This window comes from Patagioenas fasciata, chromosome 30 (assembly GCF_037038585.1).
Source record: "Patagioenas fasciata isolate bPatFas1 chromosome 30, bPatFas1.hap1, whole genome shotgun sequence".
NCBI lineage: Eukaryota > Metazoa > Chordata > Aves > Columbiformes > Columbidae > Patagioenas > Patagioenas fasciata.
In genome coordinates, this window is record NC_092549.1 from 1,573,980 (window position 1) to 1,715,303 (window position 141,324).

The 141,324-nt window shown below is 51.9% G+C and overlaps 2 protein-coding genes, 5 long non-coding RNA genes, 3 other non-coding genes and 1 pseudogene across 10 annotated transcripts; 2 read left to right on the forward strand and 9 right to left on the reverse strand.

Moving 5' to 3' along the window:
- Positions 1-6,942: 6,942 nt before the first annotated feature.
- Positions 6,943-7,680, reverse strand: LOC136112889 (proteasome subunit alpha type-7 pseudogene; annotated as a pseudogene).
- A 9,352-nt stretch (positions 7,681-17,032) lies between these two features.
- Positions 17,033-18,276, reverse strand: LOC136112931 (olfactory receptor 14C36-like). Its single transcript, XM_065857852.2, has one exon. It carries the CDS (start codon positions 18,193-18,195, stop codon positions 17,263-17,265), a length of 933 nt encoding a protein of 310 aa, XP_065713924.1. The 5' UTR covers positions 18,196-18,276; the 3' UTR covers positions 17,033-17,262.
- Positions 18,277-32,706: 14,430 nt separating this feature from the next.
- On the reverse strand, positions 32,707-34,912 carry LOC139825908 (uncharacterized). The gene is made up of 5 exons (XR_011736074.1): positions 34,756-34,912; positions 34,001-34,048; positions 33,841-33,876; positions 33,336-33,437; positions 32,707-32,848 (listed from the first exon to the last, which is right to left on the reverse strand). It is a non-coding gene; the product is annotated as an uncharacterized lncRNA (long non-coding RNA).
- A 5,955-nt stretch (positions 34,913-40,867) lies between these two features.
- Positions 40,868-43,678, forward strand: LOC139825909 (uncharacterized). Its single transcript, XR_011736075.1, has 3 exons — positions 40,868-40,984; positions 42,820-42,911; positions 43,629-43,678. It is a non-coding gene; the product is annotated as an uncharacterized lncRNA (long non-coding RNA).
- Positions 43,679-44,297: 619 nt separating this feature from the next.
- LOC139825910 (uncharacterized) lies at positions 44,298-48,979 on the reverse strand. The gene is made up of 2 exons (XR_011736076.1): positions 48,738-48,979; positions 44,298-44,428 (listed from the first exon to the last, which is right to left on the reverse strand). It is a non-coding gene; the product is annotated as an uncharacterized lncRNA (long non-coding RNA).
- LOC136113056 (small nucleolar RNA SNORD45) lies at positions 47,447-47,531 on the reverse strand. Its single transcript, XR_010652961.1, has one exon. It is a non-coding gene; the product is annotated as a small nucleolar RNA SNORD45 (small nucleolar RNA).
- A 5,682-nt stretch (positions 48,980-54,661) lies between the features above and the next one.
- On the reverse strand, positions 54,662-59,374 carry LOC139825899 (uncharacterized). The gene is made up of 2 exons (XR_011736054.1): positions 59,100-59,374; positions 54,662-54,792 (listed from the first exon to the last, which is right to left on the reverse strand). It is a non-coding gene; the product is annotated as an uncharacterized lncRNA (long non-coding RNA).
- On the reverse strand, positions 57,809-57,893 carry LOC136113055 (small nucleolar RNA SNORD45). Its single transcript, XR_010652960.1, has one exon. It is a non-coding gene; the product is annotated as a small nucleolar RNA SNORD45 (small nucleolar RNA).
- A 5,323-nt stretch (positions 59,375-64,697) lies between the features above and the next one.
- On the reverse strand, positions 64,698-69,412 carry LOC139825912 (uncharacterized). The gene is made up of 2 exons (XR_011736078.1): positions 69,140-69,412; positions 64,698-64,828 (listed from the first exon to the last, which is right to left on the reverse strand). It is a non-coding gene; the product is annotated as an uncharacterized lncRNA (long non-coding RNA).
- Positions 67,849-67,933, reverse strand: LOC136113054 (small nucleolar RNA SNORD45). Its single transcript, XR_010652959.1, has one exon. It is a non-coding gene; the product is annotated as a small nucleolar RNA SNORD45 (small nucleolar RNA).
- A 55,425-nt stretch (positions 69,413-124,837) lies between the features above and the next one.
- Positions 124,838-125,881, forward strand: LOC136112861 (olfactory receptor 14A16-like). The gene has a single exon (XM_065857771.1). The coding sequence runs from the start codon at positions 124,838-124,840 to the stop codon at positions 125,879-125,881; it is 1,044 nt and encodes a 347-aa protein (XP_065713843.1).
- Positions 125,882-141,324: the final 15,443 nt, after the last annotated feature.

The window sequence follows — 141,324 nt, forward strand, 5'->3', positions numbered from 1 at the left end:
CATTCCTGCTCCCAACCTGTTTGACCACTTCTCATCTTCCGTGAGGAAAGCAGAGGACCTTCAGTTGCTATTGCAAGAAGGAAGAGAAGCAGAGCTCCCCTGGTTACCAATTACCCCATCAGATCAGAGCAAACACGCAGCTGAGCAGAGCAGCCTGGGCTGAGCACCAGGGCAATGGAGGGGAGTGGAGCAGAGCTGCCTTGCCCAGGACAGAGTCACTCCTTGTGCTGTTCTCTCCTCAGCTATTTGGAACAGGCTTTTCCATGCAGCTCAGCTACTGCAGGGAAGGGAAACAGCCTTCAGCATCTGCATGTGTTGGTCTGGACTCTGAACAGTTTCCATGTTCATCCAGGCTTGACTGGCCTTTGCCCTTTCTTTGCAAAGGAAACTTTCAGGAATCCTTTTCCAATTTGTAAATATTCTTTTTCCCTGATCTTCTGCATCCCTCTAGATCTTAAACAGATAAATGAACATATTTAAATATTTGCTATTAAGCTCTGGAGTCTCAAACTGAAATATGGAAGCCAAAGGCGCTTGAACCTCAGGTGAGATGTCTCTACCCCGGGGATGCCGGAGGCACAGTGGATGTTCTCAAATGTCTTGAGTTTGGACCTGGACTTCACCCTTTCCTTGGTCTGTGAGAGCGGCCACCCCTGCACGGCTGGAGGCAGTTTTGCTACTCACTGCCCTCTGGCCACCAGGAGAAGCCTGTGGGCACTGTACACCCTCCTCCTGCTCTGGGTGTTTCTCCACACTCACGTCTCAGACTCCTGTTGCCTGCATTTCCAGGTTGTGTTTGTGTTTCCAGGTCATACCTGTGTTTCCAGGTCATGCCTCTTCACAATTTGTGCAGGATTTGCTGGTGCTAGATGTTAGTGTGGGGCTAGAACAAAGGCTTTGATGCGCAAATCACTAATTTCCCCTGCAGACACTTCTCTGCTTCTGCCAGCACACGTCCCAAGAGAAAGGTCTAATGAATGCAAACATGCTGCCTTTTATGAGCTGGTTCAGAGCAAAGAGTACTTCGGACAGTGTGCTGACTGACCCTGGTCTGACACCTGAAACATGTCTCTGGTCAAAGAACATTCTACATTTTACCAAGGCCTGCACTGACAGAACAAAGGGAATGGATCCAAACTGAAAGAGGAGAGGATTAGACTGGACATAAGGAAGAAGTTTTGTATGATGACAGACTTTGGAATAGATTGGCCAGGGAAGCTGTGTATGTCCCACTACTGGCCATGTTCAGTCTCAGACTGGATGGGGCTTTGAAGTAACCTGGTGTGGTGAAAGATTTCCCTTTTAATTGGAGGGGAGTTGGACTAGATGTGCTTTAAAGGTCCCGTCCAACAGAAAGGATTTTGTGATTCTATGATTGTGGTGTATGTGATGGTGGTGCCTGAGTGTTCCCTCCAGGAGCTGGCCTTGGGTCCTCAGTCCATCCCAGAGCTGGCCCAAGAATCCCCTCCTTCCTCTAGTTCCCCTGTGCTCAGACAACTGCTAACACATGCAGATGTCTAATTCTAGAGCAGAAGCACAGAACCATTGAGGCTCGAAGGCAGCCAGCTTCACCCTTCTCTGTGCTTCATTTTCAAGCTTCATTTTAGTCAGGAGCTCCTTTCTCATCCATGCAAGCCTCCTGCCAACTTTGCTTTACTTCCTGCATGTCAGGATGGACCATTCCGGAGCTTGAAGAGGAGATCCATGACCATCCAATGGTTCTCTGCACCCTCCTCTCTGCAGGGTTGTATTCAATAGGATTCTTCCAATAAGGTCCCTCAGCAGGACAAAGCCTGCTCTCCTGAAATCCTGCTCTTGGCCTTGTTTCATGCTTTCAGGAGCCTCAGCTCTACTTTCTCTTCCCTAACTGTTACATCCCTGATCAGATCTTCACAGCATCGCAGAATCACAGAGTGCTTGGCACCTCTGGAGATCATGTAGTCCAACCCAGCTGCTAAAGCAGGTTCACCTAGAATAGGTTGCACAGGAATGCATCCAGGCCAGTTTTGAATACTTTCAGAAAAGGAGAATCCACAACCTCTCTCGGCCATCTGTTCCAGTGCTCTGTCACCCTCTAAGTAAAGAAGTTTTTCCTCATATTCAGATGGAACCTCCTGTGCTTCAGTCTGTGCCTGTTGCCCGTCATCCTGTCCTTGGGCACCACTCAAAGAGTCTGGCCTCATCCTCTTGACATCCACCCTGGAGATATTTAAGAGCACTGATAATATCCCCTCTCAGCTTCTCCAGGCTGAACAGACCCAGCTCTCTCAGTCTTTCCTCACAAGAAAGATTCTCCAGACCCCTTATCATCTTTGTAGCCCACAGCTGGAATCCCTCCAGTAATTTCCTTTCCTTCTTAAACTAGGGAGACCAGATCTTGATACATCTGCCTTGTTTGTAAGTGTGAAGTCCCCCTGGGCATCTCACCTCACTGAGTCCTCAGTCATCCATGTCAGGAAGATGTTGCCAATGAGGTCCAAAAACCTCCTGCATTGCTTGGGCTTTCCTGTCTTGCACCTTCAGCAAATATTTGGAGAATTTAGGTCTACCATGAGGACAGTGGCCTGCAAACATGAGGTTTCTTTCATTTGTCTGAATAAGGCCTCATCTACTTCCATTTCCTACCCAGTGGGTCCGTAGCAGACGTCCACCCACCACAGCATTGCCCATGTTGTTTTGCCCTCTCATGCTGACTCCTCAGCTCTCAGATGACTCCTCGTCTATCCTTAGATAGAGCTTAACACATTCCTGCTTCTCCCTCACATAAAGGGCTACTTCCCCTCAGAGTCCAGATCTCTGGCATTGTGAGTACCAGACCTCTAAGACTCCACATTTTCTCCAGGAAGTGGCATTTGTAGAGCCGTGCCACTCCTCATGCTGTTATCTTGGGAGGGACACCCTCATCAGGATAGGCTGTCTGTGTGAAAACATTAACAGCTGACCAAATGAAGCTTCAGTCCAGGGAGAGTACAGACTTGGAGAAACTTTGGGATTCACCCTTCAGAAAACTCTGAAGTTTTACAAGGACAAGTGGGAGTTCTGTATCAGGGCAGGAGAATAGCCCCATCCATCAGGACAGACCAGGACCTGATGCATTGAGGGGTGATGCTGAGGAGAAGGGCCTGGGCCCTACAGGGGCACTACACAAGCCAGGGGTGCACACTGATGATGAACAAGGCAGCTGCACTAGGAGGAGCATGGGCCACCCAGACAACTGGAGATCTCATCCCATTCGATTCAGCACTGGTGTGACGGGCAGTGTGAAGGGCAGTGCTGTGGTGGAGCAGGTCACCCAGAGGGAGTCTGCATCAGCCCAAGGCTTTGTGCTTCAAGGAACAGCTGGGGAGGATGGAGAGACCTCAGCAAAGGAAGGAAGATGCTCAGGCAAGAGCAAGATGGGGTAGCAGGCTGGATGTCTCCATGTCTCCAGCCTGCAGGGAAGGAGGTGCAGGTGATGCCACACAATAGAACATACTATCATGGAGATGATAAAGGGAGATAAAAAGGCTGAAAGCCCCCAACAGACGTGAGCTCCTTCTCCCCTTAGTGATGGCTATTTTCTCCACCACTGATGCCTGTGAGGAGACACCTTGTCCTTACAGCACAGGGACATCATGGCCTCCTTGTTCCCACCCAGGAACCTGAGAGGTGTTGTACCATAGTCCTGCCCTTGGCCTTGCACAGCCCCACATCACACTGTCCCAGGAAGAGCCCTGGGCAACATGTGAGGGACAGGATCTCTCTTCCCATGAGCTGGGGTTCATGGCTTTGCCCTTTCGTTAGTAGAGTCAGAGCTTGGCACTTTGTCTTAAGTACTACATCCAGATTACTCAGCATCAGAAACATCTTTATCTAGCTTTTCCTGATCTGTCATCTCTGCCTCCAGTTTTCTGCTCTAACCAGACACTGGGGACAGTTGCTTAGTTGTGTCCCTCAGTGGGACCCATTAACATTACAAGAAACTTTGGGATTTGCATCTGACTTTGACTCCTTGAGAGGTTTCTTCAACTTCCTCTCAGGGTCTGAGGTTCACGGACTCAGCACAAACCCATCAGAGGTGTCACTAAAATGCCTTGGGCTGCTCCTGTGCTGCTGAGTGAGGCTGGAACAGAGGGAGCTCATGACAAGTGGCAGCACCGCTGAGAGACAGCTCTGCCCAGGAGCAGCTCCTCTGCAACGCGCAGCAGGGCTGAGGGGTCTGCTTGGGTATCTCAGGAAGATGAGCAGGAAAGAGAGAGGTGAAAGGCATTCAGGACTGGGAGGATGACTGTGAGAGCACTGGAGAAGAAATCTTCACAATCCTTGGCACGCTAAGTCTCTGAGTGCAGGGCAATGCAGCTATGGTTCCTGGAGGCATCCCCTAATGCTGCCTCAGTCACAGCTTGTGGGACCTATAACGAGAGGGTTTTTGTTAGGCAATTTTGAACAACTGTGAAGCCAGAGAGTGCAGGCAGGAGTGCCCAGGGCTGTCCTTCAGAGCAGGGTCCCTGCACCCCAGGGCTGTGTGCTGGTGCAGGGACTCTGCAGCTGGCCAGGGTCAGTGCTCAGCCTGCCCGGGGAGATTCCCACAGTGTGGTGGGGAGAAGCTGTGGGTGGAAGGAGTGACCCCCGACAGGTCCTGCTGTCAAGAGGGTGCTGCATGGGTCGGGGCTGCTCACAGCTGCAGATCGCCCCAGTACACTTCCCAGGGGACTTTCAAGAAGCACTGGGAGTCAGGGGCTACCTGAAAGGGAAGGATCCCGTTCTTTCAATCTCCTACTCTGGGTTGTCTGTGTGCTCAATGGGACATATAGATCAATGTCTCAGTTCAGGAGGAGGAAACGAACCTGTGAATCTGTTTGTCCTCGAGCCGAATAAACCTGAGAGTATCAGAAACCAACACACCATGGCTTACAGACAGCATCAGGATCACTTTTCCAGCCTCATCAGGGCTGGTCTGAGGTTCCCATCAGGGCCGGCCCACACAGAGCTGCCCCTGGGCAGTGCTGGCTGCTGGGAGGGGTCTGCAGGGCAGAGCTGAGCACACAGTGGGTGGGATGGGGTCTGTGACACTGACAGGAGGAGACCTGGGGACAGAGACACAGCTGCAGGCAGGGACAGCTCCAGGCAGCAGAGCAGGGGGTGTTCAGGAGCTCTGTTTTCGTCCTTATCTGTACACATCTTCTCTGTAGATGTCTGCTGGGTGCTGTCTGCTGGGCAATGATCTGACTCTCCCTTTAGGACACCCCATCTTCAACAGTCCTTACTCTCTGCTCTACCCGTCCATCTGGACTTGTAAGCTGCCCCCAGAAAGGCCCAGCTGTCCTGTAGGATCCCCGGGAGTGTTGAGCCTTTCCTTGAGTTCTTTGCTTATCTCTGGGAGGGGTTGTGTTCTCTCTCCATCACATCTCCACCTCTGGGCTGAGACAGAGAACGGTTTGCAGACCTACCCTTTCAAATTGTGCTTCCTTGTTTCCATATGAGTCCAGCAGTTTGGGTTTTTTAAAAGAGCAATTTGCATGTGAAGTCATCTTCAAGGCAACACAAGTGAAAGCACAGGACAGATGGACACTGCTGCTCTCCTAAATCTGCACTGAACCACAGAAAACTGAGCCCATTTGCCTGTCCTGTCCCAATACCCTTCATATTTCAGTTATAAAAATGGGGATTTCTGCCTCTGAAGAAAACCTCTTATCAGATGTTATGTTGGAAAATAAAAAACAGAGACAAAATTATTATAAAGACATGCTAAGCCTCTCCTCTGCAGCCCACACTCTTGAGTCATGAGTGCAGATATTGAATTTTTCCATTAACAGTGGACTACATCTGACATTCCACGAGAACGTCAGAGTTGTCACAAATGAGCTCCCATGTCCCTACTGCAGCAGAGCAAACTTGGTTGCTTAGCAACATGTGGACAGAGGTCCTGCTCCTCACAGCACACTCAGCCAGCACAGACCAGAGGAAGGAAATGCATTCCAATTAGGGGAAATTTCTATGAGAAAGGGAGAGGTTTTTCTCAGTTGACTCTGTCCTACTTGTAAGTTGACATTTCTTTTTGAAACAGAGGCCCCCACTGCAAGAAACAGCAAATGTCCAACGGGAACTCCACCACTCGGTTCCTCCTCCTGGCATTCACAGACACACGGGAGCTGCAGCTCTTGCACTTCTGGCTCTTCCTGGGCATCTACCTGGCTGCCGTCGTGGGCAATGGCCTCATCATCACCACCATAGCCTGGGACCGGCACCTCCACACCCCCATGTACTTCTTCCTGCTCAACCTCTCCCTCCTCGACCTGCACTCCATCTCCACCACTGTCCCCAAAGCCATGCCCAGCTCGCTGTGGGGCACCAGGGCCATCTCCTACTTGGGGTGTGCTGCCCAAGATTTTCTGTTTGTCTTTTTAATTTCAGCAGAGTTTTATCTTCTCACCATCATGGCCTATGACCACTATGTTGCCATCTGCAAACCCCTGTACTACAAGATACTCCTGGGAGGTAGAGCTTGTTTCAAAATGGCATTCAACATGTTTTGGTTTGGTTTTTGGTTTTGTGGGTTTGTTTGGTTGGTTTGGTTTGGTTTGGTTTGGTTTGTTTTTTCCTGAGGAACTAACCTAGTATATCTAAGGAACCAGTCTCCTTGCATAAAATAAAGAATCCAGCAGAAATATCTGAAGATTTGATCCCATTGTCTGTGTCATTGATGAAGATATTAAACAGTCCTGGTCCAAGTATGGACCCCTGAGGGGCACCACTTGTCATCTGTGGAAAAGGACCTGCGATGTTGGACAACAGCGGCCGAACATGAGCCAGCAGTGTGCCCATGTGTCCAAGAAGGCCAACAGCATCCTGGTGTCTACCACAGAATCACAGGGCAGTGAGGTCTAAGTGGAATGCTTGCATGTCTATAGAGAATAATCCATCACTTGAATTAAAAAGAAGCAACTAAGCAGTTAAATTTCATTAATCATGGTGTTTTCTCCTGTTTTGTTTTTCATTTTCTTCCTTTTCTTTTTAAATTTCAGCAACATATTTCTGAATTTCTTCATGGTTTATGATCTTCAGCAGCTACTCTGTCCTCATAACTGCCAGCTCAATGTTCTTCCCACCAGACTGCACCACCTCACAAAGAGCCCTGATTACAAGCTTGATAGTGAGATCATCTGTTTCAATGGTTCCACAAGTATAGCTTTTCTACAGAAATTCACACACAAATTTGGCTCCTCTGACAATGACATTAGCCATCCAAGCATGGTATGTACCAGAGGGATTGGTCTGGTACAGCCTGGGGGTTCCATCAAAGTCAAATCCCATGATCAGAGCAGAGATACCAAAAGATCTGCAGCCATTGCTCTGTGTGTATTTCTGTTTTAGGCTAGCAATATAAGGACTGATGTACACCATGGTGACAGGATGCTCCACTGTCAGTCTGTGGCTTTGACACTCCACATGAGCTCTGTTTATAACTATTCTGGCAACAGCCATCACCCCTGCAAAAGCCATGCAGACATTGTTATCCTGAGCACAGATCATCCATACAGGTCTTTCATCCTGAAGTTATGCCACAGACTTCTTTTCCACACCAAGAACAACAAGATCCTTCCCTCTTACTCCAGCCACAGTGAAGCCCTTCTTCACCACCTCCTGGGCCTACTCCACCTAGAAAAGATGCCCATCCTTGAAGAATATGGTGATGGCCCACAAATAGTGTGGCCAACAGGACCAGGGCAGTGACTATCCCCCTGTACTGGGCACTAGTGAGGCCACACCTCGAATTCTGTGTTCAGTTTTGGGCTCCTTACTACAAGAAAGACCTTGAGGTGCTGGAGAGAGTTCAGAGAAGAGCAATGGAGCTGGTGAAGGGTCTGGAGCACAAGTCTGATGGGGAGTGGCTGAGGGAGCTGGGTATTTCCAAACTAGGAATATAACAACGATAGCCACTCACTCGCTCATTCTGTGACCCTGCCACCAACTAGGGGAGAGAATCAAAGAAGTGGGAAACTCATGGATTGAGATAAATAAAACAGTTTAATGAAATAACAAAATTATAGCAATAACGCACTATTTCTAATAATATATAGAAAATAGAATTTGAAGTAAAAGATACTCAGTCCAGTTCCTCACAAAATCCATTCACACTGAGCAGCCAGTCCCAGGAGGAGACACCCTTGTCCTGAACAACCGACCCTGGAGAGAGAAAAGAGAAAAAGGCAGAAAGGCCCAGAGGCTTCTGCAAAACAACAGAGTGGCAAAAAAGAATTCTCAAACAGAACTCCACTGGAATGGAGCAAAACAAGAATCAATCTACATTTCCCTCTCTGTTCCCTCTAGCTGGAAAACTCCAACTCTCCTTAAACATGAAGCATGACACAAATGACATGAAATATTCTCAATGATCAGTCTGGATGTCAGTCAAGGTCTGTCCCATTGTCACGGTCCATTCGGTGATGGACTCGTGATGGTTCGTCTACCTTGATCTCTAAGCACAAAATCAAGGCAACCAAAATGCTAAGGGGTTATAATTCAAACAAACAGTGTTACTTTCTTCTTTAGCCCATAAAGCAGCATGTGATAGAGAAAGTAGAGAAAAAGGGAAAGAAAAAGAAAAGGGGGAAAGAGGATTGGTTACCAACATGAGTCCAAAGGCGTCCCTATGGTCCCGGGTCCCGAACAGCATCCTGCCGGTCCTCTGTCATGATCCGTGATCCTTTGGTGGGAAAATCTCAATGATGTCCAGTCAGGAGTCATCTTTTATGCTTCTTCACCCCCCCTCGCTCCCATTGTTTGAGGCCAGTCTCTGCCTTTGTTTCGCAATTCAGGCTTAACTGTGCAAGTTTGAAGAATCTCCGCTTCGCCTGCCAGAACCTGTCTGCGTCTACATAGCCTCACGTTCAGGGGTCTCTTACTTGTTCGTTGGGTGACCCTCAGTGAGCCTCTGCGCATGCTCTTCTTCATTGGCCTTAGTAAGAGGGAGGAGGTGGCGGGCAAGTTTGGCTGAAGCAGCAGGTGAAAATCCATCTTCTGGACAGCAGCTATTGTCCCCAGGTTGGAGAGACCTGTGCAACGCAGTTCTTCTCCTCAGGCCTCTCTCCAAGCCATTGTCCATCTGTTCTTGATGACGATGTTCAGGCAGATACTGTTCTTTGGACCGATTCCTACGCTCATCCATGCCCCCCTTCCCTGCTGCCTCACACCTGCAGCCAGAGAATTCAGAAAAGACCTTGGCTCCCAGACAACAACTAAGATAACAATAAGTTCTTACATTCTCGTTGTCCCAGCTCAATGACACTCGCAAGTTACTGGAAAAAAACAAAACAAAACAAAACATTAATTCTGTCCCAGGGTGTTATCTTCTTGTTTTCAAAATGAATCCAAACAATGACCATGCTAGCTATGAAAAAGAAAAGTTTCTAACTGCATGAAAGGGTTGTCAGGCTTTGGAATAGGCTGCCCAGGGAGGTGGTTGAGTCACCATCCCTGGAGGCGAGAAGTGGTGCTTAGGGACATGGTTTAGTAGGGGGTTGGAAGTTGTAGGTTTGTGGTCAGACATGATGACCTGAAAGGTCTTTTCCATTCTACGTGATTCTATGATTCTTCTGTATGTCTACCTATACATATAGATTTTTTCCATATACTTACGTAGAAAGACAGACAACACAGACCTGATGAGATCAGTGCCAATTTGTCCATCCAAAAAGAGTGTTTTACTTAAGCTTTTTACCATAGTTTCCTCCATCAGGCAAGAGCAGTCAACACCTTAAAAGCATGACTCACTCTGTGAGTTAGAGGTAACATGGACAGTTATGGGAAGAGAGTTTTTTGGGGACCCTGGGCTCTGTGTTCGACACAAGAATTACCTTTCTTAAAACTGCAGGTTTCAGTATGATGAAAATGTTTTAGAACATCTTACTAAAATGAAGCAACAAAGAAAGAGAATGAAAGATGTCCTGTTGCAAGTTCAAGCATAAAACATTGCTGGTATTGTTATCCTCCTTGTTTTGTCTTGTTTTAATATGATGACCTCTGGGGGATTTTGTGTGCTGCCCTTTTTTGCAAAGGCAAGTCATTGTAAGATTGGGTTGGGATGCAGTTACAGAAACAAGGGTAAATGGTGCCAGTGTAGGTACCCTGGAACTCTCTGCCCAGGCTCCAGCTGCAGCTTCCAAGGGTCTCTTATCTCTACGAGGTCCTCTGTGACTGCGCCCGGTCCAAGATGTGGACCTCAGAGACACTGGCTCCTCTGGAGGCAGCACTGGATACTCATAGTCAGACAACGGAGTTCTGCCTGGAAACTTGAGAAATTTTACACATTTGAAAGTAAGAGTAGGAACTCCTCAGCTGAAACAATATAATACTTCTAATAAAATATCCATGTTTTCCTATGAGATCAAAATGAGAAATTTTCAGGATGTGCATCATAAGCAAGAGAACTATTGGCCTTCCACTAGACTGGCCTTGACAGCACTCTCCCTTTGATCTCCTTCATCTTTCATGTAATTCTATGAGTTCTAAGTAAACTGATCTTTACTAAAGTCACATTTCCAGCAGCCAATATGCACATAACTATGCATATGCCTGTGATTGGTCTCTGGATTTCCCTTCCCCTTACTCTTTGGTCTTTCAGACACCTCTCAACAATCCAGTTGCTGCTTTGAGCTTCAGGGAGTTATAAGCTTGCCTGTCTTGCAGTACTCTGTCTTCAACCAACTCTTTAATTGTGTTTATTTTATAATTTATTTTCTGTCTGAAACATATGTTGAATGGTCAAGCCTTGTGGAAGATGACCCTTATTGGTGGCAGCAGGTACTTGGAATACAGTTGACGAGTGTTTTGGTTTGTTTGTTTGGCTGTTTTTTTTTAATAATGAATCTAATCAGTTTTATTTCATTTGTTTGTTGAAAAATAAGAACAATGCCTCTTTTCCTCTGTGCAGCCAGGTCTCTAAAGACAGCAGAGGGGAGCTGGTGCAAAGGAACTGTAACATCCAGCTGCAGACTGCAGTGGAGAAGTCTGATGTAAGGAAAAGGGATGCAAGTCCCAGGTGGTCAACAAGAGAAATTATGGGGTTGGGGACATGTGGAGCAAGATTGTCCTCTGTGTGAGACCTCAAAGGACAGCTTCTCCAACCAGTTCAGATCTCCTTAGGAGAGTCCCTGGATCAATATCAATCAGATAATGCTGCAATTACCTCTTCTCTAAACTAAATAGTAGTAAACTACACCCTGTACAATAAAAATGCATATTTATTAGAGACTCTTTGAAATCTTTCTCCAAAACTACAGCAGGAAACCTCTCTAATTAACTGTGCAAGACCAGAAGACAATTAGAGGAAGAGTCATCATTTGTTAGGGCTTTTTTCAGTGTAATGAGGGCCATAGTGCATTTGGTGTTGAGTCCTTCAACCTCAGATGCTGAGAGGAGATTGCACAAACCTTTCCAGAAGCCAAAGTCAGAATTAAAATATACTAAGTACCTTGAAGTAATAATGAGTTCTGCTGAGGCAAACTACCAACAAAGCCTCCCCAGGGACTCATTAGAGCAGATAATTGGAGGCCATGATAGCAGATAGACAAATGGAATGTGCAGGGAGCTCAGATGCTGAGAAAACCCTGGTTTTGTTGGGTGAAGCAGAGAGGCCAAGGCCTGACCCCCAGCCCCTGGGAAGGCAGATCCTGTCCCTCACACATTGCTCAGGGCTCTTCCTGGGGCAGGACGACGTTGGGTGTGTGATGCTGAGTGAAGGACAATGGTGTGACAGTTCCCAGCCTTACTGGGGGTGTGCAAGGAGGCCATGAGGCCCCTCCCAGTGCCTGAGGACAACATGTCTCCTCATAGGTCTTGGTGGCAGAGACAATTGTCATAGCTGTGGGGACAAAGACTTGGGTTCTCTTGTTGACTTCCAGCCTTTCCAGCCCCCTTTAATCTCCACCACAGTGGGCTGTGGACAGCCATCTCACTTCCTTCCCTCGCTCTCACCCTGGTATTTTCACACATTCACTGATTTGTCTCCATCCTCACACTGTTCCTTGAAACACAAAGAGATGGAGAGTTCTCATCCTTCTGGATGATTTGTTATATCACATTTCTTCCTTCTTATGTGCAGTCTTCACCTTCCAAGCTACATTGTATGGCAGTGTTTCTCTCTCCTGCTGTTTCCTATCTCCAAGGAAAGCTTCACCATCTGGGAAACATTCCTTGAAGCCAGAACCTCAACCCATCCGTTTTCTTGTAGCCTTTCACTTGACCAGAGAGACGTAATCTCACCATAGTCTTCCAAGTCTAGTCACCTTTCATCCTCTCAGGTAGACAGGACCAAGCCAGGTACCTGCTGCTGTCCTGCTGCAGAAGAGATGTGACAACCAAAATATCAGCCGCCGTTCTTGAAGTGAACCCAGGTCCTTTGGCAGAGGGGATCTCACAGTCAATGTGCCAATTAGGTGCCTTCTGCTGCCCTGTCAGAGACACTGGTAGCTGTGAGCTTAAAATCACAAATCCCAGCCATGAGTGAATGGCTGACCTATAAGCTATTTCAGAAAGACGTGACCTCACAGTCCCTTTCCCAGCCATGTTCCTGCTACTGGCCTATCAGCTCCAGAGACAGAAATGACTTCACATCCCCCTCCACTGCCATTGGCTTCCTGCTGGATTATGAGTTCCTGAGACATAACTGACCACATGATATCACACCCAGCCATCACTTTCCTTGTGGTCCAGTATGTGATCAGAGGAAAGTAAGCTGGTTTCATCAAACGTTTCTAATATATTTCCTACCAAGGGTTTGAGTGGAGAAACCATTGTATTTACATTGGTGCATTTTCTATCTCTGTTTCTGCCTCTCTGTTTTTTCTTCTTCCTCTCTCTGATCTGTTTTGAAAGAGCTCTCTAAGGAATCCTAAATAACACAAGTTGGAAGAGTCCCCTGAACACCATTGCACTGGGTCTGCCTGCGACTGAGTTGACTTTCCCCACGAGCAGCCCATACACTGCTGTGCTTTGTGCTCCTGGCTAGAACGGTTTTCATTACACACTGATTGTTTGTCTATTAAGGACACTACAGGAGACCACATCAAAGGCCTTGCTGAAGTCCCACTACAAAACATCTCCTTCTTTTCCCTCCCACGTGTGTTATACAATCCCTTCCTTGTCCTTGAAACGGCTGGAGATGACTGCAGGATGACTTCCCTTCCCTGGTGAGGCTGACCACTCTGTAATTCTCCCAATCCTCCTCCCTGCCCTTTTTGAAGGCTGCTTTCACGTCTGCCTTTTACAAGTCCCCAGTAACATCTCTGGCAGCTCTGGCCTTTCCAAGGTGTTTGAAGGAGGTCTCACAATGACACTGGCCAGCCTTCTCAACCTCCTTGACACCAAAAGCCCTCTTGATATCCCACACTACCAGAGGAGTGCCCAGGACACAACACACACCTGCCCAGGTCCTTCAGGGCCAGTTCAGAAGAGAACCAGAAGATATTTCTTCCAACAGGCCAATAATTCCAACGGGCTCTATCTGTATCTCACAGCTTTCTTAAGCCTTTTTGTCAGTGCTTCCTTGTGCTTTCTGCTCTGTAGGCTGTAGGTGAGAGGAGAGAGGTGATAGGTGAGCAGGTGAGCAGGGACCAGGATGGTTTTTAAAAAGGGCTTTGTTAAACTACCTCAGGAGGGCTGTTCTGGGCATCACACAGACAATGATGTAGCAAACAGTGTCAGTAACAAGATGAGAGGAGCACGTGGAGAAGGCCTTCTGCCTGCCCATGCTGGTCAGGAGAGCTGTCCCAGGGAGGCAGCTCTGATGCACTCATAGGATGTCACGTCAACAGGAAGGGGAAGGCTGGATCTAAAAAGCAGGTTATGAGCAAGAGTGTCATGGTTTTACTGCAAGAGAATTCCACCACTGTGGAAAAATCACAGACGAGTTATCAAGTATGCTGGAGCCACAAAGAGGGGTCTGGGACAAGGATGAAATTATTCATGTAGATGACATCAGTCCCCCTAGCCAAAAAGCAGCTGTCTTCTGAAAACAACCTTTCCAGTTCAGGAGCCTTGCAGAGAGAAGGGGGTGGCACACAGCCCAGTACTGATCATCAAATGTGTCCACCAGCAGGAAACACTCCATATATTGTTCCGGATTTACACATTCTGGCCACCATAATAGGGTCTGAAGCCCAGGTCCTGCTGAAAATGTGAGATCCGAGTGAAGGCTTCCAACTCCTCTTTTATTATTTCTTAGGTTACAGCTCGAGATGGGTGCCTCCAGGGAGGGACTCCTACTCCAGACTGTGCCCCTCAATTAGAGTTGTATCACCCAGAATTCAATCCCCAAATCCAATCACTTAATCCTGCTCAGTTGTCTCTTGATTTCTTATTGATTTTCCCTGTCACTGGACTGGGATTCTGAAGTTACTGTGATCTCCTGAAATTGATTCACTGGTCCTTATCTTCTTAATTCTACTCATATTGGCCGATTCAGCTAGTTCTGTTTTAGCCACATTAGTTTTATCAAAATGTTCAGACTCAGTCATCTCTTGCAGTCTAAGGCTTAAACTACTTTAGCTACTAGTGCTGAGCCACTAATGCTAAATGAGACTCTTCAGAAAGAAGGTTATATTTAATCAAATTTCTTCTATAAATGTACAGGTGCAGGAAATAGCACTAACATTGCTGTGAGCAGATATTGTGCTGTCCCCAGTCAGGGGACAGTCAGGGTGGTGGAGATGCAACAGGTTTCCAAGTTTTCCACTGGTAGCCCCATGATGAGGGTGCCCCCAACCACAATTGTGGGGCAAGTTATGACAGAGGGGAGGAAGAGATTTTTTTCCTGAGGATTGAGGACATTCCTCATTCCCATTGGAGGAAATTCCATTGAAAATTGTCTGATTGTCCTTGTCCCCTTGTTCTGTGGAAATTTGTAGGTCTTTGTGTCTCCTCTCTCCTCCTAGGACACCTATGAGTGAGAGCATTTGTTTGTCTTTTAGGTGGTTAAAGAAAGTGTGAAGGAAGTTCAGAGAGGTGAAACATGGAGGTGTGTGTGCTTCTGACTGCATCACACTCCCTAGATGTGCTTTGTGGAAGGCGAGAAATGCCACCTTGTAGAAGGTAACGCTCATGCTTGCAGAACCCTTTCTGACTGCATGGGTGAGATGCTCAAGAGGTGTCCTTCTTTCATACTGTGTAATAAACAGGACAGGTCATAAAGACAGGAAGGCTGATATAGCAGACAGGGGCATTTGCAAGGAACCAGACAAGGCCAGTGAGAGAAATCTCATTTGGATGGTGGGAGTTGTTCCTGGAGTCACACACAGGAATGTCAGGGCTCTGACAGGGGTGTATGGAAACACAAGTGCTTCCCTTGCACACGCAGAGGCCCTGCAGCAGGCTCTCCAGCCACCTGTTCCACTCCCAGAGGCTAGGAGGAACCTCAGCCCTCTGCTGTGTCTCTCTGCTGTGCACCTGTCTGAGATGACCCATGGTATGAAAAATGCACATTGGGACATAGGTTCCAGGAAGCACATCCCAGTGCTGCATTCAGGTGGTTTCCCAGGGGATTTATGCTCAAGGTGAAGTGACTTAAAGATTCTACTGTCTGACCTACTGACCTTTATGGCACCTCTAGGAACAGCTGATGGTGTCTATGCTCACTTGGATTTATCTCACAACATGTACACGATGAGCCTGCTTACATCCTACTAGTACAGTGCAAACATGGACTTTTGACCTAGTCATATGGTGTCCCTCCATGGAGAAACAAACAACCTCTTGGACATGGGGTAAGAGCCCAGTACTGGGAATGGTGGTTGCAAGGGACTGATCTGTGACAATTGCCCTTGAGGACCTTCTCCAGGGTGTCCAGTGAACAATGGCACAGACCATACCCTGCCCTACTGGTCCTGTAAGTCTATCCCAGGATGTCTGACTGTACAAGGACACTGCTGCATGCCTCAACCCTGCACACTCACACACTTTATTTGTACATGGACGTTTTCTTTGCCAGAGCACTTTCTTGAGCATCTTCTTGATAGAAACTTTGAAAGAAGACCTCAGCCTTCAGGCACTGCTCTCAGGAGATCCCCTTTCATTGTGGAAATATTTTTATGGAGGCCAGCTCTGTCAAAAAAGACCCCATTGCCCTTCCCTGCCTGTGATCACAGGACTGCCACGAAGCAGGACTGTGAACAAGCTGCAAAAACACTCAGGCTTTAGGTCAACAAAAGGGCTCAGGAGAAGAGTGTGGAAGTTAAGAGAGAGCAGCTTAGGAAAGACCAAGCACTGGTCCTCTCTGGCCATGCTGCTGTGCAGGAACGATTTTCCTTTTGCCTCTGCACACAGGAACTGCCCCTGCAGCTCCAGAGAAGGTCTTTGAAGAAGCATCTCATGAAACCAAGTCACTGTGGGGCACCTTATTTGAACACACAGAGATAGTTACTCCTGAAAGTCTCTGTGTCACACAAGATGAGTAGATACTGATGTAGAAATGCTATGACTAATGACATCTCTTTGTAGAAAAGACTGTCATAAGTAGAAAAATGAAAAAAAAAATCAAACCAAATGAAGGACAAATGGCAAAAAACAGGCTGGACTGTAAGGAGTTACTGTCGAGGGTTAAGATTGTGGGGTGACAATAAAACCCTGGCGGATGCATTATTAACCTCCTCTCCCTCCGCCACTACCCCTTTTTGCCCCTCCCTCTCCCCCCTTCCCACTCAGGACAGGCGATCGGGAGGGAAAGAAGGACAGAGAGAAAAGAGTTGGAAAAATTAAAGATGTTTTACTAATGCTACTGATAAGAATAGAGAAAATAATACAAAATATACAAAACCAATCTTGAAAGTCTCAGCAACTGCAGAGCCAGCACCCAAAGTCCTGGATTGGTCTCTGTAACCAGCCAGAGCTGGATTCAGTCTCTCACTAGGCCTCAGTTTGCAGGGACAACCAGCAAGGTCCTCTCCTAATGCTGGTCATAAGCAGAAGGGAAAAAGGAAAAAAGGGCCGAGATCCTCGTGATCTCCCACTTTTATATGAAGTATTCACGTGAATGGAATGATATACACAGTTGGTCAGTCTCTTGGTCACTGGTTTCTCGTTGCCCCTCTCACGAGATGTCCATCCGTACTTATCAATAAGTTTGCATTCCATTGCTCTGTTTACCAAAACACGTATGTGGTTGTCCAGGAAAATGCAGCTAATATGAAGGCTTTAGCTGGCAGGCAAAATTCACTAAAAGAGAAACTTGTTTTTTAACAAAACCGGGACAGTTACCTTATGAGTAATTTGCAGAAGGAGATGGAAAGTCTATTTTGTCTGAAATAATCTTGTCATCACTTTCCTCAGGGCATCCCTGAGTTCCTGGTTCCTCATGCTGTAGATGAGGGGGTTCATTGCTGGAGGCACCACTGAGTACAGAACAGACACCACCAGGTCCAGGGATGGGGAAGACACAGACGAGGGCTTCAGGTGGGAAAACATGACAGTGCTTACAAACAGGGAGACCACGACCAGGTGAGGGAGGCAGGTGGAAAAGGCTTTGTGCCGTCCCTGCTCAGAGGGGATCCTCAGCACGGCCCTGAAGATCTGCACATAGGACAGTATGATGAAAACGAAACAGCCAAATACCACTAAGACACCAACCACAAGAAACCCAGTTTCCCTGAGGTAGGAGTGTGAGCAAGAGAGCTTGAGAATCTGTGGGATTTCACAGAAGAACTGGTCCAGGGCATTGCCCTTGCACAATGGCAGTGAAAATGTATTGGCCGTGTGCAGCAGAGCATGGAGAAAGCCACTGGCCCATGCAGCTGCTGCCATGTGGACACAAGCTCTGCTGCCCAGGAGGGTCCCGTAGTGCAGGGGTTTGCAGATGGCAACGTAGCGGTCATAGGACATGATGGTGAGAAGCAAAAACTCCACTGAAATCAAAAAGGCTAACAGAAAGAGTTGGACAGTGCATCCCGTATAAGAAATGTCCATGGTGTCCCAGAGAGAATTTGCCATAGAGTTGGGGACAGTGGTAGTGATGAAGCCCAGGTCAAGGACAGAGAGGTTGAAGAGGAAGAAGTACATGGGGGTGTGGAGGTGCCGGTCACAGGCTATGGTGGTGATGATGAGGCCGTTGCCCAGGAGGGCAGCCAGGTAGATGCCCAGGAAGAGCCAGAAGTGCAAGAGCTGCAGCTCCCGTGTGTCTGTGAATGCCAGGAGGAGGAACTGAGTGATGGAGCTGCTGTTGGTCATGGGGCACTGTCATAGGAAGAAAAGACAGTGACAAGTTAGGGAAGACCTCTCTGAACAAAATCAAAGCCATCTCTTATACAAACTGCTTCACACACTCTTTTCCTTTTCCAGGAGACCTTACTTCAGCTCTATGGCTTTGCTGAGTGGGAGAGGAGGCGAGGGGGCTTGTTCAGAGGAAGGGTTCTGCATTGCAGAGGATCATATGGAGGTTTCAGAATTCTCCCTCCACAGCATTACTGGTGTTAGTTTCCTCCCCTTCCTTCCTTCCTTCCTTCCTTCCTTCCTTCCTTCCTTCCTTCCTTCCTTCCTTCCTTCCTCCCTCCCTCCCTCCCTCCCTCCCTCCCTCCCTTCCTTCCTTCCTTCCTTCCTTCCTTCCTTCCTTCCTTCCTTCCTTCCTTCCTTCCTTCCTTCCTTCCTTCCTTCCTTCCTTCCTTCCTTCCCTGCTGCCTGGAGATTTTCCATCTGGGGGCTGTTTCCCTGTCCTGTGTCTTTTCCCTGTCAGTTCTTACAGACCCCATTCCAACCTCTGTGCACTCACCCTGGCCCTGCCTGCCTGTTTGCAGGCACTGCCGGGGAGCATCTTCCAGTTTGCAGGAAGAAAAAAAGGACAGGTAAGAACAACCCTGATGAGTCCAGCAAAGGTGATTCTGTTGCTGTCCACATCTAGAAAAGTGACTGAAGGGATTTTAGGAGGCTTCTGTCAGACCTGTTGATCACTCAGAGTTGCAGTTCCGGAGTCTCAGTGTCTTGGCAAAACTTGAGATCTACTTTTCCATTTATCCTTTTCTCATCCCTGCCCCACCTCCCACCAATTCCTGGAATAGCAATCTGAAAAGACAGATTCCAGAAAGCTCCTTATCTTTATAGCAATACCTGCACTGATCTTCTTTTTAAGGCATCCCCTCTGGAAAAATCCTGGGGGTGATGTGGAGCTGTGCCATCTCAACAGCAGAAGGACTTTGCTCTGCTGGGGGTCACTCGTTCTACCCACAGTTTCTCCCAACAGCACCATGGGGATCTCCCCGGGCAGGTTGAGTGCTGACCCTGGCAGACGGCAGAGTCCCTGCCCGAGCACAGCCCTGGGGTGCAGGGACCCTGCTCTGCAGGACAGCCCTGGGCACCCTGGCCTACACACACCATTTCATCCTCAGAAGGCAGCTGTCATGTGTTATGCAAGAGACTATCTGAAAGTTTTACTTACGTATCTTGTAGGCTTTTCATTGTGTCAGCCTTATGAAATCTCATCATGATTTGCAGATGCAATGATGTGCAGCCACAAACCTACCGTCTGTGAAGATTTCTCTCCTTGTGAACTCACAGCAATCCTCTCACCCCACATTGCCTCTAATGTCTCTCTCTGTCTTGCTCCTCCTCAGCACCTCCAGGCAGAGCCCTCAGCCCTGCTGCGCTGTGCAGAGGAGCTGCTCCTGGGCAGAGCTGTCTCTCTGCAGCGCTGCCGCTTGCCAGGAGCTCCCTGTGTCCCAGGAGCCCAGCCCAGCTCAGCAGCACAGGAGCCGCCCAAGGCAGCACTTTCTGTGTTCCCTCCAGGTGTCCCTGGGGATCCAGGAGCACCTCCTGGGAAAGAGGCTGAAGTCATCACTGATGTTCCTTCTCAAGGGAGAAACCTTTCAGTCATGAGCATAGTCAGACACTGGGAGCTGTTTCCCATGCAGTGTGCACCCACTCTGCCCCAGAAAGTGACCAAGATGTGCTTGGATAAAGCCCTGAGTAATCTGGTCTGACCCTGCTTTGAGCAGGAGATTGGTCAAGACACCTCCCAAGGCCTCTTTGAGTCTGAATGATGCTGTTCTTCCTTCCCCTTCATGTTTTCAAATTAGGGAGAGCTCTCAGGTTCTCCCTGACTACAGAAATAATTTGCATCAAGTACAGGACTGCTTTACAAGTACCTCCAAACAGTCCTGACCACATATTTTCCATCCCTTTTCATTTGCCCCCACCCAAGTTCTTTTGTGCCATGCTAATACTATTCCAAAAGGAACAGCCCACCTTGTTCATCTTGTCAGAGCAGGTTGCTCACTAGATGTCAGCATCCATGTACAGAGTCTGTACATCAGCGAGGCATCAAAACCACCATTACAGAAATGGAGACAAGGCTCTTGACCAGCTCCTTGAACCCAGGAATCAGCACACCTTGTCTCCTGAGACTACCGAGAACACCTAAACTCTAAGTGCAGAGCAGAGTGAGTCCTCGTTGGGTATCCTGGCTTGTCTCCTGACACATGTGGTGCTTCAGGCTGTGAAGAGGATCAAACACAGCTTTTTGACTGGAGTAGTTTCATTTTACACGTGTCACACAGGGCACATGAAAGGAGCTCAGAACTCCAGACTCTGCTGGACAGTTTGGACTTCAGAGACTGGAAATGCAGGTAACGGTGTGTGTCAGTGTGCATCACGTAAACATTCTGGCTTCCTTTGTGCCTTTGCACCAACCTGGGATCTATTCCTTGGGGTTCTTTGGCTAAAAAGGAAATAACTCCCCTATGCCACCTCTCCATCAGGCCAGACAAAAAGGGAGAAAAGGTATGGAAGCAGGATGATTTCGGGGCACTTCTGTCCAAGAGGTGTACTCTTTAAATGATACAAAAAGGTAGAAGAGAGGGAAAAAAAATCACTGTTCTAAGAACATCATGCAAGAGGCTAGCTACCGAGATGTAGTTCCTGTTTTGAGAAGTGAGAATGACTGTTGAGAATGAAATTCAAGAGCTTTAGTTCATTATCACAACTGAGAATAAGTTCTGTGTTATTAGTAATAGTACCACTATTCAAAAACATCTTTGAGAGTGTCTCAGTTTTCCTTGGATCCAAAGCTCAACCTGCTCATGTTTTGAAAGGACTACTTCAAACCTCTGTGACACAAATCTCTACAACCGTCTCTCATCGAAGGTCTTTTACCTCAGAAAGGAGAAAACTTCCAGAATAGGTATCAAACCATTGCCCAACCTGCCCAGGAAAGTTGTGCTGCACAACAGCTGCCCTCAGAGGGAAGTTGGAGGTAGTAGGAGTTGAAATCCTTTTGACTCAAATCACAGAATCATAAAATCATTTAGGTTGGAAAAGACCCTTCAGATCATCGAGTCCAACAATAAATCTAAATCATATCCCGAAGTGCCACATCTACAGGTCTTTCAAATGTCTCCACGGTTGGAAGCTCAAACTCTGAACTGCCAGGACAACATTGGCTGCAGTTAGACATAAAACAATTCTCATGACTGTGAGTTCAGAGCTAGTTGGCAGAGTTTCTCATTCCTCTCACTGACGAGTGCAGGGTGTTGGGGACATGAGAGCATGCGTCAGTTTCCCAGATCCCAGGACATTGCCCAAACCATCCTTCCCTTGGCCTCTTGTGGCAGTATTCTGACATTGGGCCTGTGAGAAACTACAAGAGTCAACAGTGTGAAAATAAGTGTTGGTGGAAAAATACAAGAAGAAAGGACTGTATGCTACTTGATATATCAAGGAAAGGGGGTAACTTGTGATAGACAAAAAAATGCTTTTCTGGCAGCAATGCTGGTGGAAACACAAAATATATCTCTTATGTAATGACTAACTTAGCAAATCAGCAAATACTTGAGCAAGCATCATAGCAAGTATAAATGCAAGCCTGAGTTTGTAATAAACATCTCTCTTTATACCTTAAAGAGAGTTCATGTCTCATTCACTACAGCCTCTGGCTTCTGATTTCTTGGGATGCAAAGCTGGTCAGCCTTCTGTGGGTAATCATGTGAAAAGACATCAATAATCCTTCACGTATTTATGTAATTTATGTTAGTATTGGAAAAAAAAAAAGAAAAGAAGTTTAATCTGGTTATAAATATCTGCAACATAGCACTGTGCACCTGTGGTAGCCATTCTGGAGAGTGCCAATGAAATATATGTTTGCACTATAAGGTTAGATACCTCATCCACAAGTACATATATAAGTGGCTCGTATGAAGGGTGGTCTGGCAAAAGTCAAATATGTGTCCCCAGGTGACATGGACACGGCTCTTGTGCCTCTCCAGAGAGTGGAAGAGGTTGGATCCCCTTCTCAGGTCAGACTCCTTGCCAGGAAGGCACAGCCACAGGGGTAACTCATTAATTTTTTATGGCATTTCACTCAACACCAGTTTTGTTGTATTTTGCACTTTTCAGTGGCTATTCTTTTGCACAAGAGATCATAAAAAAAAACCAAACATTTAACAAGACATGGTCATAAGGGTCCTCTTATGGACAAGAAATTTCACCATGAGCTCTGGAGGGAGCAATGAAGCTTGTAATAAGCACCAGGAAGAACCAAGAAGCTCAAGGGCTCTTCTGAAGAGTGAGAGGCCCTGAACAGCAGTGACTGAGTGTGTGTACATGTGGGAGAGAGGGTCATGCAACGTCAGGGAGAAACAAGGTTATGGCTGATGGCTTTCGCAAATGCTTACAACCATGTCTGAACCCAGAAATAGAGGACTGTTGATATCTGCAGTTGGAAGAGGAATGGAAGTTTTTCCTTGGAAAATGAAAGGAAAGGCCTCTCTTCGGCAAGTCACATATGGCAGTGACATTCCCAACTTGTGGGCATGGCTGCGCCTGGGAGATGGGGAATGGCTGCTGCTGGGGGTGGCTGTGCTCAGTCATGTCCCGTGAGTTTACCTTGCACACCTCTCACTCTCGGAGTGACCTCAGGAAACATCCATGAGCATGGAGGACTCATGAACCTCCTGTAGTGGTTGAGTATGGATCCAGATTGAGGATTCAAGTGAGTTTGGAACTGGGACAGCTTAGGTGATTGAGGAACATTCCCAGGTCTATGAAAGAAGCTGGAGCATTTGTGAGTAGTTCACAGACATTGCCTAATCCTCAGAAAACCACAGCCTTGTGGTTAAAACAACAGCACTTGACACCAAACCCATACCCAAAACACAAATACACTCACAATGACCACAGGCAGAGCCTTGAGAAACATTTGAGAGAAAAGGTCTGCTTTACCAGGCCCTGGGGGTCGGGACTCAGTCATTCTGAAGATAAAGAAACATTGAGGGCTGACATGGCATCAGAGCCACCTCCACATTGCCTTCACCACCTGTAACCAGTGTCTCCGAACTTTTCCTTCACCAGCCCCTAGGGACACGGCTGTTTCCTTCACAGCTTTGTCAGTGATGGCTCTTCATGGGGTCTCAAACAACCTCAGAAACTTGGGGTTTGTCTCTGCCTTTCACTTCATAAGAAGTTTGTTCATTCTTTCCATATGTGCAGTTCAGGAACGTGGCAGCAGAGGGCTCGTTAACATCTAAAATGCCCTTAGAAGTCAAGGCTCTGTGCATCACTTTCCTATAGTCTTCATGTCTGGTGTGGATGAGTAAAGATTTCAGGACTGTAGCCAAGCAGAGAATATTTCCATAATAAATAACCATAAACTAGTATTTCTACTATTTTCCTCCCCCTCCACAAAATTCATACGGATCTGGAGTGTCTCCTGGTAAAGACTGAATGTGTCAGAAAAGGGGGTGCCTGAAACACCACATGAGTGAGAAGATAGGCCAAGACACTTCAAGAGGAATCACACTCCTCTGGACAAACGTGTGTTCCTGGAAATCTCAGGTGCCATGGCATAGCAATACTGATGTTCAGGGAGCTGGTCAAATGACCCATCTCCATTTCTGTAATGGTGCCTGAGTTTTTCAGGTAACCCCCGACTTAAGCCCCATCCACTCCTGGTTGTTCTCCAGACTCCTGCCTTCAGGAACAAAGGTCCAGGAGACCTTGCTGGTGAAGGTGGAAGCAGAGGCAGAGAATCCATGAAGCCTCAGTCCTGTCTGATTCTACTCTTGTGAAGTTCAGCAACAGGCCCACATTAGCCCTGGCTATTCTTTTAGGAAGGAAGTAGCATCAGTTCATCTTGCTGCCCTCACCCTTCCCTGCAGGTATCAAGTCCAGGGGAGCTCTGACACTATCCCTAAATCCCTAAATTCCTCCTTTGCAGCTTCCCCTGCTTCCACCTTCTGTGTGCTGCCTTTTTCCCTGGACCTCTATCAGTTCAGACAAGCAGCCTCACAAGATAAATGCTTCTTCTCGTGGATACTTGGACAGATCATTCTTGTGCTTGAAGAAAATTGTCCTGTAAGGCTTCTCAGATTTCCTGAGACCCTTCACCTTTCAGAGCTGCTTCCCATGGTACCACCTGTATCAGCCCCGCCCAGGTATCTCAAAGTCATCTCTGGAGCCCACCAGCCTGTGCTCTGCTGCTGGCCTTCCTCCCTTCCCTCTGGTGTCTGTGACCCCATGTCCTGGTTTTGTTAAAAAACAAGTTTCTCTTTTAATGCAGATAATTGGCACCCAACGTGGGGCACAAGAAAGGGGTATATTTGGAGATCTTTGGCTTTTCTACTGCTCTGACGTACTTTTCAATTTTCTTGGCACCATGCCAACTCAAAGAGTTGTGATACTTGCGCATCTGTTTGCTTCGGATATTATTTAGTGGTATTAAGGCAAAGTGAATTACATTGACTTAAAGATGTTGTGGCATGAGTTGTATCAGTTATTTTCTACATTGTGCTTGCTGATCCCATATCTGTGTTGGTGTTTCCTTCTGAATCGAAGTATTCATTATATAACAAGAAACTGGACAGAGGTCATGATGATACTGTGTGGTATGGCACTGGTTTATTTCATTATACTGCAGCCGTTAATGAATTTCTACTCGCTTCTGCTTTACCTTGAAAAACCTCCGGGACAGATTAAAGAGCAGAATGGCTCTATATTTGCTAATTGGTCAAGCGAATCTTTAGAAAGGCTGACTAACAATACTTTTGTGTTTTCGCTAGGACAGTTTGCAAATGTTTTAGAGAACTTTGAATATCCTTGGAGCTTTGATAGAACTGTGATGGTGTTATCTGGTTTGCTGAATGTGTGTCAGTTTGTGTTACTGCTAAGAGAAATGAGGTTCAATAGGAGGTTTGCGTCTCTTTTTAGTCCTGAGATTTGCGGTGCGCCTTCGGAAGCTTTAGCAAAAAGCACTCCTGGCCGCTCGAGAAAAGGCAAAACAGCCAAAGCTGCTGCTGCAGCCACTGCCCCCCCAACCGCGGCTTCGCAGGCTGAAGCTCCAGCTCCTCCGCATTGCTCCTCTGCCAAGGCCGCTGCAGATAACACCTCTCCAGCCTCAAAGGCTGACAAGGCAGACCCCCTTCTTGACACACTGCTCACTGCTGCTGCTGTAACCACAGCAATCACTGTGACAGTCATTCAGACTCTGAAAATGAATCAAATGATGGTGAACCCATATCAGCATCAGTTGCTGGTTGTAAGAAAGTCACTAGAAAGACCACTCGTGCAGCAGGTGATGGCACAGGGCCAACATCAACCCAAGAGGCATCATCAGCGCAGGGAGGAGATGAAGTGACCACCACTCGGTCCTTTTCTCCAGGTGAGCTGAGAGATCTGCGAAAAGACTTCAGTCGTCGTGAAGGCGAGAATATTTTAACCTGGCTGCTGCGATGCTGGGACAACGGGGCAGAAACAATTGAATTAGAAGGTGGTGAATCCAGGCAGCTGGGATCTCTGTCAAAAGATTCCACCATTGATAGGGCAATTTCAAGAGAGTCTAATGCCGCTTCTCTCTGGACCCGACTCCTGGCAGCTATGAAAGCCAGATTTCCCTACAAGGAAGATTGTATATCCAAGTTAGGGAAATGGAATACTATGGAGAGAGGTATCCAGTTCCTGAGAGAATTAGCTGTGCGAGAGATCATCTAGGACCAAACAGCCAAGAGGGGACAGACCCAGATAGAATCAATTGCACACAATCTCTGTGGCGCAGATTTGTACAAAGTGCACCACCTGCATATGCTAAGTCATTGGCAGGAATGGTCTGGTCAGCTAGAGGTGTACAAGAAATTAATGAAGTGATTGAGCAGCTCCGGTACTTTGAGGACAGCCTTGCTGGTTCTCTACGGGCTTGTGTCTCCGCTGTGGAGAAACTGTGTGAAAAATCTGATGACCGGTTTGAAAAGCTGTTGCAAGAAATCCAAGAGCTCAGAGCAGACTCGTACCGTTCACGACCTGCACAAACCTATGTTTCAGCTGTTAGGAGAAGGCGTTTCCAATCTCGAGAGAGAGGGCAGAGACAGCCCACAAAAAGAGGTTCACTGTGGTTCTTCCTACATGAGCAGGGAGAAAACATGAGTAAGTGGCATGGAAGGCCGACCTCAGAACTTCAGGAACGAGTACGTGAGATAAAAGGAAAAACTCCTAGGAAGGTGGCTGCTCCAGTTTACAAAAGGAGCAGAAGAGATTCTGATGCTCTTGAAGGAACCTCTAATTCACACCCAGAGACTGTGCAAAACAGGAATTAGAGGTGTCCTGCCTCCAACCAGGTGGAGGAAAGGGATAACAGAGTTTATTGGACTGTACAAATACGATGGCCTGGTACAACACAACCCCAGGAGTACAAAGCTTTAGTGGACACTGGTGCTCAGTGCACAATAATTCCTTCTAATTATAAAGGAACGCAATCCATCAATATTGGTGGAGTGACTGGGGGATCCCAGGAACTGACTGTTGTAGAGGCTGAAATGAGCCTATCCGGAAAGAACTGGCAAAAGCATCCCATTGTGACTGGTCCAGATGCTCCATGCATCCTTGGCATAGACCACCTCAGGAGAGGGTATTTTAAGGACCCAAAAGGGTATAGGTGGGCATTTGGTACAGTAGCTGTGGACACTGAGAAAATTGAACAGCTGTCTGATTTGCCTGGTCTTTCAGATGACCCTTCTGTTGTAGGACTGCTGATGGTTGGTGATCAGCAGGTGCCAATTGCTACCACGACGGTGCATCGCCGGCAATATCGCACCAGTCGAGACTCTTTGATTCCTATCCAGAAGCCGATCCGTCAATTGGAAAGCCAGGGTGTGATCAGTAAGACTCGCTCACCTTTTAACGGCCCGGTCTGGCCAGTGCGTCAGTCTAGTGACGAGTGGAGACCAACTGTAGGCTATCGTGGCCTGAATGAAGTTACAGCACACTGAGTGCTGCTGTGCCTGACATGCTGGAACTGCAATTTGAACTGGAGTCAAAGGCAGTGAAGTGCGATGCTACAATTGACATTGCTCATGCATTTTTCTCTATTCCTGTAGCAGCAGAGTGCAGGCCGCAGTTTGCTTTCACCTGGAGGGGCATCCAGTACCCATGGAATCACTTGCCCCAGGGGTGGAAACACAGTCCTACCATCTGCCATGGGCTGATCCAGACCATGCTGGAGCAAGGTGAAGCTCCAGAACACTTGCAATATATTGATGACATCATCGTATGGGGCGACACAGCAAAAGAAGTCTTCAAAAAAGGTGAGAGAATAATTCAGATTCTTTTGAATGCTGGTTTTGCCATAAAACAAAGCAAGGTCAAGGGACCTGCACGAGAGATCCAGTTTTTAGGAATAAAATGGCAGGATGGCTGTCGTCAGATCCCAATGGATGTGATCAACAAAACTGCAGCAATGTCTCCACCTACTAATAAAAAGGAGACACAGACCTTCTTGGGCGTTGTAGGTTTTTGAGAATGCACATTCCTGACTACAGCCAGATTGTGAGCCTCTCTATTGAGTGACTCGTAAAAAGAACCAATTTGAGTGGGGCCCTGAACGCCAAGCCTTTGAACAAATGAAGCGTGAGATAACTCATGCGGTGGCCCTTGGACCAGTCCGAACTGGACTAGATGTTAAAAATGTGCTCTACACCGCAGCCGGAGATAATGGACTTACCTGGAGCCTCTGGCAGAAAGCACCAGGAGAAACCCGAGGTCGACCCTTAGGTTTTTGGAGTCGAGGATACAAAGGATCTGAGGCCATCTATACTCCAACTGAAAAGGAGATACTGGCAGCGTATGAAGGAGTTCGAGCTGCTTCAGAAGTGATGGGCACTGAAGCACAGCTCCTCCTGCACCTCGACTGCCGGTGCTGAGCTGGGTGTTCAAAGGGACGGTTCCCTCTCCACATCATGGCACCGAAGTTACATGGAGTAAATGGATTGCACTGATCACGCAATGAGCTCGGATTGGAAGTCCCAACCGTCCAGGGATATTAGAAGTGATTACAGACTGGCCAGAAAGCAAAGACTTTGGGATGTCTCCAGATGAGGAGGAAGTAAAACGTGCTGAAGAAGCACCACCATATAATCCGCTTTCAGAGACTGATAAGCAGTGTGCACTGTTCACAGATGGATCCTGTCGTCTGTAGGAAAACATCGAAGGTGAAAGCTGCTGTGTGGAGTCCCACACGACAAGTTACAGAAGCCACTGAAGGACAAGGTGAATCCAGTCAGTTTGCAGCAGTGAAAGCCATCCAGCTGGCTTTGGACATTGCTGAACGAGAGAAGTGGCCAATGCTTTATCTCTATACTGACTCATGGATGGTAGCAAATGCCTTGTGGGGGTGGCTACAGCAATGGAAGAAAAGCAACTGGCAGTGCAGAGGTGAAACCATTGGGAACCACGCTGTGGCAAGACAATTGGAAAAGGCCCTGAGCAAATGACTCTGCAGCAGCCCAGCTTTAAACATGAAGTGCTAGACGCCCTCTGGAGGTCCCCTCCTACTTAAAGTACTTTATGATTCTGGATCTGGGCAAGACCTTGCTAGTTAAATGCCCTTCTACAAATGGCTGGAACAAGGGTTATGGAGACTACCTTAGACTAGACTAGACTGGATATTTCTGTTGGAAGGGACCTATAACACTCATCTAGTCCAACTACCTGATTGCTCCAGGGCTGACCCAAAGGCAAAGCATGTTTTTAAGGGCATTGTCCAAATGCCTCTTAAACACTGACAGGCTTGGGACATCGACCACCTCTCCCCGAAGCCTGTTCCAGTGTTTGACCACCTTCTTGGTAAAGAAGTTTTTCCTAATGTTCAATCTTAACATCCTCCAGCTTTGTACCATTCACAGGGGTCCTTTCCCTGGTCTCCAGGGAGAAGAGCTCAGCACCTCTCTCTCCACCACCCCTCCTCAGGAAGCTGCAGAGAACAATGAGGTCCCACCTTGGCCTCCTTTTCTCCAAATTAAACAACCCGGAGTCCTCAGCTGCTCCTCAGAAGACATTCCTTCCAGCCCTGCCACCAGCTTTGTTGCCATCCTCTGGCCACGCTCGAGGACCTTCACATTGCACACAGCACTCAAGGTGAGGCCAGACCAATGCTGAATACAGCGGGAAAGTCACCTTCTTTGACTTCTTGTCCCTTGAGACAGCCCACTGCACCTAATTTTTATCATCAGCAAACCTGCTAGTGGTTTGTTCATTTCCTGCATCCAGGTTGTTGATAAAAATACTGAACAAAGCTGTCCCTGGGATTGAGATCTGAGAAACGTCGCAGGTGACCAATCACCAGCCAATTGTAGCCCCATTCACTACAACCCTTTGAGCTCTGCTCTTCAGCCAGTTCTTCACCCTGCACACTATGAACCTGCTCATCCCACAGTTGGACAACTTGTCCAGAAGGATGCGGTGAGGAACAGTATCAAAAGCCACACTAAAATTCAGAAAAGCCCCATCCACGGCCTTTCTTTTTGTTGTGGTGAGTGGAGCCAAATCCAGTTGGCAGCCAGTCACAAGTGGTGTTCCCCAGGGCTCAGTATTGGGGCCAGTTCTGTTGAATCTCTTTATCAGTGCTCTGGACAAGGGGATTGAGTGCACCCTTAGTAAGTTTGCAGACAACACCAGGCTGGGTGGGAGTGTTGATCTGCTGAAGAGCAGGAAGGCTCCACAGAGGAATCTGGACAAGCAGGATGGCTGGGCTGAGGCCAATTCTATGAGGAGCGCGATGAAGCTGGTGAGGGGCCTGAAGCACAAGTCTTAAAAGGAGCAGCTGAGGGAGCTGGGGCTGTTTAGCCTGAAGAAAAGGAGGCTGAGGGGAGACCTTATCGCCGTCTATAGCTGCCTTAAGGGAGATCTCGGGTCCACCCTGGCCACCTGGGAAATATTCCCCTGCAGTTGTCCTGACTGAAGCTGGGGAAGGGGCTGGAGCACAAGTGTGATGGGAGTGGATGAGGGACCTGGGGTTTCAGCCAGGCAGGACAGTAGCTCGACTCCTCAGCATGGCCTGTCCTGCTCTCACCAGCACGGAGGGAGCAGGGTTTTCCTGCCACGCTTGTGGGATGAAGAGCAGCAGCCTATGGAGTCACAGCCCTGCCCTGCTCCTCTCCCACCCCAGCACAGGACTGGCCCCAGGGAAAGCATTTCCCTTCCCTGTGGAGCTTTGCAGACTGTCGTAGATTTCTGGTGAGAGGTTGAGTTCAGCCGTCAGCAGTGTGAGGGCTTTGGAGAGAAAGGACAAGTGCAGCCCAGAGACAAGGACTGAGCTCCTCATTGGAGAAGACCCACAAAGGCTCATACCAGGGAACCAGGTTCTCCCACTCCCACAGTGATGGAGCTGGGCCACACGTCCCTGGGGGATTCTCCGCAGTCTCTGAGGCCCCAACATGCCTTCCTAGTATGTGATGACACGTACTCCAGAGAAGGATGTGTGCTGGGGTCCAGGAAGGCACTTGGGCCCCAGCATGGGGCTCTGACATCTCCTGTGAGCCCAGGAGTGCTGAGTCCATTGTCCAGGGAACAACCAGCCCTTCCTGAGCAGGGCAGAGGACCCAGGGGTCCGAACTGCCTGTCCACGCTCCTCTCCTGCCCCAACATCAAACTGTGTTCCTTGGGGTATGGTTCTCACCAGAGCCTGTGAAGAATCTGTTTCCTGTGGTGCCTCCAAAACACAATGTACCCCAAGGGCTGGCACCGTCTGCCCTTCGCCTCACAGAATCACAGAATGTCAGGGATCGGAAGGGACCTCAAAAGCTTATCCAGTCCAATCTCTCTGCCAGAGCAGGAACACCCAGATGAGGTTACACAGGAAGGTGTCCAGGAGGGTTTTGAATGTGCCCAGAGAAGGAGACTCCACAACCCCCCTGGAGCAGCCTAGACCAGGCTCTGGCACCCTCACTGTGAAAAGGTTTCTTCTCATATTTAAGTGGAACCTCCTGTGTTCCAGTTTGAACCCATTGCCCCTTGTCTTATCACTGGTTGTCACCGAGAAGAGCCTGGCTCCATCCTCCTGACACTCACCCTTTATATATTTATAAACATTTATGAGGTCACCCCAGAGTCTCCTCTTCTCCAAGCTAAAGAGCCCCAGCTCCCTCAGCCTTTCCTCACACGGGAGATGCTCCACTCCCTTCAGCATCTTGGTGGCTGCGCTGGACTCTCTCCAGCAGTTCCCTGTCCTTCTGGAACTGAGGAGCCACAACTGGACCCTACTGACCACCCCCTTCTAACCCACCCCAGGTACCATTGGCCTTTCTGGCCACAAGAGCCCAGTGCTGGCTCATGGGCATCCTGCTGTCCCCAGGACCCCCAGGTCCCTTTCCCCTATGCTGGTCTCCAACAAGTAATTCCCCAACTTATACTGGAACCTGGGGTTGTTCCTACCCAGATTCAAGACTCTACACTTGCCCTTGTTATATTTAATTAAATTTTCCCCTGCCCAACTCTCCAGCCTGTCCAGGTCTCTGATGGCAGCACAGCTTCCAGTGTCAGCCACTCCTCCCAGCTTGGTGTCACCAGGAAACTTGCTGACAGTCACTCTATTCCCTCATCCAAGTCATTGATGAATATATTGAACAATACCGGCCCCAGTACTGACCCCTGGGGCACTGCACTGGATCCAGGCCTCCAACTGGACTCTGCCCCATTGACCACGACTCTGGCTTCTTCCCTTCAGCCAGTTCGCAGTCACCTCACTACCCGGTCACCCAGACCGCACTCCCTCAGTTCAGCTGTGAGGATGCTGTGGGAGACTGTGTCAAATGCTTTACGGAAGTCAAGATAGAACATCCACTGCTTTGCCATCATCCATCCACCTCGTTATGTCCTCATAAAAGTCTATGAGGTTGGTCAAGCACGACTTCCCCTTGGTGAAGCCATGTTGACTGCCTCTAATGATCCTTTTCTCCTTGATATGCCTTGAGATGGCACCAAGGATAAGTCGTTCCATCAGTTTCCCAGGCATGGAGGTGAGGCTGACCAGTCTACAGATACCCAGATCCTCCCTTCTTGCCCTTTTTGAAGACTGGTGTGACATTTCCTTCCCTCCAGTCCTCAGGTACCTCTCCTGTTCTTCATGACTCAGCAAAGATGATGGACAGTGGCCTAACAGTGACCTCAGCCAGCTCCCTCAGCACCCACAGGTGCACCCCATCTGGACCCATGGATTTATGGATGTCCAGATTGTTTAACTGGTCCATAACCCAGTCCTCATGAACCAGCCTCCTCCAGCCTCATGGGGGAACACTCCACTTTCCCCTAATCTGCCTGTATCTGGGGGCACATGGCAGGTGGGAAGGAGGTGTCGTTTACAGTGACACCCCAGGTGTCTGGGCTCCCCCAGTCACTCTGCTCATGGCCGTGGTGTGGCCAGAGAGGACCCAGGCGTCCGAGTGCTGGCACAGCAGTGGGAGCATGGACACGGACACACACATCCACACGCAGGCGTAGCTTTGCTGAAGGGATTTACTGATTATGAGAGGGAAATGGCCCAGGGCTCCCAGGGGATCAGATGGGGTCATCCAGGGATGATCATCTCCTCATGCCGCTGGAGGGGGACAGGACACGGCTGTCACCATCAGTTTCAGTTCTGAAATCAGAGCCCAAAATGAGACCTCCAGTGTCAGCTGGGACATGAGGGGAGGCTTCTCCCCACCGTCTCTCTCTGCAGAGACCCAGGGAAGGAGAGAAGAGTTGGAGTCCTCAATCAACCCAGGACAAGACTCGGTTCTCCTGAGATCCATGTGGCACCCAGAGCTATTTGGCCAGTGTATCATTAGCCTTGGATGCCCCTACATCTCCCAAAACCCTGCCCAGCCCTCAGGGTGATCCTCGGGGTTTGTATGGCCCCAGAGGCCCTGCCTGGCCTGCACGGTGACCCTCTGAGTCTGTAGAGCCCCGCTGGGTGCAAAAAAAGTCATGGGGGCAGCTCTGTTCAGTGTGGCTTGGGACACAGGTCATGGACAGTCTCCTCTGTTTTCTTTTCCTAGATCCACGTTCTGCCCACCCATACAGCTGAGGGATGCCCCGGGGTCCAGAACCCTTTGTGGGGCTGGAGATGCCCTGATGCTGCTCACCGGGAATATAGGAGGTGGCTGCACTATCACTTCAGCATCTGGAAGTTCTGGAAGCTGGCGTTTCTGCTGCAAAACATCATCCACCCTGACAGACAGAGGGAGCTGGGGAGAAAGGTTGAGTGAGGAACACACTTGGGTGCACTGGGAGGCAGAGAAAGCGATGGGGTCCTTGGGAAGGTGACTCCAGGGAAAATGGGGTGCGTGAGCTTGTGTGGTGGGGCACAAAAAGCAGTGGAGGTCCTGGGGAAGGGGCTGTGTCCTGGGGTATCCTGGGGTGCACTGGGGTGTAGTGAGTTGTGATGGGGTGGAAGGGAATGCAAAGAGAGCCCTGGGCAATGGAGCATACCTGGGAAAACACTGGGGAGCAGGGATGTTCTGTGGGGCTGCAGGGGGTGGATGGGAGTGTACTGGGGCACACTGGCATGTTCTGGGGCACACTGGGATACCAAGGAGTTTTGTGACCATGGGAGGGAGGGTGTGGGGCAGCAGAACTTGTGACACCTACCGCAGCCCTCTTCACTCGCCCGAGTTTGAGTCCCCCCTGTAGAGAGACCATGAGACCTCACTGGTCACTGGGATGTCCCAGTCCCAGCAAGGGAGGGGAGGACCAAGGTGCCCTCCAGTTCCCCAGACTGGATGTCCTCCAAGTCCGCCCCACTACTTACATGCAGGAGAGACCCTCCACTTGCTTCCAGCAATGCTCCTGGAAATGCCTATGAAAGAAGAGAAAGGGGTTGGAGACAAATGGGGCTGTGGGTGGGGCACAGGTGTCCCCAACCCCACCCAGGCCCCTGGATTCTCCCTCATCTGAGCCTGAAAATCCCTTCTGCTCCCCCCAGCCTCATTCCTCCAAGTTTCACCTGGGATACCTGTTCATGCGGGGACCAGGGCTTGGTTTGGAGAAAAGGATAACATGGGAATTTGGGGTTTCCAAGGAGGACGGTGGCTGGGGGGGACCCAGGGACAGGGCACTGTTGTGAACTCGCAGAACCCAAGGGACCGGGCTGGGGGTGTTGGAGGGACAGGACTGCATGGGATGCAAGTGAGGGGTAAAGAATTCAAGGGGAGGGGACACGGGGAATTCAAGTGAGGCTGTTGGTGGGGGCAGGAGGAAGAGGACAGCAGAGGAACAAAACGCGGGGATCGGGAAAGTGCTTGGGAGGGGGTGTTCAAGGAGGGGGATCTGAGGGCACTACCGCAGGGGACAGGGTGAAAGGCAAAGGACGGAGGGGAAAGATGGAAAGAAAGGCGTTGGCATCCATCAAAGGGAGGGCATTTGGGGACCCTCTATAGGACACAGAGGAGATCCTGAGGAGGAGATATCTGAGGGGCCCAAAAGGGTGGAATGGGGAGGCCCAAAGAAGAGGGGTGTGGGGGCACCAAGACAAGAAACCAGTGGGAGCCCTCACTGGTGCCTCACCTGCGCATCCTCCGGGGTGCACAGCAGGATGGTGAAGAGCAGGGCCACACTGAGCACTGCGACCTTCATCTTCCTCTGCGGTGCAGCGAGTCCTGGGTGATGCCAGAAAAGGTGAGGGCACCTTTATCCCTCCCAGGAGGACTCCCTGCCCCTCCCCACACCTCCAGCCCCCAGGGCAAAGCTTGGCAGAGACACCCGTCCTGGCAACCCAGCCTTGGCACAGAGTCACTCCCGCCTTGAGCACTGATCCAGCTGCCTTCCCTGGCATCAGTGCCGCTTCCTGCATGGGGCAGCTGCACGGGGAAGGGCCCAGGCATCCACAGCGGCGAGGGGGGACAGTAGTGTGTCCCTGACAGCCAGACACCCTATGGTGATGACCCACTGCTCCAACTCGAAACCATCCTGCAACAGCCCCAAAAGCCTGATCCCCCCACCTGCCAGTGCCCCTCACCTCCCAGCACCACCATCTCCCAGTGCCCCTCAACTCCCAGGCCAGTCTTTCCCTATGGAACCCCCCCAGAGTTGACACCAGCCTCAAATCTGGGGTCTCTAAGCACAATTATCTCTGAGCCCTTTCCAGCCCCTTAAATAAATGAGGGGCTGGGAGTCACTCCTCTTCTTGGGGCACCAGGGACCCCAGGATTAGGGAGCTCTGGGAGGTGGGAGGACAGCTGGGGCAATGTGGACAGCTGGTGACTGGGATCCTCAGTCACTGGTGGCGCTGCCAATGGGGAGCACTGGTGAATCCTGGGCTCTGGGAGAGGAGGGCTGGGCTTGGGGGAAGTGCTGGGGTGGTGTCAGTGCCCAGCTCCAGCCCCCCCCATTTCCCTTGTACCGCCAGCCCCCAACTGGTCCAGTCTGCAGCCACAGCTGAGAACAGAGCAGAGGGAACATCCCCTGCCCTGGCTCTCACCTGTCCCTGCCTGGGGTCACTGTGCCCTCCCAGACAACCTGGGTCCCGCTCTGCAGAGCTGATCCCGCATGCTGGGTGCCAGTGTCCCTGTCCCCAAGAAGGCTCTGGCTCCAGCCCTGTCCCTTCCTGGGACTTGGCCACAGTTCACCAAAGGCCCTTGTCCCCACCGAGTGTCCCTTCAATGCCCCCATCCTCGGCCCAGGCCAGCACTGTCCCTGAGCAGGACGTGGCCATCCAGAGGGACGTGATGAAGCGGGCGCTTGTTCCCAGGCAGCCGCTCGGAGCTCATTGCAGGACGGAGCTCCCCTGGCACGAGGAGGGATGTTTGCTCCCACAGCGGCTCTGATCAGCTCTGTTTGCCCAGGGCTCATGGCACAAGAAGCCCGTTCACCAAGATCGGTGCCTCACAGAGTGACCGATCAGGGGATCCAGGGCAGTTAAAGCAGCCTGGAAGCCTGGGCTCCCCCAGCCCTGGCAGCGGGCAGAGCCCACAGAGAAGGGCAGTGCTGGGGCACCCGCACGCCTGGGGCTCCCTGGCTGCCCTGGGCACAGGCCGGAGCCCAGAGGCTGGGGGGTCCCAGGGGAGCAGCTGGACAGCCGGGGTGCCGCTCTGCTTCGGGACAGCCTGGGGAGTCCTGCCGGAGTGGGGCTCAGAGCAGCTGGGGGATGGAGCTGTGTCCCCAGGGGCACGGCCTCCCCTGCCCTCTCCCCCGCCTGCCTTGCAGCTCTCCCTGGCTTTTCGGGGGGCGCGGGGTTCCCTTCACTGCACCCCTGGCCCAAACATCCCCATCACGGGGGCCCTGGTCAGCATCCTCTGGGCACTGTGGGGCAGTGTGACAGTGGGGGAATCGGTTTATTACTCCTCTCTGAGTGGGGAGAGCTGATGGGTGAAGCTGCCAGCTTGGCTTGTACAAGCCAGGCAAGACCTTTTCCAGCAATCAGTCATCGTTACATCCAGGCTTTCTTGTCATCAAATCACAGAATAGTTTGAGTTGGACACAACCTTCAAAGCTCATCTAGTCCAACCCCCGGCCATGAGCAGGGACATCTTCACCAGCTCAGGTTTCTCAGAGCCCCATCCAGCCTGGCCTGGGATGTCTCCAGCGGTGGGACATCCACCACCTCTCCTGGAAAACTTTCCCAGGATTTTACCTCCCTGATTGTAAAAAGTTTCTTCATCATGTCTCACCTGAATCTCTCCTCTTTTAGTTTTAATCCATCACCCCTTGTCCTGTCACAACAGGCCTTGCTGAAAAGTCTGTCCCCAGCTTTCTTATTGGCCCCTTTTAAGTCCAGAAAGGCCACAATAAGGTCTCCGCAGAGTTTCTCTTCTCCATGCTGAATACCCCCAACTCTTTCAGCTGTTCTTCTCAGCAGAGCTGTTCCAGCCTCGGGTCATTTCTGTGGCTCCTCTGGCCCCTCTCCAGATGGTCCATGTCTGTCCTGTGCTGAGGACCCAGAGCTGGACCAGCACTGCAGGGGGGTCTCACCAGGGAAGGGCAGAAGAGGCAGAATCCCCTCCCTCCAACTGATGGCCACACTCCTTTGGATCAGCCCCAGATACAGTTGGCATTCTGGGTTGCAAGGGCACATTGCCGGCTCACGTCATGACACACTGTGGACCATAACTACTCTTTTCAAGAACTCAATTGCCCCAAACAGCACAGGAAATAGCTGGTACCTCAGCACAGAAATGACATACTCGTTAACAATATGGACAGATTTTGGATGAACTAGCTCAGGCACCCTGTATTGCCTTCCTGCAAATGCCCACGACTATCAGAAAAGATAGGTAACTGGACACAGACTTACTTATTTCTGCAGAACGAGATGACCAGTGTTTTTACTGGTGATGTGAGTTAGCACTGGGACTCCATCAGGAGATGCAGCACGTATTTACTGGTCTCATTCAATAGCTGACAGTCAGAAGTAACCACATGTAATGACCAGCAAATGCCCAGCCAGCAGCATTGAATACTTTGGGCTCATCACCTGTACTGAGTCCATGGAACATCAGAATTATGACAGTAAGACATGAATCAGTTCGTAAGGCTGGCACCTTCATCTGCAAAGTCATCCTCTGTTACATGCCACAGTAATTCAAGCTACTACACTGTGCTTCCCAATCACAATTCATTTCCAAAACCACCCAGCAGTCCATGTCACTTGTCTGAAAATAGCATAGTGCTCTGTTTCAGTCCATGAGGGTGCGAGGAAAACTGATTGTTATGAGGCACAAGCTGGGAATCAAAGACTGGTGGTAAAAATCTGGCTTAGGTTTTGAAGTCAATGGGAGGTTTGCCTGACTTCCAGTGAAACCAAGGTGCCACTAGTTCTGTTCCCATGGCGAAACAGACTCCTACTTTTGCTTCAAAGAAAGCCCGTCTGGTTTTATCTGCATGAAAAAAGACAAATAAAAATACACTAATAACTGGTTCATGGGAACTGTAAATGGCTCAGAATATTCACTGACATTGCATGTTATTTTTATGGATTATGGCTAAGGTTATATATTTATGGGACATTGACTACAAATAAGAGATCTATTCTGGAGCAGTTGTGAAAAGGTTTAAGGCGATTGACTTGAATATTTGCTTTGAAATTGCCCAAAGAGCAAGCAGTCACCTGGAAGATTTTAATTTTGACTGCTTCTGCTTTGTGTGTTATCTATTAGATAGCTAAGTTATGTGGTGTTTAATTATTTATCATATTTAAATATGCTGTGACGTTACTTGTATTCTGAAGTTATTTTGAAAAGAGCTGATGAATTGTATGCACTGTCCTAACTGACGAATATTGACTTAGGAGAGGTCAAGGCTGACTCTGAGATAAACATGGATCAGGTGGGTGACATTTGACAACCACTTAACATTACAGGAGTGATTCAGGAAGATCCCATCTGCTGGCTTAGTGCTATATAAAAAGCTGTGCTCATGTTTTTGTGACCGTAGTGCATTGGAAAAGTAAAATGTCACGAGTTTGCCGGTTTGACAAATAGATGGAAGAGAGTTTACCAGGTTGGCCTAAAGTGCAGCTGATCCAACCTGTGTGCCATCTCCCTCCACATTCTCTGAGCAGGACTGAAAGCACTTTTGGAAGTTTCCATGTTTTGTTGTGTGGTGTGTTTGTTCTGTTTTTTTTTCTTGCCGTCACTTCTGTGAGGCTGTGGAATTTTGTTTAGCATGGCTCTTCTCCTCGGGCTTTGCCCTGCAGTGAGGTATCCCATTGTTTTAGGAAGGGAAAGGGGAGAAAAAGAACAGTGCAGGTACTACTGCTTCTGTGGTGGGAACACTTGGTTCATCTGTACATCTTGCATAAGTTTATAGGCTTGGAGCCCGAGCAACCACCCGAAATCTCTTCTGTGACAGCAGGAGATGCATCTTCCTTTGCCCCCTTATAGGAAATCCAGGGATGGAGGCAGAGACTGAGAGACCAGCAGAGGAGGCACAAAAGGGGAGGAAAAGGGGTTGGAGGGAGAAGGGCAGAGCTGAACTCAATACTGGTGAGGTCGCACCTGGAATCCTGGGGGCAGTTTTGGGTCCCTCACTACAGAAAAGGCCTTGAGGTGCTGGAGCGAGTGGAGAGAAGGGAGCGGAGCTGGTGAGGGGCTGGAGCACAAGTGTGATGGGAGCGGCTGAGGGACCTGGGGGTTCAGCTGGAGAACAGGAGCTGAGGGGAGACCTTCTGATCTCTGAACTGCCTGAAAGGAGCTGGGAGCCAGGGGGGTCGGGCTCTGCTCCCCAGGAACAAGCGCCAGGAGCAGAGGAAACGGCCTCAAGTTGTGCCAGGGGAGGTTGAGGTTGGATTTAGGAACAATTTCTCCCCCAAAGGGCTGTGGGGCATTGGAACAGGCTGCCCAGGGCAGTGCTGGAGTCACCATCCCTGGAGGGCTGGACAGACACAGAGATGAGTCTCTCAGGGACACAGTTTGGTGCCAGTGTTTGGTTAATATTTGAACCCCATCTTGAGGGTCCCTTCCAACCAAAGTGATTCTATGATTCTATGGTCATTGTGTGGGGCAATACAGCAGAGAAAGTGTTTGAGAAAGGAAGAATAACAACCCAAATTCTTCTGGAAGCCGGTTTTGCCCTAAAATAAAGGCCAAAGGACCTGCACAGGAGATCTAGATTTTAGAAATAAAATAGCAAGATGGGCATTGTCATAGCCCACTGGATGTGATCCATTTGTTATTTACAAATTTGTTGCTACCAACTAATGAAAAAGAATCACAATCTTTCTTATGTGTTGTGTGTTTTGAAGAATGCATCTTCCAGGTTACAATCTGGTCATAAGCCCTCTATTGAGTGACTCAGGAGAAAAGTGGTTTTGAGTGGGGCCCTGAGAATCAAGAAGCTGTTGAGCAAATTAAATGGGAGATAGTTTGTGCCCTTGGGCCGGTCTGGACAGGACAAGATGTGAAGAACGTGCTTTACACCACCGCCAGGGACCAAGGCGCCACCAGGAACCTCTGGCAGAAAGCACCTGGAGAGACTCGAGGTCAATGTCTGGGGTTTTGGAGTGGGGGGTACAGAGGATCTGAGGCCCACTACACTCCAACTGAAGAAGAGATATTCATGGCATCTGAAGGGCTTCAAGCCACTTCAGAAGTGGTTGGTACTGAAGCACAACGCACCTTGGCACGCCAGTTGCCACTGCTGGGCTGGATGTTCAAAGGGAGGGTCCCCTCTACGCATCCTACAACTGACGCTACATGGAGCAAACGGGTTGTCCTGCTAATGCAATGGGCTTGAATGGGAAACCCTAATGGCCCCAGGTTCTTGGAAGTGATCCTGGACTGGCCAGAGGCCTGGAGCGTTGGAGTGTCACCAGAGGGGATGCATGATGAAGAGGCTTCACTATGTAATAAATTACCAGAAAAAGAGAAGTGCTTTGCTCTGTTTAGAGATGCATTCCGTCATATTGTGAGAAAACACTGGACATGGAAAGCTGCTGTGTGGAGTCCCACACGACAAGTCACAGAAGCTGCTGAAGGACAAAGTGAATCAAGTCAGTTTGCAGTGGTGAAAGCATCCAGCTGGCTTTGGACATTGCTGCACAAGTGAAATGGCTGTTGCTTTAGCTCTGCACTGACCCATGGATGCATGTGAGGGAGGCTACATGACCCATGCAAATGCCCTGTGAGGGTGGCTACAGCAACGGAAGAGGAGCAACCGGCAGTACACAGGTAACCCATCTGGTCTGCTGAACTGTGGCAAGATGTTGCTGTCTGTATGGAGAACATGGTTGTAAAAGTACATCATGGAGATGCTCACACACCCCAGAGTCAGCCACTGAAGAATATCAAAGCAAACACAGGTATGTCCCTGAAGGGCTGCCAGCTCCGCAGGGGACAGAAATCGGGTCTTGGGAATCTGAGATCCCTCTTGTGCTCCAGTCAGTGAGCACAGACTGGTGCTGGAAACTGCTCAACATCCAGGTCGCCCGGGCAGCAGCCACTGAGACTGGAGTTATAAACCCATTGATTCCCCCACTGTCACACTGCCCCACAGTGCCCAGAGGATGCTGACCAGGGCCCCCAGGATGGGGATGTTTGGGCCAGGGGTGCAGTGAAGGGAACCCCGCGCCCCCCGAAAAGCCAGGGAGATCTGCAAGGCAGGCGGGGGAGAGGGCAGGGGAGGCCGTGCCCTGGGGACACAGCTCCATCCCCCAGCTGCTCTGAGCCCCACTCCGGCAGGACTCCCCAGGCTGTCCCGAAGCAGAGCGGCACCCCGGCTGTCCAGCTGCTCCCCTGGGACCCCCCAGCCTCTGGGCTCCAGCCTGTGCCCAGGGCAGCCAGGGAGCCCCAGGCATGCGGGTGCCTCAGCACTGCCCTTCTCTGTGGGCTCTGCCCGCTGCCAGGGCTGGGGGAGCCCAGGCTTCCAGGCTGCTTTAACTGCCCTGGATCCCCTGATCGGTCACTCTGTGAGGCACCGATCTTGGTGAACGGGCTTCTTGTGCCATGAGCCCTGGGCAAACAGAGCTTATCAGAGCCGCTGTGGGAGCAAACATCCCTCCTCGTGCCAGGGGAGCTCCGTCCTGCAATGAGCTCCGAGCGGCTGCCTGGGAACAAGCGCCCGCTTCATCACGTCCCTCTGGATGGCCACGTCCTGCTCAGGGACAGCGCCGGCCTGGGCCGAGGATGGGGGCATTGAAGGGACACTCGGTGGGGACAAGGGCCTTTGGTGAACTGTGGCCAAGTCCCAGGAAGGGACAGGGCTGGAGCCAAAGCCTTGTTGGGGACAGGGACACTGGGACCCAGCGTACGGGATCAGCTCTGCAGAGTGGGACCCAGGTTGTCTGGGAGGGCACAGTGACCCCAGGCAGGGACAGGTGAGAGCCAGGGCAGGGGATGCTCCCTCTGCTCTGTTCTCAGCTGTGGCTGCAGACTGGACCAGTTGGGGGCTGGCAGTGCAAGGGAAATGGGGTGGGCTGGAGCTGGGCACTGACACCACCCCAGCACTTCCCCCAAGCCCAGCCCTCCTCTCCCAGAGCCCAGGATTCACCAGTGCTCCCCATTGGCAGCGCCACCAGTGACTGAGGATCCCAGTCACCAGCTGTCCACATTGCCCCAGCTGTCCTCCCACCTCCCAGAGTTCCCTAATCCTGGGGTCCCTGGTGCCCCAAGAAGAGGAGTGACTCCCAGCCCCTCATTTATTTAAGGGGCTGGAAAGGGCTCAGAGATAATTGTGCTTAGAGACCCCAGATTTGAGGCTGGTGTCAACTCTGGGGGGGTTCCATAGGGAAAGACTGGCCTGGGAGTTGAGGGGCACTGGGAGATGGTGGTGCTGGGAGGTGAGGGGCACTGGCAGGTGGGGGGATCAGGCTTTTGGGGTTGTTGCAGGATGGTTTCAAGTTGGAGCAGTGGGTCATCACCATAGGGTGTCTGGCTGTCAGGGACACACTGCTGTCCCCCCTCACCACCGTGGATGCCTGGGCCCTTCCCCGTGCAGCTGCCCCATGCAGGAAGCGGCACTGATGCCAGGGAAGGCAGCTGGATCAGTGCTCAAGGCGGGAGTGACTCTGTGCCAAGGCTGGGTTGCCAGGGCGGGTGTCTCTGCCAAGCTTTGCCCTGGGGGCTGGAGGCGTGGGGAGGGGCAGGGAGTCCTGCTGGGAGGGATAAAGGTGCCCTCACCTCCTCCGGCATCACCCAGGACTCCCTGCACCGCAGAGGAAGATGAAGGTCGCAGTGCTCAGCGTGGCCCTGCTCTTCACCATCCTGCTGTGCACCCCGGAGGATGCGCAGGTGAGGCACCAGTGAGGGCTCCCACTGGTTTCTTGTCTTGGTGCCCCCACACCCCTCTTCTTTGGGCCTCCCCACTCCACCCTTTTGGGCCCCTCAGATATCTCCTCCTCAGGATCTCCTCTGTGTCCTATAGAGGGTCCCCAAATGCCCTCCCTTTGATGGATGCCAACGCCTTTCTTTCCATCTTTCCCCTCCGTCCTTTGCCTTTCACCCTGTCCCCTGCGGTAGTGCCCTCAGATCCCCCTCCTTGAACACCCCCTCCCAAACACTTTCCCGATCCCCGCGTGTTGTTCCTCTGCTGTCCTCTTCCTCCTGCCCCCACCAACAGCCTCACTTGAATTCCCCGTGTCCCCTCCCCTTGAATTCCTTTACCCCTCACTTGCATCCCATGCAGTCCTGTCCCTCCAACACCCCCAGCCCGGTCCCTTGGGTTCTGCGAGTTCACAACAGTGCCCTGTCCCTGGGTCCCCCCCAGCCACCCTCCTCCTTGGAAACCCCAAATTCCCATGTTATCCTTTTCTCCAAACCAAGCCCTGGTCCCCGCCATGAACAGGTATCCCAGGTGAAACTTGGAGGAATGAGGCTGGGGGGAGCAGAAGGGATTTTCAGGCTCAGATGAGGGAGACCAGGGGCCTGGGTGGGGTTGGGGACACCTGTGCCCCACCCACAGCCCCATTTGTCTCCAACCCAGAGCAACCCCTTTCTCTTCTTTCATAGGCATTTCCAGGAGCATTGCTGGAAGCAAGTGGAGGGTCTCTCCTGCATGGAAGTAGTGGGGCGGACTTGGAGGACATCCAGTCTGGGGAACTGGAGGGCACTTTGGTCCTCCCCTCCCTTGCTGGGACTGGGACATCCCAGTGACCAGTGAGGTCTCATGGTCTCTCTACAGGGGGGACTCAAACTGGGGCGAGTGAAGAGGGCTGCGGTAGGTGTCACAAGTTCTGCTGCCCCACACCCTCCCTCCCATGGCCACAAAACTCCTTGGCATCCCAGTGTGCCCCAGAACATGCCAGTGTGCCCCAGTACACTCCCATGCACCCCCTGCAGCCCCACAGAACATCCCTGCTCCCCAGTGTTTTCCCAGGTATGCTCCATTGCCCAGGGCTTCCATTGCATTCCTGTCCATCCCATCACAACTCACTACACCCCAGTGCACCCCAGGATACCCCAGGACACAGCCCCTTCTCCAGGACCTCCACTGCTTTCTGTGTCCCAACACACAAGCTCACGCACCCCATTTTCCCTGGAGTCACCTTCCCAAGGACCCCATCGCTTTCTCTGCCTCCCAGTGCACCCAAGTGTGCCCCTCACCCAACCTTTCTCCCCAGCTCCCTCTGTCTGTCAGGGTGGATGATGTTTTGCAGCAGAAACGCCAGCTTCCAGAACTTCCAGATGCTGAAGTGATAGTGCAGCCATCTCCTCTATTCCCGGTGAGCAACATCAGGGCATCTCCAGCCCCACAAAGGCTTCTGGACCCCGGGGCATCCCTGTGCTGTCTGGGTGGGCAGAACGTGGATCTAAGAGAAGAAAACAGAGGAGACTGTCCATGACCTGTGTCCAGGCCACACTGGACAGAGGTGCCCCCATGACTTTTGTTGCACCCAGTGGGGCTCTACAGACTCAGAGGGTCACCGTGCAGGCCAGGCAGGGCCTCTGGGGCCATACAAACCCCGAGGACCACCCTGAGGGCTGGGCAGGGTTTTGGGAGATGTAGGGGTATCTGGGGCTAATGACACACTGGCCAAATAGCTCTGGGTGCCACATGGATCTCAGGAGAACCAAGTCTTGTCCTGGGTTGATTGAGGACTCCAACTCTTCTCTCCTTCCCTGGGTCTCTGCAGAGAGAGACGGTGGGGAGAAGCCTCCCCTCATGTCCCAGCTGACACTGGAGGTCTCATTTTGGGCTCTGATTTCAGAACTGAAACTGATGGTGACAGCCGTGTCCTGTCCCCCTCCAGCGGCATGAGGAGATGATCATCCCTGGATGACCCCATCTGACCCCATGGGAGCCCTGGGCCATTTCCCTCTCATAATCAGTAAATCCCTTCAGCAAAGCTACGCCTGCGTGTGGATGTGTGTGTCCGTGTCCATGCTCCCACTGCTGTGCCAGCACTCGGACGCCTGGGTCCTCTCTGGCCACACCACGGCCGTGAGCAGAGTGACTGGGGGAGCCCAGACACCTGGGGTGTCACTGTAAACGACACCTCCTTCCCACCTGCCATGTGCCCCCAGATACAGGCAGATTAGGGGAAAGTGGAGTGTTCCCCCATGAGGCTGGAGGAGGCTGGTTCATGAGGACTGGGTTATGGACCAGTTAAACAATCTGGACATCCATAAATCCATGGGTCCAGATGGGGTGCACCTGTGGGTGCTGAGGGAGCTGCCTGAGGTCACTGTTAGGCCACTGTCCATCATCTTTGCTAAGTCGTGGGAAACAGGAGAGGTGCCTGAGGCCTGGAGGAAAGCAAATGTCACTCCAGTCTTCAAAAAGGGCAAGAAGGAGGATCTGGGTATCTATAGACCGGTCAGCCTCACCTCCATCCCTGGGAAACTGATGGAACGACTTCTCCTTGGTGCCATCTCAAGGCACATCAGGGCTAAGAGGGTCATTAGGGGCAGTCAACATGGCTTCACCAAGGGGAAGTCGTGCTTGACCAATCGCATAGTCTTTTATGAGGACATAACGAGGTGGATGGATGATGGCAAAGCAGTGGATGGTCTATCTTGACTTCCGTAAAGCATTTGACACAGTCTCCCACAGCATCCTCACAGCTGAACTGAGGGAGTGCGGTCTGGGTGACCGGGTAGTGAGGTGACTGCGAACTGGCTGAAGGGAAGAAGCCAGAGTCGTGGTCAATGTGGCAGAGTCCAGTTGAGGCCTGGATCCAGTGCAGTGCCCCAGGGTTCAGTACTGGGGCCTGTATTGTTCAATATATTCATCAATGACTTGGATGAGGGAATAGAGTGACTGTCAGCAAGTTTCCTGGTGACCCCAAGCTGGGAGGAGTGGCCGACACTGGAAGCTGTGCTGCCATGAGAGACCTGGACAGGCTGGAGAGTTGGGCGGGGAAAAACTTAATGATATCTAACAAGGGCAAGTGTAGAGTCTTGAATCTGGGCAGGAACAACCCCAGGTTCCAGTATAAGTTGGGGAATGACCTATTAGAGAGCAGTGTAGGGGAAAGGAACCTGGGGGTCCTGGGGCCAGCAGGGTGAGCGTGAGCCAGCACTGGGCCCTTGTGGCCAGGAAGGCCAATGATACCCGGGGTGGGTTAGAAGGGGGTGGTCAGTGGGTCAGAGAGGTTCTCCTGCCCCTCTGCTCTGCCCTGGGGAGACCACACCTGGAATATTGTGTCCAGTTGTGGCCCCTCAGTTCCAGAAGGACAGGGAACTGCTGGAGAGAGTCCAGCGCAGCCACCAAGATGCTGAAGGGAGTGGAGCATCTCCCGTGTGAGGAAAGGCTGAGGGAGCTGGGGCTCTGGAGCTGGAGAAGAGGAGACTGAGGGGTGACCTCATTGATGTTTATAAATACATAAAGGGGCAGTGTCAGGAGGATGGAGCCAGGCTCTTCTTGGTGACAACCAGTGACAGGACAAGGGGCAACGGGTTCAAACTGGAACACAGGAGGTTCCACTTAAATTTGAGAAGAAACTTGTCCCTGGTGAGGGTGGCAGAGCCTGGTCCAGGCTGCTCCAGGGGGGTTGTGGAGTCTCCTTCTCTGCAGACATTCAACCCCCCTGGACACCTTCCTGTGGAACCTCAGCTGGGTGTTCCTGCTCCGGCGGGGGGATCGGACTGGATGAACTTTCAAGGTCCCTTCCGATCCCTGACATTCTGGGATTCTGTGAGGCGAAGGGCAGATGGTGCCAGCCTTTGGGGTACCCCATGTCTTACAGGCACCACAGGAAACAAATTCTTCGTGGGGCTCTGGTGAGAACCATCCCCCAAAGAACGTATTTTGGTGTTGGGGCAGGGGAGGAGCACAGACAGGCAGCCCGGACTCCTGGGTCCTCTGCCCTGCTCGGGAAGGGGAGGTTGCTCCCTGTACAATGGGCTCAGCACTCTGGGGCTCATAGGAGATGTCACCACCTCCAGAAGCCGTCTGCTGTTCACAAGGCCACCAGTGCAGCAAGTCAACATTTATTTGATGCAATGGGTCTGTTACAGCCAGTAATCCTGTGCAAAATCGATGCAAAATTACCACTCTGCTTAATTACAATGTGCCATATAACAACCAGGCATTGACAAATTCCTCTGTTTTCCCTGTGAAACCACATTTGTGGCACTTCTACCCCCAGATCTCAGCAGCAGCGTTTGTTAACACCGGTTCACAGCTTTGGGTACCCAGAGCTGCCTTCAGCTCATGTGAAAGCGTCTCCTCGTAACGCTCAGTGTGAGCCCAAGAACGACGCCTCCCTAATGCACACACTGAGGAACCTCAAGCAAGTGCCCCCTTCTCCATGGGCTGCGTTACAATCTGTGACAGAAAGAGGATTCCACAGCCTGGAAAAGCTCCACAAGAAACTGGAGATTCCTGGGTCTCAGAGTAATTCTAGAGCTCAAGTGGTGACAGACATCAGCTCCAGCTCAGACAATACATGCCAAGGCCCATCACTGACCCAAGAAGGCAGCTCCTCCCGTCCTGCCCAACGGCTTCAAATCCAACACACTTTGTCTCTCCAACACGACGCCGCTTATTTGTCTGTCTTCCTCGAGATGAACTAGAGATACCTCAAAAAGTCTCTGTCCCGGCTCTGAAAAAAACCCCAGCCCGAAGACCCCGACCCTCCTTAAACACACAGCATGATGCTAATGGAATATTCTCATTGACCAGTCTGGGTGTCAGTCAAGCTCTGCCCCATCCATCCCCCGCTTCCCAGCTCCTCACACCCGCAGGCAGAGCTCAGACCTTGGCTCTCAGACACCAACAACTAAAAACTTTATCTCTGTCCCGAGTGTTTTCTTCTTCTCAAACTAAATCCAAACAATGACTGTGCCAGCTATGAAAAAGAAAGGCTTCTAACTGCATGGAGAAAATTGACTCACTTCCCAGGTGTCTCACCTGCACAAACCAGATTCTAAAGGCTGATGCACTTCCCCGGGCACAAACCAGCCACGTAGCCAAAGCATGAAAACTCTGCCCCATTGCTGCCACAGCTGTTACCTGAAAACGATTCACCTGTGCTGCTGGTGCTCAAGGGGGACACAACACAGAAGAGCATCCACCACCTCTGACTATTTCTTGGAGCTTAATCCAGCAACAACCACAATTCTCAGCTGCCCAGTGCTTTACATGGAAATGCAAATGCAACCAGCAGTGTTAGAATCTGGATCACAGACATTTTGGGGTTCTTTGAACTTGTTTTCACCAGCAGAGCAGAATTGGCTCACACTAAAGTGGTATCTCCCCTCTTTAGCTAAACATCTAGTTTGAGTTAAACAGGGGCACAGGAATTCCTTTGACTCACTTTCCGCAGAGCAGAGAGACTCAAATGAAATGACGCATGAAAACAGCCTTGAAAAGCTTTCAAGACGAGTGTGTGCCCAGAGCCCCCCATGCTCTGCCTTGGCCTACACCACGTCAGTCTTTGGATGAGGAGGAAAAGCCTTCTGACCTTTTGCATACAGCCCGAACAAAAAAACCAACTACCTGAGACACTTGGACCAAGTCTCAACATCAAAAATGAATGCTTCTTGCAGGGTAAAAGTGCACAGCAATTAAAGACCTGCTGAACAGATCCCTGCCATTCTCAGAAATAAACAACCCCCAAGGCTCAACAAGCCAGCCAGGGTCACTGCTCTAAATCCAAGCGCAGCTGCACCGACCTGAGCCAACACGGACACAGCCGCCTCCCTTGGCCCACACGAAGCTGCACAGGCCACGTGCTGCTCCAACAGGAACGTGCTGGGGACACCCGGGTTTCTCATGGCGGCCTCTGCGCTGTCACCTGCACAAAGCACCAAGAGACCGGCAGCTGTGGGCTCAGCTCCGGGGGTTCCCGGGACCGGGGTCTCCAAGGGCCCGTTCGCACACGGATCTTTGTGCGTGCGCCCCGACCGCGGGCGCCTCTCCCGCCCCCATCCCGACCCGCCGCTCGCCCCCCCGGACCCGCCGCTCTCTCCCCCGGGCCCGCCGCTCGCCCCCCCGGACCCGCCGCTCTCTCCCCCGGGCCCGCCGCTCGCCCCCCCGGACCCGCCGCTCTCTCCCCCGGGCCCGCCGCTCGCCCCCCCGGACCCGCCGCTCTCTCCCCCGGGCCCGCCGCTCGCCCCCCCGGGCCCGCCGCTCGCCCCCCCGGGCCCGCCGCTCGCCCCCCCGGGCCCGCCGCTCGCCCCCCCGGGCCCGCCGCTCTCTCCCCCGGGCCCGCCGCTCGCCCCCCCGGACCCGCCGCTCTCTCCCCCGGGCCCGCCGCTCGCCCCCCCGGGCCCGCCGCTCTCTCCCCCGGGCCCGCCGCTCTCTCCCCCGGGCCCGCCGCTCGCCCCCCCGGACCCGCCGCTCTCTCCCCCGGGCCCGCCGCTCGCCCCCCCGGACCCGCCGCTCTCTCCCCCGGGCCCGCCGCTCGCCCCCCCGGGCCCGCCGCTCTCTCCCCCGGGCCCGCCGCTCGCCCCCCCGGACCCGCCGCTCTCTCCCCCGGACCCGCCGCTCGCCCCCCCGGACCCGCTCAGCAACCTCCGCTCGCCCCACCGCTGCAGCCGGGAATTGCGTCACGGGGAGGGGCGAGCCGAGCAGCGCTGCCGGCAGGACCCCGCCAGAGCTGTCCGATTATTCGCCTGACCCGCCAAATTTTTATACGAAATCTGAATGAGTTGAACAGTTATTAAAATAAAAAAGTCTCTGGCAGCCGTGCCGTCATGGTGGCTCAGTGCAGTGGAAAACCCCCTGAACTGCAGATCAGCCTCAGCTCTCCAATGAACTCCTCCCCCCGCCCTCCGCACCGCTGACCCCGCAGCACAAAGCGCGACCGGCGCGTCCCGCGGGCGGACTCGGTGTCCGCGCTCGTTCGTCGCCTCCTCGCTGGCTGCGGCGGGACTGAGGGGCTGTGGGTTCCAAACCTGCAGTTTTCTGTCCTTGCACAGAGGAGAAGTCTCGGCTGCTGAGAACAGGTTCCGTTTTAAACTCGGCTGAAGAGAAGTTTCTCCTCCTGGGATCTCAAAACAGCAGCAGCTCCAACGAACTGACAGAGCATGGGCCACGGGCATTTCTCAGTGTCTGTGCTGAGAGGTTTGATCTGGCCATTGTTAATGCCAGAAAGAGGTGGAAAGATAAAGATGAGGGGTCGTGCTGCACAGAATTACATCATTTTTGCCAAATAAAGAACTGCAGCATAGTATACGCTGAGAGAAGAGCTATTGGTAACAACACTGCAAAAATGGTCTGGGGATTGTGGGTGACTGTGGGCTAAACATGAATAAATATCAACTTGTTTTGTTCTTTGTGAAATTTAAAAACCAAGAGAATCACTCCAGGCTGTGCCACAACTGTGTGTGCTACGGAATTCGGGTCAGGCTTTCATACCTGTATATTGAAGCAGACGTTTCAGTTTTTAATTCTAAAATCCATTTAGTCACAGGGATTACGTATTGAATTGTGAAGCTCTGCTTTACTTTTCATGAGATCTGTATTTAGCTTGCTGTTTATTCAAATTTCTTTAACCACGGCAAGCAGTGTGATTGGCGATGTGTTCCATGGGTGCTGACACTGTGAGTCTTGTTCCACGTGCCTCAGGGAGGCTTTTTCCTTCCCAGAAAATCCCGGTTCATTAGAATTGAAGAATTTAAGTATGTCCAGACAGCACATGAGTTTCAGGGTTTTGGGCAGTTTTCTTTGTGATTTTTCTTTGATCATCAGCAAGGTATTGAAGAATCCCAGGAGCTGCAGCACAACCCAAGCAGTGGCAGAAATGTAATACATCACAGGTCCTAAATATTAAGGAACGTCCTTGGGAATTCACCCATAGTCCATCTGGTATGAAAACATAGCTTTTTGATGTATTTATATCCAGCAGGATGGGGGAGAGAATCAGAAGACTTAAAGTGATAAAACTCACTGGCTGACAGTTTAATCAGGAAAGTAAAAGCCATGCACACAAGCAAACCCGCACCAGCACCACTGGCACTGCAAGCGGCACTGCAACCGGCACCTCTGTCCCCGTGGTGCCTCCTCCTGCCGCACCCCTGGGGCTCCGGCCGGCCCAGGGGCGCCTCCTGCATCTCCTGCACCGGGGCAGTGACCAGGGACCCGCCAGCACATGGTGGTGGTGACCTGGGGCCGGTGCTGCAGTGGGAGGGTAGCCGTGGAGCCCGGGTAGCGCTGTGGGTGTCACAGAGGCACCCCAAAAGGCAGTTTTAGGCAGACAACAAGTTCCAAAGTGTTGGAGCGATAAATGACTCAGCATTCCGATTCAATGTGAATCACGCAAAGCCCTTTATTACAGAAACAAGCCTCCTTATATACACAACTATTCTCTAATCATGCGTCCACGCTCCAAGCACGGATTCGCTAAATGAGTGTCACGGGCAGTCCACACACTGGAGCCCCACTGATCATAGGTCCGACGACTCACGCCATACTGAGGCCCTGTTAATGAAGAAACGCCCCTCTTCCTCACAGTAGATTCTGTTCTCAGCTTCTCAAAGTGGCCTTGAGATTCCTTTGGGCCTGACTAATTCAACAACATATCTCCATCTAACGAAACCCCTCCACACCAAAGCAGACTTTGTTCTAGATGGAAAAGCATAGCAAATAAACTAGAAACAGGCTTTATACACTTATTTATCACTCCAGAAACACAGCTCCATCCCCCAGCTGCTCTGAGCCCCACTCCGGCAGGATTCCCCAGGCTGTCCCGAAGCAGAGCGGCACCCCGGCTGTCCAGCTGCTCCCCTGGGACCCCCCAGCCTCTGGGCTCCGGCCTGTGCCCAGGGCAGCCAGGGAGCCCCAGGCGTGCGGGTGCCCCAGCACTGCCCTTCTCTGTGGGCTCTGCCCGCTGCCAGGGCTGGGGGAGCCCAGGCTTCCAGGCTGCTTTAACTGCCCTGGATCCCCGATCGGTCACTCTGTGAGGCACCGATCTTGGTGAACGGGCTTCTTGTGCCATGAGCCCTGGGCAAACAGAGCTTATCAGAGCCGCTGTGGGAGCAAACATCCCTCCTCGTGCCAGGGGAGCTCTGTCCTGCAATGAGCTCCGAGCGGCTGCCTGGGAACAAGCGCCCGCTTCATCACGTCCCTCTGGATGGCCACGTCCTGCTCAGGGACAGCGCCGGCCTGGGCCGAGGATGGGGGCATTGAAGGGACACTCGGTGGGGACAAGGGCCTTTGGTGAACTGTGGCCAAGTCCCAGGAAGGGACAGGGCTGGAGCCAGAGCCTTCTTGGGGACAGGGACACTGGGACCCAGCGTGCGGGATCAGCTCTGCAGAGTGGGACCCAGGTTGTCTGGGAGGGCACAGTGACCCCAGGCAGGGACAGGTGAGAGCCAGGGCAGGGGATGCTCCCTCTGCTCTGTTCTCAGCTGTGGCTGCAGACTGGACCAGTTGGGGGCTGGTGGTGCAAGGGAAATGGGGTGGGCTGGAGCTGGGCACTGACACCACCCCAGCACTTCCCCCAAGCCCAGCCCTCCTCTCCCAGAGCCCAGGATTCACCAGTGCTCCCCATGGGCAGCGCCACCAGTGACTGAGGATCCCAGTCACCAGCTGTCCACATTGCCCCAGCTGTCCTCCCACCTCCCAGAGTTCCCTAATCCTGGGGTCCCTGGTGCCCCAAGAAGAGGAGTGACTCCCAGCCCCTCATTTATTTAAGGGGCTGGAAAGGGCTCAGAGATAATTGTGCTTAGAGACCCCAAATTTGAGGCTGGTGTCAACTCTGGGGGGGTTCCATAGGGAAAGACTGGCCTGGGAGTTGAGGGGCACTGGGAGATGGTGGTGCTGGGAGGTGAGGGGCACTGGCAGGTGGGGGGATCAGGCTTTTGGGGCTGTTGCAGGATGGTTTCGAGTTGGAGCAGTGGGTCATCACCATAGGGTGTCTGGCTGTCAGGGACACACTGCTGTCCCCCCTCGCCACCGTGGATGCCTGGGCCCTTCCCCGTGCAGCTGCCCCATGCAGGAAGCGGCACTGATGCCAGGGGGGGCAGCTGGATCAGTGCTCAAGGCGGGAGTGACTCTGTGCCAAGGCTGGGTTGCCAGGGCGGGTGTCTCTGCCAAGCTTTGCCCTGGGGGCTGGAGGTGTGGGGAGGGGCAAGGAGTCGTCCTGGGAGGGATAAAGGTGCCCTCACCTCCTCCGGCATCACCCAGGACTCCCTGCACCGCAGAGGAAGATGAAGGTCACAGTGCTCAGCGTGGCCCTGCTCTTCACCATCCTGCTGTGCACCCCGGAGGATGCGCAGGTGAGGCTCCAGTGAGGGCTCCCACTGGTTTCTTGTCTTGGTGCCCCCACACCCCTCTTCTTTGGGCCTCCCCACTCCACCCTTTTGGGCCCCTCAGATATCTCCTCCTCAGGATCTCCTCTGTGTCCTATAGAGGGTCCCCAAATGCCCTCCCTTTGATGGATGCCAATGCCTTTCTTTCCATCTTTCCCCTCCGTCCTTTGCCTTTCACCCTGTCCACTGCGGTAGTGCCCTCAGATCCCCCTCCTTGAACACCCCCTCCCAAACACTTTCCCAATCCCTGCGTTTTGTTCCTCTGCTGTCCTCTTCCTCCTGCCCCCACCAACAGCCTCACTTGAATTCCCCGTGTCCCCTCCCCTTGAATTCTTTACCCCTCACTTGCATCCCATGCAGTCCTGTCCCTCCAGCACCCCCAGCCCGGTCCCTTGGGTTCTGCGAGTTCACAACAGTGCCCTGTCCCTGGGTCCCCCTCAACCACCCTCCTGTTTGGAAACCCCAAATTCCCATGTTATCCTTTTCTCCAACCCAAGCCCTGGTCCGCCATGAACAGGTATCCCAGGTGAAACTTGGAGGAATGAGGCTGGGGGGAGCAGAAGGGATTTTTACACTCAGATGAGGGAGAATCCACGGGCCTGGGTGGGGTTGGGGACACCTGTGCCCCACCCACAGCCCCATTTGTCTCCAACCCCTTTCTCTTCTTTCATAGGCATTTCCAGGAGCATTGCTGGAAGCAAGTGGAGGGTCTCTCCTGCATGTAAGTAGTGGGGCGGACTTGGAGGACATCCAGTCTGGGGAACTGGAGGGCACCTTGGTCCTCCCCTCCCTTGCTGGGGCTGGGACATCCCAGTGACCAGTGAGGTCTCATGGTCTCTCTACAGGGGGGACTCAAACTCGGGCGAGTGAAGAGGGCTGCGGTAGGTGTCACAAGTTCTGCTGGGCCCACACCCTCCCTCCCATGGCCACAAAACTCCTTGGCATCCCAGTGTGCCCCAGAACATGCCAGTGTGCCCCAGTACACTCCCATGCACCCCCTGCAGACCCACAGAACATTCCTGCTCCCCAGTGTTTTCCCAGGTATGCTCCATTGCCCAGGGCTCCCATTGCATTCCTGTCCATCCCATCACAACTCACTACACCCCAGTGCACCCCAGGATACCCCAGGACACAGCCCCTTCCCCAGGACCTCCACTGCTTTCTGTGTCCCAACACACAAGCTCACGCACCCCATTTTCCCTGGAGTCACCTTCCCAAGGCCCCCATCGCTTTCTCTGTCTCCCAGTGCACCCAAGTGTGCCCCTCACCCAACCTTTCTCCCCAGCTCCCTCTGTCTGTCAGGGTGGATGATGTTTTGCAGCAGAAACGCCAGCTTCCAGAACTTCCAGATGCTGAAGTGATAGTGCAGCCATCTCCTCTATTCCCGGTGAGCAACATCAGGGCATCTCCAGCCCCACAAAGGCTTCTGGACCCCGGGGCATCCCTGTGCTGTCTGGGTGGGCAGAACGTGGATCTAAGAGAAGAAAACAGAGGAGACTGTCCATGACCTGCGTCCAGGCCACACTGGACAGAGGTGCCCCCATGACTTTTGTTGCACCCAGTGGGGCTCTACAGACCCAGAGGGTCACCGTGCAGGCCAGGCAGGGCCTCTGGGGCCATACAAACCCCGAGGACCACCCTGAGGGCTGGGCAGGGTTTTGGGAGATGTAGGGGTATCCGGGGCTAATGACACACTGGCCAAATAGCTCTGGGTGCCACATGGATCTCAGGAGAACCAAGTCTTGTCCTGGGTTGATTGAGGACTCCAACTCTTCTCTCCTTCCCTGGGTCTCTGCAGAGAGAGACGGTGGGGAGAAGCCTCCCCTCATGTCCCAGCTGACACTGGAGGTCTCATTTTGGGCTCTCATTTCAGAACTGAAACTGATGGTGACAGCCGTGTCCTGTCCCCCTCCAGCGGCATGAGGAGATGATCATCCCTGGATGACCCCATCTGACCCCATGGGAGCCCTGGGCCATTTCCCTCTCAAAATCAGTAAATCCCTTCAGCAAAGCTACGCCTGCGTGTGGATGTGTGTCCGTGTCCATGCTCCCACTGCTGTTTCAGTGCCCGGATGCCTGGGTCCTCTCTGGCCACACCACGGCCATGAGCAGAGTGACTGGGGGAGCCCAGACACCTGGGGTGTCACTGTAAACGACACCCCCTTCCCACCTGCCATGTGCCCCCAGATACAGGCAGATTAGGGGAAAGTGGAGTGTTCCCCCATGAGGCTGGAGGAGGCTGGTTCATGAGGACTGGGTTATGGACCAGTTAAACAATCTGGACATCCATAAATCCATGGGTCCAGATGGGGTGCACCTGTGGGTGCTGAGGGAGCTGGCTGAGGTCACTGTTAGGCCACTGTCCATCATCTTTGCTAAGTCGTGGGAAACAGGAGAGGTGCCTGAGGCCTGGAGGAAAGCAAATGTCACTCCAGTCTTCAAAAAGGGCAAGAAGGAGGATCTGGGTATCTATAGACCGGTCAGCCTCACCTCCATCCCTGGGAAACTGATGGAACGACTTCTCCTTGGTGCCATCTCAAGGCAGATCAGGGCTAAGAGGGTCATTAGGGGCAGTCAACATGGCTTCACCAAGGGGAAGTCGTGCTTGACCAATCGCATAGTCTTTTATGAGGACATAACGAGGTGGATGGATGATGGCGAAGCAGTGGATGGTCTATCTTGACTTCCGTAAAGCATTTGACACAGTCTCCCACAGCATCCTCACAGCTGAACTGAGGAGTGCGGTCTGGGTGACCGGGTAGTGAGGTGACTGCGAACTGGCTGAAGGGAAGAAGCCAGAGTCGTGGTCAATGGGGCAGAGTCCAGTTGGAGGCCTGGATCCAGTGCAGTGCCCCAGGGGTCAGTACTGGGGCCTGTATTGTTCAATATATTCATCAATGACTTGGATGAGGGAATAGAGTGACTGTCAGCAAGTTTCCTGGTGACCCCAAGCTGGGAGGAGTGGCTGACACTGGAAGCTGTGCTGCCATCAGAGACCTGGACAGGCTGGAGAGTTGGGCGGGGAAAAACTTAATGATATCTAACAAGGGCAAGTGTAGAGTCTTGAATCTGGGCAGGAACAACCCCAGGTTCCAGTATAAGTTGGGGAATGACCTATTAGAGAGCAGTGTAGGGGAAAGGGACTTGGGGGTCCTGAGGACAGCAGGGTGAGCATGAGCCAGCACTGGGCCCTTGTGGCCAGAAAGGCCAATGGTACCTGGGGTGGGTTAGAAGGGGGTGGTCAGTGGGTCAGAGAGGTTCTCCTGCCCCTCTGCTCTGCCCTGGGGAGACCACACCTGGAATATTGTGTCCAGTTGTGGCCCCTCAGCTCCAGAAGGACAGGGAACTGCTGCAGAGAGTCCAGCGCAGCCACCAAGATGCTGGAGGGAGTGGAGCATCTCCCGTGTGAGGAAAGGCTGAGGGAGCTGGGGCTCTGGAGCTGGAGAAGAGGAGACTGAGGGGTGACCTCATTGATGTTTATAAATACATAAAGGGGCAGTGTCAGGAGGATGGAGCCAGGCTCTTCTTGGTGACAACCAGTGACAGGACAAGGGGCAACGGGTTCAAACTGGAACACAGGAGGTTCCACTTAAATTTGAGAAGAAACTTGTCCCTGGTGAGGGTGGCAGAGCCTGGTCCAGGCTGCTCCAGGGGGGTTGTGGAGTCTCCTTCTCTGCAGACGTTCAACCCCCCCGGACACCTTCCTGTGGAACCTCAGCTGGGTGTTCCTGCTCCGGCGGGGGGATCGGACTGGATGAACTTTCAAGGTCCCTTCCGATCCCTGACATTCTGGGATTCTGTGAGGCGAAGGGCAGATGGTGCCAGCCTTTGGGGTACCCCATGTCTTACAGGCACCACAGGAAACAAATTCTTCGTGGGGCTCTGGTGAGAACCATCCCCCAAAGAACGTATTTTGGTGTTGGGGCAGGGGAGGAGCACAGACAGGCAGCCCGGACTCCTGGGTCCTCTGCCCTGCTCGGGAAGGGGAGGTTGCTCCCTGTACGATGGGCTCAGCACTCTGGGGCTCATAGGAGATGTCACCACCTCCAGAAGCCGTCTGCTGTTCACAAGGCCACCAGTGCAGCAAGTCAACATTTATTTGATGCAATGGGTCTGTTACAGCCAGTAATCCTGTGCAAAATCGATGCAAAATTACCACTGTGCTTAATTACAATGTGCCATATAACAACCAGGCATTGACAAATTCCTCTGTTTTCCCTGTGAAACCACATTTGTGGCACTTCTACCCCCAGATCTCAGCAGCAGCGTTTGTTAACATCGGTTCACAGCTTTGGGTACCCAGAGCTGCCTTCAGCTCATGTGAAAGCGTCCCCTCGTAACGCTCAGTGTGAGCCCAAGAACGACGCCTCCCTAATGCACACACTGAGGAACCTCAAGCAAGTGCCCCCTTCTCCATGGGCTGCGTTACAATCTGTGACAGAAAGAGGATTCCACAGCCTGGAAAAGCTCCACAAGAAACTGGAGATTCCTGGGTCTCAGAGTAATTCTAGAGCTCAAGTGGTGACAGACATCAGCTCCAGCTCAGACAATACATGCCAAGGCCCATCACTGACCCAAGAAGGCAGCTCCTCCCGTCCTGCCCAACGGCTTCAAATCCAACACACTTTGTCTCTCCAACACGACGCCGCTTATTTGTCTGTCTTCCTCGAGATGAACTAGAGATACCTCAAAAAGTCTCTGTCCCGGCTCTGAAAAAAACCCCAGCCCGAAGACCCCGACCCTCCTTAAACACACAGCATGATGCTAATGGAATATTCTCATTGACCAGTCTGGGTGTCAGTCAAGCTCTGCCCCATCCATCCCCCGCTTCCCAGCTCCTCACACCCACAGGCAGAGCTCAGACCTTGGCTCTCAAACACCAACAACTAAAAACTTTATCTCTGTTCCGAGTGTTTTCTTCTTCTCAAACTAAATCCGAACAATGACTGTGCCAGCTATGAAAAAGAAAGGCTTCTAACTGCATGGAGAAAATTGACTCACTTCCCAGGTGTCTCACCTGCACAAACCAGATTCTAAAGGCTGATGCGCTTCCCCGGGCACAAACCAGCCACGTAGCCAAAGCATGAAAACTCTGCCCCATTGCTGCCACAGCTGTTACCTGAAAACGATTCACCTGTGCTGCTGGTGCTCAAGGGGGACACAACACAGAAGAGCATCCACCACCTCTGACTATTTCTTGGAGCTTAATCCAGCAACAACCACAATTCTCAGCTGCCCAGTGCTTTACATGGAAATGCAAATGCAACCAGCAGTGTTAGAATCTGGATCACAGACATTTTGGGGTTCTTTGAACTTGTTTTCACGAGCAGAGCAGAATTGGCTCACACTAAAGTGGTATCTCCCCTCTTTAGCTAAACATCTAGTTTGAGTTAAACAGGGGCACAGGAATTCCTTTGACTCACTTTCCGCAGAGCAGAGAGACTCAAATGAAATGACGCATGAAAACAGCCTTGAAAAGCTTTCAAGACGAGTGTGTGCCCGGAGCCCCCCATGCTCTGCCTTGGCCTACACCACGTCAGTCTTTGGATGAGGAGGAAAAGCCTTCTGACCTTTTGCATACAGCCCGAACAAAAAAACCAACTACCTGAGACACGTCGACCAAGTCTCAACATCAAAAATGAATGCTTCTTACAGGGTAAAAGTGCACAGCAATTAAAAACCTGCTGAACAGATCCCTGCCATTCTCAGAAATAAACAATCCCCAAGGCTCAACCAGCCAGCCAGGGTCACTGCTCTAAATCCTAGCGCACCTGCACCGACCTGAGTCAACACGGACACAGTCGCCTCCCTTGGCCCACACGAAGCTGCACAGGCCACGCGCTGCTCCAACAGGAACGTGCTGGGGACACCCGGGTTTCTCATGGCGGCCTCTGCGCTGTCACCTGCACAAAGCACCAAGAGACCGGCAGCTGTGGGCTCAGCTCCGGGGGTTCCCGGGACCGGGGTCTCCAAGGGCCCGTTCGCACACGGATCTTTGTGCGCGCGCCCCGACCGCGGGCGCCTCTCCCGCCCCCATCCCGACCCGCCGCTCGCCCCCCCGGACCCGCCGCTCGCCCCCCCGGACGCGCCACTCTCTCCCCCGGGCCCGCCGCTCGCCCCCCCGGGCCCGCCGCTCTCTCCCCCGGGCCCGCCGCTCTCTCCCCCCCGTACCCGCCGCTCTCTCCCCCGCGCCCGCCGCTCTCTCCCCCGGACCCGCCGCTCGCCCCCCCGGACGCGCCGCTCGGCCCCCCGGACGCGCCGCTCGCCCCCCCGGACCCGCTCAGCAGCCTCCGCTCGCCCCACCGCTGCAGCCGGAAATTGCGTCACGGGGAGGGGCGAGCCGAGCGGCGCTGCCGGCAGGACCCCGCCAGAGCTGGCCGATTATTCGCCTGACCCGCCAAATTTTTATACGAAATCTGAATGAGTTGAACAGTTATTAAAATAAAAAAGTCTCTGGCAGCCGTCCCGTCATGGTGGCTCAGTGCAGTGGAAAACCCCCTGAACTGCAGGTCAGCCTCAGCTCTCAGATGAGCTCCTCCCCGCCCTCCGCACCGCTGACCCCGCAGCACAAAGCGCGACCGGCGCGTCCCGCGGGCGGACTCGGTGTCCGCGCTCGTTCGTCGCCTCCTCGCTGGCTGCAGCGGGACTGAGGGGCTGTGGGTTCCAAACCTGCAGTTTTCTGTCCTTGCACAGAGGAGAAGTCTCGGCTGCTGAGAACAGGTTCCGTTTTAAACTCGGCTGAAGAGAAGTTTCTCCTCCTGGGATCTCAAAACAGCAGCAGCTCCAACGAACTGACAGAGCATGGGCCGCGGGCATTTTTCAGTGTCTGTGCTGAGAGCTTTGATCTGGCCGTTGTTAATGCCAGAAAGAGGTGGAAAGATAAAGATGAGGGGTCGTGCTGCACAGAATTACATCATTTTTGCCAAATAAAGAACTGCAGCATAGTATACGCTGAGAGAAGAGCTATTGGTAACAACACTGCAAAAATGGTCTGGGGATTGTGGGTGACTGTGGGCTAAACATGAATAAAGATCAACTTTTTTGTTCTTTGTGAAATTTAGAAACCAAGAGAATCACTCCAGGCTGTGCCACAATTGTGTGTGCTACAGAATTCGGGTCAGGCTTTCATACCTGTATATTGAAGCAGACGTTTCAGTTTTTAATTCTAAAATCCATTTAGTCACAGGGATTACGTATTGAATTGTGAAGCTCTGCTTTACTTTTCATGAGATCTGTATTTAGCTTGCTGTTTATTCAAATTTCTTTAACCACGGCAAGCAGTGTGATTGGCGATGTGTCCCATGGGTGCTGACACTGTGAGTCTTGTTCCACGTGCCTCAGGGAGGCTTTTTCCTTCCCAGAAAATCCCTGTTCATTAGAATTGAAGAATTTAAGTATGTCCAGACAGCACATGAGTTTCAGGGTTTTGGACAGTTTTCTTTGTGATTTTTCTTTGATCATCAGCAAGGTATTGAAGAATCCCAGGAGCTGCTGCACAACCCAAGCAGTGGCAGAAATGTAATACATCACAGGTCCTAAATATTAAGGAATGTCCCTGGGAATTCACCCATAGTCCATCTGGTATGAAAACATAGCTTTTTGATGTATTTATATCCAGCAGGATGGGGGAGAGAATCAGAAGACTTAAAGTGATAAAACTCACTGGCTGACAGTTTAATCAGGAAAGTAAAAGCCATGCACACAAGCAAACCCGCACCAGCACCACTGGCACTGCAAGCGGCACTGCAAGCGGCACCTCTGTCCCCGTGGTGCCTCCTCCTGCCGCACCCCTGGGGCTCCGGCCGGCCCAGGGGCGCCTCCTGCATCTCCTGCACCGGGGCAGTGACCAGGGACCCGCCAGCACATGGTGGTGGTGACCTGGGGCCGGTGCTGCAGTGGGAGGGTAGCCGTGGAGCCCGGGTAGCACTGTGGGTGTCACAGAGGCACCCCAAAAGGCAGTTTTAGGCAGACAACAAGTTCCAAAGTGTTGGAGCGATAAATGACTCAGCATTCCGATTCAATGTGAATCACGCAAAGCCCTTTATTACAGAAACAAGCCTCCTTATATACACAACTATTCTCTAATCATGCGTCCACGCTCCAAGCACGGATTCGCTAAATGAGTGTCACGGGCAGTCCACACACTGGAGCCCCACTGATCATAGGTCCGACGACTCACGCCATACTGAGGCCCTGTTAATGAAGAAACGCCCCTCTTCCTCACAGTAGATTCTGTTCTCAGCTTCTCAAAGTGGCCTTGAGATTCCTTTGGGCCTGACTAATTCAACAACATATCTCCATCTAACGAAACCCCTCCACACCAAAGCAGACTTTGTTCTAGATGGAAAAGCATAGCAAATAAACTAGAAACAGGGTTTATACAATTATTTATCACTCCAAAAACACAGCTCCATCCCCCAGCTGCTCTGAGCCCCACTCCGGCAGGACTCCCCAGGCTGTCCCGAAGCAGAGCGGCACCCCGGCTGTCCAGCTGCTCCCCTGGGACCCCCCAGCCTCTGGGCTCCGGCCTGTGCCCAGGGCAGCCAGGGAGCCCCAGGCGTGCGGGTGCCCCAGCACTGCCCTTCTCTGTGGGCTCTGCCCGCTGCCAGGGCTGGGGGAGCCCAGGCTTCCAGGCTGCTTTAACTGCCCTGGATCCCCGATCGGTCACTCTGTGAGGCACCGATCTTGGTGAACGGGCTTCTTGTGCCGTGAGCCCTGGGCAAACAGAGCTTATCAGAGCCGCTGTGGGAGCAAACATCCCTCCTCGTGCCAGGGGAGCTCCGTCCTGCAATGAGCTCCGAGCGGCTGCCTGGGAACAAGCGCCCGCTTCATCACGTCCCTCTGGATGGCCACGTCCTGCTCAGGGACAGTGCTGGCCTGGGCCGAGGATGGGGGCATTGAAGGGACACTCGGTGGGGACAAGGGCCTTTGGTGAGCTGTGGCCAAGTCCCAGGAAGGGACAGGGCTGGAGCCAGAGCCTTGGTGAGGACAGGGACACTGGGACCCAGCGTGCGGGATCAGCTCTGCAGAGTGGGACCCAGGTTGTCTGGGAGGGCACAGTGACCCCAGGCAGGGACAGGTGAGAGCCAGGGCAGGGGATGCTCCCTCTGCTCTGTTCTCAGCTGTGGCTGCAGACTGGACCAGTTGGGGGCTGGCGGTGCAAGGGAAATGGGGTGGGCTGGAGCTGGGCACTGACACCACCCCAGCACTTCCCCCAAGCCCAGCCCTCCTCTCCCAGAGCCCAGGATTCACCAGTGCTCCCCATTGGCAGCGCCACCAGTGACTGAGGATCCCAGTCACCAGCTGTCCACATTGCCCCAGCTGTCCTCCCACCTCCCAGAGTTCCCTAATCCTGGGGTCCCTGGTGCCCCAAGAAGAGGAGTGACTCCCAGCCCCTCATTTATTTAAGGGGCTGGAAAGGGCTCAGAGATAATTGTGCTTAGAGACCCCAGATTTGAGGCTGGTGTCAACTCTGGGGGGGTTCCATAGGGAAAGACTGGCCTGGGAGTTGAGGGGCACTGGGAGATGGTGGTGCTGGGAGGTGAGGGGCACTGGCAGGTGGGGGGATCAGGCTTTTGGGGCTGTTGCAGGATGGTTTCGAGTTGGAGCAGTGGGTCATCACCATAGGGTGTCTGGCTGTCAGGGACACACTGCTGTCCCCCCTCGCCACCGTGGATGCCTGGGCCCTTCCCCGTGCAGCTGCCCCATGCAGGAAGCGGCACTGATGCCAGGGAAGGCAGCTGGATCAGTGCTCAAGGCGGGAGTGACTCTGTGCCAAGGCTGGGTTGCCAGGGCGGGTGTCTCTGCCAAGCTTTGCCCTGGGGGCTGGAGGTGTGGGGAGGGGCAGGGAGTCTTCCTGGGAGGGATAAAGGTGCCCTCACCTCCTCCAGCATCACCCAGGACTCACTGCACCGCAGAGGAAGATGAAGGTCGCAGTGCTCAGCGTGGCCCTGCTGTTCACCATCCTGCTGTGCACCCCAGAGGATGCGCAGGTGAGGCTCCAGTGAGGGCTCCCACTGGTTTCTTGTCTTGGTGCCCCCACACCCCTCTTCTTTGGGCCTCCCCATTCCATCCTTTAAGACCCCTCAGGTATCTCCTCCTCAGGATCTCCTCTGTGTCCTATAGAGGGTCCCCAAATGCCCTCCCTTTGATGGATGCCAATGCCTTTCTTTCCATCTTTCCCCTCCGTCCTTTGCCTTTCACCCTGTCCACTGCGGTAGTGCCCCCAGATCCCCCTCCTTGAACACCCCCTCCCAAACACTTTCCCGATCCCCGCGTTTTGTTCCTCTGCTGTCCTCTTCCTCCTGCCCCCACCAACAGCCTCACTTGAATTCCCCGTGTCCCCTCCCCTTGAATTCCTTTACCCCTCACTTGCATCCCATGCAGTCCTGTCCCTCCAGCACCCCCAGCCCGGTCCCTTGGGTTCTGCGAGTTCACAACAGTGCCCTGTCCCTGGGTCCCCCCCAGCCACCGTCCTCCTTGGAAACCCCAAATTCCCATGTTATCCTTTTCTCCAACCCAAGCCCTGGTCCCCGCATGAACAGGTATCCCAGGTGAAACTTGGAGGAATGAGGCTGGGGGGAGCAGAAGGGATTTTTACACTCAGATGAGGGAGAATCCAGGGGCCTGGGTGGGGTTGGGGACACCTGTGCCCCACCCACAGCCCCATTTGCCTCCAACCCAGAGCAACCCCTTTCTCTTCTTTCATAGGCATTTCCAGGAGCATTGCTGGAAGCAAGTGGAGGGTCTCTCCTGCATGTAAGTAGTGGGGCGGACTTGGAGGACATCCAGTCTGGGGAACTGGAGGGCACTTTGGTCCTCCCCTCCCTTGCTGGGGCTGGGACATCCCAGTGACCAGTGAGGTCTCATGGTCTCTCTACAGGGGGGACTCAAACTCGGGCGAGTGAAGAGGGCTGCGGTAGGTGTCACAAGTTCTGCTGCCCCACACCCTCCCTCCCATGGCCACAAAACTCCTTGGCATCCCAGTGTGCCCCAGAACATGCCAGTGTGCCCCAGTACACTCCCATGCACCCCCTGCAGCCCCACAGAACATCCCTGCTCCCCAGTGTTTTCCCAGGTATGCTCCATTGCCCAGGGCTTCCATTGCATTCCTGTCCATCCCATCACAACTCACTACACCCCAGTGCACCCCAGGATACCCCAGGACACAGCCCCTTCCCCAGGACCTCCACTGCTTTCTGTGTCCCAACACACAAGCTCACGCACCCCATTTTCCCTGGAGTCACCTTCCCAAGGACCCCATCGCTTTCTCTGCCTCCCAGTGCACCCAAGTGTGCCCCTCACCCAACCTTTCTCCCCAGCTCCCTCTGTCTCTCAGGGTGGATGATGTTTTGCAGCAGAAACGCCAGCTTCCAGAACTTCCAGATGCTGAAGTGATAGTGCAGCCATCTCCTCTATTCCCGGTGAGCAGCATCAGGGCATCTCCAGCCCCACAAAGGGTTCTGGACCCCGGGGCATCCCTGTGCTGTCTGGGTGGGCAGAACGTGGATCTAAGAGAAGAAAACAGAGGAGACTGTCCATGACCTGTGTCCAGGCCACACTGGACAGAGGTGCCGCCATGACTTTGGTTGCACCCAGTGGGGCTCTACAGACCCAGAGGGTCACCGTGCAGGCCAGGCAGGGCCTCTGGGGCCATACAAACCCCGAGGACCACCCTGAGGGCTGGGCAGGGTTTTGGGAGATGTAGGGGTATCCGGGGCTAATGACACACTGGCCAAATAGCTCTGGGTACCACATGGATCTCAGGAGAACCAAGTCTTGTCCTGGGTTGATTGAGGGCTCCAACTCTTCTCTCCTTCCCTGGGTCTCTGCAGAGAGAGACGGTGGGGAGAAGCCTCCCCTCATGTCCCAGCTGACACTGGAGGTCTCATTTTGGGCTCTCATTTCAGAACTGAAACTGATGGTGACAGCCGTGTCCTGTCCCCCTCCAGCGGCATGAGGAGATGATCATCCCTGGATGACCCCATCTGACCCCATGGGAGCCCTGGGCCATTTCCCTCTCATAATCAGTAAATCCCTTCAGCAAAGCTACGCCTGCGTGTGGATGTGTGTGTCCGTGTCCATGCTCCCACTGCTGTTTCAGTGCCCGGATGCCTGGGTCCTCTCTGGCCACACCACGGCCATGAGCAGAGTGACTGGGGGAGCCCAGACACCTGGGGTGTCACTGTAAACGACACCTCCTTCCCACCTGCCATGTGCCCCCAGATACAGGCAGATTAGGGGAAAGTGGAGTGTTCCCCCATGAGGCTGGAGGAGGCTGGTTCATGAGGACTGGGTTATGGACCAGTTAAACAATCTGGACATCCATAAATCCATGGGTCCAGATGGGGTGCACCTGTGGGTGCTGAGGGAGCTGCCTGAGGTCACTGTTAGGCCACTGTCCATCATCTTTGCTAAGTCGTGGGAAACAGGAGAGGTGCCTGAGGCCTGGAGGAAAGCAAATGTCACTCCAGTCTTCAAAAAGGGCAAGAAGGAGGATCTGGGTATCTATAGACCGGTCAGCCTCACCTCCATCCCTGGGAAACTGATGGAACGACTTCTCCTTGGTGCCATCTCAAGGCACATCAGGGCTAAGAGGGTCATTAGGGGCAGTCAACATGGCTTCACCAAGGGGAAGTCGTGCTTGACCAATCGCATAGTCTTTTATGAGGACATAACGAGGTGGATGGATGATGGCAAAGCAGTGGATGTGGTCTATCTTGACTTCCGTAAAGCATTTGACACAGTCTCCCACAGCATCCTCACAGCTGAACTGAGGGAGTGCGGTCTGGGTGACCGGGTAGTGAGGTGACTGCGAACTGGCTGAAGGGAAGAAGCCAGAGTCGTGGTCAATGGGGCAGAGTCCAGTTGGAGGCCTGGATCCAGTGCAGTGCCCCAGGGGTCAGTACTGGGGCCTGTATTGTTCAATATATTCATCAATGACTTGGATGAGGGAATAGAGTGACTGTCAGCAAGTTTCCTGGTGACACCAAGCTGGGAGGAGTGGCTGACACTGGAAGCTGTGCTGCCATCAGAGACCTGGACAGGCTGGAGAGTTGGGCGGGGAAAAACTTAATGATATCTAACAAGGGCAAGTGTAGAGTCTTGAATCTGGGCAGGAACAACCCCAGGGTCCAGTATAAGTTGGGGAATGACCTATTAGAGAGCAGTGTAGGGGAAAGGGACCTGGGGGTCCTGGGGCCAGCAGGGTGAGCATGAGCCAGCACTGGGGCCTTGTGGCCAGGAAGCCAATGGTACCTGGGGTGGGTTAGAAGGGGGTGGTCAGTAGGTCAGAGAGGTTCTCCTGCCCCTCTGCTCTGCCCTGGGGAGACCACACCTGGAATATTGTGTCCAGTTGTGGCCCCTCAGCTCCAGAAGGACAGGGAACTGCTGGAGAGAGTCCAGCGCAGCCACCAAGATGCTGGAGGGAGTGGAGCATCTCCCGTGGGAGGAAAGGCTGAGGGAGCTGGGGCTCTGGAGCTGGAGAAGAGGAGACTGAGGGGTGACCTCATTGATGTTTATAAATACATAAAGGGGCAGTGTCAGGAGGATGGAGCCAGGCTCTTCTTGGTGACAACCAGTGACAGGACAAGGGGCAACGGGTTCAAACTGGAACACAGGAGGTTCCACTTAAATTTGAGAAGAAACTTGTCCCTGGTGAGGGTGGCAGAGCCTGGTCCAGGCGGCTCCAGGGGGGTTGTGGAGTCTCCTTCTCTGCAGACGTTCAACCCCCCCGGACACCTTCCTGTGGAACCTCAGCTGGGTGTTCCTGCTCCGGCGGGGGGATCGGACTGGATGAACTTTCAAGGTCCCTTCCGATCCCTGACATTCTGGGATTCTGTGAGGTGAAGGGCAGATGGTGCCAGCCTTTGGGGTACCCCATGTCTTACAGGCACCACAGGAAACAAATTCTTCGTGGGGCTCTGGTGAGAACCATCCCCCAAAGAACGTATTTTGGTGTTGGGGCAGGGGAGGAGCACAGACAGGCAGCCCGGACTCCTGGGTCCTCTGCCCTGCTCGGGAAGGGGAGGTTGCTCCCTGTACGATGGGCTCAGCACTCTGGGGCTCATAGGAGATGTCACCACCTCCAGAAGCCGTCTGCTGTTCACAAGGCCACCAGTGCAGCAAGTCAACATTTATTTGATGCAATGGGTCTGTTACAGCCAGTAATCCTGTGCAAAATCGATGCAAAATTACCACTCTGCTTAATTACAATGTGCCGTATAACAACCAGGCATTGACAAATTCCTCTGTTTTCCCTGTGAAACCACATTTGTGGCACTTCGACCCCCAGATCTCAGCAGCAGCGTTTGTTAACACCGGTTCACAGCTTTGGGTACCCAGAGCTGCCTTCAGCTCATGTGAAAGCGTCCCCTCGTAACGCTCAGTGTGAGCCCAAGAACGACGCCTCCCTAATGCACACACTGAGGAACCTCAAGCAAGTGCCCCCTTCTCCATGGGCTGCGTTACAATCTGTGACAGAAAGAGGATTCCACAGCCTGGAAAAGCTCCACAAGAAACTGGAGATTCCTGGGTCTCAGAGTAATTCTAGAGCTCAAGTGGTGACAGACATCAGCTCCAGCTCAGACAATACATGCCAAGGCCCATCACTGACCCAAGAAGGCAGCTCCTCCCGTCCTGCCCAACGGCTTCAAATCCAACACACTTTGTCTCTCCAACACGACGCCGCTTATTTGTCTGTCTTCCTCGAGATGAACTAGAGATACCTCAAAAAGTCTCTGTCCCGGCTCTGAAAAAAACCCCAGCCCGAAGATCCCGACCCTCCTTAAACACACAGCATGATGCTAATGGAATATTCTCATTGACCAGTCTGGGTGTCAGTCAAGCTCTGCCCCATCCATCCCCCGCTTCCCAGCTCCTCACACCCACAGGCAGAGCTCAGACCTTGGCTCTCAAACACCAACAACTAAAAACTTTATCTCTGTCCCGAGTGTTTTCTTCTTCTCAAACTAAATCCAAACAATGACTGTGCCAGCTATGAAAAAGAAAGGCTTCTAACTGCATGGAGAAAATTGACTCACTTCCCAGGTGTCTCACCTGCACAAACCAGATTCTAAAGGCTGATGCACTTCCCCGGGCACAAACCAGCCACGTAGCCAAAGCATGAAAACTCTGCCCCATTGCTGCCACAGCTGTTACCTGAAAACGATTCACCTGTGCTGCTGGTGCTCAAGGGGGACACAACACAGAAGAGCATCCACCACCTCTGACTATTTCTTGGAGCTTAATCCAGCAACAACCACAATTCTCAGCTGCCCAGTGCTTTACATGGAAATGCAAATGCAACCAGCAGTGTTAGAATCTGGATCACAGACATTTTGGGGTTCTTTGAACTTGTTTTCACGAGCAGAGCAGAATTGGCTCACACTAAAGTGGTATCTCCCCTCTTTAGCTAAACATCTAGTTTGAGTTAAACAGGGGCACAGGAATTCCTTTGACTCACTTTCCGCAGAGCAGAGAGACTCAAATGAAATGACGCATGAAAACAGCCTTGAAAAGCTTTCAAGACGAGTGTGTGCCCGGAGCCCCCCATGCTCTGCCTTGGCCTACACCACGTCAGTCTTTGGATGAGGAGGAAAAGCCCTCTGACCTTTTGCATACAGCCCGAACAAAAAAACCAACTACCTGAGACACGTCGACCAAGTCTCAACATCAAAAATGAATGCTTCTTGCAGGGTAAAAGTGCACAGCAATTAAAGACCTGCTGAACAGATCCCTGCCATTCTCAGAAATAAACAACCCCCAAGGCTCAACAAGCCAGCCAGGGTCACTGCTCTAAATCCAAGCGCAGCTGCACCGACCTGAGCCAACACGGACACAGTCACCTCCCTTGGCCCACACGAAGCTGCACAGGCCACGCGCTGCTCCAACAGGAACGTGCTGGGGACACCCGGGTTTCTCATGGCGGCCTCTGCGCTGTCACCTGCACAAAGCACCAAGAGACCGGCAGCTGTGGGCTCAGCTCCGGGGGTTCCCGGGACCGGGGTCTCCAAGGGCCCGTTCGCACACGGATCTTTGTGCGCGCGCCCCGACCGCGGGCGCCTCTCCCGCCCCCATCCCGACCCGCCGCTCGCCCCCCCGGGCCCGCCGCTCGCCCCCCCGGGCCCGCCGCTCTCTCCCCCCGGGCCCGCCGCTCGCCCCCCCGGGCCCGCCGCTCTCTCCCCCCGGGCCCGCCGCTCGCCCCCCCGGGCCCGCCGCTCGCCCCCCCGGACGCGCCGCTCGGCCCCCCGGACGCGCCGCTCTCTCCCCCGGACCCGCCGCTCGCCCCGCCGGACCCGCCGCTCGCCCCCGCGGACCTGCTCAGCAGCCTCCGCTCGCCCCACCGCTGCAGCCGGAAATTGCGTCACGGGGAGGGGCGAGCCGAGCGGCGCTGCCGGCAGGACCCCGCCAGAGCTGTCCGATTATTCGCCTGACCCGCCAAATTTTTATACGAAATCTGAATGAGTTGAACAGTTATTAAAATAAAAAAGTCTCTGGCAGCCGTGCCGTCATGGTGGCTCAGTGCAGTGGAAAACCCCCTGAACTGCAGATCAGCCTCAGCTCTCCAATGAACTCCTCCCCCCGCCCTCCGCACCGCTGACCCCGCAGCACAAAGCGCGACCGGCGCGTCCCGCGGGCGGACTCGGTGTTCGCGATCGTTCGTCGCCTCCTCGCTGGCTGCAGCGGGACTGAGGGGCTGTGGGTTCCAAACCTGCAGTTTTCTGTCCTTGCACAGAGGAGAAGTCTCGGCTGCTGAGAACAGGTTCCGTTTTAAACTCGGCTGAAGAGAAGTTTCTCTTCCTGGGATCTCAAAACAGCAGCAGCTCCAACGAACTGACAGAGCATGGGCCACGGGCATTTCTCAGTGTCTGTGCTGAGAGGTTTGATCTGGCCATTGTTAATGCCAGAAAGAGGTGGAAAGATAAAGATGAGGGGTCGTGCTGCACAGAATTACATCATTTTTGCCAAATAAAGAACTGCAGCATAGTATATGCTGAGAGAAGAGCTATTGGTAACAACACTGCAAAAATGGTCTGGGGATTGTGGGTGACTGTGGGCTAAACATGAATAAATATCAACTTGTTTTGTTCTTTGTGAAATTTAAAAACCAAGAGAATCACTCCAGGCTGTGCCACAATTGTGTGTGCTACAGAATTCGGGTCAGGCTTTCATACCTGTATATTGAAGCAGACGTTTCAGTTTTTAATTCTAAAATCCATTTAGTCACAGGGATTACGTATTGAATTGTGAAGCTCTGCTTTACTTTTCATGAGATCTGTATTTAGCTTGCTGTTTATTCCAATTTTTTTAACCACGGCAAGCAGTGTGATTGGCAATGTGTTCCATGGGTGCTGATTCTGTGAGTCTCGTTCCACGTGCCTCAGGGAGGCTTTTTCCTTCCCAAAAAATCCCTGTTCGTTAGAATTGAAGAATTTAAGTATGTCCAGACAGCACATGAGTTTCAGGGTTTTGGACAGTTTTCTTTGTGATTTTTCTTTGATCATCAGCAAGGTATTGAAGAATCCCAGGAGCTGCTGCACAACCCAAGCAGTGGCAGAAATGTAATACATCACAGGTCCTAAATATTAAGGAACGTCCCTGGGAATTCACCCATAGTCCATCTGGTATGAAAACATAGCTTTTTGATGTATTTATATCCAGCAGGACGGGGGAGAGAATCAGAAGACTTAAAGTGATAAAACTCACTGGCTGACAGTTTAATCAGGAAAGTAAAAGCCATGCACACAAGCAAACCCGCACCAGCACCACTGGCACTGCAAGCGGCACTGCAACCGGCACCTCTGTCCCCGTGGTGCCTCCTCCTGCCGCACCCCTGGGGCTCCGGCCGGCCCAGGGGCGCCTCCTGCATCTCCTGCACCTGGGCAGTGACCAGGGACCCGCCAGCACATGGTGGTGGTGCCCTGGGGCCGGTGCTGCAGTGGGAGGGTAGCCGTGGAGCCCGGGTAGCACTGTGGGTGTCACAGAGGCACCCCAAAAGGCAGTTTTAGGCAGACAACAAGTTCCAAAGTGTTGGAGCGATAAATGACTCAGCATTCCGATTCAATGTGAATCACGCAAAGCCCTTTATTACAGAAACAAGCCTCCTTATATACACAACTATTCTCTAATCATGCGTCCACGCTCCAAGCACGGATTCGCTAAATGAGTGTCACGGGCAGTCCACACACTGGAGCCCCACTGATCATAGGTCCGACGACTCACGCCATACTGAGGCCCTGTTAATGAAGAAACGCCCCTCTTCCTCACAGTAGATTCTGTTCTCAGCTTCTCAAAGTGGCCTTGAGATTCCTTTGGGCCTGACTAATTCAACAACATATCTCCATCTAACGAAACCCCTCCACACCAAAGCAGACTTTATTCTAGATGGAAAAGCATAGCAAATAAACTAGAAACAGGGTTTATACAATTATTTATCACTCCAAAAACATAAAATTCAGGTTCAGATATCAGTTGAGGAGATTATTTGGATACGACAACGTAAGAATAACAAGGATCAACAACGTGCCCACATCCACTCACAAGAAACAAAACTAGAGGCCTCTGACTCATGGGTACCCTGAAGAAACAATCACTCGCCTGGGCTGGGCGAGGGCTCTCACTTGCCTGGGGGAGGTAAGGACTCATTCCAGGATACATCCAGTAGAGAAAAATAACCACACAGCACAGGAGGAGATGAGATGCCCTCAATCCCCTCAATCACAAAAACACTTGAAGGACAATGGAAGGATTACCATCTTCTTGGCCCTCCAGTGCACTGACTCCTCTTTGCCAATGTCTCACTGTCATTGCACAGGGTCTAAATCTGGTGAAATATTCTGGATATAGTGTAAAAGGTGCTGAGCAGAGGGGGAGAATCACTTCTTCTGGCTCTGCTCCTGCTCTTACGGCCCAGGAGGCTGTTGGCCACCTTTGCTGCTGGTTCATGCTTTCCCTAGTGGAACTCAGGGACCACCAGAGCCGTTTCCACAGGGCTGCTGCCCAGCCACACAGTGACCCTGAGGAGAAGGGCCTGGGCACTCCAAGGTCCCCACACAAGCCCGTGGTGCACGCTCACCATGAACAAGGCAGCTGCACAAGGGGATGCATGAGGAGGAGCGCGGGGACCCAAACACCTGGAGTTCTCATCCCATTCGGTTCAGCACTGGTGTGACCCCACACACACGGGGGTGTGCCAGTGTGCGGCTTCCCAGTTTGGAGAAGCAGGGAGGAACTGGAGAGTGCAGGGCTCTGCCAAGGCAGGTTCAGCACCTTGTGCACATGGTGTGGGATGCTGAGGGTCCTGGGCTGCTTTGGCCCAGCAGCGCTGGGGAGGCTGCAGCAGTGCAGGAGTAGCCTGAGAGTACTTGAAGGGTGGTTTCAGAGGTGGTGGAGGTTTTCTTCATAGTGGGAAAGAGCATGAGAATGAAATAATGGCACAAAGTGCAGCTGGGGAGGTCCAGACTGGCCATGAGCAGAAAGGAATGTGACTGGAAGGGCAGTGCTGTGGTGGAGCAGGTCAGCAGAGGGAGTCTGCATCAGCCCAAGGCTTTGTGCTTCAAGGAACAGCTGGGGAGGATGGAGAGACCTCAGCAAAGGAAGGAAGATGCTCAGACAAGAGCAAGGTGGGGCAGCAGGGGGGATGTCTGCAGCCTGCAGGGAAAGAGGTGCAGGGGATGCCACAGCACAGGACAGGCTGTGGTGGAGATGATCAAGGGATGTAAAGAGGCTGAAAGCCCCGCCAGACCTGAGCTTCTTCTCCCCTTAGCTATGGCTGTTGTCTCCACCTCTGATGCCTGTGAGGAGACACCTTGTCCTTCCAGCACAGGGGCCTCATGGCCTCCTTGTCCCCAGCCAGGAACCTGGCAGGTGTGGGACCATAGTCCTGCCCTTGGCCTTGCACAGCCCCACATCACACTGTCCCAGGAAGGGCCCTGGGCAATGTTGGAGGGACAGGATCTGACTTCCCAGGGTTAGGGGTCAGGGCTTGGACCTTTGATTAATGAAAAATATCCAGGTTTACTGATCTTCAGAGAGACCTTCACCTTACTTTTCCTGACCTTTCATCTCTACTTCCACTTTTCTTCTCTAACCAGACCCTGGGGTCATTTCCTCAATACTGTCCCCAATGGGACCCATTAACATTATAAGAAACTTTGGAGTTTGAATCCGATTTTGACTTCTTGAGAGGTTTCAACGACTTCCTCCAAGGTCTAAAGTTCATGGACTCAGCACCAAACCCACCAGAGGGGTCATTAAAGCGCCTTGGGCTCCTCACTCCTGAGTGGGAAAGATGCTTGTTACCTGCACCTCAGCAGGTACCAAGGAACACATAGAGAAGGTTGAATTTCTGAACGGGTATGTTTGAAAAATCCTCCTCCCCTTTCCCCAGGTGTATTTTCCACCTCATCAGCTGGGGTGGGTGGAGGGTGGACAGGAGAGGAACACGAGGGCAGCCTGAGAGCCGGGTCTGGAGCTGCTGGAAGGCAGCAGCCGCCTTTCAGTCTCTTCATGAACACGAGGGCTGGGCCCAGAAAGCCTTTGATCTCTGCAGAATGAGGGACAGGTCCATTTTGGATGGGACAGAGAGTCCCAGGGGGTGGCCCAGATACAGCCTGCCGTAGTAATTGTGAGAGCTCAGCTCAGTCCTGTACTGTGCTCTGCACAGTCCTGTACTGGGTTCTGTCCCTGAGCCTGCTTGGATTTCCTCTCCACTGGGACCAGAAGGACACCAGCGTGTCCTCTGTTGGCCGTGGGTCTGACTTGTGCTCCTGACAGAGGAGGATTCCTTGGGAAACCTGGTCAGCTCCTCACCAGGGCTCTGCCTTAGGAAAGGGGCTCAAGACCCTCTGAGGGGTGCAAGGAGTTCTCTGGGAGAACAAAAGGGGATGGTTTATTCCTGATGAAGTGTACGGTGTGAGCCTTTTGAGAGCCTCCTGGAACAGGCAGGAGGAACTTCCACCCTGCAGAGCGGTGTGTGCTGTGTCTTGGCAGATCAGGTTCAGGGCAGCAGGGCCCAGCCAACAGAGTGTTTCTTTGGCATTTCCATGGTTGCCCGTTGCTTGCCAGCACCCATTGACATTCAGCCCTCCCTCCCTCTTTCCCCAGTCTGCATTTGTCTGCAGTTCTGCCAAGAGAAGGACCAGAGATAACCCGGCTGCTAAAGAAACGCTGCGAGAGGGGAGACACAGACCCCCCGCCTGGCAGCTGTTGAACTGTAGGGGCACAGGCTGAACCTTCTCTTGAGAGGGAGGAGAACAGGATCAGCACAAGTGCCGATCGGATGCTGGGCAGGAGAAACAGGCGTTTGTTGTGTCCCTTCCTTTTTCGAAGAACCCCTCTCCAGCCCCACAGATGGGAAGTGTGGCCACAGCTCTTGTTGCAGCTCCTGCTCTTAGTCCGGAGTCAATCTTGAGCCCTTTGTCCCTAACGAAACAATTGCTGCCATGACAAATCCCCCACTGGTGCAGCTGGTGACAACTCCAGCAGTGACTCGAGCTGGTGCAGGACCAAGCCAATGCACACGGCAGGAACGCCAGGCTCAAGGGCTGCAGTCCCTGTGCTGCTCTCCAGTCTGCTGCTGATCTGCACGGGAACCGCCAGCTTCACCAGCCTTTTCTTTATCTGCTCTGCAGCAAGATGAAGGCGCTGAAGGCAACGACCCTGGTGCTGCTCCTTGGTCTCTTCTCTTTCGGTGACTCTATGCAGAGCTCCGACCTAAGGACGGTGCTTTAGGAGGTACTTGGGGCTCCATCCTGTCCTGTTCTGCTTCCGCCGCTGTGAGCAGAGGAGCTCAGCTAAGAGCAGAAGTCCCTGGCAGAGCTGTGCCAGTCCCTGCTCCAGCGGGACGGGTGTGGGTGAGGAAGGGCTGAGTTGCCTTCCCCAGGAGGGCTGAGCCAGTTCTCTTCAGCCCAGGGAGAGGTCATGGCTGAGCTCTCCTGCCCCAGGGGCTGAGAATCTTCTGCAGGACAAGGAGCACAGTCCAGGGCAGGGAACGTCCATCTATTGCGGAGCCCGTACGCCATGGTGGCCACTGTCAAAGACAAGAAGAGGAGAGACAACTATGGCACTTGGGAGAGACACTGAAAGGGGAGTGGGCAGCCCGAGGCATAGCCCAGCCTTAGACCAGGTTCTAAGCTCTGGTGTGTGTCTGACAGGTGTTTACCATGTGGGACGACTTGGCGCCTTAACCCCCTGGACCACTGCAGACCTGAGTGAAACCCTGCCACTGCCAGAACAGCTCCATAAGCTCCAGGAACAGCTTTATCACTTGCGCTGGAGCACAAAGGATGTGGCTGAGCGGGCTCTGCAGGAAGGACTGAAGCAGGCAAAGCTCCCAGGCTTTACCGGACGGGTAAGGGCACAAGGCAGAAGGATCTGCTCAGGGGTTTTATCCTCCCTCCGGCACGTATCCTGCTCCATTCCCTGTCACAGCCAACAGGCTGGTGCTGCTGGAACAAGTGCTGCCATGGCCACGCTTCCTTTTCCTGTTGCTCCACACTTCCTTATGGGGAAGAGAGAGCGTGACGGGAATGACAGCTGTCTGAGTCGAACCTTCCTCTGCGTCCAGATCTCGGGTCCTCCTCAAGGGAGGACTGGAAAGAAAGAATGGTCTCAGCAGTGCAGAGTTAAGCCAGGCCTATCTCATGCCCAGAAGCCTTGTCTGCCCATGCTGCCTGGCCTGGGGCCTCTCCACAGGAAAAGCCCCTTCCCGCAGCTCCAGCATTCAGAGCACTGGAGTGAGCAGCCCCCCCTTTCTGATCCCGTCAATCAGAGCAGAGCAAACCTGGGAGGCTTCCAGGCAATGTGGGCGTTCCTTCCATCTGAGATGGGCCTTGTCCCCTTCACCTTGGCTGGCCTTGACGGGAGCTGCCTGCCCCGGTCATTTTCCTTCCAACAGGCGCTCTCCTTTGTGTTCCTTCCCAGGCTGTTCAGGAGATCATCAGTCAAGCCTTGGAGAAGCTGGAGGAAATCCAGGTCCTGATGCCTGTTTATGCCCTCAAATCAGCAGGTGCAGTGACATTGTACAAACAAACCAGTTCCAAACCGCTTCCTGTCCAGATTGACAAGATGGGCATTGGAACATGCCCAGGGGTGGAAGAAGCGAGAAATCAAGTGTCACCTGGTGCCCTAAAAGCGCCCCCACTGATAGAGCCTGTAACGGGGCAGACCCCATGGAAAGCACAGAAAGGCTGGTTCACAGTCTTGCCTATTTCCACGGCCCCATACGACTGTTTGATGACTCCCTGCTGTGTGTTCCAGAGGGGCCAAGTCAGTAAGAAAGAGGAGAACCCACTGTAGGACATGGATGACAACTGAGAAGCCTTTTCCAAGCCAACGGTGCAATATTCCTCCTGACACTGCCTGATGATCATGCTCATGTTTTAATTTCCAGGGGCTACTATCATTTATTCAAAGACTTCTCCGTCCCTCCGGAATGCCCAAGCCAAAATCTTTGTGTATTCCCTGCCATTGATGGATTACATGAGGTCCCCTGAGCTTATTCTGGAGGTAGGAGCACCAAGAAGCAGTAAAACAAAGGTTGGGAGAATGACCAACACACGCTGCTCCGAGTGTCCTTCTCCCCTGTGTTTGCTCCTCGAAGCCTCTTTTCCTGCCCCCTTCTCGCATGGACCTGCTCTCCTCCTGTGTCTCCCTGCTGAGTATTTCTTGTCCTTTCAGGCAGAAAATCATCCCGGAAACTGCTGGCCCTTCCCAGGGAGTCAGGGACACGTGTTCATCAAGCTGTCCATGCCACTCATTCCCAGAGCCGTCACCATGGACCATGTCTCAGGGACAGCGTTCCATGGAGAAAGTATCTCCGGAGCTCCAAAGGACTTTGCTGTCTACGTAAGCGATTTCTCTGGAGTTGCGGGCAGGGGTTGCACAGCATTTCTGAGCAGGGGGTGAAGATGGGTCAAAGAGTCCTGGGACCTGAAGCTTCCTCCTGGCTCTCAGAACAAACAGGCTCCTTGGAGTCGCTCCCTTCCCATTGTATTCCTCTTTTATTCAATGTACCACTCAAAAAGAAGCTTCTGGGACAGGATGCTACTCCAGGAGCCAGAGGGAAAAGGAGCTGGACAGTGCATGATCCTAAACCTTCTTGGCTTCCAGTCCCAGCGGCATTTCTGATCCTCAGGTCACCTCCCTCTCACTGGGAGCGTCTGCTCCTTTTCTGACTGCCAGCTTGGACTCGTTGAGTGGGCAAGTGTGGCGTGCTGCCCACCTGCAGCTTCTCGTCTTTTCCTTGTGCTCATCATCCTTGGACTACGTAGCTGAAATACCCCTGTACTTCACCGACAGAAGCTGATGATGCACCAGACACTCTTGTTTTCTCCACCCATCTTTCTGTAGGGCTTCAAGGAAGAACACGAGGAGCAGGGAACATTCCTGGGACAGTTCACTTTCCTGGCGGCGCTTTATCCCAGTCAGACCTTCCAGCTGAAGCTATGAGGACACAGAGGGAGGAGAACTGTAGGAGAGAAATGCGGTTGGATGTAGAGAGGCTTCCCTGCCAAAGGGCTTCAGGCAGCCCTGTCCTTGAGCATGTGCCACGCTGGCCTTTCTCCTGCTTCAGCTTCCTGGTGACGGATGCCTGCTGTCTGAGTGCCCGGCTGCCTCTGCCCTGGCCTCTCTCACCCCCACCCTCACCACATTTTCCTTCTTGCTCCCCTGCTCTGGGTCACTGCTGTTGTGATCTTGTTCTTGCTCTCAGGCTCTCTGGGGATGGCAGTTTCAGCTGCAGAGTCACAGCCTGATCTTGTGGGTCCTTTCCTGCAGGTGTGTCCATGGGGACACGTGTCCAGCTTTGCTCTGACCTGGGGGCTGTGAGTAATGCAGCCTGTGGGGCTGGGGAATGAGCTGAGTCTCTCCCAGTCAAATGCCACTATTAGGACCCTTGACTGTCTCGTTGAGGTTTCCTTCCAAGCTGTGAGCTTCTCTCCAGGATGCAAACCCGTTCTACAGCATCTGTGTGTTATCTGAAAGCCCCATGGAGAGTCACAGAGATGCTGTGACAGACAAAATGCTGCTGGGTTTGTGAAATGAGCCGTGTGTACCCTGGGCTAAATGTGGGGTGCTGAGACCTTAGGAAAGGGTGAGACATGTCGTGGCCTGTGGTGGGTCCCTCTGCTCTCTGCAGTGCCTGGTGGATTTTCAGGGTAACATGGGAGTGTGATCAGCCTCCATCTCAGAAAGGTGCCAGCCCAGGGCAGCTGGAGCAAGACAGAGGGACAGAGCAGCTGCCCTCACTCTGCACTGACCCACAGGCATCCTCTGGTCTCACAGGACTCGCTCTGTTCTCCCTGAGTGCAGCAGAAATGCTGAGGGTTTCTGACACCCAGCAACACTCTCCTGGGAATATGCAGGAAGCTGTAAAAAATCCAGTCCTCTCAAACTTCATTCTACCATCCTGTTTAATTCTCTGTGATAGTGCAGGTGCTGACAGGCCCTTCTTTACTAACAGCAGTTTCAGATGACAACTTTGAACCTCGAGTCTGGCCCCTATCCCCCGTTCCCATACCCCACTGCTGCAGAGCAGGGCTGACTCCTCGGCAGCCAGCGGGCAAATGAGAAGTAGTGCTCTCTGTGTATGTAAAGAAAATAGATTACCCTGCAATGAATTGTTTGTCTGAGATCCTTGAAGAACATTCCTTAGTAACAGACTCTGAAGAGGCTCTTGGTTTGGTTTGTTTCTCTGTGGGCTCAGTGTGATGAGATCAGTGTGGCTTTTGAGGGACTTAGGTCCGGTTCAGGTTGCATGTTGGTGGCCAGCACCCACGCACATGGTGAATAAGGCAGGGTCCCTCTGAGCAGCCTCCATGGCCACCCAAGAGCTTGTGTGGGATGAGTCAGTGGCAGTGAGCACCATCAGCTGGGGCTGCATCCCAGCCTGACCAGTATGGCCCTGCAGAGTCACCACAGCCCGGGCACCACAGCCCACTTGATCTACAGAGCAAAACCCCCAGCTCGGGGCTGTGGGGAGCATGGGGACAGCGTGCAGGAATGGCAGCCAGGCCAGTGCAGGTGTGCTCTCCCTAGGGAAAGGCTTTGTGGGGAGATGGGATGACCCAGGAGAAGAGCAGGACACAGTGTGTGTGCAAGAGAGACATGGAAACAGTCTGTCATGCTGCTGGGTGCCAGCTTGGGCCTGTTGCCTCTTACAGCCACGGTTTGATCATTGTCCTCTCACCAGAGCTCAGGGAGCTTGTTCTTCCCCCCATGGAAGGACACCAGATGAATAGGTCAGAAGTCCAGGTGTGCACTGAGGGGACATGTGAGCATTCACATGCTGTGTTGGGGGGAAATGAACCCAAATGAGCACAAATACCATCAGCTATTCCTGTGGGTGCCATGGAGGCCTGTGGGACAGTGTATCGAGGTCACTTCATGTTGAAAGTAACTTCCCCAAGAAACCACCTGAATGCAGCACTGGGATGTGCTTCCTTGAACCGAGGTCCCTGTGTCCTCCCTGGAGATCTCCATTAACTCCACCACCCAGACCCAGTTGCTGCCCAGTTTTGTGACTTATGATGGCACCATCTCTGCTCACAGACGTGTTAGGACTATTTCCTGCAACTCTTGCATGTACTGAGTGTTTGCATTTCAGAGCCATTCGTCCCTCTCCTGTTCACATGGGCATCGCATGAATGCAACACTGCTCTCTACCCTAGTGTAGACTGGCACAAGGCCTTCTCCACCTGGACCTCTCACCAATGCCACTGGTTTCTACAGCACCTTCATCCTTGACTGTGGGATGTCCAGAACAGCCCTCCCGAGACAGTTTGAAAAAGTCTTTTTTCTACACCTTCCCCACATCCCTGTTAAATCCCCTCATCCACAGCTTAAGGACCAGAAAGGGTGGGTACATGTGGGACATTGAAAAAATGGTCAGAAAAGCTTTTAAATACACAGACCGCCCATCAACATGTTGGCCTGCTGTTCTCTTCTGAATAGACCCAGAAGACCTGGACAGCATTTGCTGTGTCCCAGAAACTCGCCTGGAAGGTTGGGTTATGGAGAAAAGGTTTGGAACGGGAAGGGACAGACAGGAGCTGGTGGAAATGGCTGATGTGACCGTGAGACATCTCTCAAACACCTCAGAAATGTCATGGCTGTCAAGGAGGTTGCATGGTCCTCTGAGAAAGAAAATATCAAAAATAACTTATCACTGAATCATAGAATAATTGTGGTTGGAAGAGACCCTTAAAGTCATCGAGTCAAATCATAACCTAAATCTGGCACTAAACCATGTCCCTAAGAACTTCATCTATATTTCTTTTAAACACCTTCAGGGATGGTGACTCCACAACCTCACTGGGCAGTCTGTTCCGTTGCTTCAAAACCCTTTCCCTGAAGAATTTTTTTCTTAGTATCCAATCTAAACCTCCCTGTGTGCAACTTGAGGCCATTCCCTCTTGTCCTATCACTTACTACTTGGGAGAAGGGACCAACACCCACCATGATAAAACCTCCTTTCAGGTAGTTGTAGACAACGACAAGGTCTCCCCTCAGTCTCCTTTTCTCAAGGCTGAACAGCCCCAGCTCCCCCTAACCGCTCCTCATAAGACTGGTGCTCCAGACCCTTCACCAGCCTTGTCACCCTCCTCTCATCTCTTTCCAGCACCTCAATGTCTTCCTTGTCACGAGGGGCCTAAAACTGGCCCCAGGATTCAAGGTGCAGCCTCACCAGTGCCGAGTACAAAGGGATGATCACTCCTCTAGTCCTGCTAGAACTCGGATTGAATCAAGGCTTGAACACCTTGGTGTGACCCAGTTTGTGACAGGTTGGACTGCAGACTCCTGAGGTCCCTTTGACCTGAGTTCTCTTATGATCCCATTGTGATGTTGGGCTCTGTTTCTAACTGGAGCAGAAGAGACGATTCTGGGGCCTCAATCCGCCTGTGCTGTAGGTGACCATCTAAACCAACATCTCAGCCAGTGAACCAGCCAACACCTCAGTGTGAGTCGCTCTGGGCAAAGTGCGAGGAGTCCTGGGCAGGGAAGGTTTAGAGGGCATGGGGCGCTATGCAAGACACAAATTGATCTTGGCTTCATGCCTGCAGGCCCATCAGATGTCAGTTAATCTCTATGAAAATTAAAATAAGAAGAACTGAAGACAAAGATCCAAAGCAAAGGAAGGTGTCAACACACTTTATTTTTCTTTTGGGGGGGTTCTGTTCTTTGAAAATGAGACAGTTTTTCAGAACTGGGTATGGAATTAGAACACAAATGTCTTCAGCTCCAGGGACACAAACACCTGGTGCCAGTGTAGATGCCCTGGGAACCCCTGCTCAGGCTCCACCTGCATTGCAAGGTGCTCTGGTCTCCCCAGGTCCTGTGTGATAGATGCCAATCCCAGGCCAGCACCTCAGGTACACTGGGGCCCCTAAAATGGCATTGGCTGTTCATGGTGAGACACCTGCTGACTGATGTCTGCCTGGAAAGACGCACTTTTGTTTGTTTGTTTGTTTGGGTTTTTTGTTTGTTTGTTTTTTGTTTGTTTGTCGTTTGCTTTTTGGGGGTTTTATTTGTTTGTTTGGGTTTGGTTGTGATTAGTTTTTTGGGTTTTTTTAACATACCAATTAAAAAAATAAAAAGCCAGAAAGTCAATTACTGGGAAGTGTACTAAGGGTTGGAGAAGAAATATTGGTCTTCCCTTGTATTACCATCACTCTATTATTTCATCTCCATCATCATTCAGGAGTTCCCACCTCTCCTGATTCAATATCCATGTCAAAGGACAACTTTCCAGCACTGTCTGGACGTTTGCCCTTCCTAATCCTCTCAGGTTTCTCCCCCACTTGCTCTTTGGTCATTCGGTTCCTCTCAACTGTCTGGTTTCTGCTTTGAGCTTCAGGGAGTTACAAACTTGCCCCATTCTTCAGAGCTCTAATTAACATGGCAGTCAACACATTAATTGTGTTTATTTCTATCCTTTCGTATCTCTCTGTCTAAACCAGTTCCTGTGTGGATGTCCCTAGTGGATGGTGGACCTCATCAGATCCAGCTTACACACACAGTTGAGGAAAATGTTTTGCTGTTTATTAAACTGTGCAGTGTTTGCACAGGAGAGCAGGTGGAGCTGGTGCACAGGAGCTGCAGCATCTCCTGCAGAGCTCAGTGGAGAAGTCTGATGTGAGGAAAAGTGATGCAATCTCTGGTGGCCAATGAGGGAACCGGCAGACTGGGGGTGGGGGTGAGGAGCGAGGTTGTCCATACAGTGTCCAGCCTCAAGGGACTGTTCTCCTGCCTGTCCAGATGTCTTCAGGAGACCCTCTGGATCAGTGTCCATTGTGGAATGCTGCTGTCACTTCTTCTGTACACTGAAAAATGACAGAAAATACCCTGGAAAGAAAAATCCTCCTTTATGAAATCTTCTTTGAAATCTTCATCACTGAGTGTCCCATTGAAACCTCTCCAGTTAGTTCTACAAGTCTTGAAGATTTTAACGATATTACAGAAAGAAACATGGCTCATTAGGTCTTTCTGTGTTTTAATGAGCCCCATGGCGTATTTGTTGCTGAGTCCATGAACCTCAGATACCAAGCACAGACTGAAGAATCTGCTCAAGAAGTCCAAGTCAGAAGCAAACTCCAAAGTACCTTGAAGCATTAAGGCCCCACTGAGGGCTGTTACTGACAAAGCTTCCCCAGGGACTCGTTAGAGCAGACAGTTGGAGGCTGTGATTGCATCAGGCAAAGGCAAAGTGCAGCAGCTCTGATGCTGAGAAAATCCTTGATTTGTTTGATGAAGGACAATGGCCAAGCCTTGAGCCCCTGCCCCTAGGAAGGGAGATCCTGTCCCTCACGTGTGGCTCAGGGCTCTTCCTGGGGCTGTGGGGAGTGTGATGTAAGTGAAGGACAACGGTGCCATACCTCCCTGTCTCCCTGGAGGGGTGCAAGGAGGCAAAGAAGCCCCATGGCCATGACGATCGTGTCTTTTCTTAGGCCTCGTTGGCGGAGGCATCAGCCGTAGCCAAGCGGACAAAGACCTTGGATCGTTCAAGGATATTCATGCTCACTCTTGGCAACCTCCACCACAGTCCATCCTACACTGTCCCAGGCCTGTGGCTGTTTCCCCACAGGCTGCAGACACCCCATGAGCTTCCCCACCTTGTTCTCACCCCAGTGTGTCCCCACCTGTGCTGCTGTCTCTCCATGCTCACCCGCTGTTCCTTGAAACATAAAGTAATGGCTGATCCAGAGTCTTTCTGAACATCTACCCCACTGCACTTAGAATGACATTTCTTTATCTTGAGTTCCACTCTGGACCTCCATAGCTGCAGTTTCTGATGGTTTTCCTTTCTCATGTTGTTTCCCTCTACCAAAAAACCCCAAAAAGTGCCATCATCTTGGAAAGGGATTTTCAACATTTCTGAAGCTACTACTACTCTTTCGTGTCATGGTTTTACCACAACCACCAACTAAGACCATGATAGTTGCTCACATCCTGCTCCCAGTCCCCAAGTGGGATAAGGGAGAGAACAGAAAGGGAAGGGAGAAACTTGGGGGTTTAGAAAAAAAAAAAAAAAAAGACAACAAAACTAATACACTACTGCATAAAGTAAAATATATGATACTCAGTGCAATCCCCCACATCACTCCAGTTGTGCTGAACAGACAGCCCAAAAGAAGAGAGCACCCTGATCCTGAACAGCTGATCCCAGCAAGAGGAAGTAAAAGTGCAAAAGGCAGAGAGGCCCAAGGGCCAACTGGAAAACAGAAAACATCATAAAACTGAACTAACACAGAGCTCCCAATAGAAAGGAACTTCCAAACAGAGCTAATCAAAGGAGCCGGAAAACCAAAACTAACTGGCAGGAAAAAGCATCTCCAGCTTTATACATAGCATGACACTAATGGTAGAGAATAGCTTGTTGATTGACCTGGATGTCAATCAAGATGCTGTCCTGTTTATACTCCCTCCTAGCCAGTTCACACCTGTAGCTGGACTCCAAAGAAGTGCTTGGTTTCACTGACAATAGACAAGGTAAATTAAATTAAGAAAATATACTAAGTGCAATCCCCCATGTAACTCCAGTCACACGGAACAGCCAGTCCTGCAGAAGGGAGCACCTTGGTCCTGAACAGCCCATCCCAGCAAGAGAGAGCAAAAGCGCAACTGGCAGAAAGGCCCAAAGGCCAACTGCAGAATGGCAGAACGGCAAAAGGCTGAACTAACATTGAACTCCTGACAGAATGAAACTTCTGAATGGAACTCACCTAACTAGCTGGAAAACCCAAAATAATGGATGTAACAAGCAGTAAAAGCCGGCTCCAGCCTTAGACTGAGCATGATGCTAATCATAGGGAATATTTCATTGATCAGCCTGCATGTCGACCCAGGTGCTGTCCTGTCTGTCTCCCCCCACTGCTAATTTGCATCTGCAGCTGGATGGCCAAAGAAGTCCTTGGTTTCCCTGACAATAGCCAAGACATCAGTGAGTTCTGACATTCCCTTCATACGAGGTGCTAAACACTGTAAAGCTGCTAAAAGACAAAATTAACTCTATCCCAGGGAAGAAACAGTGTTATCTCATCTGGGCAACAAAACCGTACTATCTATGAAGGAGAGAGGTTCAAAATTCATGGAGAAAATTAACTCAGTTTGTGGGAAACTGCAGCGGGTCTGTGGAATCCTTGACAAAAAGTATGGGGGTAGAGATCAGCCTTGAAGATATTAAGGTTTGCCCTTGAGAAGGATGGGAGTAAAGGAGTACCCGTGAGAGAGGAGAGATGTCCCCGTGAGAGAGAAGGGGATAGAAGAATAACATGAATGATAGCAAAGTTTACCAATGCTGTAACCTGTAACCAATAGTGAAAAGACACATGAATTGGTAGAGTTGTATAAAAATGCACTTGTAGCAATAAATGGCATCTATTACTTTCATCTTGGAAGAACTTGGTCTATGTCGTTTGTCCGTCTCAACCGCGACATCAGTTCAGTAAAAACAGCACATTTCCTCAGCCTCCCCTTCCCCAGGCTAACGATGTTTGGGTGTCTCAGCATCTCCACACATGATGGAGACCTTCTCTGGCCACATGACAGCTCCTCTATGTTCTTCCAGAATGGGGAAGCTCACACTGGGACACACCGCTCCAGATGTGACCACACCAGGGCTGAGTCAAGATGGACAATAACTGCCCTTGTCTGGGTGGCCACGCTCCTCTCAGTGCAACCCAATGTGCTCATGGTCATACTCCTGTTTAGCACCACTGAAGGATATCCTATCCCTACCCAACATCTCCTCCCCACAGGTGTCTCTTGGGTCCATGGAACCACCTCAGTGACAAGGGGGAGATCACTGCCTGTATGGGGTGGAGGAGATAGGGTCTGGAATGAGGGTCCTGGGGCAGTTTCTCCTGGTTCTTCATGCAGCAACAAGCTGGGCTGGATATTTGGAGAGAGGAACTCTTCCTAAGGGCCTCCAATGGGCATGGGGATGGTCTACAGTTTCCTGCATGCCGCTTTTTCTGGTGGAGATGACAGAGGCTGCCAGCCCTTTAGAGGACCCAGGACAGGCCTTGTCCTTCCTCTCATCATAGCGGGACCCCAGTTCTCCAGCTCGGCCCCAGCTCAGGAGCTTTGTCTAGAAGTGACTTTTGGGGTAAGGTTGACAAGAGGGGTGCATAAGTTTGTCTTAAGGACATGTGATGAGCACCAGGACTGAAGTACCAGAGCAAAATGATGTGGCTTCTGGGTGAATACTTTCTTCAGTGCAAGTCCTGACACAGGGTCCCAGACTTGCTTTCCATGCCACTCTTCACGAGGGATGATGCACTAAGGGATGGCAAGTGGGGGACACCAATCCTTCTCCAGCTACTTCCCAGGCCTGGTGAAGCACCGGGACAGCAAGGACTTCTGGCCCTGCACCCTAAACTCTGGGTATAATCTTGGGCAGCTGAACACCAGCATTTTTCTCTCCAAGGCCATTTCCAGGCCAGGTCAGCTCCTGTCTGATCTCCTCCATCCCTCCTCTGATCTGCTCTGGTGCTCCTGGCCCCTTCCCTGTGCTCCCCACAGGGCCCCAACCTGGCACTGATGCTCTGCAGAGCAGGTTGGCTGCAGAACCCTGGGGTGACTCCACACTGGTTGTGAGGGACACAGATGCAACTGGATGGGCTGCAATGTCACTGAGCTCTTTCCCGGGGGTCTAAAGCTCTGGAATGGGCTCAGAGCATATCTTGGGACTCATTTGGTTCAGCAATCCCTTCTTTGTCCTTCAGGTGCCTGGAGACTGGTGAAGGAAGATGCAACCTATCCCCTTCCCAGGGACGGAGGTAGGCTGACCAGCCCGTAATTCTTCAAATTCTCATTCCTGCCATTCCTGGAGATGAGTTTGACATCTTCCTTTTCCAAGGACCTCAGAACTTCTCTGATTCTGCTGTCACTTTTGAGAGCACAATCCAGAATCATGGGCAAGGGTGTTGTAGCAGACAGGAGCACTTGTAATGAGCCTGTCCCAGCAGCTGAGATGAATCTCACTGGGCCACTGAGGTTTGTTCCTGCAGTCACACACAGAAATGCCAGGGTTCCATCAGGCATCCGTATCTGAGCAGATCTCAGGACTCCTTATGCACCCACAGATACTCAGAGACAGAGTCTGTCCCTTTTACACACAGAGGCAGGAGTCACAGTGTCCCTCTGGCCTCCTGTTGCCACTCCCAAAGGATGGGAGGCACCTCCGCCCTGTGGTGTGTCACCTGCTCTGCACTCATCTGAGATGTCCCGTGTCATGAGGAATGGACATGGGGACATTGGTTCAAGGAAGAAGATCCCAGTGCTGTATTCATGCAGTTAACAATGGGATGTTACTCCCAACATGAAGTGACCTTGAGCTGCTGTCTGTCCCACAGGCCTTCATGGAACCCCCAGGAACAGCTGATGGCGTTTGTGCTCATTCGAGTTCAATTAATCTTGAATACCTGATGTGCTTGCTCACATCTGACCTCTGCAATGCAAACATGGGCTGCTGAACTGCTCACTCAGTGTCCCTCTGTGGAGGGAAAAACAGCCTCTCTGAGCTGGGGTGAGAGGCCAGGGCTGCAAATCATGGCTGTGAGGAGCAAGTCCATGATGACGGCTTTGGGACACCTTCTGCAGGGTGTCCAGTGCACACGGGCACAGCCCAGACCCCGCTCTGCTGGTCCTGCAGGTCTCTGACAGGAGGCCTGGGTGTGAGAGGACACTGCTGTGTGCCAGCCCTGCACACACACACTGTTCAGCTGCACAATGGTGTTTTATCTGTGGCCACTTTCTTGGGCGTGTCCTTGAGGGAAAACTTTGTAAGAAGAGCTAAACCTTCAGGCCCTGCCCATAGGAGATCACCTTTCTTTATGGAAATCCTGTGACGGAGTCCAGCTCTGTCACAGCAGTGCCCATTGCCTGTCCCTGCCTGCGCTCACAGCACTGACACACAGCAGGACGGGGACCAAGCTGCCAGAGCACTCAGGCCTTGCACCAACACAAGGAACGAGAAGGAGAGTGTGGGAGTGGAACGAGAACAGCTCTGGAAGAACAAGCGCTGGTGCTCCCTGGCAGTGCTGCCATGCTGGACACGTTTCCCCTCCTTCCATGCACACAGCAACTGTGTTACATATTCATGACAGTTTTAGGAACACCTATACATATTCATAACGTGTCCCCGAGAAGGCGGTTCTTATTGCAAGGAGTTCAGGAGACCATTTCCAGAGTCTTCACCTCCGGCTCCTCCTGGTTGCAGCTGCACAGTGATCGTGACCCCGGGTCCTCTTTCTCTGTACACGGTCACCTTTGGTCCAGTGTGATGAGTTGGTTTGGTCTCAGACTGCTGAGTTGGTTAAACTGGTGTATCTCCTGTCCTGTGCCCATGCTTCTGTTCTCTAGTTCACCCGAGGATGCACCAGGGATGCACCCAAGTTTTTTTATCTTTGCAAGGCGTCAGTGAACTCCTGTTTCTTGTACAGAAGTTACGCAAAGGTAAGCAAGGCCAGGCAATAGTGATGTGGGTTAAGGGTTAGCTCTCTAAATGTTAGCTCTTTAGTTCTTCAAGTGTTAGTTCTTTAAGAGTTAATTAGTGAATTGTTAGTTCCATGTATCAGTGGAGCTTTGAGAAATATTTGACTGAAAGGGTCTCCTTTGCCAGGCCCTGGGGGTCAGGGTTTGGCCATTCTGATGATGAACAAACACGAAGGGCTGACGTGGCACCAGAGCCACCTCCACATCGTCTTTACCACCTCTGACCACTGTCTCCAGGATTTTGCTTCACCAGTCCCCAGGGACAGGGACCTGGACTGGTTGTTTCCTTCACAGCTGTGTCAGTGATGGCCGTTGATGGGGTCCCAAACACCCTTAGAAACTTGGGGTTTGTTTCTGCCTTTCGCTTCATTAGATATTTGTTCACTCTTTCAGTAGCTGCAGTTCAGGATCATGGCAGCAGAGGGCTCAGTAACATCCAAAATGCCCTCACAAGTCAGGGCTCTCTGCAGCATTTTCCTACAGTCTTCAAGTCTGGTGTTGATTAAAGAGATTTTGGGAATAGCCAAACAGAAAGCATTTCAATAATAAATATCAATAAACCAGTATTTCTTCTATTTCCCTCCCCCCTTTCCCTTATCCCCATTTCCAGAAGAGGTGGTATCGGCAATCTTTAGCTCTTGTTTTCTGGAGTATTGTCACAGAGCACCCCGAAGTTAGTTTAGGTGGACAACAGGGTCCAAAACCAACTTTTATTCGGTAAAGAAGGTGCACCAGATTAACCAGTGGAAAACGGGGTTTTAGCTCTCCAATAGTGACATAAATACAGGTTTGAGTATCAGTCGAGGTAATTACTAAGGTGCAGCAAATAACAACACTGGAGATCCACAGTGTGCATACACGTGGCCCACCTAAAACAATGCCAGAGCCGTCCCTGGTTCCGGGAAAAGTACACACTTGCCTGAATCTGGCAAGCAATTAGTAAAGAAAATACACGTGCTTATATTTAAGCACAGAATAAGCACCCGCCCAAGTGGCACGGAATTATTTCACTCACCTACATGTGGAGATGAGGAAAACGGCGTCCCTGTCCTGGGAGGGCTCTCGGCAGCAGCATTTGGCCCGAGCTCTGAGAGGTCCACACAACGGGGGGGGCAAAACCTTGGCGGGAGGGGTCCCATTTTTAAACCTGGTCAGATCTGACTGTGGGCATTCCAGAAGCTTCTAAGCACCCCACTCTGGCTGTGGGTGCCCAGTGGCTCCTTGGCGTTTCTGCACCACCATTCCTTCTCTCTCTTAACGACCCTGGGCAATGGGGTCTGGGGTCAAAACAAAATAAGGTGTCACCCCCATTGTAGGAGGGGTGCAGGGTGGCGGGGGGAGATGTGTGTGCATCTGCCACAGGTACCTCCTGATGAAGACACAACAATATGTCAGAAAAGTAGATGCTTAAATCACTACATGAGTGAGGAGATAGGCCAGGACACCTCAAGAGGAGTCACACTCCTCTGGACCAAGAGGTGGGTGTTCCTGAGAATCTCAGGTGCCACAGCAGAGCCACAATTTTGGTCAGAGAGATGGTCAAATGACCCATCTCCTTTTCTGTAATGGTGTCTGAATTTGCTCAAGTCACCCCTGACTTGAACCCCATCCACTGCTGGGTGTTCTCCAGACTCCTGACTTCAGGAACAGAGACCTGGGAGACATTGTTGGTGAAGATGGAGGCAAAGAAGCCATGAAGAACCTCAGTCCTGTCTGATTCTACTCTTATGAAGTTCAGCAGCAGGCCCACGATCGCCCTGTCTATTCTTTTACTGCATATGAAGCAGTCTCAGCTCATCTTGCTGCCCTCAGCCTCTCCTTCAAGGATCAAGTCCAGGGGAGCTTTGGCAACATCCCCACATCCATGGCCAAGGTTTCTAAATTCCTCCTTTGCAGTTCCCCACTGCTTGCACCTCCTGTGTGCTGCCATTCTGCCCTGGAGCTCCATCAGTTCAGATGAGCAACCTTATAAGATAAATGCTTCTTTTCATGGGTACTTGGAGAAGTAATTTTTGTGCTTGGAGCAGGCCATTCTGTCAGGCTTCTCAGATTTCCTGAGCTCCTTCACAATTCAGAGCTGCTTACCATGGCACCAACTCTATCAGACCCCCAATTATCTCAAAGTCTTCTCCTCTGGAGCCCACCAGAGGAGGTCTCTTCTTCTCTGTGCTCTGCTGCTGGCCTTCCTCCCTCCCCTCTGGTGCCTGGGACCCCACTGTTTCCTGGTCACAACAGCCAAGGTGGACACCGATGTTCACATCCCTTACCAGGGTTTCCTTGTTTGCCATTTCCAGACCCAGGTGAGCATCACCCTCATTGGCGATCCAGGCTGACATGTTAAGAAGTTGGCCCAAGATCCTCTGGACTGTGGGTACCCACCGCTTTGCCTGGCCAGTGAACGTCAGGGCAATTACAGTTCCCCATAGGAACCTGCTCATTGACTGGACATTTCCTCAGGTTGCTGACAGAAGATCTTTTCCATTTCTTCTCCATGATCAAGTAGTTTGTAACACCCAACAAGTTATCACTCTGTACTGGGTTTACATGGTAAAGGCTGGAGTGGGCGTGGTTGTGCTGTGGTTTTCACCTCTCTGAGAAGTCAACAGGAGTTTGAGTGACATCAGACAAAGCCGATTTCAGCTGCTCCAAGATGGACCCACTCCTTGCCAAATCTGAGCCACTCAGTGATGCTGGCAGCACCTCTGGGATATTGTATTTGAGAAAGGGTAAAAAGCGCTGCACAACAGCAGGTGGGAGAGAGGAGGGAGGAAATGTGAGAGAAAAGCACTGCAGGCAACAAGGTCATATCCCATAGGACCCGAGCAGGTCCCTCAGCAGGCCAAAGCTTGCTCTCCTTTGTTATCATCTTCCAGGAGCCTCAACTCCACTTTCCCATCCCTGAATGTTCCATCCCTGACCAACTCCTTCTAGTTTGCAAGTGTGAAGTCCCAGGGGGCACCTCACCCCACTGACTCCTCAATCACCCGTGTCAGGATGATGCTGTCAATGAGCTCCAAAACCCTCCTGGATGGTTGGTACATTAAAAATGCTGAGATATCTTAGGTCTGCCACGAGGGCATGTACTGGAAACATGAGGCATCTTTCATTTGTCTGAAGGAGGCCTCATCTAATTCCTCTTCCTCATCAGTGAGCCTGCATCTGATGTCCAGTCACCACAACCCTGCCCATGTTGTTCTGCCCTCTCATGCTGACTCCTCAACCTTCAGCTGACATTGTCTGTCCCCAGGCAGAACTCCACGCATTCCTGCTGCTCTCCTACATGAAGGGAAACTTCCATTCTGACTCCAGAACTCTGGAAATATGAGTATCAGACACCCACTGTTTCTCCTCATGTTGTTATCTTTGGAGAGATATGTTCATCAGCTTAAACCATCTGCATGCAAACATTAACAAATGAGCAAATGGATCTTGAGTACAGGGAGAGGCCAGACCTTGAGAAATTCTGAAATTCAGCTATCAGAAAGGTCTTAAGTTTTACAAGGACAAGTGGACAGTTCTGCATCAGGCCAGAACAACAACCCCATCCATCAGGACAGACCAGAACCAGACACGCTGAGCAGTGACCCTGAGGAGAAGGGCCTGGGCACTCCAAGGTCCCCACACCAGCCCGTGGTGCACGCTCTCCATGAACAAGGCAGCTGCACACGGGGCTGCATGAGGAGGAGCGTGGGGACCCAGACACCTGGAGTTCTCATCCCATTCGGTTCAGCGCTGGTGTGACCCCACACACACGGGGGTGTGCCAGTGTGCGGCTTCCCAGTTTGGAGAAGCAGGGAGGAACTGGAGAGTGCAGGGCTCTGCCAAGGCAGGTTCAGCACCTTGTGCACATGGTGTGGGATGCTGAGGGACCTGGGCTGCTCTGGCCCAGCAGCGCTGGGGAGGCTGCAGCAGTGCAGGAGTAGCCTGAGAGTGCTTGAAGGGTGGTTTCAGAGGTGGTGGAGGTTTTCTTCGTAGTGGGAAAGAGCATGAGAATGAAATAATGGCACAAAGTGCAGCTGGGGAGGTCCAGGCTGGACATGAGCAGAAAGGAATGTGACTGGAAGGGCAGTGCTGTGGTGGAGCAGGTCAGCAGAGGGAGTCTGCATCAGCCCAAGGCTTTGTGCTTCAAGGAACAGCTGGGGAGGATGCAGAGATCTCAGCAAAGGAAGGAAGATGCTCAGACAAGAGCAAGGTGGGGCAGCAGGGGGGATGTCTGCAGCCTGCAGGGAAAGAGGTGCAGGGGATGCCACAGCACAGGACAGGCTGTGGTGGAGGTGATCAAGGGATGTAAAGAGGCTGAAAGCCCCGCCAGACCTGAGCTCCTTCTCCCCTTAGCTATGGCTGTTGTCTCCACCTCTGATGCCTGTGAGGAGACACCTTGTCCTTCCAGCACAGGGGCCTCATGGCCTCCTTGTCCCTACCCAGGAATCTGGGAGGTGTGGGACCATAGTCCTGCCCTTGGCCTTGCCCAGCCCCACATCACACTGTCCCAGGAAGAGCCCTGAGCAATGTTGGAGGGACAGGATCTGACTTCCCAGGGTTAGGGGTCAGGGCTTGGACCTTTGATTAATGAAAAATATCCAGGTTTACTGATCTTCAGAGAGACCTTCACCTTACTTTTCCTGACCTTTCATCTCTACTTCCACTTTTCTTCTCTAACCAGACCCTGGGGTCATTTCCTCAATAGTGTCCCCAATAGGACCCATTAACATTATAAGAAATTTTGGAGTTTGAATCCGATTTTGACTTCTTGAGAGGTTTCAACAACTTCCTCCAAGGTCTAAAGTTCATGGACTCAGCACCAAACCCACCAGAGGGGTCATTAAAGCGCCTTGGGCTCCTCACTCCTGAGTGGGAAAGATGCTTGTTACCTGCACCTCAGCAGGTACCAAGGGACACACAGAGAACGTTGAATTTCTGAACGGGTATGTTTGAAAAATCCTCCTCCCCTTTCCCCAGGTGTATTTTCCACCTCGTCAGCTGGGGTGGGTGGAGGGTGGACAGGAGAGGAACACGAGGGCAGCCTGAGAGCTGGGTCTGGAGCTGCTGGAAGGCAGCAGCCGCCTTTCAGTCTCTTCATGAACACGAGGGCTGGGCCCAGAAAGCCTTTGATCTCTGCAGAATGAGGGACAGGTCCATTTTGGATGGGACAGAGAGAGTCCCAGGGGGTGGCCCAGATACAGCCTGCCGTAGTAATTGTGAGAGCTCAGCTCAGTCCTGTACTGTGCTCTGCACAGTCCTGTACTGGGTTCTGTCCCTGAGCCTGCTTGGATTTCCTCTCCACTGGGACCAGAAGGACACCAGCGTGTCCTCTGTTGGCCGTGGGTCTGACTTGTGTTCCTGACAGAGGAGGATTCCTTGGGAAACCTGGTCAGCTCCTCACCAGGGCTCTGCCTTAGGAAAGGGGCTCAAGACCCTCTGAGGGGTGCAAGGAGTTCTCTGGGAGAACAAAAGGGGATGGTTTATTCCTGATGAAGTGTACGGTGTGAGCCTTTTGAGAGCCTCCTGGAACAGGCAAGAGGAACTTCCACCCTGCAGAGCGGTGTGTGCTGTGTCTTGGCAGATCAGGTTCAGGGCAGCAGGGCCCAGCCAACAGAGTGTTTCTTTGGCATTTCCATGGTTGCCCATTGCTTGCCAGCACCCATTGACATTCAGCCCTCCCTCCCTCTTTCCCCAGTCTGCATTTGTCTGCAGTTCTGCCAAGAGAAGGACCAGAGATAACCCGGCTGCAAAAGAAACGCTGCGAAAGGGGAGACACAGACCCCCCGCCTGGCAGCTGTTGAACTGTAGGGGCACAGGCTGAGCCTTCTCTTGAGAGGGAGGAGAACAGGATCAGCACAAGTGCCGATCGGATGCTGGGCAGGAGAAACAGGCGTTTGTTGTGTCCCTTCCTTTTTCGAAGAACCCCTCTCCAGCCCCACAGATGGGAAGTGTGGCCACAGCTCTTGTTGCAGCTCCTGCTCTTAGTCCGGAGTCAATCTTGAGCCCTTTGTCCCTAACAAAACAATTGCTGCCATGACAAATCCCCCACTGGTGCAGCTGGTGACAACTCCAGCAGTGACTCGAGCTGGTGCAGGAACAAGCCAATGCACACGGCAGGAACGCCAGGCTCAAGGGCTGCAGTCCCTGTGCTGCTCTCCAGTCTGCTGCTGATCTGCACGGGAACTGCCAGCTTCACCAGCCTTTTCTTTATCTGCTCTGCAGCAAGATGAAGGCGCTGAAGGCAGCGACCCTGGTGCTGCTCCTTGGTCTCTTCTCTTTCGGTGACTCTATGCAGAGCTCCGACCTAAGGACGGTGCTTTAGGAGGTACTTGGGGCTCCATCCTGTCCTGTTCTGCTTCCGCCGCTGTGAGCAGAGGAGCTCAACTAAGAACAGAAGTCCCCGGCAGAGCTGTGCCAGTCCCTGCTCCAGCGGGACGGGTGTGGGTGAGGAAGGGCTGAGTTGCCTTCCCCAGGAGGGCTGAGCCAGTTCTCTTCAGCCCAGGGAGAGGTCGTGGCTGAGCTCTCCTGCCCCAGGGGCTGAGAATCTTCTGCAGGACAAGGAGCACAGTCCAGGGCAGGGAACGTCCATCTATTGCGGAGCCCGTACGCCATGGTGGCCACTGTCAAAGACAACAAGAGGAGAGACAACTATGGCACTTGGGAGAGACACTGAAAGGGGAGTGGGCAGCCCGAGGCATAGCCCAGCCTTAGACCAGGTTCTAAGCTCTGGTGTGTGTCTGACAGGTGTTTACCATGTGGGACGACTTGGCGCCTTAACCCCCTGGACCACTGCAGACCTGAGTGAAACCCTGCCACTGCCAGAACAGCTCCATAAGCTCCAGGAACAGCTTTATCACTTGCGCTGGAGCACAAAGGATGTGGCTGAGCGGGCTCTGCAGGAAGGACTGAAGCAGGCAAAGCTCCCAGGCTTTACCGGACGGGTAAGGGCACAAGGCAGAAGGATCTGCTCAGGGGTTTTATCCTCCCTCCAGCACGTATCCTGCTCCATTCCCTGTCACAGCCAACAGGCTGGTGCTGCTGGAACAAGTGCTGCCATGGCCACGCTTCCTTTTCCTGTTGCTCCACACTTCCTTATGGGGAAGAGAGAGCGTGACGGGAATGACAGCTGTCTGAGTCGAACCTTCCTCTGCGTCCAGATCTCGGGTCCTCCTCAAGGGAGGACTGGAAAGAAAGAATGGTCTCAGCAGTGCAGAGTTAAGCCAGGCCTATCTCATGCCCAGAAGCCTTGTCTGCCCGTGCTGCCTGGCCTGGGGCCTCTCCACAGGAAAAGCCCCTTCCCGCAGCTCCAGCATTCAGAGCACTGGAGTGAGAAGCCCCCCCTTTCTGATCCCGTCAATCAGAGCAGAGCAAACCTGGGAGGCTTCCAGGCAATGTGGGCGTTCCTTCCATCTGAGATGGGCCTTGTCCCCTTCACCTTGGCTGGCCTTGACGGGAGCTGCCTGCCCCGGTCATTTTCCTTCCAACAGGCGCTCTCCTTTGTGTTCCTTCCCAGGCTGTTCAGGAGATCATCAATGAAGCCCTGGAGAAGCTGGAGGAAATCCAGGTCCTGATGCCTGTTTATGCCCTCAAATCAGCAGATGCAGTGACATTGTACAAACAAACCAGTTCCAAACCGCTTCCTGTCCAGATTGACAAGATGGGCATTGGAACATGCCCAGGGGTGGAAGAAGCGAGAAATCAAGTGTCACCTGGTGCCCTAAAAGCACCCCCACTGATAGAGCCTGTAACGGGGCAGACCCCATGGAAAGCACAGAAAGGCTGGTTCACAGTCTTGCCTATTTCCACGGCCCCATACGACTGTTTGATGACTCCCTGCTGTGTGTTCCAGAGGGGCCAAGTCAGTAAGAAAGAGGAGAACCCACTGTAGGACATGGATGACAACTGAGAAGCCTTTTCCAAGCCAACGGTGCAATATTCCTCCTGACACTGCCTGATGATCATGCTCATGTTTTAATTTCCAGGGGCTACTATCATTTATTCAAAGACTTCTCCGTCCCTCCGGAATGCCCAAGCCAAAATCTTTGTGTATTCCCTGCCATTGATGGATTACATGAGGTCCCCTGAGCTTATTCTGGAGGTAGGAGCACCAAGAAGCAGTAAAACAAAGGTTGGGAGAATGACCAACACACGCTGCTCCGAGTGTCCTTCTCCCCTGTGTTTGCTCCTCGAAGCCTCTTTTCCTGCCCCCTTCTCGCATGGACCTGCTCTCCTCCTGTGTCTCCCTGCTGAGTATTTCTTGTCCTTTCAGGCAGAAAATCATCCCGGAAACTGCTGGCCCTTCCCAGGGAGTCAGGGACACGTGTTCATCAAGCTGTCCATGCCACTCATTCCCAGAGCCGTCACCATGGACCATGTCTCAGGGACAGCGTTCCATGGAGAAAGTATCTCCGGAGCTCCAAAGGTCTTTGCTGTCTACGTAAGCGATTTCTCTGGAGTTGCGGGCAGGGCTTGCACAGCATTTCTGAGCAGGGGGTGAAGATGGGTCAAAGAGTCCTGGGACCTGAAGCTTCCTCCTGGCTCTCAGAACAAACAGGCTCCTTGGAGTCGCTCCCTTCCCATTGTATTCCTCTTTTATTCAATGTCCCACTCAAAAAAAAAGCTTCTGGGGCAAGATGCTACTCCAGGAGCCACAGGGAAAAGGAGCTGGACAGTGCATGGTCCTAAACCTTCTTGGCTTCCAGTCCCAACGGCATTTCTGATCCTCAGGTTACCTCCCTCTCACTGGGAGCGTCTGCTCCTTTTCTGACTGCCAGCTTGGACTCGTTGAGTGGGCAAGTGTGGCGTGCTGCCCACCTGCAGCTTCTCGTCTTTTCCTTGTGCTCATCATCCTTGAACTACGTAGCTGAAATACCCCTGTACTTCACCGACAGAAGCTGATGATGCACCAGACAGTCTTGTTTTCTCCACCCATCTTTCTGTAGGGCTTCAAGGAAGAACACGAGGAGCAGGGAACGTTCCTGGGACAGTTCACTTTCCTGGCGGCGCTTTATCCCAGTCAGACCTTCCAGCTGAAGGTATGAGGACAAAGAGGGAGGAGAACTGTAGGAGAGAAATGCGGTTGGATGTAGAGAGGCTTCCCTGCCAAAGGGCTTCAGGCAGCCCTGTCCTTGAGCGTGTGCCACGGTGGCCTTTCTCCTGCTTCAGCTTCCTGGTGACGGATGCCTGCTGTCTGAGTGCCCGGCTGCCTCTGCCCTGGCCTCTCTCACCCCCACCCTCACCACATTTCCCTTCTTGCTCCCCTGCTCTGGGTCACTGCTGTTGTGATCTTGTTCTTGCTCTCAGGCTCTCTGGGGATGGCAGTTTCAGCTGCAGAGTCACAGTCTGATCTTGTGGGTCCTTTCCTGCAGGTGTGTCCATGGGGACACGTGTCCCAGCTTTGCTCTGCCCTGTGGGGCTGTGAGTAATGCAGCCTGTGGGGCTGGGGAATGAGCTGAGTCTCTCCCAGTCAAATGCCACTATTAGGACCCTTGACTGTCTCGTTGAGGTTTCCTTCCAAGCTGTGAGCTTCTCTCCAGGATGCAAACCCGTTCTACAGCATCTGTGTGTTATCTGAAAGCCCCATGGAGAGTCACAGAGATGCTGTGACAGACAAAATGCTGCTGGGTTTGTGAAATGAGCCGTGTGTGCCCTGGGCTAAATGTGGGGTGCTGAGACCTTAGGAAAGGGTGAGACATGTCATGGTCTGAGGTGGGTCCCTCTGCTCTCTGCAGTGCCTGGTGGATTTTCAGGGTAACATGGGAGTGTGATCAGCCTCCATCTCAGAAAGGTGCCAGCCCAGGGCAGCTGGAGCAAGACAGAGGGACAGAGCAGCTGCCCTCACTCTGCACTGGCCCTCAGGCATCCCCTGGTCTCTCAGGACTCGCTCTGTTCTCCCGGAGTGCAGCAGAAATGCTGAGGGTTTCTGACACCCAGCAACACTCTCCTGGGAATATGCAGGAAGCTGTAAAAAATCCAGTCCTCTCAAACTTCATTCTACCATCCTGTTTAATTCTCTGTGATAGTGCAGGTGCTGACAGGCCCTTCTTTACTAACAGCAGTTTCAGATGACAACTTTGAACCTCGAGTCTGGCCCCTATCCCCCGTTCCCATGCCCCACTGCTGCAGAGCAGGGCTGACTCCTCGGCAGCCAGCGGGCAAATGAGAAGTCGTGCTCTCTGTGTATTTAAAGAAAATAGATTACCCTGCAATGAACTGTTTGCCTGAGATCCTTGAAGAACATTCCTTAGTAACAGACTCTGAAGAGGCTCTTGGTTTGGTTTGTTTCTCTGTGGGCTCAGTGTGATGAGATCAGTGTGGCTTTTGAGGGACTTAGGTCCGGTTCAGGTTGCATGTTGGTGGCCAGCACCCACGCACATGGTGAATAAGGCAGGGTCCCTCTGAGCAGCCTCCATGGCCACCCAAGAGCTTGTGTGGGATGAGTCAGTGGCAGCGAGCACCATCAGCTGGGGCTGCATCCCAACCTGACCAGTATGGCCCTGCAGAGTCACCACAGCCTGGGCGCCACAGCCCACTTGATCTACAGAGGTAAACCCCCAGCTCGGGGCTGTGGGGAGCGTGGGGACAGGGTGCAGGAATGGCAGCCAGGCCAGTGCAGGTGTGCTCTCCCTAGGGAAAGGCTTTGTGGGGAGATGGGATGACCCAGGTAGAAGAGCAGGACACAGTGTGTGTGCAAGAGAGACATGGAAACAGTCTGTCATGCTGCTGGGTGCCAGCTTGGGACTGTTGCCTCTTGCAGCCACCGTTTGATCATTGTCCTCTCACCAGAGCTCAGGGAGCTTGTTCTTCCCCCCATGGAAGGACACCAGATGAATAGGTCAGAAGTCCAGGTGTGCACTGAGGGGACATGTGAGCATTCACATGCTGTGTTGGGGGGAAATGAACCCAAATGAGCACAAATGCCATCAGCTATTCCTGTGGGTGCCATGGAGGCCTGTGGGACAGTGTATCGAGGTCACTTCATGTTGAAAGTAACTTCCCCAAGAAACCACCTGAATGCAGCACTGGGATGTGCTTCCTTGAACCGAGGTCCCTGTGTCCTCCCTGGAGATCTCCATTAACTCCACCACCCAGACCCAGTTGCTGCCCAGTTTTGTGACTTATGATGGCACCATCTCTGCTCACAGACGTGTTAGGACTATTTCCTGCAACTCTTGCATGTACTGAGTGTTTGCATTTCAGAGCCATTCGTCCCTCTCCTGTTCACATGGGCATCGCATGAATGCAACACTGCTCTCTACCCTAGTGTAGACAGGCACAAGGCCTTCTCCACCTGGACCTCTCACCAATGCCACTGGTTTCTACAGCACCTTCATCCTTGACTGTGGGATGCCCAGAACAGCCCTCCCGAGACAGTTTGAAAAAGTCTTTTTTCTACACCTTCCCCACATCCCTGTTAAATCCCCTCATCCACAGCTTAAGCACCAGAAAGGGTGGGTACATGTGGGACATTGAAAAAATGGTCAGAAAAGCTTTTAAATACACAGACAGCCCATCAACATGTTGGCCTGCTGTTCTCTTCTGAATAGACCCAGAAGACCTGGACAGCATTTGCTGTGTCCCAGAAACTCGCCTGGAAGGTTGGGTTATGGAGAAAAGGTTTGGAACGGGAAGGGACAGACAGGAGCTGGTGGAACTGGCTGGTGTGACCGTGAGACATCTCTCAAACACCTCAGAAATGTCATGGCTGTCAAGGAGGTTGCATGGTCCTCTGAGAAAGAAAATATCAAAAATAACTTATCATAGAATCAGAGAATAATTGTGGTTGGAAGAGACCCTTAAAGTCATCGAGTCAAATCATAACCTAAATCTGGCACTAAACCATGTCCCTAAGAACTTCATCTATATTTCTTTTAAACACCTTCAGGGATGGTGACTCCAAAACCTCACTGGGCAGTCTGTTCCGTTGCTTCAAAACCCTTTCCCTGAAGAATTTTTTTCTTAGTATCCAATCTAAACCTCCCCGTGTGCAACTTGAGGCCATTCCCTCTTGTCCTATCACTTACTACTTGGGAGAAGGGACCAACACCCACCATGATAAAACCTCCTTTCAGGTAGTTGTAGACAACGACAAGGTCTCCCCTCAGTCTCCTTTTCTCAAGGCTGAACAGCCCCAGCTCCCCCTAACCGCTCCTCATAAGACTGGTGCTCCAGACCCTTCACCAGCCTTGTCACCCTCCTCTCATCTCTTTCCAGCACCTCAATGTCTTCCTTGTCATGAGGGGCCTAAAACTGGCCCCAGGATTCAAGGTGCAGCCTCACCAGTGCCGAGTACGAAGAGATGATCACTCCTCTAGTCCTGCTAGAACTCGGATTGAATCAAGGCTTGAACACCTTGGTGTGACCCAGTTTGTGACAGGTTGGACTGCAGACTCCTGAGGTCCCTTTGACCTGAGTTCTCTTATGATCCCATTGTGATGTTGGGCTCTGTTTCTAACTGGAGCAGAAGAGACGATTCTGGGGCCTCAATCCGCCTGTGCTGTAGGTGACCATCTAAACCAACATCTCAGCCAGTGAACCAGCCAACACCTCAGTGTGGCTCGCTCTGGGCAAAGTGCGAGGAGTCCTGGGCAGGGAAGGTTTAGAGGGCATGGGGCACTATGCAAGACACAAATTGATCTTGGCTTCATGCCTGCAGGCCCATCAGATGTCAGTTAATCTCTATGAAAATTAAAATAAGAAGAACTGAAGACAAAGATCCAAAGCAAAGGAAGGTGTCAACACACTTTATTTTTCTTTTGGGGGGGTCCTGTTCTTTGAAAATGAGACAGTTTTTCAGAACTGGGTATGGAATTAGAACACAAATGTCTTCAGCTCCAGGGACGCAAACACCTGGTGCCAGTGTAGATGCCCTGGGAACCCCTGCTCAGGCTCCACCTGCATTGCAAGGTGCTCTGGTCTCCCCAGGTCCTGTGTGATAGATGCCAATCCCAGGCCAGCACCTCAGGTACACTGGGGCCCCTAAAATGGCATTGGCTGTTCATGGTGAGACACCTGCTGACTGATGTCTGCCTGGAAAGACGCACTTTTGTTTGTTTGTTTGTTTGGGTTTTTTGTTTGTTTGTTTTTTGTTTGTTTGTCGTTTGCTTTTTGGGGGTTTTATTTGTTTGTTTGGGTTTGGTTGTGATTAGTTTTTTGGGTTTTTTTTTAACATACCAATTAAAAAAATAAAAGGCCAGAAAGTCAATTACTGGGAAGTGTACTAAGGGTTGGAGAAGAAATATTGGTCTTCCCTTGTATTACCATCACTCTATTATTTCATCTCCATCATCATTCAGGAGTTCCCACCTCTCCTGATTCAATGTCCCTGTCAAAGGACAACTTTCCAGCAATGTCTGGACGTTTGCCCTTCCCAGTGCTCTCAGGTTTCTCCTCCACTTACTCTTTGGTCATTCAGTTCCTCTCAACTGTCTGGTTTCTGCTTTGAGCTTCAGGGAGTTACAAACTTGCCCCATTCTTCAGAGCTCTAATTAACATGGCAGTCAACACATTAATTGTGTTTATTTCTATCCTTTCGTATCTCTCTGTCTAAACCAGTTCTTGTGTGGATGTCCCTAGTGGATGGTGGACCTCATCAGATCCAGCTTACACACACAGTTGAGGAAAGTGTTTTGCTGTTTATTAAACTGTGCAGTGTTTGCACAGGAGAGCAGGTGGAGCTGGTGCACAGGAGCTGCAGCATCTCCTGCAGAGCTCAGTGGAGAAGTCTGATGTGAGGAGAAGCGATGCAATCTCTGGTGGCCAATGAGGGAACCGGCAGACTGGGGGTGGGGGGTGAGGAGCGAGGTTGTCCATACAGTGTCCAGCCTCAAGGGACTGTTCTCCTGCCTGTCCAGATGTCTTCAGGAGACCCTCTGGATCAGTGTCCATTCTAGAATGCTGCTGTCACTTCTTCTATACACTGAAAAATGACAGAAAATACCCTGGAAAGAAAAACCCTCCTTTATGAAATCTTCTTTGAAATCTTCGTCACTGAGTGTCCCATTGAAACCTCTCCAGTTAGTTCTACAAGTCTTGAAGATTTTAACGATATTACAGAAAGAAACATTGCTTGTTAGGGCTTTCTGTGTTTTAATGAGCCCCATGGCGTATTTGTTGCTGAGTCCATGAACCTCAGATACCAAGCACAGACTGAAGAATCTGCTCAAGAAGTCCAAGTCAGAAGCAAACTCCAAAGTACCTTGAAGCATTAAGGCCCCACTGAGGGCTGTTACTGACAAAGCTTCCCCAGGGACTCGTTAGAGCAGACAGTTGGAGGCTGTGATTGCATCAGGCAAAGGCAAAGTGCAGCAGCTCTGATGCTGAGAAAATCCTTGATTTGTTTGATGAAGGACAATGGCCAAGCCTTGAGCCCCTGCCCCTAGGAAGGGAGATCCTGTCCCTCACGTGTGGCTCAGGGCTCTTCCTGGGGCTGTGGGGAGTGTGATGTAAGTGAAGGACAACGGTGCCATACCTCCCTGTCTCCCTGGAGGGGTGCAAGGAGGCAAAGAAGCCCCATGGCCATGACGATCGTGTCTTTTCTTAGGCCTCGTTGGCGGAGGCATCAGCTGTAGCCAAGCGGACAAAGACCTTGGATCGTTCAAGAATATTCATGCTCACTCTTGGCAACCTCCACCACAGTCCATCCTACACTGTCCCAGGCCTGTGGCTGTTTCCCCACAGGCTGCAGACACCCCATGCACTTCCCCACCTTGTTCTCACCCCAGTGTGTCCCCACCTATGCTGCTGTCTCTCCATGCTCACCCGCTGTTCCTTGAAACATAAAGTAATGGCTGATCCAGAGTCTTTCTGAACATCCACCCCACTGCACTTAGAATGACATTTCTTTATCTTGAGTTCCACTCTGGACCTCCATAGCTGCAGTTTCTGATGGTTTTCCTTTCTCATGTTGTTTCCCTCTACCAAAAAACCCCAAAAAGTGCCATCATCTTGGAAAGGGATTTTCAACATTTCTGAAGCTACTACTACTCTTTCTTGTCATGGTTTTACCACAACCACCAACTAAGACCATGATAGTTGCTCACATCCTGCTCCCAGTCCCCAAGTGGGATAAGGGAGAGAACAGAAAGGGAAGGGAGAAACTTGGGGGTTTAGAAAAAAAAAAAAAAAAAGACAACAAAACTAATACACTACTGCATAAAGTAAAATATATGATACTCAGTGCAATCCCCCACATCACTCCAGTTGTGCTGAACAGACAGCCCAACAGAAGAGAGCACCCTGATCCTGAACAGCTGATCCCAGCAAGAGGAAGTAAAAGTGCAAAAGGCAGAGAGGCCCAAGGGCCAACTGGAAAACAGAAAACATCATAAAACTGAACTAACACAGAGCTCCCAATAGAATGGAACTTCCAAACAGAGCTAATCAAAGGAGCCGGAAAACCAAAACTAACTGGCAGGAAAAAGCATCTCCAGCTTTATACATAGCATGACACTAATGGTAGAGAATAGCTTCTTGATTGACCTGGATGTCAATCAAGATGCTGTCCTGTTTATACTCCTTCCTAGCCAGTTCACACCTGTAGCTGGACTCCAAAGAAGTGCTTGGTTTCACTGACAATAGACAAGGTAAATTAAATTAAGAAAATATACTCAGTGCAATCCCCCATGTAACTCCAGTCACACGGAACAGCCAGTCCTGCAGAAGGGAGCACCTTGGTCCTGAACAGCCCATCCCAGCAAGAGAGAGCAAAAGGGCAACTGGCAGAAAGGCCCAAAGGCCAACTGCAGAATGGCAGAACAGCAAAAGGCTGAACTAACATTGAACTCCTGATAGAATGAAACTTCTGAATGGAACTCACCTAACTAGCTGGAAAACCCAAAATAATGGATGTAACAAGCAGTAAAAGCCGGCTCCAGCCTTAGACTGAGCATGATGCTAATCATAGGGAATATTTCATTGATCAGCCTGCATGTCGACCCAGGTGCTGTCCTGTCTGTCTCCCCCCACTGCTAATTTGCATCTGCAGCTGGATGGCCAAAGAAGTCCTTGGTTTCCCTGATAATAGCCAAAACATCAGTGAGTTCTGACATTCCCTTCATACGAGGTGCTAAACACTGTAAAGCTGCTAAAAGACAAAATTAACTCTATCCCAGGGAAGAAACAGCGTTATCTCATCTAGGCAACAAAACCGTACTATCTATGAAGGAGAGAGGTTCAAAATTCATGGAGAAAATTAACTCAGTTTGTGGGAAACTGCAGCGGGTCTGTGGAATCCTTGACAAAAAGTATGGGGGTAGAGATCAGCCTTGAAGATATTAAGGTTTGCCCTTGAGAAGGATGGGAGTAAAGGAGTACCTGTGAGAGAGGAGAGATGTCCCCGTGAGAGAGAAGGGGATAGAAGAATAACATGAATGATAGCAAAGTTTACCAATGCTGTAACTTGTAACCAATAGTGAAAACACACATGAACTGGTAGAGTTGTATAAAAGTGCACTTGTAGCAATAAATGGCATCTCTTACTTTCATCTTGGAAGAACTTGGTCCATGTCGTTTGTCCATCTCAACCGTGACATCAGTTCAGTAAAAACAGCACATTTCCTCAGCCTCCCCTTCCCCAGGCTAATGAAGTTTGGGTGTCTCAGCATCTCCACACATGATGGAGACCTTCTCTGGCCACATGACAGCTCCTCTATGTTCCTCCAGAATGGGGAAGCTCACATTGGGACACACCGCTCCAGATGTGACCACACCAGGGCTGAGTCAAGATGGACAATAACTTTCCTTGTCTGGGTGGCCACGCTCCTCCCAGTGCAGCCCAATGTGCTCATGGTCATACTCCTGTTTAGCACCACTGAAGGATATCCTATCCCTACCCAACATCTCCTCCCCACAGGTGTCTCTTGGGTCCATGGAACCACCTCAGTGACAAGGGGGAGATCACTGCCTGTATGGGGTGGAGGAGATAGGGTCTGGAATGAGGGTCCTGGGGCAGTTTTTCCTGGTTCTTCATGCAGCAACAAGCTGGGCTGGATATTTGGAGAGAGGAACTCTTCCTAAGGGCCTCCAGTGGGCATGGGGATGGTCTACAGTTTCCTGCATGCTGCTTTTTCTGGTGGAGATGGCAGAGGCTGCCAGCCCTTTAGAGGACCCAGGACAGGCCTTGTCCTTCCTCTCATCATAGCGGGACCCCAGTTCTCCAGCTCGGCCCCAGCTCAGGAGCTTTGTCTAGAAGTGACTTTTGGGGTAAGGTTGACAAGAGGGGTGCATAAGTTTGTCTTAAGGACATGTGATGAGCACCAGAACTGAAGTACCAGAGCAAAATGATGTGGCTCCTGGGTGAATACTTTCTTCAGTGCAAGTCCTGACACAGGGTCCCAGACTTGCTTTCCATGCCACCCTTCACGAGGGATGATGCACAAAGGGATGGCAAGTGGGGGACACCAATCCTTCTCCAGCTACTTCCCAGGCCTGGTAAAGCACCGGGACAGCAAGGACTTCTGGCCCTGCACCCTAAACTCTGGGTATAATCTTGGGGCAGCTGAACACCAGCATTTTTCTCTCCAAGGCCATTTCCAGCCCAGGTCAGCTCCTGTCTGATCTCCCCCATCCCTCCTCTGATCTGCTCTGGTGCTCCTGGCCCCTTCCCTGTGCTCCCCACAGGGCCCCAACCTGGCACTGATGCTCTGCAGAGCAGGTTGGCTGCAGAACCCTGGGGTGACTCCACACTGGTTGTGAGGGACACAGATGCAACTGGATGGGCTGCAATGTCACTGAGCTCTTTCCCGGGGGTCTAAAGCTCTGGAATGGGCTCAGAGCACATCTTGGGACTCATTTGGTTCAGCAATCCCTTCTTTGTCCTTCAGGTGCCTGGAGACTGGTGAAGGAAGACGCAACCTATCCCCTTCCCAGGGACGGAGGTAGGCTGACCAGCCCGTAATTCTTCAAATTCTCATTCCTGCCATTCCTGGAGATGAGTTTGACATCTTCCTTTTCCAAGGACCTCAGAACTTCTCTGATTCTGCTGTCACTTTTGAGAGCACAATCCAGAATCATGGGCAAGGGTGTTGTAGCAGACAGGAGCACTGGCAATGAGCCTGTCCCAGCAGCTGAGATGAATCTCACTGGGCCACTGAGGTTTGTTCCTGCAGTCACACACAGAAATGCCAGGGTTCCATCAGGCATCTGTATCTGAGCAGATCTCAGGACTCCTTATGCACCCACAGATACTCAGAGACAGAGTCTGTCCCTTTTACACACAGAGGCAGGAGTCACAGTGTCCCTCTGGCCTCCTGTTGCCACTCCCAAAGGATGGGAGGCACCTTAGCCCTGTGATGTGTCACCTGCTCTGCACTCATCTGAGATGTCCCGTGTCATGAGGAATGGACACGGGGACATTGGTTCAAGGAAGAAGATCCCAGTGCTGTATTCATGCAGTTAACAATGGGATGTTACTCCCAACATGAAGTGACCTTGAGATGCTGTCTGTCCCACAGGCCTTCATGGAACCCCCAGGAACAGCTGATGGCGTTTGTGCTCATTCGAGTTCAATTAATCTTGAATACCTGATGTGCTTGCTCACATCTGACCTCTGCAATGCAAACATGGGCTGCTGAACTGCTCACTCCGTGTCCCTCTGTGGAGGGAAAAACAGCCTCTCTGAGCTGGGGTGAGAGGCCAGGGCTGCAAATCATGGCTGTGAGGAGCAAGTCCATGATGACGGCTTTGGGGCACCTTCTGCAGGGTGTCCAGTGCACACGGGCACAGCCCAGACCCCGCTCTGCTGGTCCTGCAGGTCTCTGGCAGGAGGCCTGGGTGTGAGAGGACACTGCTGTGTGCCAGCCCTGCACACACACACTGTTCAGCTGCACAATGGTGTTTTATCTGTGGCCACTTTCTTGGGCGTGTTCTTGAGGGAAAACTTTGTAAGAAGAGCTAAACCTTCAGGCCCTGCCCATAGGAGATCACCTTTCTTTATGGAAATCCTGTGATGGAGTCCAGCTCTGTCACAGCAGTGCCCATTGCCTGTCCCTGCCTGCGCTCACAGCACTGACACACAGCAGGACGGGGAACAAGCTGCCAGAGCACTCAGGCCTTGCACCAACACAAGGGATGAGAAGGAGAGTGTGGGAGTGGAACGAGAAGGAGAGTGTGGGAGTGGAACGAGAACAGCTCTGGAAGACCAAGCGCTGGTGCTCCCTGGCACGGCTGCCATGCTGGACACGTTTCCCCTCCTTCCATGCACACAGGAACTGTGTTACATATTCATGACAGTTTTAGGAACGCCTATACATATTCATAACCTGTCCCCGAGAAGGCGGTTCTTATTGCAAAGAGTTCAGGAGACCATTTCCAGAGTCTTCACCTCCGGCTCCTCCTGGTTGCAGCTGCGCAGTGATCGTGACCCCGGATCATCTTTCTCTGTACACGGTCACCTTTGGTCCAGTGTGATGAGTTGGTTGGGACTCAAACTGCTGAGGGGGTGTCATCCCCATCCCTGCTGCACAGGCAACCCCAGAGTGCCCATGCAACCCAGGTGTGATGTCACGGCCCGTGTTCCATCTGCAGCGCTGCTGCCCGGCAACACCCACAACAAAGAGAATCCCACCAGCACTGAGCAAAGCCCATCCTGTCTTCCCTTTTCGCTTTCTTACCGCTTGCCCTGTTCCCAGTCCAGCCCTTGTATCCCATTCCCCGTGCCTTGGCTGCAAACTCCAACCTTCTCACCTGCTCCCACCAACTCAGTCCCATCTTTCCCTTCCCACTTTTTTTTTTTTTATGAAGGTCTTGAAGAAGAGGAAAACTGCGCTGCTGGAGGTACAGCCCCCACTGCCTGGGGGATGGCGGGGCATGGGACCCCACTTTGGGGAGCTCAGGGGCCAGGAGATCAGTTCGCCCTCTCCACCTGCCCCTGCAAGGCCACGAGCTGGGAGAAGCCCTTCTGAGCTGCTCGTCCCCTGCTGAAATCGAGCATCTGTTCCTGGGGGACACGTCCCCATGGGAGCCCAGGGCACCCCGGGCTCGTGTCAGAGGGATGCTCAGCGGGAGCAGCTGCTGCTGCCCAGAGCCTGAGCCCGTGCCTCCTCTGCCCCTTTCCAGGTTGGAGCCAGGGCAGCCCAGCCCTGCCCGTGGAGCAGCGCAGAGGAAAAAATCCCACCTGTGCAAGGTAAGGAGCTTCTGGGTCCCGAGGCAGGTGTGGGGCTGGGGTCTGTGCCTGGAGCACCCCACAGGGCAGAGATATGGCAGCTCACTCCTGCCCTCTCTGCTCCTGCACATCCCCAAGACCGTGTCACTCCCAAATCTGCTGAAGGGCACAAAGCGCAGGATCCACTGGCTGCAGGTGCTGGCTCGTGGGTGCTGGTGGCCCAGGAGCTGCCCAAACTCCAGGCAGCTACTGCTGGGGACATACCATGGAGTCCTGTCACACCATAGCTCTCCCTGGGCAGTGAGAGAGGTCATGGGTGCTGAGACCCCCGTCCCACAGGTGTGCTGGGCTGGTCAGGGCAGGACCAATGCACTTTTCTGCTTGTATTTTGGCTTAGGATACAACACCTCTTGCTGGGGAGCTGCAAGTCCGGCTGCTGGGATCAAGGAAGGAGAGATGGAGGAGAAGATGGACGTAGATGTGATGGTGGAAGAACAGATGGAGGTTGATGTGATGGTGGAGGAAGAGATGATGGATGTGGACGAAGAGACAGAGGAAGAAATGGAGATAGATGCAGAGATCGAGGAGGCAATGGATGTGGATGGATAGCTGAAGATCAAAGATGGACGTACCAGCAGCCGGACAGGAACATGCTCCCCAGCCACTGCAATAATGTTGGTGGGTGGGTTATACATTAGACAGGAGTTTTAGGGTTTTTTGTATTTAGTTGTAGTTGTTTTTTTCTGTGCATAGTTTTGTTTCTTTGTGTGTTTGTTTGTTTTGGTAAATATATTGATTTATGTTTTTTCAGACCTGTGCTCTCTGTCATTTTCTTGTATCTGCAGAGCTGTGGTTTCCGCTCACTCTGAGTTCCTGGGGCTGGAGGTGGCTGGGGGTGCTGGCACGGCCAGCCCGGGGACAGGGGGTCCCTGTGCACAGAGGGGTCCCACTTGCAGAGACATGGCAATGGGCAGCAGTGGGGTTGGTTCATGAGTTGTTGGAGAGTGGTGTCCCCAACAGCAAAGCTGTCACAAGCAACGAGTGAGCCATGAGAGCCCTGGGCATGGCTTGTGCCAGGATCAGGGAGAAGGTTTTTCAGCTGTCGGTGCTGCTGTTCAAGGCTCTGAACCTACACATGCGCAGGGCTTTGGAGCTGTTCCCCACCAGGCTGGTGTCAGGACCGGAGTTGCTCCCAGCTTGCAGAAGCATCCGGGCTGGAGCCAGTGGGAGCTGTTCCTCTCCTCTGGAGGCATGCAAGGATATTCAAGGCCTTCTCAGATGGTGGGGCCCAGCCTGACACACAGTGCTCCAGGTGAGGCTGCACCAAGCCTAGACCCAGTGGGACAATCCCTTCTCTTGGCTGGCTGGCCAGGCTGTGTTTGACGTCCCCAAGATGCCGTTTGCCCTCTCCGAGCCAGGGCACACTGCTGGCTCCTGAGCCGCTGCCCCCCCAGCACGCCAGATCCCTTTCTGCAGGGCTGCTCTCCAGCTGCTCCTCTCCCCATTTAGACTTGTGCAGCTGGTGCCCCCTCCCAGGGGCAGAACCGGCATTTGGGCTTGTTACACGTCAACCCATTCGTCATCGCCCAGTGCTCCAGTCTGTCCAGATGGCTCTGCAGGGCCTCTCGTCTCTTGAGAAACTCAACACGGAATCACAGACTGGTTGGCGTTGGGAAGGACCTCTGGAGATCATCTAGTCCAACCCACCTGCTAGACCAGGTTCACCAGAGCAGATGGCACAAAATGGCATCTACGGGTGTTTTGAGTGTTTCCAGAGGAGGAGACTCTCCGTCCTCTCCAGGCAGCCTGTTCCAGGGCTCTGGCACCCTCACAGTAAAGAAGTTTCTCCTCATGTCCAGGCAGAACCTCCTGTGTTTCAGTCTGTGCCCGTAGCCCCTCGCCCTGTCATTGGGCACCACTGAAAAGAGTTGGGCCCATTCTCTTGACACCCACCCTGGTGATATTTAGCAGCATAAACACGACTCCCTGTCAACTTCTCCAGGCCAAACAGACCCAGTTCTCTCAGTCTTTCTTCTTCAGAAAGAAGCTCCAGAGCCCTCATCACCTTTATTTCTCTCCACTGGACTCTCTCCAATAATTCCTTGTACTTTGTAAGCTGGTGGCGAGGGTTTGGATTGCGGGGTGAGAATAAAACCCTGGCAGACGTATTGTTAACCTCCTCTCCTCCCTCCACTTCCCCTTTCTGCCCCTTCCTCTCTGCCCTTCCCACTAAGCACAGGCGATCAGGAGGAAAAGAAGGACAGAGAGAGAAGAGTTGGAAAAATTAAAACGTTTTACTAATGTTACTAATAAGAATAGAGAAAATCATATAAAATATACAAAACCAACCTTGAAAGTCCCAGCAACTGCAGAACTGGCACCCGAAGTCCTGTTTTGGACTCTGCAGCCAACGGAGCTGGATTCAGTCTGTCACTGGCCTCAGTTCGCAGGGACTCGCAAGGTCCTCTCCTAATTTCGGCCATAAGGAAAAAGGGAAAAAGGAAAGGGACAAAATCCTCGTTATCTCCCACTTTTATATGAAGTATTCACATGAACGGAATGTTATCCACAGTTGGTCAGTTCCTTGGTCACCTGTTTCTCGTTGCCCCTCTCACGAGACGTGCATCAATTGTTATCATAACTTCGCATTCCGTTGCTATGTTTACCAAAACATGTATCTGGTTTTCCAGGAAAATGCAGCTAATATGAAAGCATGATATGGAATATGATTTACCCACACAATACCATGTTCTTTGGCCCAATTGTCTATAAGACTGTTTCTGAAATGAGTACCATTGTCTGATTCAATTCTGTCTGGCGTACCGTGTCGCCGAAGGACTTGCTTCTCAAGGCCCAAGATGGTATTTCGGGCTGTAGCATGAGGTACGGCAGATGTTTCCAACCATCCAGTGGTTGCTTCCACCATTGTAAGTACATAACGCTTACCTTGACGTGTTTGTGGAAGTGTAATATAATCAACCTGCCAAGCCTCTCCATACTTACACTTTAACCATCGCTCCCCATACCATACAGGCTTTAACCGTTTCGCTTGTTTGATTTCGGCGCAAGTTTCACATTCATGAATAACCTGTGAAATAGTGTCCATGGTTAAGTCCACCCCTCGATCGTGAGCCCATTTCTATGTTGCATCTTTACCTTGATGCCCTGAAGCATCATGGGCCCACCGAGCTAGGAAAAGTTCACCTTTATGTTGCCAGTCCAAGTCCACCTCAGCTACTTTAATCTTAGCAGCTTGGTCCACTTGTTGGTTGTTTCGATGTTCCTCGGTGGCTCGACTTTTAGGCACATGAGCATCTACATGACGAACTTCCACAGGCAGGCTCTCCAGCCAAGCAGTAATGTCTTGCCACAGTGTAACTTCGGTTGCATGATGTGGAGAGGGAACCGTCCCTTTGAACATCCAGCTCAGCACCGGCAGTCGAGGTGCAGGAGGAGCTGTGCTTCAGTGCCCATCACTTCTGAAACAGCTCGGACTCCTTCATACGCTGCCAGTCTCTCTTTTTCACTTGGAGTATAGATGGCCTCAGATCCTTTGTATCCTCGACCCCAAAAACCTAAGGGTCGACCTCGGGTTTCTCCTGGTGCTTTCTGCCAGAGGCTCCAGGTAAGTCCGTTACCTCCGGCTGCGGTGTAGAGCACATTTTTAACATCTAGTCCAGTTCGGACTGGTCCAAGGGCCACCGCATGAGTTATCTCACGCTTCATTTGTTCAAAGGCTTGTCGTTGTTCAGGGCCCCACTCAAATCTGTTCTTTCTACGAGTCACTCGATAGAGAGGGCTCACAATCTGGCTGTAATCAGGAATATGCATTCTTCCAAAATGTACAACGCCCAAGAAAGTCTGTGTCTCCTTTTTATTAGTAGGTGGAGACAGTGCTGCAATTTTGTTGATCACATCCATTGGGATCAGGTGACGGCCATCTTACCATTTTATTCCTAAAAACTGGGTATCTCATGCAGGTCCCTTGACCTTGCTTCGTTTTATGGCAAAACCAGCATCCAAAAGAATCTGAATTATTCTCTCGCCTTTCTCGAAGACTTCTTTTGCTGTGTCACCCCATACCATGATGCCATCAATATATTGCAAGTGTTCTGGAGCTTTACCTTGGTCCAGCGTGGTCTGGATCAGTCCATGGCAGATAGTAGGACTCTGTTTCCAACCCTGGGGCAAGCGATTCCACGTGTACTGGATGCCCCTCCAGGTGAAAGCAAACTGCGGCCTGCACTCTGCTGCTACAGGAATAGAGAAAAATGCATTAGCAATGTCAATTGTAGCATCGCACTTCACTGCCTTTGACTCCAGTCCAAATTGCAGTTCTAGCATGTCAGGCACAGCAGCACTCAGTGTGCTGTAACTTCATTCAGGCCACGATAGTCTACAGTTGGTCTCCACTCGTCACTAGACTGACGCACTGGCCAGACCGGGCCGTTAAAAGGTGAGCGAGTCTTACTGATCACACCCTGGCTTTCCAATTGATGGATCAGCTTCTGTATAGGAATCAAAGAGTCTCGACTGGAGCTATATTGCTGGTGATGCACAGTCGTGGTGGCAATTGGCACCTGCTGATCGTCAACCATCAGCAGTGCTACAACAGAAGGGTCATCTGAAAGACCACGCAAATCAAACAGGTGTTCAATTTCCTCAGTGTCCACAGCTGCTGTACCAAATGCCCACCTACACCCTTTTGGGTCCTTAAAATACCCTCTCCTGAGGTGGTCTATGCCAAGGATGCATGGAGCATCTGGACCAGTCACAATGGGATGCTTTTGCCAGTTCTTTCCAGTTAGGCTCATTTCAGCCTCTACAACAGTCAGTTCCTGGGATCCCCCAGTCACTCCACCAATATTGATGGATTGCGTTCCTTTATAGTTAGAAGGAATTATTGTGCACTGAGCACCAGTGTCCACTAAAGCTTTGTACTCCTGCGGGTGTGTTGTACCAGGCCATAGTATTTGTACAGTCCAATAAACTCTGTTATCCCTTTCCTCCACCTGGTTGGAGGCAGGGCACCTCTAATTCCTGTTTTGCACAGTCCCTGGGTGTGAACTAGAGGTTCCTCCAAGAGCATCAGAATCTCTCCTGCCCCTTTTGTAAACTGGAACAACCATTTTCCTAGGAGTTTTTCCTTTTTTCTCATGTACTCGTTCTTGAAGTTCTGAGGTAGATCTTCCATGCCACTTATTCATGTTTTCTCCCTGCTCACGTAGGAAGAACCACAGTGAACCTCTTTTTGTGGGCTGCCTCTGTCCTCTCTCTCGAGATTGGAAACGCCTTCTCCTAACAGGTGAAACATAGGTTCGTACAGGTCATGAATGGTACGAGTCTTCTCTGAGTTCCTGGATTTCTTGTAACAGCTTTTCAAACCGGTCATCAGATTTTTCACACAGTTTCTCCACAGCAGAGACACAAGCCCATAGAGAACCAGCAAGGCTGTCCTCAAAATCTCGGAGCTGTTCAATTGTGATAGAAATGCTTTGTACTCCTGGTGTCCAGATCATTGATGCCAACGACTTAGCATATGCAGGTGGTGCACTTTGTACAAATCTGCGCCACAGAGGTCGTGTAGAATAGATTCTATCTGGGTCCATCTCCTCTTGGCTGTTTGGATGATCTCTTGCACAGCTAATTCCCTCAGGAACTGGATATCTTTCTCCATAGTATTCCATTTCCCTAAAGTGCATATACAATCTTCCTTGTAGGGAAGTCTTACTTTCATAGCTGACAGGAATCAGGTCCAGAGGGTAGTGGTGTTAGGGTCTCTTGAAATTGCCCTATCAACGGTGGAATCTTTTGACAGAGATTCCAGCTGCCTGGCTTCGCCATCTTCCAATTCAATTGTTTCTGCCCCATTGTCCCAGCATCGGAGCAGCCAGGTTACAATGTTCTCACCTTCGTGACGACTCAAGTCTTTTTGCAGATCTCTCAACTCACCTGGAGAAAAGGACCATGTGGTGGTTGCTTCCTCTCCTCCTGAAAATGTACGTCTGAAGAAGCAGGCCTAAAAATGGAGGCTTATAAAATGGAAGTGTAAAAATGTAGGACTAAACATTTAGGCCAAAAAACGTGGGCCTAAAAATGCAGGCATAAAATCATAGACTGAAAAATCTGAGTCTACTTTGGGTCAGATCCATTCAAATCTACCCCATCACAACAAGATTCAACAGCCATTTTAATAAGCAAGATACAATCTGAATGCCTCTATAAACTCATATCCATGAAAAAGGTTAAACCACACTGAAATGCCTCAGAAAGAATACAAAGCCCTAGGAATACTTACAAAACGTGTGTTTTGCTGGGAGCTTTAACTGCTCCAGCCGCAATTCTTCCAACAATTTCTGGTGAGTTCTTAGGGACTGGAGTGTTGTCATCTGTGTGTTCTGAAAACAACAGAAACACAGAGGAGAAAAATAAAGTGGTCAATTCATGAGTTCATATGAATATGAGAATCCCTTTACAGATACAAATGCAAAATTTTATACATAACATCAGACTTCTATGGTCTCCACACACCAACGAGACATCTTGAGAATGCACAAGCAGCTCCGTGCAGTGGGCAAGATTGAATCGAGCTGATCTAGGCCACACATTGAAATGTCCTTGACCACAAAGAATGAGGAAGAAAGTCGATGAAGAAAGAAGAGAATGGGGAATTCCACCGGTTTTTGGAGAGACATGGGAGGCGATGGGTGTCTGAGACAGAAGCCAATCATGTATTACTTAGAGGAATGTGGGCAGCGCATAATGTATTATAATTAACCAATCCAAATCATGTCAGTGCATAATCAGCAGTTTTAAGGCTATATAACCTGATGAAGTTTTTCAATTAAACGGCTTCAGTTTATAACTGTCATAGAGTTGTTGAAGTTCCTTCTTCTCCCACATCTGGACCCGTGCTGGACTTGCATACGGACTAAGCCCCAGCTCAGAGCACAAATTGCTGTTCCCTGCCCTGGGGGCCAAGCGCTGGTCCTGCTCTCTCCTCCCTGGTGTGACCCGAGCGCACGACTGCCCTGCCTGCTCCTGCCTTGGGGCTGGGGGTGCTCGGGTGAAAAGGAAGGACAGACTGGTGTGGGTATGGGATCTCTTAAGTGTCCTGGGACTGCTTTGCTAATCACTCTGTAATGGTTCCCGGGCTATTAACTCAATATGTGCCCAGAGAGGCAAAAAAGTCCATGAACCAACTTTCCAGTTAAGGTTTCCATCTCACAAAAAAAGCCACACTTGCATTTTCTCATCAGCAACACACTGAAAGATGGAAGCTGAAGCAGCACGTGCCTCTTGTGAAAACAGATAACAACAGATGGTTCCATTCAGTTGATCCTTAGTTGCTTCCTGCACAGGAAACCTGTCCATTAATTTAAACCTTGGTGTACAGGCAGGGCCTTGCTGATGTTCCTGTGTCACAGCAAGTGTGTGGATGTCAGGCTTTCCGCAGATTTGTGACTGAGTTTTCCATTTTCTCTAATAAAGGAAAATCTTGCTGTGTACTCCTGAAGTCTCCCATACGCTGGTGGGTTTAGAGAAGGACGGGGAGCTCCAGTGAGCTCAGGGAGGACCGGGCAGCATCACGGACAAAGCAGACGGGAACTCGACTGGGTGAACATTAATGGAATTTATTGACAGATGAAACTGCCGTGTCTCCCCCATCTTTGGGTGGATCACCGTGCACCCTGAACCGATACAGGCAGGTGTAGTCCGGGTGGCCCCAGTTGCTCAGCACTTGCAGCCTGATGTAATTCACGACCCCAGGGAGCTCGTTCTGCAATGACAAGAAGAAATGAGTCGCCTTTTCCTCTCTGGCCCGTGAGCACTGACAGAAGTGCGACGGCCTCGATCAGCAGCTTCCTTCCTGCTGCCCCGCGGGGGCTTTTGACCTGTCGTGGTGCAGATGTTCTTATCCTGCTCTGCACCATTGGGCCATGAGAACAGCAAAGGAAGAAGCAGTGACCAGGTGCCTCAGCAAATACACTGGAAAGTTCTCTCCTGCTTTGGGGTACACGCTTCCACAGTCAGAAGACCCAGTGCTGGTGTCAGTAAGATATCTCATTGCCTTCTCTAGAAATCCATGGAAACAGAATGGCCTCTCTGTCTCTGGTCATTGCCAGCACCAACAGAATCCTCAGGAAGCCCAGTATTTCTGGTCTTTAACGGGCAGACCAGCAGTCGTGCATCCTACGGGATGTGGCCGCTTGTGTGCACTTAGGATCCAGACAGTCAAGCTGATTCCAGCTTCAAATGTGGTGCTTCTAAGCACTGAAGTTTAAACCCACAATGAAAGAAAAGAAGATCAGCAGTGCAAGCATCCGTCACCAGGAAGCTGAAGCAGGAGAAAGGCCAGCATGGCACATGCTCAAGGACAGGGCTGCCTGAAGCCCTTTGGCAGGGAAGCCTCTCTACATCCAACCGCATTTCTCTCCTACAGTTCTCCTCCCTCTGTGCCCTCATAGCTTCAGCTGGAAGGTCTGACTGAGATTCAGCACTGTCAGGAAAGTGAACTGTCCCAGGAACATTCCCTGCTCTTCATGTTCTTCCTTGAAGCCCTACAGAAAGATGGGTGGAGAAAACAAGAGTGTCTGGTGCATCATCAACTTCAGTCGGTGAAGTACGGGGCTATTTCAGCTACGTAGTCCAAGGATGATGAGCACAAGGAAAAGACGAGAAGCTGCAGGTGGGCAGCACGCCACACTTGCCCACTCAACGAGTCCAAGCTGGCAGTCAGAAAAGGAGCAGACGCTCCCAGTGAGAGGGAGGTAACCTGAGGATCAGAAATGCCGCTGGGACTGGAAGCCAAGAAGGTTTATGACCATGCACTGTCCAGCTCCTTTTCCCTGTGGCTCCTGGAGTAGCATCCTGCCCCAAAAGCTTTTTTTTTGAGTGGTACATTGAATAAAAGAGGAATACAATGGGAAGGGAGTGACTCCAAGGAGCCTGTTTGTTCTGAGAGCCAGGAGGAAGCTTCAGGCCCCAGGACTCTTTGACCCATCTTCACCCCCTGCTCAGAAATGCTGTGCAACCCCTGCCCGCAATTCCAGAGAAATCACTTACGTAGACAGCAAATACCTTTGGAGCTCCGGAGATACTTTCTCCATGGAACGCTGTCCCTGAGACATGGTCCATGGTGACGGCTCTGGGAATGAGTGGCATGGACAGCTTGATGAACACATGTCCCTGACTCCCTGGGAAGGGCCAGCAGTTTCCGGGATGATTTTCTGCCTGAAAAGACAGGAAATACTCAGCAGGGAGACACAGGAGGAGAGCAGGTCCATGCGAGAAGGGGGCAGGAAAAGAGGCTTCGAGGAGCAAACACAGGGGGGAAGGACACTCGGAGCAGCGTGTGTTGGTCATTCTCCCAACATTTGTCAGGAGGAATATTGCACTGTCGACTTGGAAAAGGCTTCTCAGTTGTCATCCATGTCCTACAGTGGGTTCCCCTTACTGTCATGGCCCCTCTGGAACACACAGCAGGGAGCCATAAAACTGTCGTATGGGGCCGTGGAAATAGGCAAGCCTGTGAACCAGCCTTTCTGTGCTTTCCATGGGGTCTGGCCCATTACAGGCTCTGTCAGTGGGGGCACTTTTAGGGCACGAGGTGGCCCTTGACTTCTCGCCCCTTCTCTCCTACCCCTGGGCACGTTCCAATGCCCATCTTGCCAATCTGGAAAGGAAGCGGTTTGGAACTGGTTTGTATGTACGACGTCACTGCACCTGCTGATTTGAGGGCGTAATCATCCACCGGGACCTGGATTTCCTCCAGCTTCTCCAAGGCTTGACTGATGATCTCCTGAACAACCTGGGAAGGAACACAAAGAAGAGCGACTGTTGGAAGGAAAATGACCGAGGCAGGCAGCTCCTGTCAAGGCCAGCCAAGGTGAAGGGGACAAGGCCCATCTCAGATGCAAGGAACGCCCACATTGCCTGGAAGCCTCCCAGGTTTGCTCTGCTCTGATTGATGGGATCAGAAAGGGGGGGCTGCTCACTCCAGTGCTCTGAATGCTGGAGCTGCGGGAAGGGGCTTTTCCTGTGGAGAGACCCCAGGCCAGGCAGCACGGGCAGACAAGGCTTCTGGGCATGAGATAGGCCTGGCTTAACTCTGCACTGCTGAGACCATTCTTTCTTTCCAGTCCTCCCTTGAGGAGGACCCGAGATCTGGACGCAGAGGAAGGTTCGACTCAGACAGCTGTCATTCCTGTCTCGCTCTCTCTTCCCCATAAGGAAGTGTGGAGCAACAGGAAAAGGAAGCGTGGCCATGGCAGCACTTGTTCCAGCAGCACCAGCCTGTTGGCTGTGACAGGGAATGGAGCAGGATACGTGCCGGAGGGAGGATAAAACCCCTGAGCAGATCCTTCTGCCTTGTGCCCTTACCCGTCCGGTAAAGCCTGGGAGCTTTGCCTGCTTCAGTCCTTCCTGCAGAGCCCGCTCAGCCACATCCTTTGTGCTCCAGCGCAGGTGATAAAGCTGTTCCTGGAGCTTATGGAGCTGTTCTGGCAGTGGCAGGGTTTCACTCAGGTCTGCAGTGGTCCAGGGGGTTAAGGTGCCAAGTCGTCCAATCTGGTAAACACCTGTCAGACACACACCAGAGCTTAGAACCTGGTCTAAGGCTGGGCTATGCCTCGGGCTGCCCGCTCCCCTTTCAGTGTCTCTCCCAAGTGCCATAGTTGTCTCTCCTCTTGTTGTCTTTGACAGTGGCCACCATGGCGTACGGGCACAGCAATAGATGGACGTTCCCTGCCCTGGACTGTGCTCCTTGTCCTGCAGAAGATTCTCAGCCCCTGGGGCAGGAGAGCTCAGCCACGGCCTCTCCCTGGGCTGAAGAGAACTGGCTCAGCCCTCCTGGGGAAGGCAACTCAGCCCTTCCTCACCCACACCCATCCCGCTGGAGCAGGGACTGGCACAGCTCTGCCGGGGACTTTCTGCTCTTAGCTGAGCTCCTCTGCTCACAGCGGGGGAAGCAGAACAGGACAGGATGGAGCCCCGAGTACCTCCTAAAGCACCGTCCTCAGGTCAGAGCTCTGCATAGACTCACCGAAAGAGAAGAGAGCAAGGAGCAGCACCAGGGTCGTTGCCTTCAGCGCCTTCATCTTGCTGCAGAGCAGATAAAGAAAAGGTTGGTGAAGCTGGCGGTTCCTGTGCAGATCAGCAGCAGACTGGAGAGCAGCAGCAGGGACTGCAGCCCTTGAGCCTGGCGTTCCTGCCGTGTGCATTGGCTTGGTCCTGCACCAGCTCGAGTCACTGCTGGTGTTGTCAACAGCTGCACCAGTGGGGGATTTGTCAAGGCAGTGATTGTTTCCATAGGGAAAAAGGGCTCGAAATTGACTCCGGACTAAGAGCAGGAGTTGCAACAAGAGCTGTGGCCACACTTCCCATCTGTGGGGCTGGAGACGGGTTCTTTAGAAATGGAAGGGACATAACAAACGCCTGTTTCTCCTGCCCAGCATCCGATCGGCACTTGCTCCTGTTTTCCTCCCTCTCAAGAGAAGGCTCAGCCTGTGCCCCTACAGTTCAACAGCTGCCAGGCGGGGGGTCTGTGTCTCCCCTCTCGCAGCGTTTCTTTAGCAACCGGATTATCTCTGGCCCTTCTCTTGGCAGAACTGCAGACAAATGCAGACTGGGTAAAGAGGGAGGAAGGGCACAATTTATAACCTTTGAAATAAGGAGAAGGAGACTCGAGAAAAATACAAGAATTCTGAGAGGCTATGCAGGGAGAAAATTAGAAGGGTCAAAGCCCAATTAGAGCTGGACCTAACTAGTGTTGTAAAAGGCAACAAGAAATATTTCTATGAATATATCAGCAACAAGAGGAGGGTTAAGGAGAATCTCCATCCCCTGGTGGATACAGAAGGAATCATAGGGACAGAATATGGGGGAAAGACTGAGATATTAAATGCCTTCTTGCCTCAGCCTTTAATAGTCAGAACAGTTGTGCTCCAGGCACCCAGCCCCCTGAGCCAGAAGACGGGGATGGGGAGCAGAGTGAAGCCACAATAATCCAAGAGGGAACTGTTGGTGATCTACTGCAGCACTTGGACATCCACACGTCTATGGGGCCAGATGGGATCCACCCAAAAGTGCTGAGGGAGCTGGCAGAGGTGATCACTGAGACCCTTTCCATTATCTACCAACAATCCTGGCTAAGTGGAAAGGTCCCAGTTGACTGGAAGTTGGCTAACGTGACACCCATCTCAAAGAAGGGCCGGAAGGAGGATCTGGGGAACTACAGACCTGTCAGTCTGGCCTCGGTGCCGGGGAAGGTCACGGAGCAGATCATCCTGAGTGACATCAGGCAGCACATAAAAGACAACCTAGAGATCAGGCCCAGTCAACACGGGTTTACGTAAGGTCCTGACTGACCAGCCTGATCTCCTTCTATGACAAGGGGACCCAACTAGTAGATAAGGGCAAGGCTGTGGAGGTTGTGCACTTAAGACTTCAGTAATGCCTTTGACACTGTATCCCAAAGCATCTCCTGGAGAGGCTGCAGCTCATGGCCTGGATGGTGTATCTGCGATGGATAAAGAACTGACTGGAGGGACGGGTCCAAAGAACTGTGGTGATCGGAGACAAATCCAATTGTTGGCCGGTCACAAGTGGTGTTCCCCAGGGCTCAGTACTGGGGCCTGTTCTGTTCACTGTCATTATCTGGATGAGGGGATTGAGTGCAGTAAGTTTGCAGATGACACCAAGTTGGGTAGGAGTGTTGATCTGCTGGAGGGTGGGAAGGCCATACAGAGGGTTCTGGATCATCTGGATCATTGGGATGAGGCCAACTATATGAGGTTCAACAAGGCCAAGTGCTGGGTCCTCCACTTGGGTCACAACAACTCCAGGCAGCGCTACAGTCTGGGGGAAGAGCGGCTAGAAAGGTGCCTGGCGGAAAAGGACCTGGGGGTGTTGGTAAACAGCAGATGAATATGAGCCAGCATTGTGCCCAGGTGGCCAAAAAGGCCATAGCACCTGTCTTGTATTAGAAATAGTGTGGGCAGCAGGCCCAGGGCAGTGACCGTCCCCTGTACTGGGCACTGGTGAGGCTGCATCTTGAGTCCAGGGGTCAGTCCTGGCACCTCATGAGAAGAGAGACCTTGAGGTGCTGGAACAAGTTCAGAGAAGGGCAACAGAGCTGGTGAAGGTGCTGAAGCACAAGTGTGATGGGAGTGGCTGACGGACCTGGGGGTGTTTAGCCTGAAAAAAAGAGACTAATGGGAGACCTTCTTACTCTCTACAACTGCCTGAAAGGAGGTTGTAGCATGGAGGATGTTGGTCTCTTCTCCCAAGTAGCATGTAATAGGACAAGAAGAAATGGTCTCAGCAGGGGGGATGTCTCCAGCCTGCAGGGAAAGAGGTGCAGGGGATGCCACAGCACAGGACAGGCTGTCGTGGAGATGATCAAGGGATGTAAAGAGGCTGAAAGGCCCCACCAGACCTGAGCTTCTTCTCCCCTTGGCTATGGCTGTTGTCTCCACCTCTGATGCCTGTGAGGAGACACCTTGTCCTTCCAGCACAGGGGCCTCATGGCCTCCTTGTTCCCAGCCAGGAACCTGGCAGGTGTGGGACCATTGTCCTGCCCTTGGCCTTGCCCAGCCCCACATCACACTGTCCCAGGAAGGGCCCTGGCCAATATGGGAGGGACAGGATCTGCCTTCCCAGAGGCTGGGGGTCAGGACTTGGCCCTTTGGTTAAAGAAACACAACAAGGTTTACTCAGCATCAGAGACACCTTTCACTTGCTTACTATTTGTTCTGATTCAAGCTTTCTGTCCAAACTGACCCTGGGGATGTTTTCTCAGTTGTGTCCCTTAGTTGGATTAATTAACATTAAGAGAAACGTTTAAATTTGGACCTGAGTTTGACTTCTTCATCTTCCTCTGGGGTCTGAGGTCCATGGACTCAGCACCAAACCCACCAGAGGGGTCATTAAAGCGCCTTGGGCTGCTCCTGTGCTGCTGAGCTGGGCTGGGCTCCTGGGACAGAGGGAGCTCATGGCAGGCGGCAGCGCTGCATAGAGACAGCTCTGCCCAGGAGCAGCTCCTCTGCACAGCGCAGCAGGGCTGAGGGCTCTGCCTGCAGCACCGAGGGCAGAGGAACCGGACAGAGAGAAGGGAAAGGCAATCTGGGGAGGGAGGATGCTGAGAGCTCAAGGAAGGTGAAATCTTCACAGCCATTGAGACAGCAAGCCTCTGGCTGTAGGACAATGCAGCTGCCGTTCCTAGAGGGATCTCCTGAAGTTGGCACATCCTGCAACAGATAGGATCTGGCAGCATGGCACTATCAGTTTCTTCATTGTGGAAGAATATGGGCTCCTCCTAGCGAGAGATTCCTTCTACACCATAATAGACCCAGGACAAGACAGCTCCTTTCTCCTGGATCAGTTGCAGGTGTGTGAAGCCAGGTGAGCACCAGAGGTGCCCCGGGCTGTGCTGCAGAGCAGGGTCCCTGCACCCCAGGGCTGTGCTCGGGCAGGGACTCTGCCGCCTGCCAGGGTCAGCGCTCAGTCTGCCCGGGGAGATCCTCACAGTGCTGTGGGGAGAAGCTGCTGGGGAAAGGAGCATCCCCCATAAGGGCAGGAGAAGTGCTTCTGCTGTGAGAGGGTGCTGTGTGGGTCAGGGCTGCTCACAGCTCCACATCACCCCCATAATTTTTCCAAGCGGATGCCTCAAAGACAAGGGTCACTGCAAGGATTACCAGACAGACAAGGAGCTTTCCTGAGCTTGTCAGTTTCCTATCCCAAGGGATGGTGGGTACAGGAAAGGATAAAATGAAAATGAGCTCTCATGCTTAAACAAGTCACTGACACTCCTGAACTGCAACTTTGAGTGATCAGTACATCTGCCAGAAGGCTCATAACATCCCTGCACCACCCCTCTGCCTCTGCACAGCACCTGCATCACCTTTGCTGGACCCGTCAGCCTTAGTCTGACCTCTCCTGATTTCCCACCTGCAAAGAGGAAGATGCCCCCAGGCAGTGCCCTGTGAACAGGCAGGATCTGTAGGGCCAGGGGGAGGGCACAGAGGGTGGGATGGGGTCTGTGAGCACTGACAGGGAAGAGACATGGACAGGGAAACACCTCCCAGGGGGAGAATCTCCAGGCAGCAGGGAAATGATCAGAAATGAGAGGAAACTAAACCCGGAATTGTTATGGGAGGGAGAACAGAGAAAAGTCCCTGTGATCCCCTGCAGTGCAGATCCCTCCTGTGAGCAGCCCCCTGGCCTCCTGTCCCACCCAGCAAAGCCTCTGCCCTCAGGGCCGGGGGCTCCAAGGCATGGAGCAGCTCCTGTGCAGCCAGAGCTCCAGTTCCTCTGCAGAGCACAGGGGCTGAGAGCAGCTGCCCGGCAATGTTGGTGTCTGGGAGGTGGCTGCACAGCTGGGGAAGGGTGACGCTGTCTGAGTGCCCGGCTGCCTCTGCCCTGGCCTCTCTCACACCCACCCTCACCGCATTGTCCTTCTTGCTCCCCTGCTCTGGGTCACTGCTGTTGGGATCTTGTTCTTGCTGTCAGGCTCTCTGGGGATGGCAGTTTCAGCTGCAGAGTCACAGCCTGATCTTGTGGGTCCTTTCCTGCAGGTGTGTCCATGGGAACACGTGTCCAGCTTTGCTCTGACCTGGGGGCTGTGGGCAATGCAGCCCGTGGGGCTGGGGAATGAGCTGAGTCTCCCTGAATCAAATGCCATCATTAGGACCTCTGGCTATCTCCTTGAGGTTTTCTTCCAAGCTGTGAGCTTCTTTCCAGGATGAAAACCTCTCCTGTAGCACTTTAGCATTATCTGAATTCCCTATGAAGAAGCGCAGAGATGCTGCAACAGCCAAAATGCTGTTTGGTTTGTCAAATGAGCCACGTGTGTCCTTGGCTAAACGTGGGGGGTTGAGACCTTAGGAAAGGGTGAGACATGTCATGGTCTGTGGTGGGTCCCTCTGCTCTCAACAGTGCCTGGTGGCTTTTCAGGGTAACATGGGAGTGTGATCAGAAAGGTGCCAGCCCAGGGCAGCTGGAGCAAGACAGAGGGACAGACCAGCTGCCCTCACTCTGCACTGACCCACAGGCATCCTCTGGTCTCTCAGGACTCGCTCTGTTCTCCCTGAGTGCAGCCGAAATGCTGAGGGTTTCTGACACCCAAGAACACTCCCCAGGGCAGGAGGTGAGAAGGAGCTGTAGAAACACCCAGCCTATCAAACTCAGTTTCTCAGGCCTGGGGGTACAGATGGTGAAAGTCCCTTCTGCACCAGGAGCTGTTCCAGCTGACAAATCTGAACCCCAGGACTGGCCCCTGTCCCACCAGCCCAGGGTCAGGGTGACTTCTCAAGAGCCCCTAGGCAGTGACCCTGCTCTTCATTGCACACTCATCAAGCACCGACGAGGGCTCCAGCCAGGGCATTCTCCTGGAAAAAGAAAAGTGTCTGTTTGTGTGACAGGGTGGGAGGGTCTGTGGGAGATGGCTTTGGTTTTTCCCAGAGAAGTCTCCCCTAACTTGTCACTGTCTTTTCCTCCTTGCACAGATCCTCATGCCCACAGGCAGCAAATGTCCAACAGCAGCTCCATCACCCAGTTCCTCCTCCTGGCATTCACAGACACACGGGAGCTGCAGCTCTTGCACTTCTGGCTCTTCCTGGGCATCTACCTGGCTGCCCTCCTGGGCAACGGCCTCATCATCACCACCATAGCCTGGGACCAGCACCTCCACACCCCCATGTACTTCTTCCTGCTCAACCTCTCCCTCCTCGACCTGGGCTCCATCTCCACCACTGTCCCCAAGTCCATGGCAAATTCCCTCTGGAACACAAGGGTCATTTCCTTTCAAGGGTGTACAGCACAGCTCTTTTTGTTTATCTTCCTGATCACAGCAGAATATTGTCTGCTCACCATCATGTCCTACGACCGCTATGTTGCCATCTGCAAACCCCTGCACTATGGGACCCTCCTGGGCAGCAGAGCTTGTGTCCACATGGCAGCAGCTGCCTGGGCCACTGGGTTTCTCCATGCCGTGCTGCACACGGCCAATACATTTTCACTGCCACTGTGCAAGGGCAATGCCCTGGACCAGTTCTTCTGTGAAATCCCCCAGATCCTCAAGCTCTCCTGCTCACACTCCTACCTCAGGGAAGCTGGGCTTATTGTGGTCAGTGTCTGTTTAGCATTTGGGTGTTTTGTTTTCATTGTTCTGTCCTATGTGCAGATCTTCAGGGCCGTGCTGAGGATCCCCTCTGAGCAGGGACGGCACAAAGCCTTTTCCACCTGCCTCCCTCACCTGGCTGTGGTCTCCCTGTTCCTCTGCACTGGTGTGTTTGCCGACCTGAAGCCCTCTTCCATCTCCTCCCCATCCCTGGACCTGGTGGTGTCTGTTCTGTACTCAGTGGTGCCTCCAGCAGTGAACCCCCTCATCTACAGCATGAGGAACCAGGAGCTCAAGGATGCCCTGAGGAAACTGATGGCTGGATTATTTTATGAAGCAATAAACTGCTCATCAGCTTCTGCATAATGGTTATAGTGTTAATTGTTGCAGGCTCAGCCTGTCCTACTGTATTTTTTGTTGCTACTTGGGGTTTTCACGTGATAATTTTGTCATCCCCTTTCTAATTCACTGTTTTCTTTGCTTACTGAGGGGCTGTGTAAATGAGAAGCTGTGCTCTGTGTGTGTTTAAACAAATTAATAGGCCTTGCAGCATGTGTTTTCTCCTGATATCCTTTCACCAAGGCCTGTTTGGAGCTGCAGGGACAGTTCCTGTGTGCATAGAAGGAGGGGAAAAGAGTCCAGCATGGCAGCCGTGCCAGGGAGCACCAGCGCTTGGTCTTCCAGAGCTGTTCTCATTTAACTTCCACACTCTCCTTCTCATCCCTTGTGTTGGTGCAAGGCCTGAGTGCTCTGGCAGCTTGGTCCCCGTCCTGCTGTGTGTCAGTGCTGTGAGCGCAGGCAGGGACAGGCAATGGGCACTGCTGTGACAGAGCTGGCCTCACAACAGCCTTTCCAGATAGAAAGGTGATCTCCTATGGGCAGGGCCTGAAGTTTTAGCTCTTCTTACAAAGATTCTCTCAAGAACATACCCACAAAAGCGGCCCTAAAAATGCAAACACCAGGATACTGGTGAACAGTGTGTGTGTGCAACGTCCTCTCACAGCCAGGCCTCCTGTCAGAGACCTGCAGGACCAGCAGGGCGGGGTCTGGGCTGTGCTCGTGTGCACTGGACACCCAGGGCAATTGTCACGTACTTACCCCTCACAGCCACCTTCCCACCCATGTTATGATGGGTGGGAAGCTGGCTGGCTGACCAAGCCCAAATATCATCAGTGGTACAAAGTGCTCCATTTAACCAGTTCATAGCAGCATCCCTCAGTGAAGAGTACTGGGGCCAACACTGTTGAATGGCTTTACTCTCCCCCTGCATCATGTCATGGAGCATATTTTCAGCTCCTTTGTGGATGATGCAAAGCTGGGCAGAGGTCAAGAACAACATCACCTGGTGGACCCTCCCTTGAGCAGGAGAGTGAGACAAGATGATGTTCAGGGCTCTCTTCAAACCTGAGTTATTCTATGATTCAATGCATCTTTACCTTGAAGAGCTCTTTGAAGACAGAAGATGTAGTCCTTACCAGTAAAAAGAATGAATCCTGCCTGCAACTGCTAACCTAAAATATGTAAATCCTCTCAGTTTGGGTCTGTCTGCTCCACTAACGAAAGTGACCTTTAAAACACCTAATCAGAACTTGCAAAGAATATTGTCCTTGCAGCGCAGACACTCTGGAGCCTGCACAATTAGTTGAGTCTTGTTTTAACATCTCTCTCAAGACTGTTACATGAAGTGTCCTTTAGCTGAACTTTTATCTTTATACACTCATTATAATACTAAAATACACATCCCTAGGATGGGAGACGCAGGCTCAGCCCAGGACCCTTCCTCAACCACCATGCGTGGTGATAAAATAATTTTCTAACCAAGATGCTGAGGTGTAAACGCTTGGCTCTTTAGGACTGCAGTGAGGGTCTGAATGCAGGGTTAAGATTTTGTATACATTAGCTGTTTCTTTTCTATCTGATGTGCTGGCTTTGCTCCAGCATCCAGACTTGCACAACTCTGTAATAAACAGTATCTCGTCTCTGGGTGTGGGATTGGCTTTGCACTTTGGGTAGCGAATTCACAATTAGTGACCAGGAAGAAGGAAAAAAAGGAAAAAAATGAAAAAATAAAAGAGGCAGGGAAGGACATGGAAAAGGTGTCAACATTTCACATTCCTATAAAGAATGCTTCTTCACTCAGATCTTTGATAGGAAATAGATTTGATCAATTTGATAAAACAAGCATAATTTTACCTAGTCAGGTCCTGGTCCATAAGGAGGAGGATGGATGGGTATGGGATTATGAGGTGACTTGTGTCTCAGAAACTCATAATTGAGTTGGAGGACTTTGGCTGTGAAATGGACTGTGACATCTGTCCTGTCTCAGAAGCTGAGAGGCCAGCAGCAGGAATAGAGCTGGGAAGGTATCTCTTCCTAAGTACCCACAGATCCTACCCGGCCTTGGAGATGGGTTGTCATGTCCATCCCACCTGAGAACATGACGGGACAGCAACAGGGACATGGTCGTGTCTGTCAGAGAAGCTGAAAGGCCAGCAAAAGTCATGGGATTTAGAAGATCATGGTGAGGTGACTTCTCTTTGGTCAGGTAAAAAAACACAAGAAGCCTAACGGTTTGGGTTCCCTGCATGAAGAGCAGTTTCTGAGACAGCTGAGCTTTCCTTATTGCTGGGAAGAGTCAGGAAAGAAAAAAAAAAAAAATAAAAAACCAAAATATTGCAAAGTGCAATTTGGAAGATGGAGACTGGATATCAGGAGGAAGAAATGTGACTGGAAGGGCAGTGCTGTGGTGCAAGAGGTCACCCAGAGGGAGCTGGATCAGCCCATGGTTTGAGTTCCAAAGAGCAGCCGGTGAGGGTGCAGACACAGCAGTGAAGGTGCAGAAATGCTGGGGTGAGAGCAGGTGGGGAAGCGAGATGGGTGTCTGCAGCCTGCAGGGAACGAGGGGCAGGTGTAGGACCGTGTAGAACAGCCTGTGGTGGAGATGGCAAAGGGCACTGGCAAGGCTGGAAGGCACCCGCAGAACCCAGGTCTCTGTCGCCTTGGCCATGGCAGTTGTCTCTGCCACTGAGGCCCAGGAGAAGACGTTGTCCTCATGGCACTGGAGCCTCATTGCCTCCTTGCAGTCCCATGGGGAAGCTGGATGTTGTTGTCCCAGTGTTGTCCTTCCCTGGGCCTTGCACACCCACATCCCACAGTCCCAGGAAGAGCCCTGAGCTATGTGTGAGGGAGAGGATCCCCCTTCCCATTACCTGGAGGTCATGGCTTCTCCTTTCTGCTTCAGAAAGAAAACCAAGGGTTTTCTCACCGTCAGAGTTGAAGAAAAGACTAAAAGAAGACTTCATGATGGCAACAGCTTCCTCACAAGTGGAGAAGGAAGGGTAGGAACTGATCTCTTCTCTCTGGTGACCAATGACAGAATCCAAGGGAATGGAAGAATACGTACCAGGGGAGGTTTAGGTTGGACATGAGGACAAGGTTCTTCACCCAGAGGTACTGGACACTGGAACAGGCTCCCCAGGGAGGTGTCACGGCCCAAACCTGACAGTGTTGAAGAAGAGACCGGACAACGTCCTCAGACACACGGTGTGAACTGTGGGGTTTCCTGTGCAAGGACAGGAGTATGACTCGATGATCCTTGTGGGTCCTTCTAACTCAGGACATTCTATGATTCTATGAAATACGAGGTCAAAACCTCATGTTTTTGTTGTGCAGATGAGATGTAAACACACACATGTCCACTGTGTGCATGTGGTGAGACGAAGCAAGGGAGCACAAACGCTGTCAGCTATTCCTTGGGGTGCCATAAAGGTCAGTGGGACAGAGATGGTGTTCAGGGGTCTCTTACAACCTGCTTTATTGTACGATTCCATGAATCTTTTCCTTGGAGAGCTCTTTCAGATCAGAATAGACAGTGGAAGAAGAAAAAAAAAATCAGAGTCAGAAGCAGAGATGTAAAATGCCCCAGAGTAAATACAGCAGCTCCTCTGAGGAACATTTCTCCACTCAAACCCTTGATAGGAATCTATTGGATACATTTGATGAAAGCAGCTTAGTTTGACCTGCTCCCACACTGGACCACAAGCAGGGTGATGGCTGGGTACGATGCCATGTGGTCACTTGTGTCTCAGGAACTCATAGTCCAGTAGGAAGCCAATGGCTGTGGAGGGCACTGTGAGGTCACTTCTGCCTCTGCAGGGGACAGGCCAACAGCAGGAACATGGCTGGGAAGGGACTGTGAGGTCACACATACGAGACGAGCAATTGGGCCCGATCAGCATGGCTTTAGGAAAGGCAGGTGCTGCTTGACCAACCTGATCTCCTTCTATGACAAGGTGACCGGCTGAGCAGATGAGGGAAGGTCTGTCGTGGGGGAGTGAATCCCTCAAATCCCTGTTCAATCCCCTCATGTACAGCGTAAGGACCAGAAAGGTTGGGCAGAAGTGGGACATCGAGAAAAATGGTCAGGAAAACATTTAGATGCACAGAGAACCCATCAACATGTCGGCCTGGTCTTCTCTTCTGAACAGGCCCAGAAGACCTGGACAGCATTTGCTGTGTCCCAGAAACTTGCCTGGAAGGTTGAAATATAGAGAAAACTTTTGGTGCAGGAAGGGGCAGACAGGAGCTGGTGGAACTGGCTGGTGTGACCGTGAGACATCTCTCAAACACCTCAGAAAAGTCCTGGCTCTCAGGGAGGTTGCGTGGTCCCCTGAGAAAGAAAATATCAAATAGGATTTATCATGGAACCATAGAATAACTGTGCTAGGAAGAGACCCTTAAGATCATTCAGTCCAACCATAACCTAAATCTGGCACTAAACCATGTCCCTAACAGCCTCATGTATAAGTCTTTTAAACACCTTCAGTGATGGGGACTCCACAGCCTCACTGGGCAGTCTGTTCCATTGCTTATAAACCCTTTCCCTGAAGAATTTTTTTCCTAATATCCAATCTAAACCTCCCCGTGTGCAACTTGCGGCCATTTCCTCTTGTCCTATCACTTGCTACTTGGGAGAAGGGACCAACACCCACCATGACAAAACCTCTTTTCAGGTAGCTGTAGACAGCGATAAGTCTCCTTTTCTCAAGGCTGAACAGCCCCAGTTCCCTCAACCGCTCCTCATAAGACTGGTGCTCCAGACCCTTCACCAGCCTTGTCACCCTCCTCTCATCTCTTTCCAGTCAATGTCTTCTTTGTCATGAGGGGCCTAAAACTGACCCCAGGATTCAAGGCGCAGCCTCACCAGTGCCGAGTACAAAGGGATGATCACTTCTCTAGTCCTGCTAAAACTCGGGTTGAATCAAGGCTTGAACACCTTGGTGTGACCCAGTTTGTGACAGGTTGGACTGCAGACTCCTGAGGTCCCTTCAACCTCAGTTCTCTTATGATCCCATTGTGAAGTTGGGCTCTGTTTCTACCTGGAGCAGAGCAGACAATTCTGGGGCCTCAATCCGCCTGTGCTGTAGGTGACCATCTAAACCAACATCTCAGCCAGTGAACCAGCCAACACCTCAGTGTGAGTCGCTCTGGGCAAAGTGCGAGAAGTCCTGGGCAGGGAAGGTTTAGAGGGCATGGGGTGCTATGCAAGACACAAATTGATCTTGGCTTCATGCCTGCAGGCCCATCAGATGTCAGTTAATGTCAAAGAAAACAAGAACTGAAGGCAAAGATCGAAAACAAAGGATGGTGTCAACATACTCTTTTTCTATCTATCTATTTCTTTCTTTATTTATTGATGTATTTTAAAGTCCTTGCAGGGGGGTTACTTTTCTTTGAAAAGGAAAGAGTTTTTCAGAACTGGGCATGGATTTAGGACACAAATGTCTTCAGGTCCAGGGACACAAACACCTGGTGCCAGTGTAGATGCCCCGGGAAACCTTGCCCAGCCTCCACCTGCAGTGCAAGGTGCTCTGGTCTCCCCAGGTCCTGTGTGATAGATGCCAATCTCAGGACAGCACCTCAGGTACACTGGGTCCCCTGAAATGACACTGGCTGTTTACGGTGAGACACCTGCTGACTGATGTCTGCCTGGAAACACACACTTTTTTGTCGTTGTTTTGTTTGTGGTTTGTTCTGTTGTTGTTGTTGCTATTTTGGTTTTGGTTGCTATTGTTTAGTTGGTTTGGGGGTTTTTTTGTTTTGCTTTTTTGAGATTTTTGTGTCTTTTGTTTGCTTGGTTTGTTTGTTTGATTGGAGATATTTGTTTAGTTGTTTGGTGGTTTGTTTTTTTTTTTTGTTTAAATATTAAGATTTAAAAGAAAAAAGCCAAAAAGTGAATTATGGGGAAGTGTACAAAGGATAGGAGAAGAAATATTGGTCTTCCCCTGTACTTCTGTTACCAACACTCCATTTCATCTCCATCATCATTCAGGAGTTCCCATCTCTCCTGATTCAATGTCCCTGTCAAAGGACAACTTTCCAGCAATGTCTGGACATTTGCCCTTCCCAGTGCTCTCAGGTTTCTCCCCCACTTACTCTTTGGTCATTCAGTTCCTCTCAACTGTCTGGTTTCTGCTTAGAGCTTCAGGGAGTTACAAACTTGCCCCATTCTTCAGAGCTCTAATTAACATGGCAGTCAACACATTAATTGTGTTTATTTCTATCCTTTCGTATCTCTCTGTCTAAACCAGTTCCTGTGTGGATGTCCTTAGTGGATGGTGGACCTCATCAGGTCCAGCTTACACACACAGCTGAGGAAAGTGTTTTACTGTTTATTAAACTGTGCAGTGTTTGCACAGGAGAGCAGGTGGAGCTGGTGCACAGGAGCTGCAGCATCTCCTGCAGAGCTGAGTGGAGAAGTCTGATGTGAGGAAAAGTGATGCAATCTCTGGTGGCCAATGAGGGAACCGGCAGACTGGGGGTGGGGGGTGAGGAGCGAGGTCGTCCATACAGTGTCCAGCCTCAAGGGACTGTTCTCCTGCCTGTGCAGATGTCTTCAGGAGACCCTCGGGATCAGTGTCCATTGTGGAATGCTGCTGTCACTTCTTCTATACACTGAAAAATGACAGAAAATACCCTGGAAAGAAAATCCCTCCTTTATGAGATCTTCTTTGAAATCTTCGTCACTGAGTGTCCCATTGAAACCTCTCCAGTTAGTTCTACAAGTCTTGAAGATTTTAACGATATTACAGAAAGAAACATTGCTTGTTAGGGCTTTCTGTGTTTTAATGAGCCCCATGGCGTATTTGTTGCTGAGTCCATGAACCTCAGATACCAAGCACAGACTGAAGAATCTGCTCAAGAAGTCCAAGTCAGAAGCAAACTCCAAAGTACCTTGAAGCATTAAGGCCCCACTGAGGGCTGTTACTGACAAAGCTTCCCCAGGGACTCGTTAGAGCAGACAGTTGGAGGCTGTGATTGCATCAGGCAAAGGCAAAGTGCAGCAGCTCTGATGCTGAGAAAATCCTTGATTTGTTTGATGAAGGACAATGGCCAAGCCTTGAGCCCCTGCCCCTAGGAAGGGAGATCCTGTCCCTCACGTGTGGCTCAGGGCTCTTGCTGGGGCTGTGGGGAGTGTGATGTAAGTGAAGGACAACGGTGCCATACCTCCCTGTCTCCCTGGAGGGGTGCAAGGAGGCAAAGAAGCCCCATGGCCATGACGATCGTGTCTTTTCTTAGGCCTCGTTGGCGGAGGCATCAGCTGTAGCCAAGCGGACAAAGACCTTGGATCGTTCAAGGATATTCATGCTCACTCTTGGCAACCTCCACCACAGTCCATCCTACACTGTCCCAGGCCTGTGGCTGTTTCCCCACAGGCTGCAGACACCCCATGAGCTTCCCCACCTTGTTCTCACCCCAGTGTATCCCCACCTATGCTGCTGTCTCTCCATGCTCACCCGCTGTTCCTTGAAACATAAAGTAATGGCTGATCCAGAGTCTTTCTGAACATCTACCCCACTGCACTTAGAATGACATTTCTTTATCTTGAGTTCCACTCTGGACCTCCATAGCTGCAGTTTCTGATGGTTTTCCTTTCTCATGTTGTTTCCCTCTACCAAAAAACCCCAAAAAGTGCCATCATCTTGGAAAGGGATTTTCAACATTTCTGAAGCTACTACTACTCTTTCTTGTCATGGTTTTACCACAACCATCAACTAAGACCATGATAGTTGCTCACATCCTGCTCCCAGTCCCCAAGTGGGATAAGGGAGAGAACAGAAAGGGAAGGGAGAAACTTGGGGGTTTAGAAAAAAAAAAAAAAAAGACAACAAAACTAATACACTACTGCATAAAGTAAAATATATGATACTCAGTGCAATCCCCCACATCACTCCAGTTGTGCTGAACAGACAGCCCAAAAGAAGAGAGCACCCTGATCCTGAACAGCTGATCCCAGCAAGAGGAAGTAAAAGTGCAAAAGGCAGAGAGGCCCAAGGGCCAACTGGAAAACAGAAAACATCATAAAACTGAACTAACACAGAGCTCCCAATAGAAAGGAACTTCCAAACAGAGCTAATCAAAGGAGCCGGAAAACCAAAACTAACTGGCAGGAAAAAGCATCTCCAGCTTTATACATAGCATGACACTAATGGTAGAGAATAGCTTGTTGATTGACCTGGATGTCAATCAAGATGCTGTCCTGTTTATACTCCTTCCTAGCCAGTTCACACCTGTAGCTGGACTCCAAAGAAGTGCTTGGTTTCGCTGACAATAGACAAGGTAAATTAAATTAAGAAAATATACTCAGTGCAATCCCCCATGTAACTCCAGTCACATGGAGCAGCCAGTCCTGCAGAAGGGAGCACCTTGGTCCTGAACAGCCCATCCCAGCAAGAGAGAGCAAAAGGGCAACTGGCAGAAAGGCCCAAAGGCCAACTGCAGAATGGCAGAACAGCAAAAGGCTGAACTAACATTGAACTCCTGACAGAATGAAACTTCTGAATGGAACTCACCTAACTAGCTGGAAAACCCAAAATAATGGATGTAACAAGCAGTAAAAGCCGGCTCCAGCCTTAGACTGAGCATGATGCTAATCATAGGGAATATTTCATTGATCAGCCTGCATGTCGACCCACGTGCTGTCCTGTCTGTCTCCCCCCACTGCTAATTTCCATCTGCAGCTGGATGGCCAAAGAAGTCCTTGGTTTCCCTGATAATAGCCAAAACATCAGTGAGTTCTGACATTCCCTTCATACGAGGTGCTAAACACTGTAAAGCTGCTAAAAGACAAAATTAACTCTATCCCAGGGAAGAAACAGCGTTATCTCATCTAGGCAACAAAACTGTACTATCTATGAAGGAGAGAGGTTCAAAATTCATGGAGAAAATTAACTCAGTTTGTGGGAAACTGCAGCGGGTCTGTGGAATCCTTGACAAAAAGTATGGGGGTAGAGATCAGCCTTGAAGATATTAAGGTTTGCCCTTGAGAAGGATGGGAGTAAAGGAGTACCCGTGAGAGAGGAGAGATGTCCCCGTGAGAGAGAAGGGGATAGAAGAATAACATGAATGATAGCAAAGTTTACCAATGCTGTAACTTGTAACCAATAGTGAAAAGACACATGAACTGGTAGAGTTGTATAAAAATGCACGTGTAGCAATAAATGGCATCTATTACTTTCATCTTGGAAGAACTTGGTCTATGTCATTTGTCCATCTCAACCGTGACATCAGTTCAGTAAAAACAGCACATTTCCTCAGCCTCCCCTTCCCCAGGCTAATGAAGTTTGGGTGTCTCAGCATCTCCACACATGATGGAGACCTTCTCTGGCCACATGACAGCTCCTCTATGTTCCTCCAGAATGGGGAAGCTCACATTGGGACACACCGCTCCAGATGTGACCACACCAGTGCTGAGTCAAGATGGACAATAACTTTCCTTGTCTGGGTGGCCACGCTTCTCCCAGTGCAGCCCAATGTGCTCATGGTCATACTCCTGTTTAGCACCACTGAAGGATATCCTATCCCTACCCAACATCTCCTCCCCACAGGTGTCTCTTGGGTCCATGGAACCACCTCAGTGACAAGGGGGAGATCACTGCCTGTATGGGGTGGAGGAGATAGGGTCTGGAATGAGGGTCCTGGGGCAGTTTTTCCTGGTTCTTCATGCAGCAACAAGCTGGGCTGGATATTTGGAGAGAGGAACTCTTCCTAAGGGCCTCCAGTGGGCATGGGGATGGTCTACAGATCCTGCATGCTGCTTTTTCTGGTGGAGATGGCAGAGGCTGCCAGCCCTTTAGAGGACCCAGGACAGGCCTTGTCCTTCCTCTCATCATAGCGGGACCCCAGTTCTCCAGCTCGGCCCCAGCTCAGGAGCTTTGTCTAGAAGTGACTTTTGGGGTAAGGTTGACAAGAGGGGTGCATAAGTTTGTCTTAAGGACATGTGATGAGCACCAGAACTGAAGTACCAGAGCAAAATGATGTGGCTCCTGGGTGAATACTTTCTTCAGTGCAAGTCCTGACACAGGGTCCCAGACTTGCTTTCCATGCCACCCTTCACGAGGGATGATGCACTAAGGGATGGCAAGTGGGGGACACCAATCCTTCTCCAGCTACTTCCCAGGCCTGGTGAAGTACCGGGACAGCAAGGACTTCTGGCCCTGCACCCTAAACTCTGGGTATAATCTTGGGGCAGCTGAACACCAGCATTTTTCTCTCCAAGGCCATTTCCAGCCCAGGTCAGCTCCTGTCTGATCTCCCCCATCCCTCCTCTGATCTGCTCTGGTGCTCCTGGCCCCTTCCCTGTGCTCCCCACAGGGCCCCAACCTGGCACTGATGCTCTGCAGAGCAGGTTGGCTGCAGAACCCTGGGGTGACTCCACACTGGTTGTGAGGGACACAGATGCAACTGGATGGGCTGCAATGTCACTGAGATCTTTCCCGGGGGTCTAAAGCTCTGGAATGGGCTCAGAGCATATCTTGGGACTCATTTGGTTCAGCAATCCCTTCTTTGTCCTTCAGGTGCCTGGAGACTGGTGAAGGAAGACGCAACCTATCCCCTTCCCAGGGACGGAGGTAGGCTGACCAGCCCGTAATTCTTCAAATTCTCATTCCTGCCATTCCTGGAGATGAGTTTGACATCTTCCTTTTCCAAGGACCTCAGAACTTCTCTGATTCTGCTGTCACTTTTGAGAGCACAATCCAGAATCATGGGCAAGGGTGTTGTAGCAGACAGGAGCACTTGTAATGAGCCTGTCCCAGCAGCTGAGATGAATCTCACTGGGCCACTGAGGTTTGTTCCTGCAGTCACACACAGAAATGCCAGGGTTCCATCAGGCATCTGTATCTGAGCAGATCTCAGGACTCCTTATGCACCCACAGATACTCAGAGACAGAGTCTGTCCCTTTTACACACAGAGGCAGGAGTCACAGTGTCCCTCTGGCCTCCTGTTGCCATTCCCAAAGGATGGGAGGCACCTCAGCCCTGTGGTGTGTCACCTGCTCTGCACTCATCTGAGATGTCCCGTGTCATGAGGAATGGACACGGGGACATTGGTTCAAGGAAGAAGATCCCAGTGCTGTATTCATGCAGTTAACAATGGGATGTTACTCCCAACATGAAGTGACCTTGAGCTGCTGTCTGTCCCACAGGCCTTCATGGAACCCCCAGGAACAGCTGATGGCGTTTGTGCTCATTCGAGTTCAATTAATCTTGAATACCTGATGTGCTTGCTCACATCTGACCTCTGCAATGCAAACATGGGCTGCTGAACTGCTCACTCAGTGTCCCTCTGTGGAGGGAAAAACAGCCTCCCTGAGCTGGGGTGAGAGGCCAGGGCTGCAAATCATGGCTGTGAGGAGCAAGTCCATGATGACGGCTTTGGGGCACCTTCTGCAGGGTGTCCAGTGCACACGGGCACAGCCCAGACCCCGCTCTGCTGGTCCTGCAGGTCTCTGGCAGGAGGTCTGGGTGTGAGAGGACACTGCTGTGTGCCAGCCCTGCACACACACACTGTTCAGCTGCACAATGGTGTTTTATCTGTGGCCACTTTCTTGGGCGTGTTCTTGAGGGAAAACTTTGTAAGAAGAGCTAAACCTTCAGGCCCTGCCCATAGGAGATCACCTTTCTTTATGGAAATCCTGTGATGGAGTCCAGCTCTGTCACAGCAGTGCCCATTGCCTGTCCCTGCCTGCGCTCACAGCACTGACACACAGCAGGACGGGGACCAAGCTGCCAGAGCACTCAGGCCTTGCACCAACACAAGGGATGAGAAGGAGAGTGTGGGAGTGGAACGAGAACAGCTCTGGAAGACCAAGCGCTGGTGCTCCCTGGCACGGCTGCCATGCTGGACACGTTTCCCCTCCTTCCATGCACACAGGAACTGTGTTACATATTCATGACAGTTTTAGGAACGCCTATACATATTCATAACGTGTCCCCGAGAAGGTGGTTCTTATTGCAAAGAGTTCAGGAGACCATTTCCAGAGTCTTCACCTCCGGCTCCTCCTGGTTGCAGCTGTGCAGTGATCGTGACCCCGGATCATCTTTCTCTGTACACGGTCACCTTTGGTCCAGTGTGATGAGTTGGTTGGGACTCAAACTGCTGAGGGGGTGTCATCCCCATCCCTGCTGCACAGGCAACCCCAGAGTGCCCATGCAACCCAGGTGTGATGTCACGGCCCGTGTTCCATCTGCAGCGCTGCTGCCCGGCAACACCCACAACAAAGAGAATCCCACCAGCACTGAGCAAAGCCCATCCTGTCTTCCCTTTTCGCTTTCTTACCGCTTGCCCTGTTCCCAGTCCAGCCCTTGTATCCCATTCCCCGTGCCTTGGCTGCAAACTCCAACCTTCTCACCTGCTCCCACCAACTCAGTCCCATCTTTCCCTTCCCACTTTTTTTTTTTTTATGAAGGTCTTGAAGAAGAGGAAAACTGCGCTGCTGGAGGTACAGCCCCCACTGCCTGGGGGATGGCGGGGCATGGGACCCCACTTTGGGGAGCTCAGGGGCCAGGAGATCAGTTCGCCCTCTCCACCCGCCCCTGCAAGGCCACGGGCTGGGAGAAGCCCTTCTGAGCTGCTCGTCCCCTGCTGAAATCGAGCATCTGTTCCTGGGGGACACGTCCCCATGGGAGCCCAGGGCACCCCGGGCTCGTGTCAGAGGGATGCTCAGCGGGAGCAGCTGCTGCTGCCCAGAGCCTGAGCCCGTGCCTCCTCTGCCCCTTTCCAGGTTGGAGCCAGGGCAGCCCAGCCCTGCCCGTGGAGCAGCGCAGAGGAAAAAATCCCACCTGTGCAAGGTAAGGAGCTTCTGGGTCCCGAGGCAGGTGTGGGGCTGGGGTCTGTGCCTGGAGCACCCCACAGGGCAGGGATATGGCAGCTCACTCCTGCCCTCTCTGCTCCTGCACATCCCCAAGACCGCGTCACTCCCAAATCTGCTGAAGGGCACAAAGCGCAGGATCCACTGGCTGCAGGTGCTGGCTCGTGGGTGCTGGTGGCCCAGGAGCTGCCCAAACTCCAGGCAGCTACTGCTGGGGACATACCATGGAGTCCTGTCACACCATAGCTCTCCCTGGCCAGTGAGAGAGGTCATGGGTGCTGAGACCCCCGTCCCACAGGTGTGCTGGGCTGGTCAGGGCAGGACCAATGCACTTTTCTGCTTGTATTTTGGCTTAGGATACAACACCTCTTGCTGGGGAGCTGCAAGTCCGGCTGCTGGGATCAAGGAAGGAGAGATGGAGGAGAAGATGGACGTAGATGTGATGGTGGAAGAACAGATGGAGGTTGATGTGATGGTGGAGGAAGAGATGATGGATGTGGACGAAGAGACAGAGGAAGAAATGGAGATAGATGCAGAGATCGAGGAGGCAATGGATGTGGATGGATAGCTGAAGATCAAAGATGGACGTACCAGCAGCCGGACAGGAACATGCTCCCCAGCCACTGCAATAATGTTGGTGGGTGGGTTATACATTAGACAGGAGTTTTAGGGTTTTTTGTATTTAGTTGTAGTTGTTTTTTCTGTGCATAGTTTTGTTTCTTTGTGTGTTTGTTTGTTTTGGTAAATATATTGATTTATGTTTTTTCAGACCTGTGCTCTCTGTCATTTTCTTGTATCTGCAGAGCTGTGGTTTCCGCTCACTCTGAGTTCCTGGGGCTGGAGGTGGCTGGGGGTGCTGGCACGGCCAGCCCGGGGACAGGGGGTCCCTGTGCACAGAGGGGTCCCACTTGCAGAGACATGGCAATGGGCAGCAGTGGGGTTGGTTCATGAGTTGTTGGAGAGTGGTGTCCCCAACAGCAAAGCTGTTACAAGCAACGAGTGAGCCATGAGAGCCCTGGGCATGGCTTGTGCCAGGATCAGGGAGAAGGTTTTTCAGCTGTCGGTGCTGCTGTTCAAGGCTCTGAACCTACACATGCGCAGGGCTTTGGAGCTGTTCCCCACCAGGCTGGTGTCAGGACCGGAGTTGCTCCCAGCTTGCAGAAGCATCCGGGCTGGAGCCAGTGGGAGCTGTTCCTCTCCTCTGGAGGCATGCAAGGATATTCAAGGCCTTCTCAGATGGTGGGGCCCAGCCTGACACACAGTGCTCCAGGTGAGGCTGCACCAAGCCTAGACCCAGTGGGACAATCCCTTCTCTTGGCTGGCTGGCCAGGCTGTGTTTGACGTCCCCAAGATGCCGTTTGCCCTCTCCGAGCCAGGGCACACTGCTGGCTCCTGAGCCGCTGCCCCCCCAGCACGCCAGATCCCTTTCTGCAGGGCTGCTCTCCAGCTGCTCCTCTCCCCATTTAGACTTGTGCAGCTGGTGCCCCCTCCCAGGGGCAGAACCGGCATTTGGGCTTGTTACACATCAACCCATTCGTCATCGCCCAGTGCTCCAGTCTGTCCAGATGGCTCTGCAGGGCCTCTCGTCTCTTGAGAAACTCAACACGGAATCACAGACTGGTTGGCGTTGGGAAGGACCTCTGGAGATCATCTAGTCCAACCCACCTGCTAGACCAGGTTCACCAGAGCAGATGGCACAAAATGGCATCTACGGGTGTTTTGAGTGTTTCCAGAGGAGGAGACTCTCCGTCCTCTCCAGGCAGCCTGTTCCAGGGCTCTGGCACCCTCACAGTAAAGAAGTTTCTCCTCATGTCCAGACAGAACCTCCTGTGTTTCAGTCTGTGCCCGTAGCCCCTCACTCTGTCATTGGGCACCACTGAAAAGAGTTGGGCCCATTCTCTTGACACCCACCCTGGTGATATTTAGCAGCATAAACATGACCCCCTGTCAACTTCTCCAGGCCAAACAGACCCAGTTCTCTCAGTCTTTCTTGTTCAGAAAGAAGCTCCAGAGCCCTCATCACCTTTATTTCTCTCCACTGGACTCTCTCCAATAATTCCTTGTACTTTGTAAGCTGGTGGCGAGGGTTTGGATTGCGGGGTGAGAATAAAACCCTGGCAGACGTATTGTTAACCTCCTCTCCTCCCTCCACTTCCCCTTTCTGCCCCTTCCTCTCTGCCCTTCCCACTAAGCACAGGCGATCAGGAGGAAAAGACATCCAGCTCCGCACTGGCAGTCGAGGTGCAGGAGGAGCTGTGCTTCAGTGCCGATCACTTCTGAAACAGCTCGGACTCCTTCATACGCTGCCAGTCTCTCTTTTTCACTTGGAGTATAGATGGCCTCAGATCCTTTGTATCCTCGACTCCAAAAACCTAAGGGTCGACCTCGGGTTTCTCCTGGTGCTTTCTGCCAGAGGCTCCAGGTAAGTCCATTACCTCCGGCTGCGGTGTAGAGCACATTTTTAAGATCTAGTCCAGTACGAACTGGTCCAAGGGCCACCGCATGAGTTATCTCATGCTTAATTTGTTCAAAGGCTTGGCGTTGTTCAGGGCCCCACTCAAATCTGTTCTTTCTACGAGTCACTCGATAGAGAGGGCTCACAATCTGGCTGTAATCAGGAATGTGCATTCTTCAAAAACCTAAAACGCCCAAGAAAGT

Coding starts and splice junctions, on each gene's coding strand:
- LOC136112861 (XM_065857771.1), top strand. CDS start 124,838: ATGGCTTTGGTTTTTCCCAGAGAAGTCTCCCCTAACTTGTCACTGTCT.
- LOC136112931 (XM_065857852.2), bottom strand. CDS start 18,195: ATGACCAACAGCAGCTCCATCACTCAGTTCCTCCTCCTGGCATTCACA.